This window comes from Ipomoea nil, unplaced genomic scaffold (genome assembly GCF_001879475.1).
Source record: "Ipomoea nil cultivar Tokyo-kokei standard unplaced genomic scaffold, Asagao_1.1 scaffold0482, whole genome shotgun sequence".
NCBI lineage: Eukaryota > Viridiplantae > Streptophyta > Magnoliopsida > Solanales > Convolvulaceae > Ipomoea > Ipomoea nil.
Window position 1 is genome coordinate 2,757,932 of NW_017616910.1, and position 143,683 is coordinate 2,901,614.

At 36.1% G+C, this 143,683-nt stretch overlaps 13 protein-coding genes, 2 long non-coding RNA genes and 1 other non-coding gene across 20 annotated transcripts in view; 9 read left to right on the forward strand and 7 right to left on the reverse strand.

Annotated features, from left to right (window-relative positions):
- Positions 1–1,323: 1,323 nt before the first annotated feature.
- LOC109173526 lies at positions 1,324–3,087 on the reverse strand. Its single transcript, XM_019322766.1, has one exon. It carries the CDS (start codon positions 3,085–3,087, stop codon positions 1,324–1,326), a length of 1,764 nt encoding a protein of 587 aa, XP_019178311.1.
- Positions 3,088–9,466: 6,379 nt separating this feature from the next.
- Positions 9,467–10,717, reverse strand: LOC109173631 (probable pyridoxal 5'-phosphate synthase subunit PDX1). The gene has a single exon (XM_019322880.1). It carries the CDS (start codon positions 10,583–10,585, stop codon positions 9,653–9,655), a length of 933 nt encoding a protein of 310 aa, XP_019178425.1. The 5' UTR covers positions 10,586–10,717; the 3' UTR covers positions 9,467–9,652.
- A 952-nt stretch (positions 10,718–11,669) lies between these two features.
- Positions 11,670–11,741, forward strand: TRNAD-GUC. The gene has a single exon. It is a non-coding gene; the product is annotated as a tRNA-Asp (tRNA).
- A 217-nt stretch (positions 11,742–11,958) lies between these two features.
- Positions 11,959–14,179, forward strand: LOC109173632 (peptidyl-prolyl cis-trans isomerase CYP19-4). The gene is made up of 7 exons (XM_019322881.1): positions 11,959–12,096; positions 12,854–12,929; positions 13,069–13,116; positions 13,205–13,228; positions 13,397–13,579; positions 13,668–13,743; positions 13,874–14,179. The coding sequence occupies exons 1-7, from the start codon at positions 12,025–12,027 to the stop codon at positions 14,010–14,012; spliced, it is 618 nt and encodes a 205-aa protein (XP_019178426.1). The 5' UTR covers positions 11,959–12,024; the 3' UTR covers positions 14,013–14,179.
- Positions 14,180–14,236: 57 nt separating this feature from the next.
- LOC109173628 (SMR domain-containing protein At5g58720-like) lies at positions 14,237–18,770 on the reverse strand. The gene is made up of 11 exons (XM_019322873.1): positions 17,751–18,770; positions 17,516–17,541; positions 16,985–17,086; positions 16,648–16,733; positions 15,946–16,178; positions 15,549–15,625; positions 15,416–15,472; positions 15,083–15,150; positions 14,898–15,004; positions 14,731–14,801; positions 14,237–14,580 (listed from the first exon to the last, which is right to left on the reverse strand). The coding sequence occupies exons 1-11, from the start codon at positions 18,298–18,300 to the stop codon at positions 14,455–14,457; spliced, it is 1,503 nt and encodes a 500-aa protein (XP_019178418.1). The 5' UTR covers positions 18,301–18,770; the 3' UTR covers positions 14,237–14,454.
- Positions 18,771–23,666: 4,896 nt separating this feature from the next.
- LOC109173630 (inositol 3-kinase-like) lies at positions 23,667–26,091 on the reverse strand. Of its 2 annotated transcripts, XM_019322879.1 has the most exons (3): positions 24,930–26,091; positions 23,942–24,011; positions 23,670–23,902 (listed from the first exon to the last, which is right to left on the reverse strand). In XM_019322879.1, exons 1-3 carry the CDS (start codon positions 25,788–25,790, stop codon positions 23,730–23,732), a joined length of 1,104 nt encoding a protein of 367 aa, XP_019178424.1. In that variant the 5' UTR covers positions 25,791–26,091; the 3' UTR covers positions 23,670–23,729. The 2 variants fall into 2 exon arrangements, with proteins under 2 accessions (XP_019178423.1, XP_019178424.1); XM_019322878.1 differs by having other exon boundaries at positions 23,667–24,011; positions 24,930–26,090.
- Positions 26,092–43,399: 17,308 nt separating this feature from the next.
- Positions 43,400–47,388, forward strand: LOC109173527. The gene is made up of 5 exons (XM_019322767.1): positions 43,400–43,826; positions 44,066–44,124; positions 44,299–44,478; positions 46,038–46,563; positions 46,865–47,388. Exons 1-5 carry the CDS (start codon positions 43,400–43,402, stop codon positions 47,386–47,388), a joined length of 1,716 nt encoding a protein of 571 aa, XP_019178312.1.
- Positions 47,389–55,561: 8,173 nt separating this feature from the next.
- Positions 55,562–59,891, forward strand: LOC109173629 (vacuolar cation/proton exchanger 3-like). 3 transcript variants are annotated; one of them, XM_019322875.1, is made up of 12 exons: positions 55,562–55,714; positions 55,902–56,245; positions 56,353–56,420; positions 56,544–56,572; positions 56,645–56,841; positions 56,939–57,151; positions 57,974–58,099; positions 58,218–58,334; positions 58,520–58,573; positions 58,680–58,796; positions 59,208–59,298; positions 59,373–59,891. In XM_019322875.1, exons 2-12 carry the CDS (start codon positions 55,943–55,945, stop codon positions 59,414–59,416), a joined length of 1,359 nt encoding a protein of 452 aa, XP_019178420.1. In that variant the 5' UTR covers positions 55,562–55,714; positions 55,902–55,942; the 3' UTR covers positions 59,417–59,891. The 3 variants fall into 3 exon arrangements, with proteins under 3 accessions (XP_019178420.1, XP_019178419.1, XP_019178422.1); XM_019322877.1 differs by having other exon boundaries at positions 55,662–55,723; positions 55,906–56,245; XM_019322874.1 differs by having other exon boundaries at positions 55,562–56,245.
- A 13,425-nt stretch (positions 59,892–73,316) lies between these two features.
- Positions 73,317–82,662, reverse strand: LOC109173800 (ABC transporter G family member 31). 2 transcript variants are annotated; one of them, XM_019323103.1, is made up of 24 exons: positions 82,212–82,662; positions 81,629–81,749; positions 81,419–81,507; positions 79,933–80,017; positions 79,458–79,620; positions 79,031–79,107; positions 78,808–78,952; positions 78,223–78,524; positions 77,841–78,122; positions 77,405–77,721; positions 77,159–77,319; positions 76,956–77,059; positions 76,687–76,843; positions 76,537–76,584; positions 76,329–76,453; positions 75,917–76,249; positions 75,540–75,830; positions 75,356–75,439; positions 75,084–75,217; positions 74,746–74,973; positions 74,436–74,607; positions 74,162–74,249; positions 73,887–74,053; positions 73,317–73,788 (listed from the first exon to the last, which is right to left on the reverse strand). In XM_019323103.1, the coding sequence occupies exons 1-24, from the start codon at positions 82,568–82,570 to the stop codon at positions 73,522–73,524; spliced, it is 4,299 nt and encodes a 1,432-aa protein (XP_019178648.1). In that variant the 5' UTR covers positions 82,571–82,662; the 3' UTR covers positions 73,317–73,521. The 2 variants fall into 2 exon arrangements, with proteins under 2 accessions (XP_019178648.1, XP_019178649.1); XM_019323104.1 differs by lacking the exon at positions 81,629–81,749 and having other exon boundaries at positions 82,212–82,310.
- Positions 74,578–98,815, forward strand: LOC109173804. The gene is made up of 3 exons (XR_002052964.1): positions 74,578–74,591; positions 78,571–78,576; positions 98,707–98,815. It is a non-coding gene; the product is annotated as an uncharacterized LOC109173804 (long non-coding RNA).
- LOC109173802 lies at positions 89,931–92,145 on the forward strand. Its single transcript, XM_019323105.1, has 5 exons — positions 89,931–90,294; positions 90,804–90,954; positions 91,063–91,129; positions 91,220–91,436; positions 91,692–92,145. The coding sequence occupies exons 1-5, from the start codon at positions 90,230–90,232 to the stop codon at positions 91,900–91,902; spliced, it is 711 nt and encodes a 236-aa protein (XP_019178650.1). The 5' UTR covers positions 89,931–90,229; the 3' UTR covers positions 91,903–92,145.
- LOC109173803 (probable NAD(P)H dehydrogenase (quinone) FQR1-like 3) lies at positions 92,192–93,749 on the reverse strand. Its single transcript, XM_019323106.1, has 4 exons — positions 93,474–93,749; positions 93,302–93,395; positions 92,932–93,197; positions 92,192–92,572 (listed from the first exon to the last, which is right to left on the reverse strand). The coding sequence occupies exons 1-4, from the start codon at positions 93,497–93,499 to the stop codon at positions 92,341–92,343; spliced, it is 618 nt and encodes a 205-aa protein (XP_019178651.1). The 5' UTR covers positions 93,500–93,749; the 3' UTR covers positions 92,192–92,340.
- An 883-nt stretch (positions 98,816–99,698) lies between the features above and the next one.
- On the forward strand, positions 99,699–102,007 carry LOC109173805. The gene is made up of 3 exons (XR_002052965.1): positions 99,699–99,798; positions 100,025–100,129; positions 101,997–102,007. It is a non-coding gene; the product is annotated as an uncharacterized LOC109173805 (long non-coding RNA).
- A 15,068-nt stretch (positions 102,008–117,075) lies between these two features.
- On the forward strand, positions 117,076–120,180 carry LOC109173884. Its single transcript, XM_019323225.1, has 3 exons — positions 117,076–117,257; positions 117,339–118,765; positions 119,460–120,180. The coding sequence occupies exons 2-3, from the start codon at positions 117,489–117,491 to the stop codon at positions 119,698–119,700; spliced, it is 1,518 nt and encodes a 505-aa protein (XP_019178770.1). The 5' UTR covers positions 117,076–117,257; positions 117,339–117,488; the 3' UTR covers positions 119,701–120,180.
- Positions 120,181–135,456: 15,276 nt separating this feature from the next.
- On the forward strand, positions 135,457–138,983 carry LOC109173528 (ATP-dependent DNA helicase pif1-like). Its single transcript, XM_019322769.1, has 3 exons — positions 135,457–135,492; positions 135,669–135,745; positions 138,074–138,983. Exons 1-3 carry the CDS (start codon positions 135,457–135,459, stop codon positions 138,981–138,983), a joined length of 1,023 nt encoding a protein of 340 aa, XP_019178314.1.
- A 1,644-nt stretch (positions 138,984–140,627) lies between these two features.
- Positions 140,628–143,683, reverse strand: part of LOC109173440 (bifunctional riboflavin kinase/FMN phosphatase-like) — an 8,165-nt gene continuing 5,109 nt past the window's right edge. Inside the window, exons 3-11 of the mRNA XM_019322669.1 lie at positions 143,303–143,489; positions 142,825–142,955; positions 142,624–142,693; positions 142,465–142,530; positions 141,888–142,042; positions 141,717–141,812; positions 141,251–141,402; positions 141,071–141,154; positions 140,628–140,983 (exon numbers count right to left, since the gene is read on the reverse strand). Coding sequence (XP_019178214.1) covers positions 140,840–140,983; positions 141,071–141,154; positions 141,251–141,402; positions 141,717–141,812; positions 141,888–142,042; positions 142,465–142,530; positions 142,624–142,693; positions 142,825–142,955; positions 143,303–143,489 — 1,085 coding nt within the window. The 3' untranslated portion in view covers positions 140,628–140,839. The remainder of the gene's footprint in view (positions 140,984–141,070; positions 141,155–141,250; positions 141,403–141,716; positions 141,813–141,887; positions 142,043–142,464; positions 142,531–142,623; positions 142,694–142,824; positions 142,956–143,302; positions 143,490–143,683) is intronic.

Here is a 143,683-nt window from a genome sequence, read left to right on the forward strand (position 1 = left end):
TGGCTTGATTGTAGAACTTTGGTTCACTGACTGAGCTAACTGCCATGGAAAAAACTCTGTGAGGCAAAGAAAGACCATCAAGAGAAGTAACCTTTGAAAGAGGATGAGGAGAGCTTTTGGAGGCTACAGAGTCACAGTAATAATCAAATAGCTTGCTGGGAAGCTTTCGATTTCTGTTAGATCTCCTGGGCTGTGTAGAGGCATGATCCTGACTGGGAGCTTCAGATATCAGATTGTGTGGGCTATTGTGATCCTCATGACTAATATCATGAGGGGAACCAAGCTGGAAATCTGTTGCTTCTGTGTCATATGGCATATTTCTTGCATCAAGAGGGACATCATCATATGATATGATGTTATTGTGAGTACTGGAATGAGAGTTTGCTGCAGTATCAAGGGGCACTTTGTCTGGAGTAATAGGAGAGGTATATGTGCAGGGAAAATCAGCAAAAATATTTGGTAAGGGAGGCCCTGAAGATAAATCTTGTGTGGACTCTTGTGTGGGCTCATTAGAATAGGGAAATATTTGTTCATAGAAGAGAACATCTCTGGACACAAACATGAGCCTATCTTGAAGATCAAATAACAAATACCCCTTAATATGATCTGGTATCCCAAGAAACACACATCTCCTACCTCTTTTTGCCATTTTGTGTCTAGAAGCAGGTAAGGTAGAAGCATAACATAAGCAACCAAATACCTTCATTTTCGAGAGATCAGGCTCTTTCCCATAAAGCCGAGAATATGGACTTGACATCCCAATTACTGGTGATGGCAATCTATTTATAACAAAAGCAGCATGCAACATGCAATGTCCCCAAAATTCAAGAGGGAGGGAAGCTTGGAAACAAATAGCCCTTGCCACATTGAGTATGTGTTGGTGCTTTCGTTCAACAACAGCATTCTGCTGAGGGGTATAAACACAAGTCCTTTGGTGAATCATGCCTTTTTCTGCATAGAAATCAGAGAGGTTGAATTCAAGGCCATTGTCAGTTCTAATGGTCTTGATCAACACCCCGAATTGTGTGTTAACATAAGCATGAAAACTCTTTATCAGTTGTCTAGTTTCAGACTTGTGTTTCATTAGATGAATCCAAGTGAAGCGGGAGAAATCATCAACTAATGTTCAGAAATATCGATCCCCATCCAAGGACTTAATATGAAAGGGCCCCCAAATATCTGCGTGAACAAGATCAAAAGATGCATTTGAAGTAGTAACACTTAGAGGAAAAGGAGATCTTTTATGTTTGGCCAAATGGCAAATATCACAATGTTCTAATTTTGCACCAGAAATTTTAATAGCTTTCAAACAATGAAGCTTATTCATAGGGAAATAGCCAAGTCTTTGATGCTATATTCTACTATCATCATACTGGACAGCTGAGCTTTGATGATGGCATGTTGATTTCTGAGGTGGTTCCAGTAATAAGTAAAGGCCTCTTTCTTGTCTAGCTGAACCAAGAGTCTTCCATGAGCCCCCTGAATGATGCATTTTCCAGACATAAAAGTTAGACCACAACAGAAATCCTGCAACAACTTACTCACCGAGATGATATTGAACTTGAATGAGGGTATGTGGAGGGCATCCCTTAGCCATAAATCTTCATTTAGCCTGACATCTCCTTTATGTTGGACTGTTATTCCCTCACCAGTAGGCAGATTCACCTCAACATCATATACAGCATGATATTTATCAAAATATTCAAGGGCACAAACTATGTGGTCTGTAGCCCCGGAGTCAATGGTCCAAACAGTATCACACAAGAACAGGGAGTTAATATTAACATTAATTTCAGAACACTTGCCTTGATCATTAGGTGCCTCCTTGAATTCTGGAATGAGGGTGATAGCTGCAGAGGTGTTAGATGATGGCTTGACAGGTTGGTTTTGAAGGAGACTGATCAGCTTCTGTATTTGATCAGAGGTTATTCCAAGGTCTGTTATGCTGCTAGATCCAGTTGCAACATTCATAGATTGCTTGGCCTTAGATTTGAATCCCGGCACCCATCCTAGTGGGTAGCCGTGTTTCTTATAACATTTGTCAACGGTATGTCCATTCATACCACAAAAGGTACATTTAGCTCCCTTGCTCCCATTATTATTACGTTTGAAGTTGTAAGAATTATGAGAGTTCATAGCAGCTATCACCTCATTATTACCACTGAAATTCTGGTTGTGCACATTCGTACCAGTAGCTTCCTGGCCATTAGAATCCTGAGTGTGAACAGCATTGGCTTGGTTCATTTCCAGACTTCCTGTACTCCAATTTACCAGGTTGATCTGCCTCTCTAGTTTCTCCGCCATGACGAAGACCTTATAAACTTCAGGTAACGGATCAAGGATGAGAACATTAGCTTTTAAGTTGGCATAATCTTCGTTGAGTCCTTGAAGGAAACGAATAACGCGATCAATGTCGCGATCTCTCCTGATCTCCTCAACAAGATCACATGGACACCTAGGATCACACTTGCAACACTTGCAGATTGGCAGTGGACGCAAGGTATTCATCTCCTCCCATAAGGTTTTGCACCTTGTATAATACTCATTAACAGAGAGATTATTCTGTTTGAGTCCATAGATCTCATTTTGCAATGTAGAGATCCTTTGAGCATCACACTGTGAGAATCTCTTCCTGAGATCATCCCAAACTTCCTTCGCTTGATCTAGATGCATAATACTAGCAGCAATAGACGGATGCACTGACCTGAATATCCATGAACAGATGATCAAGTTACAGCGTCTCCAAGCACCGTGCTCAATACTTTCGCGATTCGGCATCGGAACGCTTCCTTCGATGAAGGACCACTTGTTCTTAACTTCCAATGCAATTCGCATTGAGATACACCAAGCGGCATAATTAGAGCTGCCGATTAAAGGAGGATTCACGAGCACTGTGCTCGGATTGTCTGTGGAACTGAGGAAGAGAGGATTCGCCATCTCCTCCAGGCTAGAATTTCGAGCTGATGTCCTCTGTGGAATCGTGGATGAAGCTTCTGTTTGGACTGGAGAAGCTGCCGGCTGAGCTTGTTGATTCATCTCGCCGGTGAGAACTGCAGCGTAAGAGCCCCTACCGTGCTCTGATACCATGATGAAGAGAGAAACGAGAGCTCTGCATTGACGGATGGAAGATAGAAGAAGAACAGAATGGAAAATTAACTCAAACAAGCAGAGCGCAACTCCCTCTTATATTATGGAGGGAGAAGCGGTTACAACGAAATTGTGAATGGAATTACATTGTTGCCCTTTCGGCTTATCCGAAATACTAATTGGCCAACTACACTAATTGGCCAGCATTTGTCGTGACTTCATCAACCTTGTGAAATATTGAAGCAAACGCAGGAGACGAGGGCGTGACAACGATTGGTTGAGTCTTACAGTCAAAATCTTTGATTCCTAGACATTTAATTGGCCGGTAGTGCTTGCCTCTTCAACTGATTCCATCACAATAAGTGGTGGCTTCTACATACTTAGTAACAACAATGTTTCTGGTTCAATCTCATCTGTTCTATAAAATGTAAAAAGTTTAGTACAATTGTAGCTCCATACAAACTAGATTTCATGATTGATTCCTTTAGAGTTGGGAAATTTGTCGAGCCTTGAAGTGTTTTTTTGGTTGGGTGAATAAGACTGAAGGTAGTGTGCATCATTGGTTTCCTTTAGTTTAGCACTAATCTAACTCACTTTTGAAAAATGGGAGTTGGAAGGAGACATGAACACCATGTATTTGATGAATTGCTTCAATTGGCTTGAGTCACCATGAGAGTGGGACTAAAATCCAAATGAGAGTCCAATCTTCACGAGATCAGAGTGGCATTGGCATTTAATAGTTTCTCTCTAGTTCCGCTGTCAATGCATTACATGAGCTCTAACTAATGATACACTATACCATCTACACTTAAGTGACATATTCCAAGCCCTTAGTTTTACTATTGGTTGTTAATTACCTTAGTCAATTACTTTACCATTGCACCTAGTTGTTCTTTAATAGCTTGCAACTCACTCTTGAACTAGCTTACAAACACTCTACACTCTTGTGCTTAATCGCCTACTATTCAACACCCTTCAGGTCTACTCCTTGAGACGATATCCGGTGTGAGGATACCTTCTCTCGCACACTCTATTTCCATCACCACTAAAACCAATTTTTAGGTTAACAATCACTTTTTTTTTTTTTTTTTTTTTTTTTTTTGCCATTGGAGTGTAACAAAAATTTCAAAATTGTTTTGGTTCCCAAAGTTTACTAAATATTACGAATTTAAATACTTTGTTATTTTCATGTTAATAAGTTGGAGTGGGTCTTCAATCTATAAGCACTCTCAATTCATATGTCACCATTTCAATTTTCTTTTTAAAAAACAATAATATTACCACAATTTCATTTTCAATTTTCCATTTGCATCAAGACATCAAAAGCATTGACATATATAAAACAAAATTATTACTACATATTAAATAGTAAAGAAATGTTAATACGAAAAACGAATATGAATATACATATTATAATTCACAAATCAATAAAATGACTAATATGAATTTTAATAATTTGAAATTTGAAATGCAATGTTAATTTTAATAGAATTTGTTAGTAATGAATTACAATTACCACTTTTTTTTTTTTTTTTTTTTTTTGTGGTGAGGTTACAACTTACAACTACCACTTTACATATAATTAAAGGTGAAAATATGTATATGGTAATAATTATTGGATTGAGTTTACAGTATATGTATAATTAATTAATGGACAAAAATCGTCACTTTCCTTATAATTATTATATTTACAAATGATGTATATTATTTTTTGTATTTATTGTGATTCTCATATATAAGTAATAACTTGTTGAAAAAGGACGATGACTTGAAATACCTATTTTATCTTTATGAAAAAAAATTACCATTTTAAAAAATAATTGAGGAGATAAATGTGAATACATTAATAATTAATGAAAAAACAATAATATATAAGTAATTTTAAGGGGAAAATGTCATTTTTCTTTTTAAATATATAAATTTTTTAAATTGTGATTTTATACAGTCGGTGCGCACCTTTTTTCTTACGATCAACTAACTCATTAATAAATGATTTGTTGCCTTAAACGTATAACTAGGATTTGTCTTGTGGTATCCCAAAAACTTTTAGGCAAACACTTGACTGAGACCGTGTCATATATCCTTATTCGTGAAATGGATCGGGTTAAAATTAAATATAATATTTATAATAAAAAATATAATATTAATAAGATAAAACTTGTTAAAATTACTTATACGAGAAATGTAATACTTTTGAAGAAAAAATATAATATTTTTATATTTTGATTTAAAGGTATTAATAATCTTTCTCAAAAGTATTACATTTTCTTTTATAAGTAATAAACACTTGCTGACATTACTTATAAAAGAAAATATAATACTTTTGATGAAAAATGTAATATTTTTACATCAAAATGTAAAAGTATTATATTTTTTCTTATAAGTAACAAATACTTTATTCCTAATTAGTATTATATTTTTCATAATGTCCCGATCTGACTTAACATGTCTCACGGATAAGGATTCGTGAAACGATTTCACACAAGTGTGACCTAAATTTTTAATATAATTTTTTTTTTGAGTTAATTCGAGTAAAGGTCCTCGACTATAGTGATTTTTCAGATATGGTCCTCGTCTTTTAATTTGTCCAAATTTGATACTTGACTATCAAATTCTTTCCACCATTGGTCCTTTCGTTACCTAAGCGTTATTTAGACATCAATTTTAGGAGTAAAATTGTACTTTCATTGTCTGGGTGTCTTCTTCTTCAGCATACAAGCCAAAACAACATGCTAATACTTCAAGAAAGTTGCATAGACTCCCCAGGCAGCCTAGTGGTGTACAATCCGTTGGACTTGCCGGCAATCAACATGGCGATGATGTGAATGAAGAGTTTCAACATACATGTATGTAGTCGATGACGTTGCTACTCCTCAAACTCCAATCAACGACGCGACTTGGAGTCGCAAGCAGCAGACAGTGAGTGGCAGCAAAGGTAGAGGGATGAGGTACTGAGTCTCGAAAAATGGTGGTGAACGGCGCTGCTTCCTTTCGTCGGCTTGGCTGGCGACTCCATCTCTCTCCATTCGGCGTCTCTCTCTCTCTCTCTCTCTCTCTCTCTCTCTCTCTCTCTCTCGTTTGGCTGCAGATGAATGGAAATGAAGGCAGCTGCTAGGGTCATGGCTAATTAAACATGGAGAACATGAAGCCTTTAAGAGAAGAAAAATGGTGAGGTCTAAGAGAAGAAAAGTTGCCAGATCTTGTTCTCATTTGACGACTATGTTGTGGAATTTGAGCCGGGAGCAGGGGATTAAGTTTCTAGCGAACAGATTCCGCCAAATCTTGTTCTCATTTGGCGATTGGTCGAGTTGCCGAGAAACTACATGCCTTTATATTTGCGATTGCCCGGGTTGTTCTGATTTGGATTTTGGATAGACTGGCCTAAGAAGACAACCCAACCAATGAAAGGACTATTTTGCCCCTAAAATTAAAGTCTAAATAACGCTAAGATGATGAAAAGACCAATAATGGAAATATTTTGATAGTCAAGTGTCAAATTTGTCCAAATTAAAAGACAATGACTAAATGTGAAAAATCACTATAGTCGAAGGACCTTTGCTAGAATTAACTCATTTTTTATTCATATTATAATTGTAAATATTAGATTTAGTTTAGATTCCTTAATTTTTGCAAATAATTAATTGTTTATGGAATATTTGGTAAATAGCTGTTAGCTGATTGTGTGAGTGAGTTTAACTAATTGATAGCATTAGCTGATTGTAAAGATGTTTGTGGTAATTTGGTTGTTAGCTAATAGTTGATTATATACAAAATTACTTTTAAAAAAGTTTATCAAAAAAGTTATTTTAAATAACTTTTTAAATTTTAACATTTGGAGCAATAAATTATTACAAAAAAATTAATTAATTAATTACTTATATTAATTATTTAATCAAGTTAAATAGCTAATAATGATTAAATAAATCAAAATTATTTGATAAGCTATATATTACCAAACATGGCATGTAATTTAACAATAAGATAACAGCTTGTCGGGGCATAAGGGTCAACCCATGTACGATGGTTCGTTAAACATTTAATGTGGATTGTGGACTATTCTACAGACTTGGTCCACCTCAAAATTGGCACATTTAACTACTTTCGTTGAGATTCACGAAAACAACATCATCAATAGATTCAGATTAATTAATTTAAGATTAAGGTTTTGGTAAAATTGATTAATTAATTTAAAATTAAGGTTTTGGTAAAATTTATGCAACAAAGTTCGTTCACAAAGATGTAAATTAGCCGTTTTATTTAAAAAGAATGGAATCACAGGTAACTCAACTAAATTAGTCACTATTAACTTGGTAATGGGTAACTACCAAGTCCCAAATGCGGAAATGCGGGCTATTAGTTTAATAACTACAATGTTTTAAATTTGATTTCTAGTAAAAATTATAAGTTAATTATTGAAATGATTCTTGACTATAGCGAAATTACTAATTTAATTCTTAACTATTTTTTTTGACTAATTAAGTCCATCAACTTTAGTTTTGTCGTTAGACATTCGTTAAGTCATGATCAAATTGGTAATTTTGCTATAGTCAATGGACCATTTCAGTACATAACTTTAAAATTTTTCAATTTTGGTGCTTAATTTTGTTATTTTTATTAGTTTTGGTCTTTTTGACCAAATTAACAACAAAATATTACCGAATTTTATATTTTTAGGAATAAAATCATCATCTCAAAGAAACGTCTTCAATATCTAAACAAAACCACGATAAAATCATATTTATATATGTTTGATCAATGAGAATAATGGGGAAGACGTGCAGAAACTAACTATAGATCTATAGAATTTATAGCGTCGACGATGGCAAACTCTTCTTTTTCTCTTAATTCCAAAATGGTCCCTTAACTATAGAGAAATTATCAATTTGGTCACGAGTTAACAGAACCCTAACAGCAAAACAAATGGATGACCAAATTGGTTAAAATTTTTAAAATTGAAGGACTTAATTGGTCAACAAAATTAATCAAGGACCAAATTGATAATTTCAGTATAGTCAAGGGACTATTTTAGTCATTAACTCAAAAAGTTAATCTTTTGCTAGTTTAAATCACCATTCGGGTCCCTCGTCACCCAAAAAAAAAAAAAAAATCCAATCACTAGTAGTTAATATGAAGACAAGCCAACATTGATGTTTCAATACTTTTTTTCTGGTGGTATGGGTTTTACCAACCTCTTAGGGGCTTAGATGATCTAGTGCAACCAATGTTTGCCCAGAAACTTCAAATTCTGCCTCATTAGTCATGACTAATATATTATATATGTTGTCTGCTCTCTGCTTTTAGTGTATTTCATCAAGGATGCTGCTGCTAGAACACTCATTTGAACCTGTCACACCTGACATGGTGAGAGGAGAGATTGGGTGCAGCAACTTTTTACCCCCGCGGGAATATAGACGGGGGAGATTTCCCATCACCCCCGGAGACTTGTTTCATTGCCATTTAGTTCCCTGCCGGGATGGAGATGGGGATGTGTGAGGAATGAGGATTTCCCGAGCCAGGGGATGGAGAGCATACTCCCGTGTTGCCATTCCTAGATAGTTGTTCTCCGCGGGGATGGGGATTTCCCATCCCTGCAAGGGTCGGAGAGCATACTCCTTGTCCCGCTCTATTGCCATTCTTAAACACAATCAATATCCTTTGCGCTATTCACTCAGTCCAGTCTTTCTGCCTGGTCCATGTTAGGCTAAGAAGACAAAACCTTTGGCCTCACAACTATCTGTAGAGTAACTTCTAAAGTAAGGATGCATATATAAACATAAGAATGCAGCTTCATTGGCATCAACATGACAGACATTGTAACACTAATCTACACTACAAATGTATGTACACAGAGAACATCCAACCACAGATAAGCTTCACCCTAGTTCATTAAAAACTAGCCAAGAAACCGAGTCGCCCATATTCTCATCATCAACAATAAACACCAATAGCAAAGAAAGAAAGTGTGTCTGTGGCAGTTCTATCAAAAACTTGCAACCTTTAACTCACAACATATAGTGGAAGCAGAAACCATATAGGCATCCACTAGAGTTGCAATGTTAATAAGGAATCATAAAACATGATGATGGTTTGGAAGACACCAATCACCAACTTAAAAGAATTCCATTCATAATATCAATTAAGTTTTGCAGGTGATGAGGCAACTCCAGCCAAGTTGGTCAGGATGTTAGCTTGATAATCAGAAGGTTCCAAGTTAGACTCTGTGCGGTCTATTGACCTTTTTAGTTTGAGCCATTCAGCTATGAACAACCTGGGTTGGTTTACCTTTTTGTGGTCTTTTACTGTCACAGGGCGGGATTTTTTCGGTACACAACCACCCTAATTAAGTTTTGCATGTGGAAACCAAAGTACACCATAGAAATGATATCAAAAATCATGTCATTCCAATGATTTCTACTAGTTTCTAATCATAAGTGTTCAATGCTAAAACAACAGTCATCAACAAAACACAGGGAGGGCATTTAAGATCAACAATTTGTGCATCAAAGCACAATCTGAGGTTGCATTTAAACCTCAATAATCACACTTCTACCTTTCATAGCCTATCTCACTCGGAGCGGTTGGCATACCTTTCCACCTTGTCATCATTGAGGTTGATTCCAACCATGGCTTCTCCCAGTCCGCAGCTTATGTCAGCCAACACCTCCGGATCACTGTAATGGGTGACCGCCTGCACGATGGCGCGGGCCCTCCTGGCCGGATCGCCGCTCTTGAAAACGCCGGAGCCGACGAACACGCCGTCGCATCCGAGCTGCATCATCAGCGCGGCATCGGCAGGGGTCGCCACCCCGCCAGCGGCGAAGTGGACCACGGGAAGCCTGCCTAGCTGCTTGGTCTGCATAACGAGATCATAGGGGGCCTGAATCTTCTTGGCGAAGGTGAACACCTCGTCGTCGTCCATGTTCCGGAGGACCCGGATGTCGCCCATCACGGAGCGGACGTGGCGGACGGCCTCGATGATGTTGCCGGTGCCCGCCTCGCCCTTGGTGCGGATCATCGCGGCCCCCTCCCGGACGCGGCGGAGGGCTTCGCCCAGGTTCCGGCAGCCGCACACGAAGGGGATGCGGAAATTGTGCTTGTTGATATGGTTCTCGTCGTCGGCGAGGGTGAGGACCTCCGATTCATCCACGTAATCAATCCCAATAGCCTCGAGAATCTGCGCCTCCACGAAATGCCCAATCCGGGCCTTCGCCATCACCGGAATAGTCACCGCCTGCTTGATCTCCTTAATCAGCTGAGGGTCGGACATGCGGGCCACGCCGCCCTGAGCTCTTATATCCGCGGGGACGCGCTCCAGAGCCATGACGGCGCACGCGCCGGCCTCCTCGGCAATACGGGCCTGCTCCGCGTTGACGACGTCCATGATCACGCCGCCACGGAGCATTTGTGCCAGCCCCACCTTCACGGAGAAGGGGGATTTCTTGGTGGTCTCGGCGATAGCGCCGTTAGAATAGAGTGTAACGACACCGCTCCCAGACATCTTTAGCTCTGATTTCCGGTGAACGATTGCCGGAAGCGCGTAGGTATAGATGAGAAGAAGAAGAAGAAATGCAGCCGCAGAGAAGCCGAATCCGTGAGTGGCTGTGGCTGTGGCTGTGGCCTGTGGCGGTGGATTTTGTGTTTGTGGATCTCATATTAAAATTAAAATGTGTACGGATAATTGTTAAAAAAACAAAAAAACTGCACTTCATAACACATTTTAAACTTGATTTTTACTTAGTAAGTAAGAATTTGATTTACAAGAAAATACTATTAATTTGTGAACTTTGAGTAATGAGATAAATTCACACTTACTATTTGAGAAGAGTGTGTTGGGGATAAATCTTGTTTTGTAACTTTAGGTAATAAATAATTATAAAAATGTAAACTAATATAGATTGTTTATAATTTCTCCTAAAATATTGAATCCCAATTTCAAGGGCTCTTCACGACACGATAGAGAATGTGAGATGATGTAAATTCAGGATAACTTAATGACTTAATAGATAGGGTGCACAAGTGGTCTGTTCATTTTAGGCACACCTACATTACTGCTGAGTTTTGAACTTTAATCTCTTCTCCAAAATATTGTCTTTTGAATCAATGAACTTAGTCCATGCACACATGTTGTCCATAACTAATTGGCTTGTGAGGTGCAATTTAAGTGAAGTATGTTTTGTAGCCTTAGGGCTTCCCCAATAGAGCAACTTTCACAGTTTTTAATAAAATTTATGTCAATATGGAAGAGAGAGGGACAAGTGAGAGAAGATGAAAATTACTCTTGTAAATATGAGATTTTTCATATGAAGTGGGACCTGCCACAAATTAATGTCAGCTACCTGTCTCTCGCGTGAGAGTCATTCTAGCCTTATTTACAACTTTTTTTTTTTTTCTCAACTCTCATCTTCTCTTTTCTAATAACACTTACAAAAACTCTTCAAAAATCACAAAAGAAACTCTACTATTAAGGAGGCCCTTAGCAAAGATTAAAATAAAGTAAAATGAAATAGCTTGAACTTGCCAATTACCTAGTTAGGCCATACATTTGCCGTTCTTTTATTTTTTAGTAAACCTCTAAAATGTAAGTCGTTGTAGTATAGTGGTGAGTATACCCGCCTGTCACGCGGGTGACCCGGGTTCGATCCCCGGCAACGGCGTTGGTTTTTAAATGTTAATTTTGTGGGCCGCTTTATTCAGTTTATGGGCCTGATTACAATTTTGGCTCGTCACATGGTCCAGGAGGTTTAGTTCTCTGAAGGCCCATGAAGTTCCAGCCAATGGCATCGCGGGGTGTGGACTCGTCTGCTTACGTGGGATCTTCTCATTGGCTTATTCTCCCACCCCCACGTTAATTTTTATATATATACGCGCTTCCCTTGTTCAGTCTTCACTCACATAGCTAGTAGTTAGCTGAGACTCGGAGACCTTAGCGGAGTGAAAATGGCGAAAACGAGGCTGCAAACTGTCGTACTGCTCGTCTTCCTCTTCGGAACTCTTGCGGCTCTTTCTCAGGTTCCTTTTCAATCTCGTGCTTTTTGTTAATCTCCTATTAAAAAAAAGCGTTGTTTCTGTTTTGATGCTATTTCTGCTTTGGTTCATCAGATGTTATTCTGTTTCATTTGATTGTGGTATGTGAGTGCAACAATTGATGTCTCTGTGAATTCGTATTTAGATCGCGTTTCTTGTGAGCGATCGCACTGATTTAGTACACTGTACACTGCAAGTTTAGGATATTGTTCGTTGACTAATTGTGGTGTTATGTTATTTTATATTTTCGTAAGGATTTCATTTTTAATCTCTTTTTGTGCTTCTGAAGTAGTTTTGATAATCTGTTGTGGATCTGCTGTTGAATTACTCTTATAATAATATAATATGCTGTTTAGCGATCTCTGATTTTGAAATATGTTTTTCCATGTTCGTCTCTCTGCTCTGGATTATACACACTACACAGTAGTTGATTTCTTATGTTTTTGCTGTCACACGAGAATTTGATGTATTAATATAACTCAAACTTCTATAAACTATATGATATGATGATATGCCTCATTGAGTATATCAAAACATGGTGGAGTGGAGTCTCAAGAAACAAAAAACCTTCCCCAAAATACAAATGCACATAAATTCATTTTTGTTTTCTTTGGTGTGTAAAATGGGTTAGAGAACCACATTTATTTTTGTGGCCTTATATGTTCTGCTGACAAAAATCATGTGAGAGTGATATATGCTTCACAGTGTGACAAATGTTGACATTTTTAGTTTTTACTTACAGGCAAAGAAGTCTAAGAATTTGAAAGAAGTAACTCATAAAGTTTTCTTTGATGTTGAGGTTGATGGAAAACCTGCTGGTATGTTCTGTAGCTTTTCACCGAGTTATTTTGCATTAGCTCTTTCTATATTTGTGCAATATTCTACTATCTGGCAGCATCTTGCAAAAGCAATGTACATGTTAGTAGATTGATAAAACATAGGACCATTTACTTTCAGGGCGTATTGTTATTGGTCTCTTTGGAAAGGCAGTTCCTAAAACAGCAGGTATAATAGCATTTCATGAGTGTAATATTGTGATTTCATGGTTTACCTTTTCCAGTAATTTTTAAATTTTTTTGGTTTGTTCTTGCAGAGAACTTTAGAGCATTGTGCACAGGTAAGCTTATCCCATCTGCTTTCCTCACTGCTTGTTAGAAAATTATAGATGCTTCAGCCCAGCTTTAGATGGTGTTTCTTCCCCTCTGTAGAGATTTGGCAGCAGAGTTCCAGAGTGAATTTATCTTGATTAATTTTAAAATTTGCATACATTTTAATAAATTTTTAGGGGAGAAAGGTATTGGAAAGAGTGGCAAGCCTCTACATTACAAAGGAAGCGTATTCCACAGAATTATTCCCAGCTTCATGATCCAAGGTGGTGACTTTACCCTTGGCGATGGCCGGGGTGGGGAGTCAATTTATGGGGAGAAGTTTGCTGATGAAAATTTCAAGCTCAAGCACACCGGCCCAGGTGTCCCATGTTTCCTAAAATTAACTTGACTTGGCATGATCATGATCACGATTAATCATGGAAGTTACTCTCATTTATGAATTTGCAGGCCTTCTGTCAATGGCAAATGCTGGTCCTGACACCAATGGTTCACAATTCTTCATCACAACCGTCACAACTAGCTGGTAACTACTCAGCCCTGGCTTTTTGCAAACTTACTTTCCACTATTTCTTGACATAATTCTGTTGATAAATTAGACTACTTGCTACTTTTAGTAACCTTAAACGCATGAACTCTTATTATTCCCCCCCTAGGTTGGATGGCCGACATGTTGTTTTTGGAAAGGTGTTATCTGGGATGGATGTGGTCTACAAGGTTGAAGCAGAAGGAATGCAGAGTGGTACACCAAAGAGCAAAGTTATAATTGCAGACAGTGGTGAACTCCCTCTGTGAGGTTTCTTAGCAGAGATCTACAGATATCTATTGTCTAGCATTTCTCAGTTAGCGTTTCTCAGTACAACTTTAATTACTAATGACTGAGCCTTAGATTTCCAACTATGCACCACATACCATAGTGTTATTTGCAATTAGACCTGATAAATACATTTTGTGTTATTTCAGTTTTTGTTTTTCTTAAGCCTAAAAGATTTATTTTTATTTTTAATAACATCAATTACATAAGAATTAATAACATTAAGATGAGATTTAAAACATTACAGTAAAGTAATACAACTGATGAATTCATGGAGAAAGTTGGAGAGAACACTGTACATATAACCACTGGGTTACACTCTCTAGTTTACAATTGACACTTTGACAGGTTGGTCTAGTAACAAAGCAAGAGTTATGAGGTTATAAATTACTAGCAATTCCTCTAGCTGGGCTGACTATTCACTCAGTCGTTATCACTATCATCAGAATATAGAAAGCTGAAGTTTGTTTGTCCATGAAGCTTGATGAGCAATGTTCCCCTATTCTCCTCACTCCACTTGATTCCTTCCTTCTCTAATAGATTTATTACCTGTGCACAATAGCAGCTTAAAGTAAGAACCTAAAACTGAGAAGGTAATATAAAAATCGACATAGATCCAGTAAGTTTAAACCAAGAGGAGGAGAAAAGGGTGAATCTTAAGTGTTTTCTGGTATAAGGTTCAAGGTTTGTGATACATACTGTGAGTTTCAGCTTGGATTTCCCGACACCTTGGCCCCCGCATCCAGTGATTACTCTGAATAATCGCACAGCTGGAGAAGTAGAAACAGAACACAATCAATCAATCTACATAGTCTTTTTGTTTACCAATATCGAGCAAGCTAAATACACAAATCAAAGATAATTACAGCATCCGAATGCACCAAATAGAAGGTGAAGTTTCAAGAGCCTCATTGCTTCTTTGACATGCTGCCCGTGCAAGTCGATAGTAATAATGTTTTCTATGCTCTTATTTCTGCAAACAAATACATAGCTCTGTTCAACACAAAAGTTCATATAGGACACCCAACAAAAACAAAACAAAAGGATTCACCTGGCTTCAAATATATTCTGGCTAGCCTTTTCCTCAGCCTCCAGAGCCTTCCTGTTTTGTACCCTGCCCTGTGAAAGGGTCCACAGAAAGGAAACATGTTGGTACCAACACATAGGATAATAGCACTATCACAATCTGTGACCACTTATTATTCTGTATACCACAATCAACTACACATCCTAAATGGTAGTTCAGATTAACACAACACAACTAAATCAACTTGAAACCTTAACATAGATCCAGGTTCACGCCAGAAATGATCAAACACTACAAAGTGCTAAGTGTATATGAATACATAGCATGGCATCAGACCCAAATGTGAAGGCAACATACCTGATCAGCAAGATGAGCAGCATATTGCCGTTCACCATTGGCAAAAGCTGAAGCAGCCTGCAAAAGAATTGAGCCTATCAAGCTTCTTGTGAATAAAATGGGTAATCTAAGAGTTAATCTTATATAGTAGTACCTTTTGATAGTACGATTTCATTGATTCCCAGTGACATGTTGAAGCTTCTCTGAAGACCTGGTAGTCATCTCCTTTAGCTACAATTTGGAAGAAGTATGTTGCAAATAGTCGTTAAATCTATTATCCAACCCCAAGAAATGCACATATATACAGGTAATTGACGGTATTCTTGGGGGCATTTTGGGACCTTGGGGTTGCGGCTCTCACATGATCACCAACATGAGTACACTACCCCTCTCATATATCTTCCCACAGGTGTTGGCCTCAGGGTTTCAGCCCTTCATTAGCTCCATCAAAGCCCTCAAAACAATTATAAGTTACCAAACACCGAAGAAAACCCCACATATTTGGAAATTGAAGCCAATATGATCAAATATAGTCTTGAGGAGCTAAATACCATAGTTATGAGGATCTGCAATGCTGTTAGCAGGGGAAGACTCAGACTTCAGTCCCAAGGACGTCATTTTTGTCACCACATTCCTCCAGTTTAGAGTACCTGGTTCATGTTCAGTGCTCTTAGGAGTGGGCATATTAAACAAGGATTTTAACACTTCCTTCGAGAGTTGTGACTCTGAATTTCCTTCTCTGGGCAAAGAGTGCTCAACGACATCCAGAAAGTTAAACTGATTCCTGGAATAAAAGTGAGAATTCTTTGATCATTGGTTTCAAATTGGAACCACTAGCAAGATCTTAATTTCTTATCTAAACATACTAGAACATTAGTTATGCAGCAACTAATAGATCTTTTTACTGCTACTGGCTTAAGGCTTGTCTCTGAAATGAAGGCAACAATAAGGATATGCAATTGAAATTTACCACGCAAGTGGAGAAGAGAAATAGTACAGTTGCAGATAAGAAACATGAAAGCGAACATCGTTTAGCACATTTCAATTTTACTGATATCTATGGCATTTTTTTTGCTTCAAACATAAACAATTTGTCTTATATGTTGTGTTTTAATCACCTTTCTTCTCAATACTGCCCTAGTAGTCTACACTTTTGAAATCTTAACACAAATACATAATTTCATATCACATATAGGTGTAAGGCATCAAAAGTTGCTATGAACGTAATAAAAAGAGATAATAATATTGGTTACCTGCATGGGTTCCCTGCATACAACATATTTTCTTGAAAATCACTTCCCGATGAGGAAGAAGAAGAATCAGAGATTCTGCCAGTGAACTGCAACAATAGCATCAGATGATTAATTATATAACATGTGAGATCAAATAAAAAGATAAAACACAGGATCTTTTGTGTGTTGTATGTGTTTGATAAGCAACACTGCCCAAAGCATATTAACAATATGTAAATACACAATACAGAAAAATTGCAGAAAAGATTTCCAGAAGGATCACTTAACTACTGTTACTAGAGCAGTACAACAGGAGCGCTAAACACAAAAGTAGCCTTGAGAAATGAGATTAACTTACATTGTCATTTGATTCAGGAAACAACAAAGCCTCTTCTCCAGTGTTTGTCTGTTTGGATTGTTCAACTGAGGATGCTGATAATTCAAGCAAAATGTTTAGGGCCTGGAAAGTCATGCAAGTATCATTCACCAATTTGGGGAGAACGGAAAAAAGGGGGAAAAAAAAAGATTTTGAAATTTAAGGAATAAACACTTCATCACCTTAATATATCTTTATTAGAATACTTGAGACAGAAAACTTCATCAAATTTCAATAATCATGTAACACCAGAAAAGTAACATCTAATACACACACACACACATATATATATGCATACTCAGAGCAATAATAATCCATACAGAATGAAGCTTATAAGCAAACAAGACAAGCAGAGCTATAATTCACGAAACAGGTGCAGGCAAGAAAATATCATTGACGATGTCCCTTAACACAATAACTACATTAGGTTTAGACACCATATCCTACCACTGGAGTTCAGAAGAAAGGATAGTAACAAATTAACAACAGGAAAGCTCTAACAGATATCAGTACCTTATCAGCATCATATCCACACTGACCTGTAAAATAAAAATAATAAAATCCATGAACTTAAATCCCAATCTAAATTCTTAGGAGTGAATACAATAAAGGGGTGTTTTTTTTTGGCCTAAAACACCATCACAACCAGATAATAAGATATATCAATTTATCCAGTCTCAATTCAGTACAAGCTTCCAACTTTTTCCCTGTTCAACATCAACAAAAAAGGACAGAATAAAGAACTTACAGAGCACGTCTCTAACCACAGAGAAGTTCAACTGGGACTCTTCTCCTAGCATAGAGCACAAGAACTGTTCCATGTCTTCCTTGCTGCTGTAACTTTCAACATGAAATCCCTTCAATCTCGAAGAATTCTTCTTTGGCATCGAGCTCACATAGTCCTTCCCCAACACAGTCGACACTGTCCCAGCAGAAGCCACAGCCTTCTTCATCTTACTCTTCTGCCTAACCCCACACTGAGCCTTATGATCCTCTCCAAACACCTCCTCAGGCCTACTCATACACGAGCTGGAACCTGCATTCCAGCTCGAAACTGAGGAGGTGGTGCTCCTATCCTCCAGGCTCTCCACCAACCTTCCAAGAATCTCCGCAGCCTTGTTCAGGTCTCCATTAGCTTCCTTGTAAGCCGAGGCTGCTTCTTCAACAGAAGCACAAGGGAAAGGCTCCAATATTCTCCTCAGAACATCCTCTTCGTTACATGGAGCAGCCTCGGAATTGCAAACTCCATCCTTTTTTTTCAAAGCTTTCGATCTCCTCTCCTTATTCTGTTGCTTCATTTCCTAATTATTTCCAGTACACAAACCCTATATAAATCAGCTATTCTGTATAAGATACAACAACCGAGCTCAATAATCTATTACCAAATCTTAACAGCTATTTACAACAGAGCTCAAGCTATTGATTACAGAGCCCTAATTTAAATCCATGAAACGAAGGATGGAAGACTAAATTTGACTAATCAGAAGACCTAGGGTCGAGCGTTGGATAAAAACGATCAGAAGGCCAAAATTTTTTCTGGAATCTGAGGGGAAATGAGGATGTAGAGAAACCCTGATTAGGGGAAAGGGGAGATCAGGGTTTTGTGGGAGCAGAAGGAATTGGAGGAGGGAGAAAGGAAGAGAATCAGGAAGCCGGGAAACGGGGAATCTCAGAGGAATTGGCGGCGGTGGATGGAGGAGAGGGGCGGTGGCGGACGGCGGTTAAAATGAACTTATTGGATTCGAGAATCTGAATGAGGCGTAAGGCGAGGCGGGCGGTAACGTAACGGTAACTTGGGAAAAGAAATTCGTTTTAAATGCTACCGTCCATATGGTTGTGGAACACTTCACGACACGTAGTTATAGGGTGAAAAGAATTTGATTTTTTTGAATCCGTCTCGAGATGAAAGAATAATTTTTTTTTGAATGCTACTGACTCTATTATAATGTTGATTATTCAACAAAGTTTATACTAAAATATATTAAGGGGACGTTTGATTTATGTTATATTTAAGATAACAATTGTTATATTTAATTAGTTTGGTTGGCGTGAGTGGCCGTGTACTCTTATCCTTTTAAAAGATGTTGGAAATTTAAACCCTCTCTTTGGTCCGGTGCGAACGTGCGAGCTTAAAGAATACACAACTTCCACGTAAGATTTTTTCATGTTTTAGAGGAAATGTGATTCCTTTACTATTTTTAGCTTGATTTTACTTACTTTGCCCTTTAAATCTTACTCCTATTGTCAACATAGGTGTTGCAATTAAGCACCTTTTGTACACCTTGCGAAAAGTGCTTAAAAAGCACCTATGTTATATTTTTTTCTTAATTTTTTCTGAAAATAAAATATCATGCTTGTGCAAAGAAGATGACAACCTAAATTCAGTGGACAAAGGAACTAAAATAAAGTCTTTTGGACTTCATATATTGAAATACATGACATATATCGATGGTATTAAGGTAAAACAATCATTAAACATAAACAAAAACTCGTCAACCAAACATATTTATATTGCATATTTCAGTTTTTACCAAACCCACGAATCTAGCATTCCCAGTTATCTAATATTCCATAAGGTAATCAGACATTCCTTAAATTAAACGACTCCTAAAATTTTTTTCGTAAGTTTAAATTTTCAATGACGAGTTGAGCATATATTTTTGATACGTTAGCATTGTTTAATGGCAGATAAGTTGTTTATTTTCATTTCAACCATCTAATTGCTCAACTATAAATATTACAGTTTCATCGTTTCTCAAACCCTAAGCACAACCTCAATAGTGGGAGATTTTTGTTGAATTTTTTACTTTATTCAAGGAGAGAGAAAGTTAAGTTAAAGATCTTTTATTAATGACTGGATTTTTCAAAACTAAAAAAGGAAAAAAAAAATGCAAGAACACCTTTAGTCCACCAAGTATGTGCATTTCATTATTCCAAAAGGTTGAACCCCAACCCTAAGGGCTCCTCACACTCCGACCCGACAGAGCATAATCTTTGCTCACTGCGCACAAGGAACCCCCCTCACTTTGAGAGGTAGCTCTCACACTGCCGCTGGTGAGACTCAATCCCTGGTCATTTTTCCAAAGTTTCACCTGTATGACTAGTTGAGCTGCCCATGCGGGTATCTATGTGCATTTCATGCACCTATGATTGAAATGGTCACTCAAGAAAATCCATATGATACTTCGTTAATTCTTTTATCTTTATGTTCTCACTAATATTTAATCGATAATGAACCTGTTTTCTTTTGTTTATGTATGAAATTCACAAAATTTTTTGTAGACTTGTCCTAATAGCCTTTGATGATTGAATATTGGTAGTTTCATATGTAATATCTAAAAACATAATAAGTGTAAATGAAAGTTATACCCTTTATTTATGTTCATTTTTTTCGTTGAGTTTTTTTATACATTATGCTATAAATGTTGTACTTTACAATATTTTAGACAAACATACCCCTACCGTTATAACTTCCGTTATCTTTTCCACTATTGTTACCATGCACATGCATCCACCATATATTTTCTTATCTTATTCAATAATAATAATAATATTTATACATTATAATTTGGAGTTATTTCCTACAATATAAATATCAAATGTATAAAAATATTTACACTATTATTATTATTATTATTATTATTATTTATAATAATTTAAATATTAAAAATCTTAATATAAAATACTAATATTGGGCACCTAATTTTTGCGCATCGCGCATCACAACATACTAGTAAATAATATATGATGTAAAATATTATCTGAACAAAATTAGCAGAAACCTTTGAATAAACATACTTTCACTGTCAATTATTATTCTATTGACAATTGACAATTATGGCTTGAAAAAGGGAATAATAATGCAGTTGATTTGGGATGGTGATGGGATTTGCATAAAGCTTTCCCAGTCCTTTTAGAGTAGGAATGAAAAATCTTTTATAATCTGATATGGTTCGGGATTCAACTGAAATTTGACTAAATTAATTTAATCTTGTACAAAATCTTTGGTGATTCACGCATGAGGTTGGCTCTTGATACTAAATTAAAACATATGTTCCATTTCAACTACAACATAAGTTAATAGTTAAATGAGTAAATACCCAAAATGGTCCCTCGACTATAGCTAAATTCACAAATTGGTCATCGACTTTCAATTTCAACCAATTAAGTCCTTAACTTTGCAATTTTGACACGATTTGGTCCTTCATCTATTTGACCGTTTGTTGACCGTGATCGACGATCTCCAGAAGAACCTTCAGCTCTCGTCAGAGCACGTGGAGGCCTCCAAGATGACGTTGCACTGGTTCGGAAACACGCCGTCTTCTTCGCTCTTGTACGAACTCAACTACATTGAATCCAAAGGGAGGATGAAGAAAGACGACCGGATTTGATAGATTGCTTTCGGCAGTGGATTCAAATGTAATAGTGCGGTCTGGAAATGTAACCGGAACCTTAAAAAACCGACGATGGACCATGGAATTACATATACATCCTCAAAAAGCACAGTCAACAAACGGTCAAAGAGATGGAGGATCAAATCGTGTCAAAATTGCAAAGTTAAAGACTTAATTGGTTAAAATTAAAAGTCGAGGATTAATTTGTGAATTTAACTATAGTCGAGGGACCATTTTGGGTATTTACTCTAGTTAAATTGTATATTCATGTTTATATATTATAGGGTGAATCAACGATTTGGTCCGTCACTTATTCGCGACTTGTCAATGTTGCCCCTGAATCACGTATTCATCAATTTAGTCCCCGAAAATAATTGTTTTTCGTCAAATAAGTCCCTCAAGCCGTTTTCCGTCATGTCTCCGGCTAGACCTCCGATTTGCCCTGGGCATTTTCGTCATTTCCATTCGCTTAGTATATTCATCTCTTCTTATATCCGAAACAGAGTTGAATATGCAAGAAGTAAACCATCCATCCATCAGTAGCCCTAGTTGCGAGAGGTTTCGAAAAATTTGAAGACTCCAACCAAGAAAGAAGAAGGATAATGTCTTGCAAGAGCAGTTCGTCATCGGAATTCATGGCCGAGGTGCGATGTAGGTGCGGATATGTGGCTCCAATGAAGATGTCATGGAGTTATGCTAACCCAGGGAAGAGATATAGGGCATGTCCAAGATACGGGGTAAGTGTAAAATTTGACAAGTTATTAGGTTAAACATTGTTATTTAATTCAATTTTGATAACTTGCCAAATTTTACACTTAACCTAATAACTTGCCAAATTTTACACTTACCCCGTATCTTGGACATGCCCTATATCTCTTCCCTGGGTTAGCATAACTCCATGACATCTTCATTGGAGCCACATATCCGCACCTACATCGCACCTCGGCCATGAATTCCGATGACGAACTGCTCTTGCAAGACATTATCCTTCTTCTTTCTTGGTTGGAGTCTTCAAATTTTTCGAAACCTCTCGCAACTAGGGCTACTGATGGATGGATGGTTTACTTCTTGCATATTCAACTCTGTTTCGGATATAAGAAGAGATGAATATACTAAGCGAATGGAAATGACGAAAATGCCCAGGGCAAATCGGAAGTCTAGCCGGAGACATGACGGAAAACGGCTTGAGGGACTTATTTGACGAAAAACAATTATTTTCGGGGACTAAATTGATGAATACGTGATTCAGGGGCAACATTAACAAATCGCGAATAAGTGAGGGACCAAATCGTTGATTCACCCTATATTATATATGCTCAACAGAAGGAACAATTGATATAAATATAGAGCTTGTATGAATAGTCAATACAATGTAACGTAAATATCCAAACAAAATTGTGCAGGCTAAGATGGAAACTTAAACAACAATTTTGGAAATTATGGAGGTGAATATATATATATATATATATATATATATATATATATATATATATATATATAGAAGAGCGCTCATATGCGGCGGGGTCTTACGGTGCGGCGGTGCGGTCAAATTCCAGAATACACCAACAGTGTTAACAATATGCACCAACAGTGTAATAAAAACACACCCCAATGAAATGTAATAAAACATCACAAAATACACCACAGACTCAAAAAAATACACCATATAACTCACCACCCCCAACGGTGTATTTCCGAACAGTGTATGGTGTTTTTACTCACACCTAATGGTGTGTGTTTGGTGATGCAGGGCTCTGTTTACTCTGTTTTGTGTGGTGTATTTCCTAACGTTGATGGTGCATATTTGGTGAACTATTGGTGTTGCCGCACCGTAAGAAATAACCGCACCGTAAGACACTGCCGCACCTGAACCCGCCTCTATATATATATATATATATATATATATATATATATATATATATATATATATATATATAAGAAGAGAGCATAAATGGATATTTGGTAAATGATTGTTAGCTGTTAACTAATTGAGTTAGTAAATTTGATTAGTTGATAGCATTAGCTAATTATAGAAAAAGTGTTTGGTAAATTAACTGTTAGCTGATTACATACAAATGACTTTCTCAAAAAACTGATCGAAAAAGCTACTTTGAACAGCTTTTTAAATTTTAATATTTTGGAGTAATAAGTTGTTACAAAAAGCTAATTAATCAAACACTCATATTAATTGTTTAACCAAGTTAAACAGCTAATAGTGGTCAAATAAACCAAAATTGACTTATAAGCTAATTATTTTACCAAACCGGGCCAAAGTCTAAATCTCTATTTATTCGAATGACATTTCATGGGTGTGGGAAAAAAAACTCCTAAAATCACTGTTTATTTTGAACCGAATTAATGGGGGGTTCTTCACAGACAGAATGAAGCAGTAATCTCTCCTGATCACTGCACTTTGATCTGGGAGAGTTTGGCCATTCCTGGAGACAGTATGGAGCCATTACTGTTCTCACTGCATCAAGACCTTTAAAAAAATCATCATCGTCATTGTCGTCATCATCATCATCCCGCCTTTCATGGCTGTCACCATCATCATCCCGCTTTTCATGGCTGCCGAAATGGTGCACCCTCCTCCTCTCCACTTCTGCCTTCACTCTCTGTGAAGAAAATTCAATCCGTGAGAGCAAAAAATGGTATGCAAGAAAGCTTTAATAGAATCAGCAAAAACCACCACTCTATAGTGATACTGCACATTTACATTTTATATATTACAGGCTCAACAAGGGGAAACGCCAAATATCTTTCATTACTGCCCACACGGAACAAAAGAAATATCATCATTTCATCAGTGAGGAATCAATCTTTCTCCCCTGGGAATAAGAGGAAAATATGTGAAAAGTAAAGGCAATATGATAGCTCTCTTCCTTGGTTAATCAAAGAAGTCTCCACATGACAACTACCGGTAGAGCATTAGAGCATTTCTAAGGCGAGATATGACAGGAACCCGAGAATCATGATATACAACCGCCTCAAGACTCGTCTCCATATTGGAAGATGGAGTGTGTAATACACAGTCTGGTTTCTATCGGGAGTCAAGCAAAGTGCCAAAGTGGCATCTTTAACATAGCCTTACAACTTACACACTTCTAAGTTCTAACGATCATATATGGAGTAGAAGAACATCCACTTTCCAAACAAACTAATATCGGAAAGCTATAAATGTGTAGAGCAACAAGGCAGAGAAATCACAGATCATACTAATTGCCCGCATCAATACTTTTCATCAAGTGCAATTGACATATTCAGATACAGAACAATAAAACAATTAACCCCGAATAGTTCAGAGCATGCTAATGTATCCAGTTTATTGCAATTCCTGCAAGAAATTCTTATGCTTCCTAAATCCTTTCCATTCTCTAACAATGAACAATACAGGTCAAGAAAACTGCTATCTCCTCGACTAAAACACACAATTTAAAGGTACTTAAAAGAGTATAATTAGCACTGGAGAATTGTTTTTCATGTTCATGGAATTCTAAGCAGCAGAATCAGAGACAAGCAGCATTCATACCAACCTGTAAAAGCTGAGAATCAAATTTGGAATGCCCCATTTGCCTGACTGTCAGCGATCCGAAGAAGTTCCCCAGCAATGCAGAATCAGGCAGGGTTAATCCATGAGCAATTCCGGCTACTAATCCGGCCAGAAAGCTGTCCCCGGCTCCGGTCGGATCCACTTGAATCGTTGGAAAAGGTGCGATCTTTAGCTCTGTGTTTTCGGTAACCACCGTGCAGCCCTCGTTTCCGTTGGTCACCAATATACGACACCGTTTTCTCGCCTCCTCTACGTCCACATACGGCGCCTCGTCCGACGACGCCTTCAAAAACCCTATTCTAGGTAGTAAATGGAAGAATCCGGTTTGCTTCAGATCGACGTGATCCACAGTTCCGTCCGTCGGATCGAAGATCCGAATTAGGGCTTGGATGTCGACGAACACCGTCTTGCAGATACCGATCATTTTCTCGAGCGTTTCCGGCAGAATCTCCCCGCCTACGCCGACGGCCAACCCGAAATCGAATTCCGAGTCGGGGAGATCCGACGCGGCGATCGATTCGCACGCCCGGATCCGCTTGAGAACCCGATCCCGGCGCTTGATTTCAGACGAGAAATAGGCGTGGAAGAGGGTGGTTTGCGAGGAAGGGCAAACAATCGGGCGGTGGCTAACGGAGTAAGCGAAATCAGGGCCCACCTTAGACACGTAGTGGCACGCGACGTTGAAGCCTTCGAGCACGGCGGAGATGAAGGAGGCGGCGCCGCCGAGGGACTCGGCAATGACGCCGCCGTCTTTGATCAGAACATCATGGCAGCAATTCCCGACGACGAGGCACGAGCGGCGAGCGGCGCCGGGCGAAGACGGCTCCTTCGTTTCTCCGACCATGTTTGCGGTTTAAGGGCGGAGAAAGCGAGGTTATCGGGACTTCCGGGTGGCGAGAAGAGATCATCGGCGATATGGGCACACAGAGGACACCAAAACTAAAGCCATGACAGCAAAGAGAAGATGAAGACAAAGCAGAGTATGTAATCGTGTCAGCTGAAACCATTAGACGCGCGGCACCGCAATTCTGAAATGCAAAAACTCGAATCTGATTCTTTTCCAGATGGGTGGCCGGAAGAGAACGGCCGGTAACACATTCAAAAGCTGACACTGCCAAAATTATTCTGTAAGAATCTTAATTGAAACTCGCACCAATAACCTAGTTGATTCTTAAACGGTAGATTGTGAGTAAAGACATATAAATGAAATTTTAAAGTAGAGTTAATTCCATTTTTGGTTCGTGACAGTCCATTTGTAGTTCTTTTTTATCAAAATATTTCTTTTGGTCCTAGTATTATTGTGACATGACCAATTTTGGTTCTTTATAAAAAAAATCGTTAAAATTTCGTTAAATTGAAGGATATTTTGATATTTTTAATACAAAGTGCATTGATCCGTTATAATTTTTGAAGGTCAAAACTTAATGCATTAAATCATGAGCAAGAACATTCACAAGAAAAGGGGTTGGGACATCAAGCCACTCCTCGCAACCTGTTTCATAAAAGGCCTCCCTAGCAACAGTGTGTGCGACACAATTCGCAGATCGCTTTACGTAACAGAATTGGACATCGTCAATCAAAGATACCAATTCTTTAACATCATCAACTAATAAACCGAAAGTAGAATTAAAAGAAGAGTGTGTAATAGCATTAAAAACAACTTGAGAATCCATCTCGATATCAACACTGCCCATTCCAGTATCCTTGAGCCAGCTTAATGCCTCTCTCAAACATGTAGCTTCAGCTTCCCTGACCTCAAACAAACTGTGCCTCTCTCAAACAAACTATGCCTCTCTCAAACATGTAGCTTCAGCTTCCCTGACCTCAAACAAACTACGCACAGACATACTCCTCGCTGCCAAGAACCGTCCGTCATCATCCCGTAGTACCCAACCTAATCCCATTGCAACATGAATCGAGCTAATAGAAGCATCCACATTTAATTTTATGTGTCCACGGTGTGGCTTCTCCCAGTGAGCATCATCAGCATTCGAACTATGCACAAGGGGTGTGTTATTCGTTTGTTTCCAGTGCTCCCAGTAGCCAATAGCCCTATGCATCATCACATGCATGTCAAAACAAACTCCCTTCCAAACAGATTCATTCTTAGAAGTCCAAATACCCCAACAAACCATGATGAATTTAGTAAGTAAATCACCCCTTAATATCTGAACATAATAAAAAAACCAATCAATGACACTTATACCATACCCAGACGTAGCAGCTGGCATACCCAACAAATTCCATACTTTGGTTGCCTCCGTACATTGGACAAAGATGTGCTAAGCTGTTTCGTTCTCCCTCCTGCACATATGACACAATAATGAGCATGGAATATGTTTCTTAGTCATTGCATCTCGCGTTGGCAAAAATGAAGAGGCCAACTGCCAACAAAAGAGCTTCACTTTTGGGGGTACATCAATACTCCACAGACTAGTCCATGGCCGGTTGTCTTGAACAGAGCCGATTAGTTGCTTATAACAGGACTTAATCGTATAGTCCCCTTTATGATCCCAGTACCAGAACCACGAATCCTGTGGTTTTCGTATGCTTAAAGGGGACATTCAGGATCAAATTTGCATCACGAGCATTAAATTGGTTCATAATACGACTCACATCCCAACCCATACCTTGATCATTAAAGAGAGAAGCAACCGGGGCATCATAGTTGATATCCGCCGTGACTGTTTCGAGATAGCGGTCATCTTCCACAGGCAGCTAGACATCCCTTCCTATCCTCTGTTGGGAATAACATTCAAAAATTGATTCATGAGTTGGTCCAAAACTACTTTGCCTAATTATTTTTGTGGTTGCTAGTTTTTCACTCAAATGAGTGAATCTCATTTGATTAGAATGAGTGGTCCAGCACTGGTTTTGGATTTGGATGGTTGAGAAGAGAAGCATATGTTAGTATATAAGGGGTACTTCCCTTATTCATTAAAACACACAACAATTCATTATTCTCTTCTTCTATTCTCTGTGAACCTCCTGTCTGAGCTCTAAGTCGGGTCCTACTGTGACTGCGAATACCTGTGCCGGTATCTCGTAGAAAGTCTGTGTGCAACCAGTCGAAAGCACCCGGTTATCCCGGCAATTTGCTTTTAAGGTAGTGTATTCACACGACACATGATTCCCTTACTTTTTCCCAAATTAGCCGATATAAAAAGCAGTGCTACTGCGACATTTTCCGATACCAAACTCTAACAGTTAAAAGCAAATTGTTCTGAAAATGTCGTCCAAAATAACTTTTGATCTTGTAAAGCTCTAATCACTTGACGGGCCCAACTACATAAATCTTACCATAGCCGAATTTGCAACTACGCTTCGTGATTGCTGCTGGTGAGTCAGAATGCTCCTACTACTGCTTGGGATTTTGACCATTTGAAGTTGTTGTAAGTTGATCTTAATATATGGTAGCAGAATTGAATTGTGGGTCTAATGCATTCTTCCTCCCCAATTAAGCTAAGTATCATATAATGCTTTAATATCATTAATGTGTGCGCTTATTATTTTAATGAGTATAGCAGTGCATCTATGCATTTTATACGACTTTTAAAAGTCATGCAACCTTCATACTATGAACTTATATATATGCATTATATGATATGCATTATGCACATGAATGCATACACTATCACTAAAATGAGATTTGCATGGTTAAAAGATTAGCTACATTAATACATGTAAGGCCCTGGTTTTAAATATATAATGACTTAGCTTCGTGCTTTTTATATCACATGCATCTCCTTTGTGGTCTTGAATTTTTAAAGTGCAAGCAGTTATAGTTATGATGATGGCATATCACATAATTATCTTTCATATCATATTGAACTTGAAGAATTGAAATAGCAAGATCATTATATTACTTAAATATGTCCTCTCACTCTTAACATCCAAGATATAAATGGTTAATCTTGATGATCAATATTCATGCATATTGTTATTTCTATGTGTAGGCATGTGTTTCTCGGATTTAGAGTTGTACGAAAATGTTATATATGATGTTCTTCACAAAATGAGATCAAAAGTGATTATATGTTAGATAACTGAGGAACATAAATTTAAGTGATGCATGATTAATTTATTAGTGTGGGCTATTTGTTCCTTCAAATTGAATATGAGATGCATATATAATTATATATCATTGTCACATGATTTTTAAAAGATTTGAATCATGTACTAAAATTATTTGTATAAAGATATAATAAGCATATATTAAAGGCTTTAATGCAACTTGTTTGAAGCATGGACTTGAAGAGTCATCATTCATGTATACTTATATGATAATAGACTATCATATGTTAATGATTATATTGAGCATTAGTAGTCATATATCATGGGCATTGACCATGTTCCCTTAAAACTATCATAATGACATAATTTAGAAGGTGGTTTGCCTATATCTTTGCATCCGATTGATTATTATCTTTTGAGAGCTTGTGAAACGTGAAATATATATTGTGAAAAACATTTTAGAAATCACCATTCCATATTTTGTATGGTGAGTGCTTTGAATATTATATAGAAAATTAACAGCGGTGTACACAAATATAAGTGAATTGCTATTATTCACATGTATGAGCTTTATGAATTTGTTGTGTTAGAAGTGTTGATTTAACACAACTGCTAAGTGATTAAATCATCAATATGATATAAAGCCTATAAATTGTGTACTTATGCGCATGTCAATTTACAACAATATGTGTTATTATTGTGGATATGTTACAAACATTGCACTATTTGATGATATACATACTATATTACAGTCACATAATCTTAAATATTTAAATTGTGTACTGAGTTTAATTTCAAAGGCTTTACTCACATTTATGGTGGTAGCATGGAAAAGTCATTGTTCTTGAATACTCTGTCTCGGAAGATGGTTTTTAAGGAAACTTCGGTTTCACCACTCGACCTGGAAGTTTTAAGAAGTAGGGTGTTGATCATGCAGGCTAGTTAGAGCGCCACTTGATCTTCACCTGAAATGAGGTTGACTTTCATATGTTGTTAATCAAAGCCTTGCAATAGAAATTACTTTGCCTAATTATTTTTGTGGTTGCTAGTTTTTCACTCAAATGAGTGAATCTCATTTGATTAGAATGTTGGTCCAAAACTGCTTTGCCTAATTATTTTTGTGGTTGCTAGTTTTTCACTCAAATGAGTGAATCTCATTTGATTAGAATGAGTGGTCCAGCACTGGTTTTGGATTTGGATGGTTGAGAAGAGAAGCCTATGTTAGTATATAAGGGGCACTTCCCTTATTCATTAAAACACACAACAATTCATTCTTCTCTTCTTCTATTCTCTCTGAACCTCCTGTCTGAGCTCTAAGTCGGGTCCTACTGTGACTGCGAATACCTGTGCCGGTATCTCGTAAAAAGTCTGTGTGCAACCAGTCGAAAGCACCCGGTTATCCCGACAATTTTCTTTTATCCCGACAATTTTCTTTTAAGGTGGTGTATTCACACGACACATGATTCCCTTACTTTTTCCCAAATTAGCCGATATAAAAAGCGGTGCTACTGCGACATTTTCCGGTACCAAACTCCAACATCCTCGTGTCGAGGCCGTTCCCAATACACCGCCTGCACCCAAGCCGTAAGATATTCTGCACCTCAAGTAAGCCTTTCCAAATAAAAGAAGGGTTACCCCCTTCTACTGCATCAAAACAAGAGTCATTAGCATAGTACCTTGCCTTGTACACCCTTGCAACTAAAGATGCTGGCTTGGTGATTAATCGCCAAGCCTGTTTACCAAGTAGCGCCAAGTTCATTTTTCCGAGCTTCCTGAACCCCATACCGCCTACTGATTTTGGGACCGCCAAGCCACCCCAAGACCTCCATCTCAACCCCTTACCCGAACCTATTGTACCAGTCCACCAGTACTCATTCATTACGGTTTCAATCTCCTTGCATAGGCCTAAAGGCAATAAGAAGACCATCATCGCATAGGAGGGCATGGCTTGTATCACATTCTTCAACAGCACCTCATGCCCAGCACGTGAGAGGAACTTGGCATTCCAGCTTCGTTCCTTTGTCAAAATCCTATCATTCAGAAATCCCAGGATTTCTCTCTTTCGTTTACCCACAAGAGACGGCTTTATTCACTGATCTAGAGATGAACCTGAAAGACACTGCTTCAAAGTGTCGTCGATACTCCCGGCATTCATTGATAACGCATCAGATCAATTGCTTCAAACCTTATAGAATAGTTTTATTAGCCTAATAATCCAGATACATACTAAGCCCATGAGTTCTTTCCAAACACACCTACAGATTAGGAAAATGATCCTAGGGGTCGAGGGCCATCACTAGCATAAATCAATTTCGCCACCACTTCATCCACCATTACATCAACTACCAACATGCAATGTGGCGTTACTGACCTCAGTGTTCAATCAGAGGATGTCACGTCAACCTTGTTAGCAATTTGTCATCATGGTGTTCCTTGTATCTCCAGTATAAATAACAGAGCTCCCAACTTGTGTGTTAAGGATCCAAAATATAATCTATTTTAACTTCTATTAATATTTGGACCGACCATAGTTGAGAGCCTCCCAAAACCGCAGTACAGTCACATATGTAATCTACTACAACCTATTGTACTACATCTATTAACTATTCATCAATATAAAATTACACATTTCCTACTAAATACACTACATCTACCAAAAAATTCTACGTAGTCTATAGTGATGCCGTATTCTTAATACCAATTATGCTGCACTACCGGTACATGTTTATAATTAATATTTTCAATAATCAAGGATCTGATTTGATAACTTTGAATTCGAGAATAAAAATGAAAATAAAATACAATAAAGGAAATTATAATGGTCATGTTTGGTAACATAGTTAACTTATTAGATACGGCAAATTATATCATGCACCATCAATCATGCACCGCGCGTCCTTTTGTTAAATGAAAAGAAACGGTGTTTGTTTTCCGCCGTTTCGTACCCTTTCGCAAAAAGTAACCCTATTATTCAGTGTCATTTTGTATACACTGCAGTTTCAGTTCAACACAACTACAGTTTCATTTCGATATAACTATAGTTTCATTCGATATTTATAGACTCAAATATGTGAAAATGTTATTTAATTTTATTTTATATACACTATAGTTTCATTAAAACACAACTACATGATCATTTTGATATAATTACAGCTTCATTGTACAATATACACTCAAATATGTGAAATGTTATTCAGTTTCATTTTATATACACTGCAGTTTCATTTCACTATAACTACAGTATCATTTTGATATAACTGCAGTGTCGGTTTAGATATACTGTAGTGTCAATTGGTGTTTAATACACCAAACAAGCGGACTCCGTTAACTATAACGGCGCCATTTCTTTACTTAAAGAAACGGCGCCGTTTTTTACCGCGGTGCACATGCACCGCGGTCTATGATATAACGACTGATTAGATACAGATTCGGCCTGGGCAGGCTGGGCCCTTGCCCAGGACCCTCGCTTGGAAGGGGCCCACACCCTAACCCATCAACTGTTATATATACTATAGAAGTTCTCTGTATAATTATTTACTATACATATATAACAATTAATTGTAAGTTGGTTGAGTTGGTAAGGTTTGTGCTCTATATATATGCTTATGGCTAAGGGATCAAATCTCCTTATGTGCAGTTTTACATAAAATACGCACTAAAATGATATATGTACTATAGACATTTTGTTTAATATATTGTATACATTTATGTAATTGAATTTTAAGTTTGCTGAGTTGGTAAGACTTGTGGTTTGTATGTTCATTGCCACGGGATTAAATCTCCCCATATGTATTTTTCATCTTCTATTTCTAATTTATATTTTTTAAAATTTAATTTGTAATTTTATAATTTTGTTTATCTTTTTATAATTACTAGTAAGTGTTCCGTGCGATACACGGACTATTATTATTTAACAAATGAGCAAATTACATTTTTGGTCCTATGACTACAGGAGGCGTGTTAATTTTGCTCCATGACTTTTAAAACTAACAATTTAGTCCTTTAACTATGCTTTTTTTTTTTTTGCAGATTTGGTCCTTCCGGCCAAATCACAGGTGGAAATTGACCGGAAAAATTAAACTTTTAAAATTTTTATTCACGAGGACAAAATAGTCTTTTTACGTAAACTTCTTCTTCTTCGCGTTCATGAGCTACAGTTAACAGTTGCCTCTACTTCTAAGAAAGAACAGCTCCAAGAATCGAAGCCCCAGGTTCAGAAGCAAAAGTATGATTTTTATCCTCAGCTTTTTCTTCATGTCTACTGCGCATTTCTTGATTCATCTTTCCCAGATCGCACGGTATAAAGCTCTATAAGAGATCTAAACTCTCAGAAATATTCTCCTCCCTATTCTAGCCACAACCATCCTCCCAATTCCAGCCACGACTAAAACATAATTGTAGTATTGGTTGTGGTCCTGTGGATGATGGTTTATTTATAGTACGTGTTGAAGTAGGTGTAGATGTTAATATAAATATTGATTCTGAATTTTAAATTGATCTCCAATCAATTAATTATGTTAGAAACATAACATAATTATTGCAATGTTAATTCTCAATTATGGATCAACAATTATTACTCAAATTAATTTTGTGAATTACTCTCCTATCCACTAAAATCTTTTTGCTTATTATTCACTTTGATTTTATTATCATCTTTATCTAATTATTTATGATGATTATGATTAGGGAAAATTTTTCCCTAATCATTTTGCTTATATATATATATACATATATATATATATATATATATATATATATATATATATATATATATATATATATATATATATATATATATATATATATATAGGCTTTGGTTCCCATGAGGTCTCTATTTAAAATGAGGTCATGAGGTCTCATCACAACCATTAAGTTATTAGAATTTGATGGATGTGATTGAAAGATATGTATTAGATAATTAAGGTTAGATTTTAAACATAAGGATAAAAGAGTAATTGTAATAGTGTTGTTAATTATGGATAAAATAAATTAGTACTATTTACTTATTTAGCATAATATTAGATGGAATAAGAATGGTAATACATAGAATGTATATATGTTTGGGATACGAACGAGAACACAACACCGGAGAAAACAAGAGAAGAAGAAAAGTTGAACTCTTGTGAATGGAGAGTAAAAACAATGATATGTGGTATTGGACTGGTTTGTAATTTGTTTTTTGACAATTGGTTGGTGCATTAGATAGGTACGGCTTGTGCAACTGCATTTCTTGTACGTATGCGTGTTGGCCATAATTTTGGTTGGAATCTGTTTGTGTATGAGTCGTAATATTGTAGTAGCAGCTGTACGGAAATTGAGCTGTGTAGTATTGGGGGGTCTGTGCGTTTGGAATTGTGGTATGTGCGTCTTCTTGTAATGGTGTGTGCGTGTTACTGTTGTGGCGTGTGCGTTTTGGTGAATTGGAGGTTTATATTGATTTTTCTGTAATTTGAGATCCAAGGATCTAAAGTATTATTGGGGGTATGGTTGAATGCATGTTGTTTGCCCCGGATATGGAAGAAGTTAACTGAATGGGTAGAAGTGGTTTGTTATTTTTGGGGCGTCACGGAAGTACTATTGAGAGGTCTGTGCGTTTGGAAATGTAGTCTGTGCGTCTTCTTGTAATGGTATGTGCGTGTTACTGTTGTGGCGTGTGCGTGTGCGTTTGGAATTGTGGTGCGTGTGCTTGTAATGTGTGTGTGTTACTGTTGTGTCGTGTGCGTTTTGGTGAATTGGTGAATTGGAGGTGTAAAATGTTTTTCATGTAATTCGAGATCCAAGGAGTTAAGGTATTACTGGGGGAATAACAAAGTTTCAACCAATTAAATAAACAAAAAATTAGACTACAGAAAAAATAAATAATAAATATATTCGGAACACTTGAAGATGGGGTTAAGTTCTATAAGAACTATGCTGCAATTGCTGAATTCCCCTAGCCCAATTTGATTCACGGCTTTCCGTTGAAACGCATTAAATCGCTTCAGCTCTGCAACTAAATGCTTCGGAGATGCACAAGTTTTCATATCTGGGAAGTTACCTACATCATTACCCCAGGAACCAGCTTGTGCACCCCCCCAAAAGGCGGATCTCCTTGAGCAGGAGTAGACACAGTAACGGAGGGGCTGGTGGATTTACTTGAGTATTAGGCGAGTCTGCACCAGGTGAGGGTACAAAGACCTCAGAATTGATCCCTAAAAAAAGCAAACACCAAAACAAGACGCCTATTTTGGTCAAAAAAACAGAGGAGAAAACTGAATTAAAACCACAAGGAAGGTAATACTATACGCACACGCTATAACACTACACTGCACACGCTAAATTAGAAACAAAAAACCAAGATGACTAATCCACACACCACGTATTGCCTATTCTACCAACAATAACATTTAAAAACATAACCAACATTAACGGGAAATAACATTTTACATACAAACAAAGATAAAAAAATGAAAGCACCATATCACAGCAGGACACACCACACTGAGAATTTCGTTATAAACAAACAAGACAAACAAACATGAAGTATGTAACTGGCAGAATGGACCTAAAATAATATTGTTGAAAAAAAACTACACCAATGAAAGAGGTCAGACGAATTTAAAGAAAAAAAAAAACTAACAAAAAGAACTAATATTTACTTACAACAATGATGCAAAAAATACCGCACAGTAATTCACACACACCCAACCAATGTAATGCACATAGCACTAGAAGATTACATGTTATAATAAACCATAAAAAACTACATTCAGATTTTTGATGGCAAATTACATCCAAATTAAACTACTACCACACATAACAAAATACAAAAATGACATTATCTAAACAAAAGATTACCAATTTAGAGCTCTACACACAGACTCAACACCTATAGCATAATCTTCAGTTTCATATCAGTAGGAATAACAAAGTTTCAACCAATTAAATAAACAAAAAATTAAACTACAGAAAAAATAAATAATAAATATATATTACAATAAGTTTGACCACAATGTAAATAAATCATGAAGATTGCACATGCTGGACTAATATAACGCACACACCACTACCCACTATTACATTAGCATATCGGACCACCCTCCCCCCCACCCCTCTGAAACCCCCCTGGCACCAACACCCCGAAACTCTACCAGGTACAGTAGCATATGATATGACTAAGATGTCTGTGCGTTTCTGGTTAATAGATACAAACTAACACCAAAGAAAAAAAAAAAAAACTGCAACAGACAAAACCGTATCATCCACCCCATCCCCCGCCGCCAGTCCGAAAGATGGTATGCCAGCATCACCACCACACCGCCCCACCACAAACTCCCCGGCAGTCCGAAACAGTCAACCAACCACCCCCCGGCAGACTGAAACACCCCACCCGTGTACACCGAACGCTACCCGCCCAAAACAAAACAAAAAAAAAAAAACTATGAGCCAGAACCCTACCCACCAAATCACCCATCACCCCCAGACCCTACCCACCCAAAAAAAACGCCGAACCACGACCATGCAAACACATCGCCAGTGCCCCCATCGGAAAAAATCGGAATTCAAAAACGGGGAGCCCAAAAAATATCCTAAGAGCAGGCAAAATTAGTCGCATCCCCCCCCCCCCCCCCCCCTCTCCCCAACCAAACTAGGCGAACCCAAAAAAAATAACCTAGAAGCAGGTAAAACCCGCCGCACCCCCCTCCCCCCAAACGCAAAAACGCATACGCCGGAAAACGCAAAAATAAACAAAATTAAACAACAACAACAAAAAATTGAAGCAATCGAAGCAAAAAAAAATAAAAAAAAAATAGGAAATTCGAAATACTTGAACGGGAACCAGACGAAGCAGCTCTCCATCGCTTCGAACGAGTGCTGGTAGAACCAGCCATTAGACGGCACCGAAGACGCCTTCCCAATCGATTTCTAGCGGCAGTGGACGACGAACGCAGTGATGGAGAAGAAAAGAGCCGGACGAGAAGCAGTGAAAGATCTCTACCGTGACTAGCGGAGAAGAAACGAAGAGACACTGAATCGGCGAATCAATATAAAAATGGCAACACAATAATGACTCATGTCTAATTACATTAATACCCCCAAAGTAAACGAATCATCTCATTATAAGCTTGATCTTGCCTCTAATCACATCCGCACAAAACCAAAAACCAACGCCCAGGATCGACCCTCACCGGACCTCATTTTAATTAGGTACCTCACCTGATCCAAAATCTATATATATATATATATATATATATATATATATATATATATATATATATATATATATATATATATATATATATATATATATATATATATATATATATATATATATATATATATATCTAGAGAGAGAGAGAGAGAGAGAGAGAGAGAGATATGAGAAGAGCAGAGAAGAGATAGAGATATAATATATGCAATATTTTATAAATTAATGATATAGACTTGTTATGTTGACTTATTTAATAATTATGTTGATGTTGATTTGATTTGTAATTAAAATTACATGAATTTATAAATTAATGTGAATACAATAAATGATTTCACGCTTTGGAAGGAATTTTTTTTCCCTAATCATTTTGCTTTAATATATATAGAGATAGAGATAGAGATAGTAAATTTATAATATAGATTGATTTGTGATTTGCCAAGCACCTTGTGCTCATATGGCACCTCTGTGGCTCCTCTTGAGGGAAGGTCATAGGATTGAACCCCGTGGTGGGGAATTGGCTCTTTGAGCTGCATTTGTTAGAGAAAGATACTACCTTGTAATAGAGTCAATAGTATTAAAAAAAGATTGATTTGTGATTCATATCAAATTTTAAATTCATTTTTATTCAAGTAATTTACTACTTATATTTAGAATATATATTATTTCTTGAACTTTAAAATGAGTTATATATATGTAATATCTTTTGTGATTTAGATACGAAAAATATTTTAAATAATTTAATTTTTTTAATGAATTAACTAGTCAAAATCTTGCCCACTCTTGATAATCTGATTAGGAGAAGGGTGGATCTATTAAATGTTTGTCCGGCTTGCGGTTTGAACGAGGAAAATATTATGCATATTTTATGTTCATGTACTTATGCTACTCATGTTTGGGTTGTTTCACAGCTTCCTTTACCTCATATTGATAGTAATAATTTTATGCATTGGGCAGAGAAGTGGTTGGACAGTACCTCCGGTTATTCTCGTGACACACAGGGCCAGATTTGCGGGTTGCTACATGAGATTTGGGCGGCAAGGAATAAGGCGGTGTGGGAAGGAAGGACACTTGCCAACCCCGTAGGCTCTATGTCGTGCATATGCAGCGAAATGGGCAGCTTGGTCCAGCTGCAACGCGAAACAGGTTGCTACGATCATGCAACAGCCGGTTGCACTATCACAGGCGGGTATATCTTGTTATGTAGACGTTGGTTTTCATGGATCCAATCACGCCGCGGCTTTTGGTTTTATTGTGCGGGAGGAGGACGGATCGTTTGTGGCAGCGGTTAACGGTCCTATGACATGCCCCTATAATCCACTTATGGCGGAGGCGATGGCAATGTGTGAAGCTCTCTCATGGCTCAAGGATAATGGCTACTCATCGGTCAGAGTTTACACGGATAGTTTTGTTTTAGTTTCAAGTCTTAGTCATACTAGTTCTTTCCGGTCTTATGTTGGTTTTATATTAGATTCATGTTTACAGTTTCTAGCAACTATGCCTGGTTCTCATATTCGTTATGTTAGTAGAATTGCGAATCAGGCGGCTCACACCTTAGCAAAGCATGTAAGTGCAGCTTCTGCACGCTCTACTTGGAGGGATGAACCTCCTGTCCTTTGTTCTGCCTGTTATGGCTAATGCAATCTAGTTCTTTTGGCTTTCAAAAAAAGAAATTAATTTAGAAAAAATTGAAATTAATCTAACTAAAAAAATATTTATAAATATGATATCAATATAAAAGATGTGTAATTTATTATGTATTTTTTAATCAAACTATTTTATCTAATTAATTATGTTTCATATTTTATTATGAATATCTTTTGTCACTGATTGTTTTGATTTATTACTCTCAATAATTAAGATTTTATGCTATGTTCTTATTTGTAAGTTTTGTTTTATAAATTTTTATTAATAATTACTTTATTATTTATTATAAAATAATTTTATTGTTTATAAGTTCATTTGGTTCTAAATTATTTATTCATTTTTATAAATTATAATTCTTTATTTATGAAAGAACTGATGCATCTATTGATTACTTTGGATTTATAATGCATCTATAATTATTTTTATGTGTATGTAAAATTATTAAAAACTTGAGAATCTTATTTCAAGTTAAATTTTAGCTATAATATAGGACCCATTTTTACGTAATTTAATATAGGATCCATTTTTGTTGCTATGCCGTGCCCTAGGCCCATAAAATGATAGGACCTAGCCTGCATATAAGGGCCATTTTTTAAATTTCGTCTCGGGCCTATAAAATGTTTGGACCGACACTGATTAGACAATTTTGGTTTATTTGACCACTATTAATTGTTTGACTTGGTTAAATAGTGAATAAGAGTGTTTGATTAATTAGTTTTATGTAACAACTAATTGCTCCAAAACACTAAAATTAAAAAAAACTACTCAAAACAGTTTTTTTTTATCAACTTTTTGAGAAAGTCATTTTGTATGTAATCAGCTATCAACCAACCGTTAATCACCAAATATCTTTCTACAATCAGCTACCGCTATCAATTAGTCAAATTCACTAACCCAATTAGGTAACAATTATTTACCAAACACCCCAATATTTGTCGCATGCCTTACAACAGTGATCCAATTTAGTTTTCAGTCGCAATTATAAGAACTAGTGGAACACATGTTTGTTGCATGTCAGGACATTTGACTGCTCATCAATTTGTTATCTTTAGTTTGAGACCTGTACGAGAATGACATGCATATGTTTTAGCCGTTCGAAATTTACCATACTTAATAATGCAACCCATCCATCTTCCTTAAAAGGAACTCATTTACTTCAACCAGAATGGCATTGATTCTGGGCAAAATATATTAATAAATTGATTCACTAACTTAAGGCCGGCACATTAACGGCAAATTATGCTGTCCACAGGCCATTGTGGACACGAGTCCAAAATGACGTCGTTTTCAGGCATTCAAGTTTTTAAAAAAATGATTTTGTCTCGCCGTTAACGGCGTTATTCATTTGTAGAATTATGAATGTACAGTTATAGAATTATGAATGTACAGTTATAGAATTATGGAATTATGAACACAGAGCTTTGACATTATGAACTTACAATTATGAACATATAGTAATAAAATTATGAACATAGAGCTCTAAAATTGTGAACATAGAGCTTCAAAAATTATGAATTTACAGTTATTGAATTATGAATGTACAGTTACGGAATTATGAATGTACAGTTATGGAAGTATGAATGTATAGTTATGGAATTATGAACATATAATGACAAAATTATGAACATATAGTGATAAAATTATGAACATATGCTCCTATAACGAAGCGGTCTGAAATTTTAAAAAAAATGGTGGAAGATAACTGTGCCACTAAAGGCACCGTTACCGTGTCCACAATGCATGCTGGACACGGGTCCATAGCATAACGATTGCACAGTAACGCTCTTAGCTTATTGTGGAGAAGGGTGGAGCAAATAAATTGTGGATTGGGTTGATTCAGACCATACACAATAAAGTTATTAGTAAAACAATGTTTATGTCAAGTACCTTGTGCTTAGATGGCACTTCTGTGACTCCCCTTGAATGAAGGTCACAAGATTAAATCCTGGTAGTGAGGTATTGAAATATAGTCAATTGCTTGCAACCTCCATAATTATACGGGCCTGAGATTTTGTCTTATTAACGAACTTCAATTCACTCAAAAGTCAAAACACATCTTTAAATAAGAGTTGGAGGATTTTAAGATGAAATGGAAGTATATATGGAAGTACAAATAACATTAGTGTGTATGGGCATTGAAGCCACCATACTGCACTATCACAATTGATCTCCATTTCTCAAAAGCTCATCAGTACTTGCCAGTAGTCTTTAAAATAATGAAAAGTTTGCATTGTGCCATATTGCAAGTCCATCCCATAAAGGGATAGGCTTGCTCTAAACTATGTATGGGAGGAGTCATAGAGCTTATAAGTTCACAGGCTCACAGCAAAGTTAGCATCCAAATGGGGAAGCAATAGAAATAGATCAATACAATAATGCAAGCAAATAATTGAAATAGATGCAAAAGACCCTCTACCAAACAAAACCAATCTTCATCATATATATCATGAATCCTCACAATTCAACCTTGATGAAGTACAAAGAGGTCGGGGAAAAAACAAATAAGAAAATTATAAGTATTTAGATGATTTTGAATCAATAAAATCATCCGATCATGAGAAAATTCAATATGACTGGGGTGGCCGGTAGGCAATTTACGGATAAGATTTTAACCGGATTAATTAAAAAAGAGATTATTATGTATTCATTCGATCGGTAACTAGAATACCATTGAATTGTTTTACTTTTATCTGATTATGAGATACTAATTGATCAAATGAATAAAAATTTACAATTGCTCAACGACTAACGAACGTCTCTTATTTCTGTTCAAAAATGTTTGGATAGTTCATAGATTTTGGTTAATCGGTCAAATGAATGAAAAATCACAATTAAAAGTGATGTTTCAAAAGGACACATCCAATAGATTCCTGATTTGAATTAGGTGATTCTCTCTTGAATTGATTCTTCTATGAGACTTGATATTCTGCACTATTGAATGCATCAATTAGAGAATAATCCGATAATGACAAAATGCTCAACAACTGACATCCCTTACTTCAATTCTATTAAGAAAAAAACGAAGTATGAATAGGTCCCGTAAGGAGTAATCAAATGGGTGGAACATGATTATTAATTTATTATACATAAATATTACGGATTTAATTCTTGTCAAACACCTTCTTGGTTGAGTCAATTGTATATAATCTTCATAGCGTGCTTCATGTTTTACATGCTATTACACAAAATCAACAAGATTAAAGAAAGAATTAAGGGATTTTGCATGCACGAGTTTAATTCATGAATTCAGTAGATAGTATTTGAGGTAAGAGACCAATGTTCAATTTGATAGCGACTGTACGAAATTTTCATAGAGTTAGAGATTCAACGTTTGGAGCAAGAATTAAGGATCTTCTTAATGATATTTTGCACTATTCATTGGGTCCATTTGAAAACAATTGGACAATAACAAAATAAGCAATGATTAAAGTAACGGCACCCCTTATATCTATTCAACCAAAATCAAAATCATCACGAGTGAGTCTGGATTGTTTGAGTAATTTATAATTTTTTTACCTGAAAATCATAAGTTTAATTTTTTTTAATGGTCAAAATACGTATGAAGTCCCTGTAATATAGTGTTTTGTTCAATTTAATCATTGTACCTTTATTCTGTTCAATTTAGTCATTCTACTTTAAAAAATGGTGAAACTAAGGACAATTGTCCTAATCTTATTAATTAGGAACATGATTATAATTATTATTTTGAACATATTAATTTAATATATTGGTGGAAAAAATAATTAATTTTAAATATTTATAAACTAATATATGAGTAGGAATATAAATATCGTCAACGCCACATAACCTAAGTTAACAATAATATTAACACTCTAAACTATTGTCCTTAATTGCACCACTTTTGAAAGTACATGGAGTAAATTGAACAAAATAAAAGTGCAATGACTAAATTAAAGAAAACGCTATAGTACACGAATTTCGTAGGCACTTTGACTCTTTTTAATATATTTTTGCTTAAATTTGTCTCACAATGTCATTTATTACGCCAAAAAAAAAATGAAATTTACCTGGTGTTATGACTACTGTTTCTCACCATCCATAACTATTTATTATCATTATGTATTTATATTAAGACTAGTATTAGGACTTTTTTATATTTGAGTCATAATATGATTCCTTGTTCTAGTCTTCCTATAATACATCTTGTATATATTCCCCTAGTTTGTATAGTTGTAATCACAGTTCATCTAATACAGTTTATACAGTTCTCATATGGTATAGTTAAGCTAGGGTTTTTGTTTTTATCACATGGTTGAAGGATCTGTTAATTCCTCCGAACGGACCATGTTTGATACCACTATCACGTCTTCTGCTAGCATGGCTGTCAACTCGCTTTCTACTGCTCATCACTTTATCAGTATTAAGCTCACCTATAAGAATTATCTGTTTTGGAGGACTCAAGTCGTGCCGTTTCTGGACGGACACGGTCTCATGCCGTTCATCGATGGGAGCCAGCCGTGTCCGGCTCCCATCCTGCCCGCTGTGACATTGCCCTACCCGAGTCCAACCCCGCCTACACGGCGTGGTTTCGTCATGAATGGGCTCTTATGTCTATGTTGATTTCTTCTCTCTCTGAGGAAGTCATGTACCTTGCCGTTGGCCGTCGTACGTCACCGGAGGTTTGGGAGTCAATCGAACAGTCTTTGGCTTACGCATCTCGTGCCCGGTCACTAAATCTCATTGGCCAACTTCAGTCTCTTAGTCAAAGAGATTCCACGGTTGCCGATTATATTGGTCGTGCACGTGTTATTATGGAGGACCTATCCCTAGTCAGTCGGTCGGTTGGATTGGACGAGATGAATCTTTATGTGTTTCGGAGTTTACGGTCAGAGTTTCAAAATCTGACCGCGTCGCTTTCGGTCCACGGACAGCCCGTTACCCTTGGAGAGCTAGCCGATTTTCTCGGTGCTCAAGAATTCATAAGAGGATCCGTCACTGGCAGTTCGCTGCCCAGCGTGGCGGACAAACTTGCTGAGGTGGTCACGGTGGTCAAGCTCAAGGCGGTGGCCGGTTGCATGGTGCCCGAGGTGGTGGTCAATGTGGCCGTGACGGCAACGGTGGCAACGGCCGTCCAACTACATGTCAAATTTGTGGCCGCACCGGTCACTCAGCTTTGGCGTGTTATAATCGTTATGATCCTCCTCCACAAGTAAATTTGACATATCAGAATACTAGTTCAGATATCAATGGCTCTCAGGTATGAATTCCTTATATTGAGGCAACTAATCATGTCACTCCAAATATTGCAGCCCTATCTACATTTGAAGAGTACACGGGTAATGATACATTGCGTGTTGGTGATGGTAAGGTACTTTCTATTAGTCATGTTGGTCATGCTTCCTTTAATACCCCATCCCGTTCTTTCCATTTGTCCAATATCCTTCATGTTCCTAGTTTGTCTACATCTTTGTTAAATGTTCAAAAGTTTATTTCGGATAATAAAGTGTTCTTTGAGTTTCACCCATCTTTTTTTGTTGTGAAGGATACCAACACCAAGGAAGTTCTTCTTCAGGACAATAGCTCCGGGGGTCTATATAGGCTTCCAATCGCCAATTCGTCTCCCTCCGCGTTTCTTTCCGCTCGTATGTCTCCGTCAATGTGGCATGATCGTTTAGGACATCCACATCATCGTGTTTTACTTCGTATTCTTCAGTCATGTTCGGTTAGTGTGTCGAGTAATTCTATTCGTTGTAATTATAATTTGTGTAATGCGTGTCAATTGGGCAAATCTGCCCAATTCCCATTGTCATGTGTTGGAGTCATCCAGTTCTAGTGTTCTTGACTTAATATATACATATATTTGGGGTCCAGCTCCTTTATTGTCCATTGATGGTTATCGCTATTTTGTCATTTTTGTGGATGATTATACCCGCTACACATGGTATTTTCCATAAAATAAAAATCTGATCTGTATGTCACCTTTGATAAATTTCGTACAATGGTTGAACGTTTCGTCAACAGAAAAATTAAATCCATTCAATCTGATTTAGGAGCTGAATACAAAAAATTGCATCATTCCTTTGTTCAATTATGAATTATTCATAGACAATCATGTGCCTACACTCATGAACAAAACGGTCGTGTCGAACGAAAACATAGACACATAGTTGAAACGAGTTTAGCTCTCCTAGCCTGTGCCTCTGTTCCATATAAATTCTGGGAATTTGCTTTTGAAACTGCTGTTTATTTAATCAACAAAATGTCATCCGTTGTGTTAAATAACTCCAGTCCTCATTTAAAATTGCATAACTCTCATCCTTCCTATTCTTTTCTTCGTGTCTTTGGGTGTCTATGTTATCCGTATCTCAGACCATACAATCATCACAAAATGTCATATCGGTCCTCTCCATGTGTCTTCCTAAGTTATCCTGAGTCGTTTTGGGGGTATTGGTGCATGGACTTACAGACTAACAAGATTTATGTGTGCAGACATGTAAGGTTTGATGAGACAGTATATCCCTTTGCTACTAAAAATACCTTGCAGGCTTCTCAACCGGTAATGACTTCTCTGTGGGTTGAATCAGTTTTTTGTCCTATGACTAGGGATGACAATGGGTTGGGTGTGGGTCGGGGATGGCTACATCCATCACCCGACCCACCTTATATTTTCTCCACCTACTCCCACCTCCAACCCGCATTACGTGGACTTTTTCAAAGCCCACCCCACCCACACCGAGTGCGGGTGCCCACTACGGGTACCCACCACTTATCATCTTATTATTTTTTTTAAAAACTAATATTTAAATTACTTACATATAATAAAATAATAAAATTCACCAGTGATAATAAAACATAAAATAATAGAAATATTTAAATATAATAACTAAGTTGTTAATTTTTAAAAATAAACTAAGTGGTTTTTCCAAAAAAAAAAAAAAAAAAAAACAAAACAAAACAAAAAAACTTAGTAGTTAAATATAAAAATAGTAAAAAGATACACGAAGTTATATAAACTTTAATAAAGAACTACATACTAGTACTTATTTTACTATTATATATATACACACATACACATGGTGGGTCGGGTGGGGGTCTAGGCGGGTTTTGTACATAGAACCTGAATCCAACCCGACCCACCGCGGGTTTACTTTTTAAAGACCCACCACCCACCATCACCCAAAAAAACTCGATCCATGCGGGGTGGATTCGAGTAGATATCCGCGGAGCGGATTGAAATTGCCATCCCTACCTACGACTACTGTCGTTGCTCTGCCTGCGCAGTCTCACGGCGCCACTGATGTCGCTCCCAGTAGCGACACTGCCGCATCGCCTTCGCCGCTACACACCGCCAACGAGCCAGCCAACCTGCTCGAGCACGAGCCGCATGAACCGTCTGCCCAGCCGGCTAAACGACCTTGTGGCCAACCTCGAGACAAATCCGTGAAGTCCACAGTTCGGACTCACGAGATGAGCACTCGGAGTCGGTTTCAGGCTCCACCATCAGCTTTGACGGTTCAGGTTTGTCCTTCGGATTCCACTTGTTACACTCAGGCAGTTAAGTATCCAGAGTGTCGTGAAGCTATGGATCAAGAATTTAATGCTCTTCTTCATAATCAAACATGGCATCTTGTACCATCACAGGCATGTATGAATAGTATTGGGTGTAAGTGGGTCTTTCATACAAAACGAAAGGCTGATGGCTCCATTGAGAGACATAAAGCACAACTTGTAGCAAAGGGGTTTAATCAGGTGCCTGGACAAGATTCTTTGATACTTTCAGTCCAGTGGTCATGCCTACTACTATCAGGTTACTTCTTTCTCTGGCTTTATCATTTGGGTGATTGTTAGGCAACTTGATGTTCATAATGCTTTTTTAAATAGAAATCTATCTGAAATTGTGTACATGAAGCAATCACCTGGTTATATTGATGCTCAGTATCCAAATCATATTTGCTTAATGAAAAGGTATCTCTATAGGTTAAAGTAGGCACTTAGGGCTTGGTTTAATCGTTTGCACAATTTCTTACTATCCGTTGGTTTTGAGGCATAAAAAACGAATGTATCCTTGTTTTACTACTCACAAGGATCTGATTGTGTATATCTGTTAGTTTATGTGGATGATATACTTATGATGGGGAGTGATCAGGATCTAGTTACTCAGCTAGCGTCAAAACTTTCCACTGCATTTAAAATTAGAGATCTTGGTGAACCTGGATTCTTTCTTGGAATTGAGACAGTTAAATGCAATGATGGAATTTTGCTTTCACAAAAGAGATACATGAATGACATTCTAAAATGTGCTGGATTGGCAGAATGTAAAGAACTATCTACTCCTATTTCTACCTCGAAACCCGTGATCATTGATACAGGCTTGTATGATGACCCTACACAGCACAAGAGTTTGGCTAGTGCAGTACAGTATTTAACTATCACTCGTCCTGATCTTTCCTTTGTAGTCAATCAGTTGTGTCAACACATGCATGCTCTTACAGTTTCTCACTGGGAACAATTAAAACGAGTTTTGAGGTACGTTAAAGGAATTATTTCTTTTAGTTTACGAGTCAGAAAGTCATCTTCAAGGGAAATTCATGCCTTCTCTGATTCTAACTGTGCTGGATGTCCGGAGGACTGAAAATCTACAAGTGATTTTGCGGTGTTTCTTGGCTCTAATCTTGTGTCCTGGGTCTGCAAGAAACAAAGAACTGTTGCTAGATCTTCTACTGAGGTTGAATATAAGGCTCAAGCAGATGTCTGTGCTGAGGTAACCTGAATTATGTCACTCCTGCGAGAAATCAAGATTTCAGGTATCTCTGTCCCTAAATTATGGTGTGACAATCTTGGGGCTACATATATGTGTGCTAATCCAATCTTTCATGCTCGCACCAATCACGTAGAGATAGACTATCATTTTATACGAGATAAAGTTGCTGCTGGAGATATTCAAGTTAATTTTATCTCAACAAAAAATCAACGTGCAAACATATTTACTATGCCTAGTCCTAGGTTTTTTTTTTCTTAGAGACAAGCTACAGGTTACTATATACCATGTGCTTGAGGGGAGTATTAGGACTCTTTTGTATTTGAGTCATAGTATGACTCCCTGTCCTAGTTTTCATATAATTCCTCTTGTATATATTCTCCTAGTCTGTACAGTTGTAATCACAGTTCATCTAATACAATTTATACAGTTCTCATCGTTTATATATATATATATATATATATATATATATATATATATATATATATATATATATATATATATATATATATATATATATATACCCTTAGGTCATTTTATATGTTAATCTAAACAGTTAATTTTTTCAAATATGTTTTTACCAACCGTTGATATAATTCGTTGGTCAAATTCGCTAATATGATTGACAACAAATCCCTCAAGTAGTTAATTTGATTGACTTTATTAATTATATTTTTTGTAATTTTTTCATGTTACTAATAAAATACTTGGTAAATAAATATATAACATTATTTTGTATTATAACTTTGATATTTAATTAAAAATAGTGCACAAAAAAGATAATAGACAATGTAGCGAATATATAATCAATTGATGAATTTGAATGTAAAGAATTTTTACATTGGATAAATATAAAGACAATATAACTTATAAAATTATTTCTCTTAATTAATTTATTGATACTGAATAATTTTTTTTTTAATAAAGACATTGTAGGGACAATGTAGCGAATATAATCAATCGATGAATTTGAATGTAAAAAATTTTATATTGGAGAAAAATAAATACAATATAACTAATGAAATTATTTCTCTTATTTAATTTATCGATAATGAATAAATTTTTTTGAATAAAGACATTGTAGACACATAATTCTAAATTAAAGAAATACATATGTATTATTTTTTGTTGTAGTTACTAAATTATTATTTAATTTAATATGAGTAAAATAGAGTACTAATTATGCCAACTTTGATTGGGATGAGGTTCGAACCTAAGCCCTTTCTTATTGAAATCAATGAGTAAGTTAACGGTGAACTAACATAAATTAACGGAAAAGATAATATTTAACGGAAAAGTTAATGGATAATCATATTCATTAAGGATAAATTAGGAAATCTTAAAAGGAAAAATTAAAATCTGATCAATTTAAGCCATTCATTTGATTAAAAAATTTGACCGCCATTTTTTCTACCCATTATAGGTCTAACTCTCTTGGGCCCTTATTAGTATATATATATATATATATATATATATATATATATATATATATATATATATATATATATATATATATAGGGATGCATATATATATAGGGATGCATTCAGGTGCGAATAAGTGCTCAGGAGTGAAATGCGAACGAATCAGCGCGTGACACGTGTCCAGATCTAATAACTTAAAAAAAAACGCGGTGGCATTTTCGTAAATAATTGAACATCGAAGTGCAAGTAAAATCGCTTACAAGTGCACCTACTTTCACCTATAAGTGCATGTAGTTTTGCCTTGTTAGCATTCACTTTCCGCAAACATTCATGCACCTGGGTGTGCTTATAACTATATGTGCAACTATTTATAACTATAGGTGCAACTACTTATAACTATAGGTGCACCTACTTTCACCTATAAGTGCATGTAATTTTGCCTTGTTAGCATTCACTTTCCGCAAACATTCATGCACCTGGGTGTGCTTATAACTATATGTGCAACTATTTATAACTATAGGTGCAACTACTTATAACTATAGGTGCACCTACTTTCACCTATAAGTGCATGTAATTTTGCCTTAGCATTCACTTTCCGCAAACATTGATGCACCTGGGCGTGCTTATAACTATGTGTGCAACTATTTATAACTATCGGTGCAACTACTTATAACTATAGGTGCACCTACTTTCACCTATAAGTGCATGTAATTTTGCCTTGTTAACATTCATTGATCTGAGTTCAGCGGGTAGTAATACCCCTGAAAATCACTCGCAAACATTCATACACCTAGGTGCAACTACTTATAACTATTTGTGCAACTACTTAGAACTATAGGTGCAACTACTTATAACTATAGGCGCAACTAAGTATTGATGCTCAGTGTAAATTTTTACTTGCACCGATAATACATTTTACATGCACTTGTAATACATTTTACTTGCACTTCGATGTTCAATTATTTACGAAAATGCCACCGCATTTTTTTAAAAAATCAGTGTTTCTCATCCATTAGATCTGGGCACGTGGACGGACAGAATCCATTCCTATTTCGCGCCTGGGCGAAACATTCGCACCTGAGTGCCATTCTATATATATATATATAGTGTATTGCGTGGGATGCAAGGCAAGAAGAATGGGATGGAATTAAGTAAAGGAAGAAGGTAGTTAACTTATTAACACTTCACTGCAGCTTGAATTGGATGTATTATATTCCAAAAACAAGAAGCATCATATATATCATCTTCCCCGTACTGATGAATAATGTAAGAAGTTTCCCGTCCGGCCTCAATAATAATAATAATAATAATCACACCATATCGATCATCATCCACTCGATCCCATCCATCCCGCAACTAACAGTACATCCTCGGCCGTCCACAAACACATACATTCAGTCGATCACCAACCAAACCTCATTATACAAGTTGTGTAGTGTTGTCATTATAAATTAGATCCATTTTCGATCAGTTAAGAATATAATGGAGGCCTCAGCTCGCTCGCTGTAGTGTTAGTTTGTACTTCTCCCACTGTACTGTGGTGAAGAAGCTAAGTTTTGGACAAATTGAAACTGGAAACTTCAGTCCTTGGCAGCTAACCCATAGCCCAAGCTCATCATCAATAATCAATTACTTCTCCGATAAGCCACCCCATCCATCTCACTATCTCAGCTCTTTCATTTCCGCCGCGGAATCATATCGCCACATCTCTACGTTCCTCAATATTATATATGTTTTTTTTTTTAGAGAAATCCTATATATATTCCCAATCTGGTTCATATGATATACTAGATTATTATGCATGTGAGGATTATGACCCTGATTGGTAAAATGTTAGTCTATAAGTCAATTTTGAAACCCAAAAAATTACTTAGCTTTTTTAATTAACTTTAAAAAAAAAAAGAAATTATACTAAATAGAACATCTAATTTACCAAACACCTTCTTACAATAAGCTAATATTATCAACTAATTATACCCTCTAATTAACCTAATCAACTAACAACTAACATCCATTTACTAAAGAGGACCATAGGAATATTACACTTTAACTACTCATGATTTTATTGCCTAGCTCGACTCTACTCAATTTCGATTTGATTTGATGATAGCATTAATGGATAATAATAATAATGCAGCCAAGAAGTATATATATTAATTGCTTGGGTAATTACTACACTTAATTTAGGCATGTAAGTTGTATCAATTACTTTTATATATATATATGCGCTCATATGTGGTCATCATTTGCCATATAGTCGTGTGGTCTAATCTGCATCATTCAATCATTTATATTCAAAAGCGCGGGACAATCTCAATGCACCATGTATCATAATTTCTATACTGTAGATTCATAATTTTTATACTGTAGATTCATAATTTCTATACTGTAGATTCATAATTTCTATACTGTAGATTCATAATTTCTATACTTTAGATTCATAATTTTTGTACTGTAGATTCATAATATCTGTAACAACAAATGAAAAACAAAATTATGAATCTACGTTTTCAAAAAAAAATTAAAAAAGTATAAATCTACAGTATAGAAATTATGGATCTACTCCTGTGTTCACCATGTGCATAGTGAACACGTTTCTACAGTATAATTTACCTATTTACCAAACACCCATTTACCTTTATAAATTATATATTGCACTCCATTTAACATATGAGGGAGTACATAAAAAGTGAAATGAGAATAGGAATAGTATAATAAAACTTGACCAATTTTGTTTTCATTTTCGGTCAATCAATGAAAATCACGTGACAAAAGTATACATTTTATATTTAAGAGTCTCATCAAATATTAACGTCATATTAATTTAGTTAAGTTGGTTTAACCAATCACCTTAAAGTCTTATTTGAGTGTTTTTAAAAAACCTAATAAGCTAATGTATCAAAAAATCATATTAATTAATGACAATATACTATATTAACATTTAGTAGAAATTTTAATCAAATTAAACTTTTTATCTATAGATATGAAGCATGTATAAGATGTGTCTTCACGAATAGTTCAATTGGTTACAAGGTGAAAGATTACACGTAAGTCACGTAACCAATGACGCATAATTGGATTCTAGTAGCTGCAGTGTAAAAATTTTACCTGGCCTCTTGATTGTTGGGGTGGTTTTTTATGGAAATAATCTCTGTAGAATTGAGGTGTGAGAGTATGGTGACAAGAAATTTTATCTTTTTGCATCCAAGTAGGCTAAGAGGCACAAAATACCAAGAAATAAAAGGAGAGAAAATATGAAAATAGAAAGCACTATACATTTTGTATGCTTGGTTCTTTGGATTCCACATCATGTGTGATCATTGGTAAGAGTAACATGATTTTCATGGGATGCTTTGATCATGACGACTCCCAACATTAATCCTACATTGCCACCAACATTATGCCATAAAAATAATGAAAATCCTAAAATTAATGGCACAAACTATCAATAAGTTAATCTTATGTTATTTTACACCACCATATCATGATTATATTTAGTATACTTTTTAACAAAATTAGAGACGTTAAGGTAGGTAAAAATATGCAGGATGAATTAGGGAACAAATTATTAGGGTTATATTATCCATATTAGACTAGGACTATATTATTCGTGTTAGACTAAGATTCTATCTAGCATTTCTATATATTCGCTCCTTGTACTCTCAGACATTATTATTGAATACAACACAATTATATTATCATCCAAATATTTTAGTTCGCGAAGAAATGGGCAATTTATATCGTGCACCAGGGCGCGCATTGCATTGTGCGCCCTGGTGCAAAACGACGTCGTTTTGATTTTTTTTTTTTTAAATTTCGCTTTTCTGTGTCGACTGTTAATTTTCTTAAAAAAAAGTTTCATGTTTTGAAAATGTACATAAGTGTATACTAGAATATACATAATTTTATAACAAAATACACATACTCTTTTTTGAAAAGATAATACACATAATCTAACATACTCCGCAATACATAATATACATAAACTTTTAACATAATACACATAAATTCTTAATATAATACGCATAAATTCCATGTTTCGGATGTACATAATTGTATAAAAAATGTACATAATTGTATAAAATATGTACATAATTGTATACTAGAATATACATAATCGCGTCAACTTCATACACAACTTAACAAAACGACGTAGTTTTGGGAGGGGCGGGGCGCACAGTGCTATATGCGCCGTGGTGCAGGGTATAACGATTGGAAGAAGTGGGTCTCGTAAGTTCACAAAGGCTTGAGAAACTTTTAGTTCATGTATTGTGAAGTATGATGTAGTAAATACGGGCGTATACTATGAAATACGGTGCTAAGGTTGGTCCCAATTATGGTCCTTTTGCCTAATTTACTTGTTGGTTTAAGTTAAGAAGCTCGAAATACTTAACAGTGGGTCAGAGAAGTTCCCGAGTTAACAGTTAGCGTGTAGAAGTAGTCAAAAGTCCTTCCCTCTAGCAATTAATGTTGTATTTATAGAAAGGAAGAAGGAACAGACTCCGGTCTTATGACATGTACGGCACATGGAGCCCACGCACATGCTCAAAATGGGGCCCAAAGGGACTTGACCATGTGCCCTGATATTCTTGAGTTTATTGGGTTTACCATCATTGCATTCTGCCACAAAAATTAGGCCGGTAGGTCGGTCCTGACCTGATTAGGCCAGGACACAACGATTATTAGAGCAACTGCATATGCTGCCTATTACTGAGCTCGGTAAGAGAGATGGTCGGAAAAGGTTACGTATTAAGTCGGTGAAAGTCTGATCGAGTTTTATTCACATAGTGAATCTGTTACCGACCACTAAATACATACGGGTTATCGAAGAATAATCCCCGTCAGAGTAAATTGTACTATCCCTCTCTAGTCTAATAAAGCAAATAATAAAATGTTATGGAGCATAAAGTATATGCACATATAATATCGTAAAAATTTATAAAATTTCCTTCAATCATATTTGAAAGTTTACAATTTCCTATTATTTTTTAGATCATTGGTGTCGAATGGCAATAAGTCTTATATCAAGATGCTCCTTACATGAGTTTTGAGAGTAATTTTTATGAATAATAATATTTGTTTTTTTTAATACAACTGGCTCTATTACAATGTAGTATCTGTTCATATACTTTCTCAACCTATTGAAACACAAAGAACCAATAGCGCCTCCACTGAGACTCGAACTCATAACTTTTCTTTTACTTTTTTTTCTTGCACTTTACTAATATGACTGTGCATGTCTTTTTTTTTTTTTTTTTATTGAATAAAATTAAGATATATTACAAGAATTATAATTAATGCGAATATGCTAAATATTTTTTCTTTTTCACTGTTTCCAAACTTCACCATACGACCAAATGAGCTGTCGGCAAACTCTTCTTTTTAATTCTTCCCAAAAGTTGAATCCCCAACTCTCAGGGCCTCTTACACCCAGGCTCGACAAAGAATCTGAGAGAATGTAAATCAGGGTAACTCAGCTGAACCACATAGACTAGACCACAAGTAGAGTATTATAGGCAATTGTTATGCCGTGGAACCGTGTCCACCTTACAAGGTGGACACGGTTCTATGTTCATAATTATAAAACTTTATGTTCATAATTTTTGAACTTCATATTCACAATTATTAAACTCTATATTTACAATTACAGAACTCTATGTTTATAATTACTGAACTCTATGTTCATAATTATAAAACTCTATTTTCATAATTACTAAACTTTATGTTCACAATTATTAAACTCTATGTTCACAATTATTGAAATCTAGTTCATACTTATAGAATTCTATGTTTATAATTTTTGAACTCTACATTCACAATTATGACAGTTTTAGAATCGTGTCAAGATGAACACGGTTCCCGCATAGTTTGTCATTTATATATAGGTATTGCAATAAGTTTCATTGTTAATTAATTGCATTAAAACTCTAAAATTAATAATTATTATTGTAATTACTTCTCAGACAAAACAGTTAAAGTGTTGTAGCTGAAACAACTCCCACGATTCCTGCCACCAACAATTTGTTGGAATCGAAAAAAGTTGCTTTCAAGTTTGAATGACTACATAGTACATACAAGGAATTTTATTAAGTGTAAAATACAAATACCTTGTTTGTCATTTTTTGTTAGTTTAGAGGTAAATTTAAGGTGTTAAATAATATTTAAATCTACTTGTTAATTGTAATTAGAATAAGTCTTAAGTAAAATATCATCTTAAGTAAGCTCGTATAATATTTAAAAAATAAAAATTAAATTCTAATGTACTACATTTTCATTAAAAATTATTATATGTTTATTGTCTATAATCTTGATAATGACATGTAAAATTTATTATATGTTAAATATTATAACAACTCTAATTAAGTTGATCAAATAATTAATTTAGTAATCATAACTTTCTAAATTCAATTTCTTACAAAAATTATCTATTAATCTTCTTTGTTTGAATCAGTATTAACAAGTTAAAAATAGCTAAATAAAAATGAATGCTAGAAAGCCAAGAAGTAATATACATTATTCTACACTCTCTATACATATACTAAATGACGAACAACGAATATATATTATTGCGACCACCTATCTATCGGTGCCCACACTTTAAAGTTTAACCGATCAAGAAAAAGTGAATAAAAATCTACGGGCTCATAAACATAAAACAGTGGATTAAACAAATCCATTAAACAGAACAGATTTCATTTTTTTTTTTTTTTTTTTTTTTGAGAATACAGAACAGATTTCTATTTCTGGGATTCTTGACACCTATATCTCTGCTCTGTAGGTACGTGGTGTTCATGCAAAATTGCAGATATATAGCAACAAAATCGGTTGAAAGTTCCGGGAAGTTTCGATTTTTCTCACCCCCCACACCGCTACACTTGTTCTTCTTCTATACATATATACGTTATAGTACTGAAACTTTCCCTTCTACTCATCATCGTCTTCTTCAATTCTCCGCTGGTTTGCAGAGAGTTTTGGGTGCGAATTGAAGCTCCCATTGTTGTTGGGAATGGGTTCTTTCGAGGGGAAGTTGGATTTGGAGAATGGGGGGTGGAGGTCAACGAAGGTGGAGGTGGAGGAGCATGAGGGCGGCGGCGGCGGCGGCGCCGGAGCTTCTTGCAGGACGGCTCACAGCTTGTCGTCGTCCATGGTGAGGAAGAAATCGGACCCGGAGCTGGTTTCCCGGGTCCGATTTCGGGTTCTCCGGGAATTCCTGGCTAATCTCCAGGAGGTGATTCTTGGAACCAAGCTCTGTGTGCTTTTTCCGGCCATCCCTTTGGCCGTGATTGCCCAGTTCTACAGTTTTGGAAGAGTAAGTGAACAAGTTTCAATTTTTCCTAGAATTTCTTCACAGAAAAAAAAAAAAATTGATTTTTTTTTGGGGGATTAATTTGGTTTGCATTTGTTGTTCTACATTAGCCATGGATTTTTGCATTGAGTTTACTGGGTTTAGCACCGCTTGCTGAAAGAGTCAGCTTCTTGACCGAGTAAGCTTATTCGTACATGGAATTATTTTAAATTTTATAATTTATATCATTCCCGACAAACAAACCTCTGACACAAATTCTTTTGTTTTTTTTTGGTCTGTCTGAAATCTGGGAATAATTAAGGCAAATTGCGAATTACACTGGTCCAACAGGTGAAAACCCTCATTCCTCAAGACCCAACCTTGATTTCTTGAAGAATTTAATGTTGTGATCCTTTGATGCAGTGGGAGGATTGCTGAATGCAACATGTGGGAATGCGACAGAGCTGATTATAGCATTGTTTGCTCTTTACCAGAGAAAGATTCATGTGGTGAAATACTCCCTCTTGGGATCCATTCTCTCCAACCTCCTTCTTGTTCTTGGAAGCTCTCTTTTCTGTGGAGGATTAGCCAATATCAAGAAGGAGCAGAGATTTGACAGAGTAAGATATATATATATATATATATATATAAGTTGAGTGGCATTATATATATATATTTGTGATGTTGTTTAATTGAATTTGGGGATCGAGTGAACAGAAACAGGCAGATGTGAATGCATTTCTGTTGTTGCTGGGATTGCTGTGCCTGATGCTGCCATTGATGTTTAGATACTCTTTTGAGGCTGGGGATTATGCTGCCACTTCAGTGCTGTGGCTGTCCAGAGCTAGCAGCATTTTCATGTTTGTGGCTTATATTGCTTACCTCTTCTTCCAGCTCAAAACTCACCGACAGTTCTTCGAGGCTCCACAGGTAATCATTTCAAATTATTACGCCCCAATCCCGAGGGAGAGTCTCCCTATAAGCTAGGATTGTACTCCAATCTCGAAGTCACAAGAATGTAGACTTCCACCACTTCACCACCTCTTAAGTGCTGAGGGTGAGAGTGTTACTCAACCAAGTTGGTCGAGCAGTTCCTAACCTCGTAGTAGCGGAAGATCTCCAGCTACAGTTGATGTGCCTCTTGAACGGTAGACTGTTAGTCATATTTGTCTCATACTTGACTCAGAACCACACAGATGATGTATTGGTGTCCACCCAGCAATGAGTACCGTAACTGAATGTGCAATATAATATAATGAATATCCTGTATCCCATCAAGCACAGAGTCTGGTTAACTAACCACTTCTAGTTATTTAGTCTAACTAAACTACTTAATAAGCTTACTAATAATATATGACTTAGTAACTAAAAGGTTCTAAGTTTGACTTTTGAGAGAGCTGTCTTTTGGTTGGTTTATCTTGTGATATTTTGTTGCCTAGGGTCACAAGGTCAGCTTTATTCAGAGTGACTGCGAGCTTTTTTCGTAAACTAAAGAGTGAGGGATATTTTTTAAGTGTAAAAAAGATTTTCTATGTGAGCATAGCAATATAGTCAAATCAGTGTGAAAGGAAAAGGAAAAAGATAGCCAAAAGCAGAAAAGTTAAAGAGTGATGAATGGGGATATTTATAATGTCATATCAGTGTAAATAATTTATATATTATACACTGAATAGTACATAGTCATATCTCTTTTGGTTTTTATCATTCCCAGTTTTGTTCACTTGTCTGACTAAACTCGATGATAAATAATAGGAGGAAGGGGAGGATAAGCTATCTGAGGATGAGGCTGTGATTGGATTCTGGAGTGCGTTTGTCTGGTTGATTGCCATGACAATCACCATCGCATTGCTATCTGAGTACGTGGTTGGCACAATTGAGGTATATGTCAACGCGTTTACATCGTCTGTTTGTCTGTACTTTGGTTGTGTGGATTAGTCGTACAATACTCCAATTATAGACGAAATTGAATTGCCTGTCAATCTATTCGAAAAATCAGGCTGCGTCGGATTCGTGGGGACTGTCAGTGAGCTTTATCAGCTTAATTTTGCTGCCCATTGTTGGGAATGCGGCAGAGCATGCTGGGTCCATCATCTTTGCTTTCAAGAACAAGTTGGTGAGTTTAAAGAATATCGAATTATCCATAAAGTTTCGAGCTTTAATTTGAATATCTGCTAAAACAGAAGTTATATATCTCGAGGCTTGGGAGTAGTATTGTCTGAGGATGTTTGAACATTGTGGGAATTAATTAACATAAATTGGTTAATGAATGGTACCAAATGATCGATGTTATATGTGCAGGACATTTCTTTGGGTGTTGCTCTGGGGTCTGCTTCTCAAATTTTGATGTTCGTGGTAGGAACATCGAACCTTTACCTTGAAACTGTATCAGTTTAATTAATGTTTTAGTTGAGAAAGAACACATCTTAAACATATGAAATTGCGGGTTTTTTTTTTTCAGGTTCCATTGTGTGTTCTTGTGGGGTGGATAATGGGCACGAGGATGGATCTGGATTTCAGCCTTCTGGAAACGGGTTCTCTTGTAATCTCAATCATCCTAACTGCATTCACCTTGCAGGTACCATCACTCATCTCAGACACAACACCAAAATTCTCTCTGTCTGTCTGTTGGTGTTTTCTTGATTAGAAACTAACTAGGAGAGCAACCTCAGCTAAGTTAGTCAGACTGTAGACTTGATAACCACAAGGTGACAGTAGACTTGATAACCACAAGGTTTTAACTTTTAAGTTTGATTTTCAGTGGAAACAGTCCATTAACCTTCTTGGTTTAAGTCGATTAATTATGGATAACCTAGATTAATTTACTTTTTTATGATCATTTATGGGCTAAAATTACAAAATCGAGACCTAAAATCACAAAATTGAAACTTACTGAATGCAGATTCTCGAATAGTGACTGTGGATTTTCTCGTAACCCAAAAAAGAATATAAAAAAAAAACTAAGTGTGACCAAACATATGTAATGCAGGATGGAACCTCACACTACCTGAAAGGAGTGATTCTGTGCCTTTCCTACTTCGCCATTGCCGCCTGCTTCTTCCTCCATAAAATTCCCGTTGGTAAGTCTCAAACTATCCGTTTAAACTTTTAACTGAAACCGAACACATTCTTCAATAATTCCATGTTTTCTCAGGCCAAGACCCGGGAAGCAAATCGAACGGAGTGAAGACTGCCTAACTGCACCATACCATTCTCTCCTCCATCCCCCACTGATCTGAAGTAAAAGTCGAGTTTAAACAAAGCCTTTTTCCAGCGCATTTGTTGATTCAAAAGTTAATAATTTTAAAGGAATGTTAGTTTGACGCAATGGCAGGGTTGCATGCATGCATGCATGCGTGAAAGCGTTAAGTTATATTTTCTTGAAGTTTCCCATAAAAATGGCGGCGGCAGCAGCAAGAACATATAGCAGACAGTGGAGGAACCGAATAAATAAAGAAGAAGATTTGGGTCTCGATCTACTCCTTGGTTTCTATTTAATATAATTATCAAAATTTGATTTGGTATTTAGAGTCATTTGTTGTATTTGTAATTTTGTATATGTCCTAATAAACTTTCCAATTTCTATATAGATATGTTGTTGGAATTGGATTTGGAATGGGTTTTCCTACTCACTTTTTCCTTATTGTTGGAGTTGAAATGGAATGCTTTTCAACAAGGGAAATAAAATGATAATTCAGTGGATGGGGCATAATTTTTATACAAAAGATTACGAATTTGATTATTAAATTTGATTATTGTTAATAATTTGTTGGTCGAAGTCATCACATAATTAAGGTCGTTATAATATAATTATTATATAAAAATAAAGTATCTATTATAATTTTGCATAATGAATTATGCTTTTATATTTATTTATATATATATATATATATATATATATATATATATATATATATATATATATATATATATATAATTGATTATTATTAATATTCTTTCTGTCAATTTTATTGTGCAAATATTTTTAATACTATTTATTTATTTTATATAATTTGTGAGCAATTATATATGAGTAAAAATTTATTTATAGAAAAAAAAATTCATGATAAATGTTAGGATCGAAACGGGTTCACAACACCAAATTTACAATAGCAACTTGAACTAGAAATATTGAGAATAAATTTTAGTGTAAGATTTAAAATAAATCATACACAAAGCAAGACAATTTTGAAGAAGAATTTTCTGTATTGGCAAAATGATAAAACAATAGGAATTACAAATATAACTCTCTATTTTTTTTTTCTCTACAGAATTTTGCTATACTCTTGTATATTTCGTAAGAGATGGAATGGAATGGGATGGGATGGGATGATGTGACGAATGAAGGATGTTGCCTTATTTATAGCAATCCATGAGTCTAGAATTTTTCAAGCTAGAACCCATGTGCCTATAATGCTATTTCTTTCCCCGCAAGTTTTCTCCAAAACTTAAAGCTCAAAACTAGCCCCTTAGGCAAACTTCCTCCCAAGTCCCTTAGGAAACCTCCACCCAAGTTCCTTAGGAAACCTCCTTCCAAGTCCCTTAGGTAAACCTCCTCCCAAGTCCCTTAGGTAAACCTCCTCCAAAGTCCCTTCGGAAATCTCCTCCCAAATTCCTTTAGAAATCTCCTCCCAAATTCATCACAGGCTAAACTTCTGCTCATTCCACATTTGAATTTAATATTTACAAATCTCCCACTTAAATTTACAATGTGGATCTTCATCCTTTTTGCCAATCCCCTGCTGCTTGCATTCCTGTTAGGCCAATTGAGGATCTACACCATACGAATTTATCGTTGGTAACATGCTTTGTTAACATATCTGCTAGGTTATCTTTAGTATGGATTTTTTGTATATCCACACTTCCTTCTTCCACCTTCTCACGAACAAAGTGATACTGAACTCGTATGTGTTTCGTCTTGGAATGAAATGCTGGATTCTTTGTCAAGTACAAAGCGCTCTGACTGTCACAAAATAGAGTCATTTTCTCTAACTTGTGCCCGAGCTCCTCCAATAACATTTGTAACCATATCGCCTCTTTACTAGCTTGAGTAGCCGCAATATATTCTGCTTCCGTCGTTGAAGTTGCCACAACCGATTGCAACTTCGAGACCCAGCTTACTGCTCCGCCAGCAAGAGTAAACACATAACCCGTGGTGGATTTACTACAATCAAGATTACCTGCATAATCTGAATCAACATAGCCTTTAGTGACGAAGTCTGATCCTCCATAACACAATGCAATATCTGAGGTACCATTGACATATCTAAGGATCCTCTTTACAGCACTCCAATGCTCTCTACCAGGATTCGTCATGTATCGACTGACTGCTCCCACTTCCTGTGCAATGTCTGGTCTAGTGCAGATCATAGCAAACATTAAACTGCCCACTGCTGATGCATACGGTACTCGAGACATCTCCATCCTCTCTGCTTCGTTACTAGGACTCATACTTGAGGATAACTTGAAATTAATAGAAAGAGGGGTAGAAATTGGCTTACAATCTTGCATGTTGAAGCGCCGCAAGATTTTCTTCAGATAATTCTGCTGAGAAAGCCAAATCTTCCTATTATTTCTGTCTCGGTGAATTTGCATCCCTAGAATCTTGTTTGCTGGTCCCAAGTCCTTCATTTCAAATTCCCTAGCCAGTTGAGCCTTCATCTTCGTGATACGATCATTGTTGGGGCCTACTACCAACATGTCGTCAACATACAACAGCAAGATGATAAACTGATTATCATCAAATCTCTTGCAATATGCGCAAGGATCGGAATTAAACCTGTTGTATCCAAGGCTCAGAATGAATGAATCAAATCTCTTATACCAACATCTCGGCGCCTGTTTGAGACCGTATAGAGATTTGGTCAACCTGCAAACCAAGTTCACTTTTCCTTTTTCTTCAAAATCTCCCGGTTGGAGCATACAAATTTCTTCTTCAAGTTCTCCATGTAGTGATGCAGTTTTCACATCCAACTGCTCAAGATACAAGTCATACACAGCACACTCAGAGGAAACTGGAATTTCTTCTTCCTTCCTTCCCTCAACTTGTATTGTAGTTGTCACTGATTTCTCCTTCCCAGTGCTTTCACTTTCTTGTACCTTCCCTTCTACAAATAAAACATCCCTGCTGATGATAACCTTGTGGACAGTGGGATCCCACAGGCGATACCCCTTTACTCCATCAGCATACCCCAAGAAAACACATTTTCTTGATTTTGGATCAAGTTTTGATGTTTCATGAGCGTTGTATATCACATATGCCGGACTCCCAAATGTATGTAAGTGAGAATAACTAGATGGCTTACCCGTCAACATTTCCATTGGCGTTCTCAGATCAATTGCGGTTGATGGATACCGATTGATCACATAACAGGCGGTCTTGACTGCTTCAGCGCAAAATAAATTTGCCAAATTTGCAGTCCTTAACATTGCCCTTGTTCTTTCCAACAAGGTTATGTTCATCCGCTCTGCCACTCCATTTTGTTGTGGAGTATACGCCACCGTGAACTGTCGTTTGATACCTTCTTGCAAACAGAATTTACCAAATTCATCACTAGTATATTCTCCTCCATTGTCCGACCTCAAACACTTGATCCGTTTCTCGGATTCAAGTTCCACACGCGCTTTGAAGAATTTGAAAACTTCAAATACATCCGTCTTCCGCTTGATTGGATACACCCAACATCTCCTTGAGTAGTCGTCGATGAAGGATACAAAATATTTTGCACCTCCTAGGGATATAACTGGTGCTTGCCAAACATCGGAGTGGATCAGCTCCAAGATAGCCTTGCTCCTTGCTTTAGAGCTCTCGAACTTCAATCTATGCTGCTTACTTGTAACACAATGCTCACAAAAGGGTAATGATACCTTTGTTAGCCCTGGAAGAAGATGTTGATCAGCAAGAATCTTTAAACCTCGTTCCGACATGTGGCCAAGTTTCTGATGCCACATCATCGTTGATTCCTCTATAAGATTGCCTGCTGCAACGGCTGCTTCTCCTTGTAGTTGTGTTTCTCCTTTAAGCATGTATAGATTGGCTGCTATCTTTTCAGCTTTCATCACAACAAGCGTGCCCTTGATTACTTTGATGATCCCATCCTGAATGTGAATTTTACATTCACGGCTATCTAATTGTCCTAGAGACAATAGATTTTTCTTCAGGCCTTTCACGTGTCGTACCTCTTGGATAGTGCGAACCATACCATCAAACATGTTTAGTTTAATAGTACCTAAGCCAGCAATCTCTAAGACATGGTCGTCTCCCATGAACACAGATCCTCCAGATACAGGTTCATATTCATGAAACCATTCTTTCCGTGAGGTCATATGCCATGTTGCTCCCAAGTCCATTAGCCAGACATCAGCTAGACTTTTCCTGCCTTCAACAATTGTTGTTGCTTCACCAAATAAAACTTCGCATTCATCCAATGTACTCACAACACATCCCTGAGCATTTGATGTCTCGGGATTTTTGCCTTTGGTATCATCCTTCTTGAGCTGCCAACACTCACTCTTGTAGTGCCCCTTTTTGCCACAGTGAAAACACTTGACATTCTTCTTACCCCTTGACTTTGATCTACCTCGGTTGTGACTCCCATTGGAGCCAGACACCGTTGATCTTCTTCTTGTCACTGTCAACGCCTGAGATTGTTGTGAAATTCCAACTTTGTCTTTTTTATTTTTGCGCCGACTTTCTTCTTCAAGAACCGCAACTGCAATATCATCGAAGACAAGTATCTCCTTGTTGTTGACCAAATTGATAATGAGTTGATCATATGAATCTGGTAGACTTTGGAGTAAGATTTCAGCACGTTCATTCACTTCTATTTTATAACTCAAAGTCGAGAGTTGTGAAAATAGAGTATTGAGAGTGTTGATGTGCTCAGTTACTGAGGTTGTCTCCATCATCCTGAGAGTGTATAACTTCCTCTTCAAGAAGATCTTGTTGTGTAGTGATTTGGCCTCATACAAATTTACGAGAGTATCCCATACCTCTTTTGCCGTACCTTTTTCTGCCACACTTGACAAAACTTCATCAGCAAGTGCTAAGTGCAGATTGGCAATAGCGTTGCTATCCATTTCTGTCCACTTCGCATCGTCAGTGAAATCGGCTGGTTTTTCTTCAATTGCTGCTACGCAGTTATCTTTCCTGAGAACTGCTTTCATTCTCATTTTCCACAAAGAGAAATTTTCCCCTTTGAACTTTTCAATCTCGTACTTGGCCGCTATTGTAAGTCGTGTTCTTGATTCAAACCCTTAACAATATATCTTGTATAATAGAATAATATCGGCCTTGAGAATTTACCAGTATTTATTCTAACATAAACAATACAAAAAAGATATATCTATGAACCAACCTGAGGCTCTGATACCACTTGTTAGGATCGAAACGGGTTCACAACACCAAATTTACAATAGCAACTTGAACCAGAAATATTGAGAATAAATTATAGTGTAAGATTTAAAATAAATCATACACAAAGCAAGGCAATTTTGAAGAAGAATTTTCTGTATTGGCAAAAGGATAAAACAATAGGAATTACAAATATAACTCTCTATTTTTTTTTCTCTACAGAATTTTGCTATACTCTCTGTATATTTCGTAAGAGATCGAATGGGATGGGATGAGATGATCTGATGAATGAAGGATGTTGCCTTAATTATAGCAATCCATGAGTCTAGAATTTTCCAAGCTAGAACCCATGTGCCTATAATGCTATTTCTTTCCCTTGCAAGTTTTCTTCAAAACTTAAGCTCAGAACTAGCCCTTTAGGCAAACCTCCTCCTAAGTCCCTTAGGAAACCTCCTTCCAAGTCCCTTAGGCAAATCTCCTCTCAAGTCCCTTAAAAAATCTCTTCCCAAATTCCTTTAGAAAGTTTCCTCTCAATTCATCACATGCTAAACTTCTGCCCATTCAACATTTGAATTTAATATTTACAATAAAAAGAAAAAAAAAAGGTCAAAACTCTGCTTTAATATGATATTGTCGGGATCCATAAGTTTTTGCCACGCCTTTCGGTTTAATGAATACATAAATTATATTTGAGGGACCACACACATAAAACCTGTCTTTAAAGTCCACTACCACGTGTAGCACTGTTATAATAATATTATTATTATAATTATTAAACCAAGCAAGTAATTAATAATTAGTTAATTTGTTGGAAATAATGGGTGTGGGTCATGCATTGTATGTGAAGAGTGGCCTAAATTATAGCATTAGTACATGGAGCATTAGCTTCCTGATTAGTAGCTTTCATTTAGTATAAATATGTGGTTTGTATTCATTTGTTAATTATCCCTTCAAATAACATTATTCATTCCTCTCTCTTCTCTCTCAATATATAAATATAATATATTGATATATTATATTTAATATATATTATAGATATATTATATTATATTTAATATATATTATATTAAATATATTATATTTAATATATCTAACATTTGGTATCAGAGCCAGTCAACCTTTCAACCCCGAGATATTTCCCGTAGTGAAATATGGCTACAAATTTCAATATTGTATGGACGGGAAACTCGATTACAATTATTGACAAATTATGATGTCCACACATTTGCAAGCTCAAAATCTTTGGAGCTTTGTTGATCCCGGTCTACCCGAAGGAGCTGAAGCAGCCGCTATACGGCGAGATAAATTGGCCTTGGGTCAGATTCACCAAGGTGTTCATTATTCCATTTTGGGCAATTAGCTCGTGCTCAAACAGCAAAACAAGCTTGGGACATCTTAAAGGTGTCACACAAAGGAGTTGATCGGGCGCAGAAGTCTAAGTTGCAGTCGTTGAGAAGGTTGTACGATAATTGTGAGATGACCTCTACAGAAACAGTAGATGCGTATTTCACTCGTCTTATTGATATGGTGAATAAGATGAGGCTATATGGAGATACGATTGAAGATGGTGCAGTGGTTGAGAAAGTGCTTCGGACTATGCCGATGAAGTATGACCATGTGGTGGCTTCGATCACAGAGTCACACAAAACTGAGCTCTTAACAATTGCAGAGCTGAAAGGTATGGTAGAAAGTCATGTTGACAGGATTGCGTCAAAATCGGAACCACTAGCAGAAGAAGCTTTGAAGAGTCAAGTCACCCTTAATGTGACTGGCACTAATCAAAGAGGTGGAGGATCTGGTAGAGGTCGTGGAAGAGGAAGAGGAGGTTCTGGTGGAAGAGGTCGTGGTAACTTCAACCAAGGAGGAGGACGTGGTAACTCCAACCAAGGAAGAGGTAGAGGTAATACCAAACAAGGTAAATTTCCATTTCATTGCTACAATTGTGGCAAGTATGGGCACAAGATTGCAGATTGTTGGTATAATGAGGACAACAATCGTGGAAATCAAGCAAACATTGTTGAAAACACTGCTGAAAAGTCTGGTGAGAGTTCTGAAACTTTACTTTTAGCCAGCGATAGTTTTTCTGCAGATAAGAACATATGGTTCTTGGATACTGGGTGTAGTAACCATATGTGTGGGAAGAAAGAATTGTTTTCTGAATTGGATGAATCAGTCCGGTCTGAAGTAACGTTTGGCAATAAGTCAAAGGTGCCAATTTTGGGAAAAGGTAAAATCTCTATTCAGTTGAAGGATGGTACTCACAATTTTATATCCGATGTGTTCTATGTTCCTGAACTACACCAAAATTTGTTGAGTATGGGTCAGTTGTCAGAAAAAGGATATAAGATACATATTGCTCAGGGGTGTTGTACCATTGCAGATGCTAAAGGAGTTTTGATTGCAAAGGTAAATATGTCCCAAAATCGACTATTTCCTTTGAAAATTAAGCATACTCTCCTTGCTTGCTTTAATTCTGAAGTCTGTGATGATAATTGGTTATGGCATATGCGGTTTGGGCATTTTCATTTTTCTGGGTTAAACTATCTTGCGAGAAAGGAACTTGTTTCTGATTTACCTGTTGTGAATGTCCCTAATCGTATCTGTGAGATTTGTGTGATTGGGAAGAAGCATAGAGATCCCTTTCCCGTGGGCAAGTCAAGGAGAGCCACAAAACAGTTGGAGATTGTTCACTCAGACCTGTGTTCGTTGGAGGTTCCCTCATATGGAGGTTGTAAGTACTTTATTACTTTCATTGATGATTTCAGTAGGAAAACATGGGTTTACTTTCTGAAGCAAAAGTCTGAAGCATGTGATGTTTTCAAACAATTTAAGGCTTTTGTTGAAAAGCAAAGTAGTTATGAAGTTAAAATCTTGAGAACTGATAGAGGTACAGAATATATTGCATGTGATAATTTTCTGAAAGAAAAGGGTATTCAGCACCAAATGACAGCTAGATACACTCCACAACAAAACGGAGTGGCTGAGAGGAAGAATAGGTCAATCATGGATATGGTGAGGTGCATGTTGAAATCCAAGGATCTGCCTAAACCTTTTTGGGCAGAAGCTGTTGCTTGTGCTGTCTATGTGTTGAATAGGTGTCCAACTAAAAGTGTCCGTGATAAGACACCCGAAGAAGCTTGGAGTGGGAGAAAACCCTCTATCAAATATCTCAAGATTTTTGGATGTTTGGCATATGCACATGTGCCAGATCCATTGAGAAAGAAGTTGGATGATAAAGGTGAGAGATGCATATTCATTGGTTATAGTGACGCTTCAAAGGCTTATAAACTATACAATCCTGAAACTAAAAAGGTTGTTATAAGTCGTGATGTCACTTTTGATGAATATGGTGCTTGGGATTGGTTAGCTAAAGATGAAAGTTCAGTTGTTATTCCTGTTGTTGAAAATATTGTTGATGAGCAACCGATTCCAGATAATGTCCGGTCTCCTTCACAGCCAGAGCCGTCAATTCGACGATCTCAGCGCGAGCGCCACTTACCAGCTCGCTTGCAAGATTATGTTTTGGGTCATGATAATGACCTGTCTGATGAAGAGATTGTTCAATTTGCTCTCTTTGCAGATTGTGATCCTTTAACTTTTGAGGAGGCTGCTACAGAAACTCATTGGCTTAAGGCGATGGATGAGGAAATACGTGCCATTGAAAAGAATGGTACCTGGGAGTTAACAAATTTACCTCCTGGAAAGAAGCCAATTGGAGTGAAGTGGGTTTACAGAACGAAGTACAAGTCAAACGGAGAAATTGACCGTTTTAAGGCACGGTTAGTAGCAAAGGGTTACAAGCAGAAACCAGGTATTGATTATTTTGAGGTTTTTGCTCCTGTAAGTAGACTTGATACAGTTCGAATGGTTATTTCTCTTGCTGCTCAAAATGATTGGAAATTGCATCAAATGGATGTCAAGTCTGCTTTTCTGAATGGTTTTCTTGAAGAAGAAATATATGTTGAGCAACCTGCAGGATTTCTGAAGAAAGGGGAGGAAAATAAAGTGTACAGGTTGAAAAAAGCCTTGTATGGCTTAAAGCAAGCGCCTAGGGCGTGGTATGGTTGCATTGACTCATATTTTGTTGAAAGTGGTTTTATGAGATGTCCTCATGAACACACTTTGTATGTCAAATGCACGGATTCTGGTGATATTGTTTTAATCTGTCTGTATGTTGATGATCTGGTTTTTACTGGAAACAACTTGAAGCTAATCTCAGAATTCAGGGAGGCACTCATTAAGAGGTTTGAAATGACCGATATGGGCCTTATGGCTTACTTTCTTGGCCTTGAGGTTATTCAGATGGATGGTGGAATCTTTATTTCACAGAAGAAGTATGCTGCTGATATTTTGAAAAAGTTCAAAATGGAAAACTCCAAACCAGTTTCGACTCCGTTAGCTGAAAAGTTAAAGGTGTCCAAAGATGAGTGTGGTAAGAATGTGAATGTTACAGCTTATAAAAGTTTAATTGGAAGTCTAAGGTATCTGGTGGCAACAAGGCCAGATATTTCTTTTGGAGTTGGAATTCTTAGCAGATTTATGGAGGAGCCAAAAGAATCACATTGGGCTGCAGCAAAGCGAATTCTGAGATATGTCAAAGGTACGAGTAATGATGGACTTTTTTTACTCTACTAATGAAGCTGTGGAACTTGTTGGGTACACAGACAGTGATTGGGCTGGAGATGTTGAGACTAGAAGAAGCACGTCAGGGTATGCCTTCTATCTTGGTTCGGCCATATTTTCTTGGTCTTCAAAGAAGCAACAGATTGTAGCACTTTCAACCGCAGAAGCAGAATATATTGCAGCAGCAAACTGTGCTACTCAAGCAGTTTGGCTGAGGAGAATTTTGGAATTTCTACAACACAACCAAGAAGCACCTACAACTATTTTTTGTGACAACAAATCAGCAATATCGTTGTCCAAAAATCCAGTCTTTCATGGTCGCAGCAAACACATTGATATCAAGTATCACAAAATCAGAGAGTTGGTTGCTGAAAAGCAAATCAACATTGAGTATTGTTCAAGTGAATGTCAAGTTGCAGATATCTTTACGAAGCCGCTGAAGACAGAGACATTTCTCAAATTGAAGAAGGAAATTGGAATGACCAATATATCCAACTTGGTTTAAAGGAGGCAATGTTATAATAATATTATTATTATAATTATTAAACCAAGCAAGTAATTAATAATTAGTTAATTTGTTGGAAATAATGGGTGTGGGTCATGCATTGTATGTGAAGAGTGGCCTAAATTATAGCATTAGTACATGGAGCATTAGCTTCCTGATTAGTAGCTTTCATTTAGTATAAATATGTGGTTTGTATTCATTTGTTAATTATCCCTTCAAATAACATTATTCATTCCTCTCTCTTCTCTCTCAATATATAAATATAATATATTGATATATTATATTTAATATATATTATAGATATATTATATTATATTTAATATATATTATATTAAATATATTATATTTAATATATCTAACAAGCACCATGAGCTTCAGAGCTTAATTGACGGCACTGCATTATCTCTAAAACTGGATATAAATCCATTATTGAGGATGATTAAACAATATTTATTGTTATCAACTTTATTGTCCGGCCAGACAGAACAAATTATAGAGGTTAGACCTTTATTTATTGCGCACAAAGAGCTCTTCACATTATCGTAGATAGACTCGATCTCTGGTCATTTTTTTTTTAAACTTCACTTCTATGACCAATTGAACTATCAATGCGGCAAGTGTGATATATTATGTATACAGTTGGGAATTATGAAAAAAAAAATGATTTGTTTTAGTAGGCTCAGCTAACTTCATCCACTATATATTACTCCGTACGTAGCTTTGCCACTGCGTTTATGCCTATTTTAATAAGGAAAATAATCAATATATTTATTGAATTGGGTGCAAATTTGTTATTTGCCATTAATTTCAGCGTAATGTCCGTATTGCTAGAAAATGCTACTTGCTTCTGGAACTATCCTACAACAATACTTTTGCATATTGTAATAACCTATAGTTTAATTTGGGCTTATCATTTGGCAAGATTTGATGGATAGAATTTAATGAATTTTTTTTTTTTTAATTCATTGCATTAGGAGCATTTAGGTAGTTTTTCACGTAATTTTTATAGATTATATTTTGAGATTTTAGAGAATTATTACCATGATTATAGAATTTTTTCAATTGTTTTCGTTCTTCTTCTTCTTCTTCTTTTTTTTTTTTTTTTCCTGCGACAGTGGTGATGCTTGGCGGCTTCATGTTTATTCTTTTTGTTTTTTTTGTTTTTGTTTTTCTTTTTTTTTTTTTGTTTTTTGGATTCGGTTGGAATATGCTTTTGATTAGGTTTGTTGATGAATATGCTAATTTAGGATGTGGTGCATTGTAGGTCGCTAGGCTATGCATTATGGGCACTAAGTGTTGTGCAACATAGGACTATGGGTGTATTAGTTGAAGGGTGTTAGGTACCGCTATTGGTGTGAGGTTATGCATTTTATGATTTTTTTTTTTAATTTTTTGTCGACGGGAGATATTTGGCAGGGTGTGATGCATCATATAATGTGGACAATGTACATTGGTACGCTTAGTGTGGTGCATCGTAGGACGTTGGGATGAGCTACCGGCGGCGAACAGCGTACGCTCCAACGAATTGGACGACATGGGGAGGTTGAACGGTAGGGAGGAGTGTTTGCAGCGAAAGAGGAGAGAGGATGGATCGAGAGGCTGATACCAAATGAGAGAATTGAAATTCAATACAGTTACAACAAACAGATTACAAGAGTGTATATCTGAGTATACCTCTAATCACTCCTAACTAATAGAATACTAACCACAGACTTATTCTAACACCATACATTTACTAACTATATATTATACAAGAATAATAACAATAATAATAATACTCACACATCGGCTGTCCACCATGTGATCAATATTGTGGGGTTTAGCTATGATTTAGGGTTTACGGGTTTAAGAGTTCAGGATTTAGAGTTTTAGGGACTTAAGAGTTTAGGGTTTAGGGGTCTAAGGTATGCACTTACAAAATGTTGTACACTTTTATGCACTCTCATAGTAATAATTGTGCATTGCTAATTCTAAAGGTGTGCATTCTACGGGGTTGTGTGTGCATACTGCATTAGTATGACTGAGCTCTGAATTGGAGGTCAAAGATGAATGAGATTATATTTTGAAAATTTTGATTCATAATACATAATAGCGTTGAGGTGGTTTAGCAAGAATACAAATGTGTGAATTTTGTGTTGATTTGATAGTTAAAGGTTTATTATTCTGGACAAATATATTCATAGAGGCTTAATATGAATTATTTTCCATCCTAAAATAATACTTAATTTTCAGAAAATATGACTTAACAACCAATTGTAGATGGAGAAAAATGAACAACTTAGGTTAAACCACAAAGTATATATATATATATATATATATATATATATATATATATATATATATATATATATATATATATATATACATTTATGTAAAAATAGGACTTAAAATACAAACGTGTGGACATTTATAGATTGTTGGATTTTAAGTATCTAAGGTTGTGATTAGTTTTTATAATTTTGTGGACTGCCCTCCTCTGTGCACTGTCGTTCATGAATATGTGCACGCCGACCCAAATACTGTGGATTCACACATGCATACTACACCCGCATTTAGGTGTGTGCACGGTATATGTCCACATATTTGTATTTTAAGGGTGTTTGCATGTGAATGCAACCCTCTATATATATATATGGAGAGAGAAGTGCAAACCTAGTCTATAACTAATTAATTAAGGACAACTATATTGCTTAATTATATCAATTGATTGATGGGAAGCTAATATAAAACTAATATCAATAACATGTAAATCATGACAAACCTAGTCTAAAACTAAGGACAATCAAATTGCTTAACAATTTATGGGAAAGCTTATATAAAACTGAAATCAATTACTACATGACAAACCTGAATAGCAACTAAGCACAACCAAATTGCTTTAAGTGCTTAACTATATCAACTAATATCACAATCACATGTATATAAGCGTCCTCACCCTCTAGTCCTCTACATTCTAAAAATTACACCCCCAACACTTATATATAAATACAAATTGTTTTTTCTTTTTCTTAAGAGAGGAGTAGCTAGCCAGAATTAACGACACCAGTTTTTTTTTTTTTTTTTGGAAGAGAATGACACCAGTTTTGGTTGGATTGTTTGGGCCATGCTTTGTTTGTTGTTGTACACTAAATAAATAAATTTTTACCTTTTGTCTGGCTTTCTTGTTCCCAAACCTGTAAGTAACTACTATATATATCTTCACGACCGCATTGTAATTTTCTTGTTTTTCTTTCAATTCTTTAACTTGCATTGGTCTCTTATGAATGTTATGCAGTTGGCTGCAGACAGAGCATTCCAGGGTGGTGGATATGGTTCAACTTGGTGATGCAGAAACGATAATAGTAAGACCAGGGTTTTAAAGGGCCGAATAGAATTAATGATGTCATTTCTTTAAAAAGTTACTAGCTACTAGCTTATTTTAAAACGCTATAGCGTTTCAAAATAAACTCTTATTTTAAGTTACGAGCTTAATTTAAATCATTACGAAACAGAACTTATAACTTATTAGTAACTTAAAATAAGTTATAAGCTACTAAATAAGCTCTGCCAAACTCATTTCTTTTCTCTATTGCATTAACAAAAAAAATTTGGGTTAATTTGAGAAGACACTGAACACGTGTAAAATGAGTGATATGTACATCCAATTAGGGCTACCTCTAGCCTGAAAATGTACTGATGAGTGAAGTGATCGAACATTAAAATACATGGGAAGCAAAATCTTTCTATTGATCTATTCACTTAATAAGTCTTTCCTAGCTAATCTCAGGAGAAGCCATAGAGAAGAAAACCCTACCATCTATATATCTGATCTACTAATCTTCATCATCTCCTTTGGAAATTAAGGAACTTGACTGATGCAGCAAATACAGAGAAGAAGAGAACGCTGAATCCAACAAGAAATAGAACCGTCCACCCAATCATCCCTGGTCCAAAACCAAGGGTAACTCGCAAAAACTCTTTCACTGGCCCTTTAAACCCCGGCCCTACTATTATTGTTTCTACGTCGCCAAGTTGAGACGAAATGATTCCCCGTAGAGTCCATGAATATGGGCAGATATAGTAGAACCATACCCACCACCCTGGAATGCTCTGTTACCCAACCACATAACATTCATCAAGTTAAAGATTTGAAAGAAAAATAAGAAAATTACAATGCGGTCATGAAGATATATATAGTAGTTACATACAGGTTTGGGAACAAGAAAGCCAGACAAAAGATTCCACAATGAGTAGAATGCAGAGGAAAGGACCGCAGCTGTCTGCTGATTTGATGTCAGGCCAACTGCCATCATTCCGTAAAATGTGAAGTTGGTGAAAGTAAGGAACATGAACACAAGATAGAGGAAAAATTTCCCTGCACCATTCAATTCAAATCGCACAAGTTATTATATATAAGAAGCTAGCTAGCTTGACCTTTGAATTGAAAGAAAGCCCAAATTACATATACTTGATCCACTCATACCTGCGGTCCTTTCAAAATTGATCATGAAATATGTAATGATACCATATATTACTGACTGCACCAGAATATACGGGAGCTCAATAAGGCCCTGTCAGTACAGAAAAGAGAGGCCCTGTCATGCTCAACTTGGTATCGTAAAAATTAATACGGAGTATGTTATTCTAGAGCAGGATTATATTTTGCTAGTCACATACTTTCTCAAGTCATAAAACAGCTTTTACATAATAAAATCTTGAAACTTTTGACAGTTAAAATAATTAAAGGAGCTCCTGACCTGAGCTGCTGCATATGGGAAAGGTGAATACATTCCAGCTGCTTTTTCTCTGTAGAAAACTGTTCTCTCAATGGAAACTATTGGTTGTACAGATGAGGCACTGTTGACCCCAAGAAACAAGGCAGTTGAATACAGAGCTCCCATTACCACCATTAAGTCCTGAGTTGAGTCCCTGTGAAATTATCCGTAACTTAATTAACAACTTCATGGCTGAAACCAAGAGATACTTTGTCTACTAATCAACACAAGTAGTGAAAAGCGTCAAAATAATTGCAATTCAAACTGAAGTTGAAGACGGAGAGAGGCTTACCTTCTTGAACCAATATTCCAGAATACAGAGCCAACAATGAGTGCAGTTATTATGGTAAAAAGTATCCTCACTGCATTGTAGGATGGACTTCTCCAGTATATAATATTTTGCTTCCAGAGACAGATTCTAAATTGAGAAAATGTATCTTGAGAATAGGTTGACTTAAACTTCAAAGGTTCTGAGTTCTGTGGTGGAACACTGAGACGATTAATTGAAGCTTCTACTTCCCTGCATATATGTAAAAAAAGATACAAATAATAAATAAAATAAAATGCAAAGATGGGTGGTGAATGAATAGAAAAACTAGAAATAGTATTTTTGTGTAAAGAGTAAATCACCTGTACTGTTCAGAATTTCTATATAATTCTGCAAAGTCATGACCTATTCTTTCTTCAGCAGCAGCTGTAGTGATCTCAAGCATCCATGTTGCAGGATTGTAACCAGGAGAAATTGGGGAAATCCCAGGCATAGTCTAAACAAATTAAGGGAACAACAGTATTTAACCAACTAAATGCAAGATACAACTAAATAACTAATAGATCTTATATGTCCTTCCTTCTTCACGGCAGCAAGTGAACAAAAAAAGGAACTAATGGAAACAAGTGCATACCTGAAAGTAGTTTATCATAGTTTGTGACTGCGGTCCAAGCTTTCCCCCATATATCATTTGTCCACCTCGTTTCATAAGTAGCAGCTACACATTGAAACATTGTATAAAGCAATATCCGTAGTACATTTAATGAATGAAGAATGACTATATTGTCACTTTCACTTGAAATTTCAAGTTTACTCACCTCATCAAATGCTTCAAAAATTTCAATACTAGGCTGATGAATAGTGCATACAACAGTTCTTCCAGTGTCAACAGTATTACGAACAGTTCTCATGACAATGGCTGCTGCACGAGCATCAAGCCCAGATGTAGGTTCATCCATAAAAATTATGGAAGGATTTGCCACAAGTTCCACTGCAATTGTTAAACGTTTTCTTTGTTCTGTGGACAAGCCGCTACTACCTGGCAAACCTACTAAAGCATTCCTCAGATTGTCAAGCTCCACTAATTCCATTACTTCTTCAACAAACTCCTGAAGGGAAAGAAAATTAGGTTTTCATGTATAACAGAATCAGTAAAAGCTTTCTTTAAAGGTAGAAAAGAGTAGCAATGCCAAACCTTTGTTTGTTGTCGGGTCACTTCCTTGGGAAGCCTTAGATAAGAAGAAAACCAGAGAGATTCAAAAACTGTAACTTGAGGAGAATGTATATCATTTTGTTCGACATATCCTGAAACTCTCGCAAAAGTGCGTTGTTCTTTTGGGTGACCCGATATCCTAATGTCACCTTCTATATAGCCACCAGTTTTCCTACCAGCTAAAACATCCAGCAAAGTGGTTTTTCCTGCTCCACTTGATCCAACTAATGCTGTAAGAACACCTGGTGAGAAAACTCCACTAACATTGGACAGTAATTGCAATTTCTTTTCTGTTACACCTTGCGAAGTCATTTCCTAGTAAACAAAAGATATATTATGTTCCAATTGAAGAAAATACACAATTCAGAAGGAAAAATAATTGGTCTGAGGATACCTTTGGCATGTCAACAAAGTAGTTGACGTTAGAGAAAGTCATTGTTAATGGTTGAAATGGGAGGATCATCCCTTTCCTTCTACTTGCATCCCTGCTGATGACTGAATTTGAATTGTTGTGATTTCCTGCCAAATCATTTAAGACACATAGATAATCATTTAAACAAGCTACTTGACTATTGAATAATAAAAATGAGGATTTTCTTTACCATCATTTGCCGAGCTTTCTTCTATAAATGCCTGAGATGTTCTGATTGCTGCACAAGCAGAAAGAAGTCATACAAGAATGAATAAATATGGATAAAGGTGATTGAGAGACAATTACTTAGATGCCATACGAAGATTCCTAGCCTACTTACGATTGAGGAATGTCAATGCCAGAGTGACTATAATGTTGAAAAACAAAGCAAAGAGCAATAGAACACCAACTCCCAGCCAATACCAATTGTCACTGACGGGTAAGCTGTGTGAATGCAGAAGACTGTTTCCAAGAGTAACATTTCCAGAAGTTTTCCTCTGCAATAGCATCCACAATAAAATGAAAAAAGAAAAAAGAAAAAAAAAACCTATTAATAATTCCTTTTATATGAATTGTAGAGCCTGTCTTCTGACGGCATAGAGAACAAACCTCATTCCATCTTGTTGCAGTGAATTCGTTGACAGATATGGCCCGTTGCCCATAGGACAATGGTGATAGCCAAAAGGCCCAGACCCACCATGGCTTTATCATTTCTGAAAAGAATAGAAACAAGAGCAAAGATAGGATTCTTTTAGTTGCAACTCTGTCAATGATAGTAGTACGAATATAATTAGGGGAGAACTGCAACTTACCTTTCGGCATTATAAACCCTCCCATTAATAATATAACTAGCAGGGCAGCTGACCCAAATGTATTAGCAATGATTACATCTCGCGAAATAGCTGCCATCGAGCGAAAGAGACCCAGTGCCATTTGATGTATGGAAAAGAGGACCAACATATAACGGAAAAACCTGGAAATTTTAACAGGGCAGATAAACATGACAAAATAAGCACCTACATCAACACAATGAAGGTAAAGAAACAGCAGATGCATACCTTCCAACAGAAGGTGCAAATCCTACAGAATAGTAGACAACACAAGACCATATAATTGCTTCAATTGCTGAGTAAGGTATACGCGTAACCCAACTAGAGATGGACCATGCCCACGCAGGATAAAAGAGGTTATCTCTTTGCTTGTAGAAGACTGGTAGTCGGAAAATTGTAATAGGCAGCTCCGAAAATCCATTAAACATCATATGCACCAGGCCGTAAAACAGACAAGAAAGATACAAGTTCGCCTGAACCAGATCTGTAGGATGTAACCGGGTTCTTAGAAACATTGTACATGTCACAAATCCAACAAATGCAACCTGTACATAGTACAAAACTATGAGATTCATAATTCAAGGAATATTGATGTCGAGATCTACACAAAAAATGTTATCAATGAAGCTGTATATATGAAGTTCAACATAAAGGTAAAGCATACCTGACAAGTTCTAAAAATATAAAGAAAACTGTGCCTTTTAATTAGAAGCAGTTCTCTGGTAAAGCATGCTTTAAAGAGCTCTAAGTTGGACACTGCATACTTTTTAGTACACAGAGCTGAAGGATGGGTGTTGGTTCTTTCATAAGGAACAGAAAGAGAGGACTCCAAGGCCTGACCATATCTGGAAGTTCTAAATGCTTCAGCAATTTCTGAAACTGGAATAAACGCATAGGGCTTTGACTGATCACCCCAGTATTGCGCCTGATCCTTCCTTGAAGTCACCTGCAAAAAGATCAAGGTTTTTTCTACATCTAAGAGTCCAAGACAAATAAGCACAAAGACCCAGAGGTAATAATAACAATAATAATAGACAGATAAGTACCTCCTGAAGAAAATCTGCAACTCCCTTACGAGGTGGTAGTTTAAAACCTAATGACTCAAAGAACTCAACAACATTAACTCCTGGACCGTGATACACTACATAACCTTCTGAAAGCAAAATAAGATCATCAAACAGATCAAAAGTCTCTGGGGCTGGCTGAAGAAGAGCCATTAAGACTGTTCCCTCCATTAGATGAACAAAATTCCTTACGCACTTCACAATTTGGTAAGTAGTGGAGCTATCAAGTCCAGTAGATATTTCATCCATGAACAGAGTCTTCCTAGGCCCAACAATCATTTCTCCTGCATTGACAGGTCCAAATTATCATTCTACACCACAAAGAATCAGTGCAAAGTTAATTATGGCGTGGCGTGGCCTAACTATCCCTTTGCACACTCTTTTCATAGAAGAGAATCTACTTTTAGTTAGTATCAGTTGTTCAATTGCCACCTACCAGCCATTTGATGGTGAATATAACCTATGCCAATACTGAATTTTAAGCTATCTCACAACTGTGGGACAGTGGAAGCAATGCTCCCTCATGGAGAGAAAGAGAAATAAAGAACCAGAGAAAAAGAGGAAAACCTGTTGTAACTCTCTTTCTTTGTCCACCTGAAACACCCCTAAGCATGTCGTTACCAACCATTATGTCTGAACATATATCGAGACCAAGGACTTTCAAGATATATTCTGTAGTCACATTATGTTTTCTACTGCCAACAGATGATGCCTGTATTCTTTTAGAAGTTATTAAAAAGCATAATGCATAAGAAAATAAATTACAAAGTTAAAGATCAAAAGATGAAACCTTCATAAATGCATCAATCTGAGGATTTGGGTGTATATTTCTTTCCTTCTCTAGATGTGTTAGATCTTTCATATATCCTGCATGGAAAATCAAAGCAGAATCAAGAATGGCTACAAATTTCTGAGATATCCATAACTACCGATCAAGAAATATTTGAAACAATTTGAGGTCATCATGCTCTAAGCTAGACAAAATCAGATATTAAGGTGATCCAATTCCATTGAGTGTGTCCTAAACCCCCTAATTAATATCTGTTTTTAATTCAGCATCCAGATAGGATAAAATGTACCATCAAGAATATCAAGCAGCTAATAGAAAAAGAAATATTGTGAATATGATATGAGCACTTCAAAATTTCGGCATGACTAAACAATTGTAGTTATATCACTTAGTGAAAAATAAATTACAAAGGGAAGTCGATACAAACCTCCTAAACGCTGGTCTGCACCCTGGCATCTAGCAGCAAAGTCTAGAGTTTCTCGTACAGTTAGTTCAGCAATGTGATTATCTGTCTGACTTATGTAAGCAGAGGTTCTTTGCACACAAAAGCTATCAAGCCCCTGGCCATTGTATGTAATAGTCCCACTTTTCTGAAACCAAGGTGAAGGACAATTTACTCAAATTTCTTTACCAAAAAATTTGAACGATCCAAATAAGAAGTTTACGGGTACAATGATCCTAGTCTAAGTAATTAAATATAGAAAATTATCTTTCTATCTATCAATCAACAATGAATATATACATGCATACAATTAGATGATTAGTCCATAAAAGGATATCTAACACTCATAACTTCAAATTTTCTTCCCCTTTCCGCTGGGACTGGTACCAGCAAAATTTCAGTAAGATAGGAAATATCACGAGTCCCAAAGAAAGATTATAAAACTGCCCTCTAAGCTAACCTTTAAGCCACTTTCAAGTTTGCCAGCTAGAGCCCGAAGTAATGTTGTCTTCCCAGAACCTGGAGGACCCAGAAGCAGAGTCATCCTAGCAAAATAATTGAACAACCATAAAGAGAATTCAAGTTTTGTAGCAACTGCGAGATGAATAAGAACAGACTAAGTACTAGTTTCTGTCTTTAAAATAGTTGGATCTTGGATTACCATAAGCAAGCAGTTTTTCATAGGCGATGTTGATTCGTGTGGTATTTTATCTATATACACAAGTGCCTTTTTTTTTTTTTTTTTTTTTTTTTTATAATTTTTATTTTATATCAGATATACCACTTAGGGGGCGTTTGGTTCGGGTAATCTAGGATAACCAAGGTTATATTTGGCTAGTTATACAAGATTTCTTAGTTTGATTGAAGTTATCCAACTTTCCCATGGAATGTTATTTACCCTCCACATAAGCTTTTTTCATAATTTTGAGGGAATGTGATAACCTTCATCTCCTTAGGTAATATAAGATTCCCTTGCTATTTTACAAAATTTGCCCTTCACTTTGCAAGATGATTTGTAATATGAGGGCATTAAGGTAAAATAACCACTATAACATTCCCAACAATTCAACAACCAAACAGGTTTATATTATATATCTCAGTTTTTACCAAACACAGGAATGTAACATTCCCAGTAATCTAACATTCCCAGCAATCTAACATTCCCTAAGGTAATCTAACATTCCGTGAACCAAACGCCCCCTTAATGCATTAGTAATGAATAACATGTTACCGACATGTTCACATATGTTGGTTACACAAGGTTGCAGTACTCTCAAGTTATATGCAACTGCATTATGCATCTTAGAAAAGTAAAAAAGTAGCATGGATTGTGAATATATTACATACCAAAATTTACTTCGAAGTACATAAATACATAATAATTAAGAGAAATCTTTTAAGCAGATTTAAAGCTCTAATTCGTATTCCATTTATGGTAACTCTAAAGAAAATAAAATAAATCTTTTCATTAATTTCAGAATATTCACAGCAATGCATAGAATACACTCTATATAGTACATCTCTAAATTAAAGCATCAATTAAATGTTTTTTTTTTTTAAAAAGCATCAATTAAATATAAATACGGTAATAGAATGATCAATTATTCTCCTAATTTAAACACAAATGCTAACTAATATTCTAATTATCAATATAAGATAATATGCATTTTTCTTTATTCAAGATGAACGAGAACCAAGTATCAGAATACCAAAGAGGTTATGATCGACATTGAATGCTTAGTACAGTTAATCATCTACAGCATAGTGTCTCATTCTTATAGAATGACATGGCTTTAATCATGCATAAAACGAAGTAGATACTTTCTTCCAAAAAAAAAAAAAAAAAAAAAAAACGAAATAGCTACCAGTAAATTGTCAGCTATATGATTTAACTTTTCTTCCACTAAACATGTAAGAAATCACTAAATGAGCAACGGGTAGCTTACCTTCCTGGTTTGATAGAACCACTTATGTTGTTCAAGATGGTTAGATTGTGTCTCTTTGGGCGGTAGACTCTCAATCCAGTAAATATACTCTGTGTTTGATAGAAACAAAGGCAACATAATAACCTCATTTTAACAAAGAGAATAGCTCATATAATACACAATATAATAATGAAGACATAACACTAAAAAACACATCTATCATTTACGTACCTCGAATGTGTTACGAACAGAATTAGTTAAAGTTGGCAAAGCTCTTGAACCAACTTTTACATCTGCTTTTATTGTCACATTTTGATATCGAACTTCAACTTTTGGCACGTCCAACCCCACTCTTTGTTTGGAAATGCAATTCAAAGCAGTCTTTCATTAGTTAATTGCTTAGCTTGAACTGAAATTACAAACTTCAACGTGCAATATAATGTAATGCAGGTTTTGAAAAATTAAACTCTGAATTGTTCAAAAGTGTAGTATCAAAGGATGCAGATACAAGTCAAGCACAGGAGCATGCAAAAAGATAATCTGCTTAATTAGTTTGAGGATATGAAGAATCATATTCCAATTCAATGTATTTAAGTCCAATAACCATATCAATAATTAGGCTGGCTCGTTATCCATCTTAGCAGAATAGTAAACTAGTTTTGTTATATTTCCATATATCAAAGCATGCTTAATTAATCTCGAAACAGTACATGAACACAAACGCCATCAGCAAGCAAACTTCCGTCGTAAAGCGCGGTAGTTTCACGTATTCACATATATGTATAGAGAGAGAGAGAGAGAAAAGTAAAGCTACCGGTCGAGGCGTTCTTTAATGGCGGTGAGGAGCTTGTAATTATCCTGTTCGGAAGTGGCCAAGGCTTGCTTGACGACTAGTTCGCGGGTGACGCGATTGAGCTTCCGTACATCAATGGCCTCAGTCTTCTCCGTGGCGCCGCCGCCAGCGTCGTGGTCGTTGGCGGTTATCCGATGAGAAGACGGGCGCTTCAACAGCGCGAAGTTCTGCCGCTTCCGAGACGGCAACCTCTCCAACGCCGCCCACATCAGCTCCTCCTCATCCTGTGCAACCGACTCCGCGTTGGACTGCCTCGGGAAGTTATCCACCTGCGCCTCCACATCCAACGCGAAATACTCACTCCCATTCGACGCCGCCATTATTCTCTCTCTCCGATTTTGGGTATAGTATAGGTTTTTGTGTGTATAAATCTGAAAGATATTTTGAGCTCGATGAGATTTGCAGGGAGAAAATATGGCTACGTACCAGCTCAGCGATATTTAAGCCGGGGAATTTAACAACTTTTTGAAAAAATGAAATCACGGAAATGTCCTTAAGACTTGTTACGTCAGCAATGAGGTGTAATGGGGTGAAATGGTGAATGCGGATATTTACCGCTGATTTGTTTTGCCCTCTTCTCACGGAAGTTTAACCACGCCACACATATCGTCCAAATGATCACAACTAGAGTGTAAACAAATCAAATAAATAAAATTCTATTCGTTTCGAATAGAAATTAGGGTGTATTCGAGTATTCGAATATATTTGAATATATATATGCTATTTAAATTTAAATATAAATTTTAATTACATTTTATCTGGGAGAATTTTGTAAAAATATTAAGTTAGACATTTCGAATTCGAATATTTGAGTTGAATTGAATATATTCGAATAGCCCGCATGGGTAGCTCAACTGGTCATAGAGGTGAAACTTTGGAATAATGGCCAGGGATCAAGTCTCACCAGTGGCAGTGTGGGGGGCTTCTTGTGCGCAGTGAGCACCTACATCCTCCCAAATACTCTTGCCTTTTGGAATAAACTGGTCGAATCGAATACGAATCAAATTTGAAACGGTGATTTACATCCCTCCCAAATACTCTTGCCTTTTGGAATAAACTGGTCGAATCGAATACGAATCAAATTTGAAATTTGAATCTTAAACGAATACGAATACCAATATTTGAATATATAGTCAAATTCGAACCGAATAGTGAAATATTTGACTCGATTCGATTCGTTTATTCACAACAACAATCTTTTAGTAACTTTTTTTTTTCTTTCGTTCTTTCATTTTTAAGTTAACTCAGATTTGCCAAGCATCTTGTGCTCAGATGACACATACGTGACTCCCTTTGAGGGAAGGTCACAGGATTGAACCCCTATATAGTCATATACTACCATTATTCGGAATTATAACTTCGTGTTGCTGTGTAATAGTCTGCAAAATCACATATAAATGTTTTATCAAATAACAGCGATATTTTTAATTTGTTACTAATTTTATCTCATATTATTGTTTCCTAACATAGTGATAAAACACTTATTAAAATTGAATATGAAACGAATAAATAATATGTGTTATGAGGTGAATATTAGGACTTAGGAGATATATATATATTTAGAAAGAAAATGTAGCATTAGTCATTGCTAATACGATAAAAATCAAAACATAGATGATTTTATATAGAAGTTTGTAAAAGATGAATGTTATTAAATATTAATTACTTATTTTAACATTTACTACCTAATATATAATATAATCTTTTTGTTTAAAAATATTTTTATTTTTACTAGTATCTTATATTTGTAATGCATGAAATACATTATATGTTTATATTGCCAAAAATTTTGTGGTCAGTGACTCTCTTGAATGTAAAGTCCCAGTATATATTTGTTTAGTTTCTCTCAATCTCATGCATAATGCATGGATATTCATTATATTTTGATTTATTATCTTTCTTCTTATCCTTTTCTTCCGCTAGTATTTCATCATTTTCCTATTCTCTTTTTCTTCCTATTTATAGCCAACATTTCATCATTTTTTTGTTCTTTTCTCCGTACTTTATTGCTATCTTTACCGGCTTTCCTTTCTATTTTTAGATTATTATAACATCACCGTGGCTCACCAATACATTGCATTCTCAACGGAAGATCGATCAAATTTTCACTATAAAAACAGTTGTGGATCTGTTTGGTTTTGATTTGAATAGAATAGAAGCAAGTTAAGATAAGGAGAAGTGTTTGGACACAAATTCTCTTTAAAAGTAATTAATGCATGCATTGATGATGCATTTGCTTGCGTTAAAAGTTGGTTAATTAAAAGACCATTTTGTCAGGCCATGATGTGTTCTGAAAAGACTCTAACTGTGAGACACCTTTAATCTCCTACTATATTCAGACTAATCACCATTCGGGGCTGGCCCAATTAATGGTTAAGTATCTAATATGGTAATTTGAAATGATTAGTAAGTGGATCACTAATGTAACTATAAGGTTAAATATTGAGTAAAGTATATAATCATATACTTTTGTCCTGTTGATCTAAATTGATATTGATATTACCAATAACATTGCAAAAAAACTTTTAATGGGATTTAATTTGAAATATTTTTTTTCTTCTCAATTTTAAATTATATGTAAAGAGATGGTGGAAGTCATACTATAGTAAAATGATCCAACGTGTATGGTTGTTTTTTTGTGGTGGGAAAAGTAAAAGAAAAATGTCAATAAAGTTAATGGAAGACAAGTTGAAGTGTTGAACTGTGAAAATGATCCCCACTATTTTTGAACACCTGAATGGTCAAGATAGTTAGGGCATACTATCTTATTACCTTATCCCCTTTCAAAAAAAAATAAAAAAATCTTATTACCTTATCCAATATAGTCAAATAATAATAACGAATGCAAGAAATATAGACACAAAATGCAAGAAAGGAGTACATATGTAAAAGTCTGGATTAACGAATCTCGATGGATCGAATGAGATCAACTTCCATGCAATGTCTCCATCAAATTGATGATGATGAAGCAGGCAAAAAGCTTTGAGGATTTGTTTCACATGAAATATACCCACCCAGGGTACTGTATGTGCTGGATCATCAATCAATTTCACCACGGGAAGCATAGGGATGTTAGATCTGCCACCTTCTCGATCCATCTGTGCGGTCACTTTCAGTCTTCTTTCTGTCAAGCTTTACATGCATATATGCATTGCATGGCATTTTAATTTGCAATCGACATGTGTTTATTTTGCATTGACCACCTTCATTGTATTGTATTGAGTCTCCGTACGTGCATGCATGCATGCATGAGTCGTTGATGGTTCAGAGTCGGCAGCTTCATGCCGTCGCAGACGGCGGCTGCGCTTTCAGTGAGATATACTTCGAGAAGAAGATGCATGCTTCCTGACTTTCCATCAGGTTTTGGTTTCGTTTCAGCTGTGACATAGACGCTTTCGTTCGTTGACATATATAATTGTAAGTGTACAAATGATACACGTTAGACGCTTTTATGTTGGCTAATTTAATTGACAAAATAATCAGAATTTATATTGGAATTAACTTATGGACCATGGACCGTCTCCTATCAAAAGGTATGTCTTTATCCTCTACAGCATGAATTTATTCGGAGGTGTTCGAAATTATGAAGAAAATACTCATTATGAATATGATTGTTAATCAAGCTTGAAGAAATTAATCAAGTGGTCTTGGTTAATTGGTGTTAATAAATGAATTTATCTTTGCATGGATTTGTTACAGTTTGGCATTGAAGTGGTAAGTGAAAAAGTGTGGTGTGTATTATATTAGAAAATTAAAGTATGGTTTGATGATTGGATGAAGTTAGTATGGAAGTCAGTTTACACCTGGAATGAAGCATTCAAATTAAATATATGGCTATGGTTATTTGAAGGCTTTGGAGTGCTGATTATATGGATCACACCAAAGGGTTGCATACTGCTATAAAAGGAAGCATAAACAAAGTGGAAAGTTGTCATTTTTGTGAACTGCTATATTGAGTGAAATCTACACAAGTGCTATTTAAATTAATCAGCTAAATTATATTATTATTATTGTAGTTCAATTCTGGTCTGCACAGACAGTACCTGGTACAGCTGAAGCTTCACTTGAAGATTGCTATGGCATGCACGGTTCAGTCCTGAATAGGTGTTAGGAAGGGTTGTAGTGGTAAAGGATAATGGCCATTTGTACTTACCTCTTGTAATACTCCTTGGTAAACATCTATAGTGGATTGGACAGACGTGAGTTGCCCCGCAGACGTAGGAGAAGTGCTCCGAACTGCGTGATCAATCTCTGAGTACTTGTTTTATTTTTATGCTTTTATATTTCGTTATTTATGTTCATTAAATAACCTAATTAATTGATAATGCAATATCTCTTCTAAAAACAAGTAGAACATTAAAGGTGTAATTGAATTCAAGATTCACGGCACATTTTCAATAATCTATACTATAATTAAAAATAAAATCTTCTTTCCATGCATTCCGCCCAAACAATAGAAAAGGAAAAATTATTGAGTAAACAATAGAAAAGGAAAATAAAAAAATGATTGATAATTCACTAATTAATACCAATAATGTTAAAAGGAAAAATGAAAAAGTAAACAGAAAGGACAAAATGAAAAAGTAAATAGAATTAACTTACCTGGAAAAGGAAACGGAATTAACTTACTAGAAAACGAATAATAATAATAAGGTTACCAGTAAAAATGGAAAATCCTACCAAAACTTACTAATTAGTAATAATAAGGATTTGAAATTAACTTAATAATAATAAGGATCCGAAATTCAAGCACGCATATTGTTCAGGAAAATCCTACCAAAATTATCACTCCCTTCATTCCACACTGCTAGAATTTGGTCTAAATTATATATACAATTAACATATTATATATTTTTTTGAAAGAAAGGAGGAGAACATCCAAGAAGACCAAGCTCTCATTACGGAGAGATCAGAGCTCGTGATAAAGCTTGGAGATGTCTCGGAAAAGCATGTATCGTCAGTGTGATCCAAGGCGTTCCTTGCTAGGAGATCAGCCACCATGTTTTGTTCTCTGGGTGCATGTTCAAAGCCTAGCGTATCTCCCAGTCCCAGTTACGTTCATCGCAGTTTTGCACATGTCCACCAAGTTGCTGCCCAAGATTGCACATGTCTACCAACTTAGTGCATCTTCATCTTTGTTAAGAGGGCCAATCATCCATTTAAGAAGAGGTTCAACATCCAGCCAGGTATGAGGTATCTGGCCAGAAGCAGGTATCTTTCCCGTTCCTAACCACTGATCTCATACCCTTTTCTAGTATGGGAGCCGCTGCGCAGATGCCTTTCCAAACATTGGATTCATTCCTTCGTCTTTTCATGTTGGCAATGGAGGTTCCGCTCTTCATATATTTTTTTGAGATGACTTGGGACCAAAACCTTGTTTCCCTCTTTAAGGACTCTCCATCCCAGTTTGGCGAGGAGGAATTTATTCAGTGTCTGCATCGATTTTAGGCCAAGACCCCCTGCACTCTTGGGCAAAGTTACAGATTTCCAATTAACCAAGCTTGTTTTTTTGCTTGTACCGTAACCTCCCCACAAAAAATTCCTAGTAGCTTTGTACCGTAATACTCTCACATACCCCCTTAGGAACAACCATCATGGTATAGGCGGGGATAGCATTGAGGACGGACTAAATGTAGTACTGTCAAAGCGGGCCGGTCCGCTTCATTAGACCCGCCCATTGCGGGCTTAATTTTTTGCGGGCTTTTGTGAGCCAGCCCGCCCCGCGTGGGTTGGCGGGCTCTGCGGGTTGGCCCGTGATTTTTTTTAATGTTTAAAAATTTGTAAAATTAATATTTAAAAATTATATATATATATATATATATATATATATATATATATATATATATATATATATATATGCGTTACACATCAAGGCAGAATTCTGCCATGCTGTGTAACGTATATTTATTTATTTATTTTGTTTTTTGTAATAGGTCTAGCCCGCGGGTCGGCCCGCAGCCTGCATGGATTGCAGGTCAATTTTGACCCGCCCCATTAGGCCTGCATTTTCACGGGCCTATTTTTCTATGTTCCTAACTCGCCGACCACGGGGCGCAATCGTTATATCCTACACCACGGCGCGTGTAGCACTGTGTGCCGCGCGCCTCCCAAAATGACGTCGTTTTGAGAGGCACGGTAGGAAGTTGCTTTGATTATGTATATTTGTTCATACAATTATGTATATTTTTTTATTATGTACATTTTTTATACAATTATGTACATTTTTTTTTATACAATTATGTACATCTGAATCAGGAAATTTTTGTGTATTATGTTAAGAGTTGATGTGTATTATGTTAAAAGTTTATGTTTATTATGTATTATGTTAGATTATGTGTATTATCTTTTAAAAAACAGTATGTATATTTTGTTATACAATTATGTACATTCATGTATAACATTATGTACATTTTTGAACATGAAATTTTTTTTAAAGAAAATTAACCGCCAAACACTGGGTAGCGAAATTTCAAAAAAAAAAAAAAAATTGAAACGACGTCGTTTTACATCTAGGCGCACAATGCAACACGCGCCGTGGTGCAGGATATAAATTGTCTCACTGGGCGGGGTCGGGCCAACTCGTGAGCTTCGGCCCATTTTGACGGTATTGACTAAATGTATAGGCGGGCATAGTTTGCATGGTATACATATTATATATTTTCAATTGTAACTAAATGTACCTAATCTGTTAACTAAATGTATATATTTATTAATTATACATGTATAATTTGGATTAAGTTTCACAATACTCGTAGTGAATTGTGGTGCACGATATATCGTTAGGCAAGTTGGGTTGTTAGCATACATGGGCCGGAGAATATGGAACAATTTTGTCATTTTGAAGCGTGGTTGACAAGGCAACATGGGATAATATAATAGACTTGTGAAGTTGTAGTGATGATATAAGAATAATTGCATAGGAAAGAAACTATTAAAATAAACCTATTGAATTGAGATTTTGGAAATTGGGCAGCCTATAAAGCCAACTTCAATATTATTATTATTATTATTTTTTTTGAAAAATTTTTGCTGAAAGAAAGAAAATATTGAGGTATATATATATATATATATATATATATATATATATATATATTGAGAGCAAATAGAGGGCTCAGTAAACACATGTTTTATACAAAATTAATTTTATACACCACTTTTACTAAGACTCAACTTCATGACCTTTCATATATACATATCATTTGAACAGAAAGTATTTAGTATATAATTATTATTTTATAGACCATGATTCATATTATAAAGTGAAAAATATATTTTTAGGCTTTTAATAATATCTATAGTATTATTATTATTTCCTTATAATCGCTAAGTTCAATCATTATCTTTTTGTCATTTTTATTGGGTGACTCGTCTCGTTTCCTTAATCTTCACTCCTGTGGGCCGCCCAATTTCCAAAACCGCAATCCCATAGCTTTCCCGGTTTTTTTCAGTTTCTTTCCGGTGCAACCATCCTTATGCTATCCCAAATCATCTCGCCAATGTCGCCTTGCCACGTCAACAGACAAATTTCGAAATGACAGAATTACCCCACTACCCCCCAGCTGACAGAGTTTTGCAGTGTTGCTGATTCGCATGGTATCACTCCCTTCTACAGACATCGATAATGGATAAGGTTGCAGTGTATAAACATTATAATAAATTCCTTTTTTATTTTTCTTTTCCTTTTAAAAAGCTTTAGATTGTTTGGGTATTTAATAAGCTATGAAAATTCAATTAAAAAGTGATCATTTAGTGTAGTGTGAGAATTCTGGAAGTAGCCAGAAGAAGTAGAAGATCAAAGAACAGAGGGGAATCGGAAAAAAAAAGCCGGTTAATCGGCGATCATAGTGTCGGAGACTTGAAGATATTTTCTGGGGTTTTCATATTTTATTGTTTTTGTGGGAAAGTGGGGGGGCTTTATTACTTTTTGTATGAGAGTTGTTGGATTTTGATTGTTTCTGCTGAGAACATTGAGGAAAGCCATGGGTAGATCATTCAAGGATTCACTCAAAGCTCTGGAAGCTGATATTCAGCTCGCCAACACTATGTAAGCTCCCTGGTCTCTCTGGGTTTTCTTTTTTTGCTCTGGTATTGTTTGTCAATTTGAAGCTTTTAATGATAAATTCATGGATTTTCTGTTGTGGTGTTAAATTGTGTTTACAAAGATTGTTGGTTAGAGCAAAATTGTGGAGAAGTTGTGATTTTTAATTTATTTTGTTTTGCCCACTATAAGGTTGCTGAGATTGGCTTGAAAGAAGAGGGTTTCTGAAGAAATTGTTTATATGTTTTAAGTAGATTTTTATCTTAAAAAGCTGTTGTAGTCATGTAGAACTGTGGTTCAGTGAACTGGAGAGTTTCAGTTCTTGATAATTGAATTTGTGGGAGGAATTGGGGCCATACATGTTTTAGCCACTTTTTTGGAGGTATTGGCAATGGTGATCAATACAAATAAGATTCAGGCTTGGGAGGGATTGAGGAATTGTGTTAATGTAATTGTTTGATAAGGCAAAGTTTCATTTATGTTTGTGGCTTATTGTGTTTCCATCTCTATATCAGAGCATTAGGCCATCGCAGGGAGCTCGATGGAGCGTGTATTCAAATGAGACTGGCCTACAGTCCAGCTTCGCAATTCTGTCTTTTTCTCCTTCAATGGTTTGATTGTAAGGTTGCTGGTGCGCTTGGGCTGCTTGAAGTTCTTGTATATATGGTGAATCTCTCGTGATTTTGGTCGTTCTTTATGTTCTGTTCTTGTGATCCACGAGCAGAGTGAAATCTAGCTGGCATTATAGAATAAGATCGGTTTTTCGTGTTGCAGGCGTATGCTGATGGTAAAACGTCTATGTACATTAAGGAAAGGAGAGCCAGCATTCGAGAATTTTATGGTGAGTGAGGTTGGATCAAGAAAATGTAGTTGGATACTCTTCGTTATTCTATTGTTACCTTGTACTAATGATACTGCTTGTGGAGAACAGAGATAATTTTCCCGTCACTGCAAATCCAAAGAGGGATTACTGATTTCGATGAAATGAAACAGAAAGAAATATGTTCGCTCCGGTATTCGACCAAAGGGAAGCTTTCTGAAATTGAATTGGAAAGGGAAGCGGAATGTGGAATCTGCTTGGAACCTAATAGCAAAGTTGTTTTGCCAGACTGCAGGCATTCGCTCTGCTTAAGATGCTTCCAGGAATGGTAAGTCTTGCCGTGTCTTTTTATGCTTTTGGCACATGCCTTTACAACTGCATAGAGAGCGAAAATTAATCCGCTTGCCTTGGTAAAAATTGCACTAGTCATCCATTACCAAACAGAGCTTATAGCTTATTAGTAGCTTAAAATAAGATATAAGCTCTGCCAAATAGAGCCTTTGTAACAAATAATGATTACTAGTCATCTATTACCAAAACCACTATGCCGGATTTCACTCAACTGGTTTGCTTATTTCTTCAGGCGCAGCCGGTCTCAGTCATGCCCCTTTTGTCGAAGCAATCTCAGACGAGTAAACTCGGATGACCTTTGGGTATGCGTGGAGAAGAGTGAAACTGTGGAGCTACCTCTAATTTTAAGGGAGGACTGGAAGAGGCTGTATAGGTACATCGAAAATCTACCAATTATCCTCCCAGACCCGCGGTTCACTCCCTATGGTTCTCACCTTCGGTGAGGCAGCGAGAGTGGATTGAATTCTGTACATAATTTTCTCGTAAACAATATCAACAACAACAGCTTCACTATCCTGCTCTGTGAATCCCTGTTTCTATCTTTGCAGTTTCTCAAGTCATTTAGTTAGTAGTAATAGCTAGTCAAAACATTGATTTGCTGGTTCTTGAAATGTTGTTTTTTGTGGCCATTTCACTTTTGGGATTCTGTTGTGTCAGCACTGAAATGTACATAAATTCATATTTACAAAGGTTATGGTTGCAGTTCTGGCATGGGCCTCTCAAGAAAACACAAAACAACAATAGTTCTGACTTTAAATTAGATGTCTGGGAACAAAACAACAATGTACATGAACAACTAAACTTATGTTGATATACAGTTGTGATCAAGATCTGGGCATATTCATATATATACTATGAAGGAAGCAGAAAGGAGCTGAGATTCAAGTTTTGATCTTGAGCTTCTTGGTGATTTCTGCAGTGTACTTCCCTTGATGAAAGGCCTGTTGCAGTTCAAGTTGTGTGGGCTGACGAGATCCATCTGCTGCATATGTTCCAGCACCATAGCTGGACCCTCCTCTCACTTCATTCATCTCAAACATTCCACTCCCAAAAGTGTATCCAACAGGCACAAATATCATGCCATGATGTGCTAATTGTGTTATTGCTGTTAACCTGCATATAACGCGAATCAATCAAGTTGGTCAGATTGTTGATTTACAAATTTGACTTTCAGTAGAAGTGACATTCTTGATTTAAGGTTTTTACTTTCTCGTAATCGTTTACCACCTAAGGTTGCAAAGTAGGTCTACTTAGTAGTGACTAAAGTTTCTTCGTCACTAGAAAAATGAAAGAAAGAAAGACTTGCAAGAATAGCTCAATTGGTTCTTAAGTGATAAACTGTGAGCAGGACTCGAATCCTTTGACAATAGTGAAAGTTATACTCAACTTTTTGTGGGTCGGTTTTCTAAATTTTGCATTGTGTGGGCAAGAAAAGAAAAGGGAAGGAAGCAAATTAAAGAAAGAAGACTGACGCGGTAAGTTCTTGGCCGCCGCCATGGAAGCCGGTACTCCAGAAGATTCCGGCGGGCTTTCCGGCGAGAGCTTGAGTGGCCCATAAGGGGTGTGTGGCATCAAAGAAAGCCTTCATCTGAGCAGCCATCACCCCAAACCGAGAAGGGCTACCAAAGAGGAAGCCATCAGCCTCCAAAAGCTGTTCAGGCGAGATTACAGGAACATCATCGGCTTTCGGGTGACTCTTCATCTTCTCCAAAACCCTGTCGGGAAGGGTCTCAGGAACCTATATATTTTTCACACTCAAAATCGAATCCAAGAACACAGAAAACCCAATCCTGCGTTTAATTAAAGACTGAATCTTTAATTTAAGGCATTCAAAAAAAAAACCTGCCAAAGTGTTGCTTTGACGCCATCCACAGAATTCGCTCCCTTCTGTATCTCTCTTGCCATGGTCTCCACATGCCCGTACAGGGAGTAAAACCTGAATCAAAACCCAATTGCAGAAAGATTAAATCCATGGGGTTATAGTATGATCGGAACCTCCAATCAGGAAACTTACACTATATACACGTTTGTAGTGGCCATGGCGCAGTCTCGATCAGTGAAACCAGAGAACAACGCTAATCTATTTATAAATTTATATAATCTGTTGTGCCGGTGTTCTAACTTACCATTTTCTGAAAATATTACTTTATCTCTTCCGACATGCAGAGACAAAGACACTGCACCTAAAGTACATGTACCAGAAACGTGAGTTTGGTGAAACGGCAGAGAAAGCCTGCCCGTTTTTTAGTTTCGCCACGTAAGAAGGTTAGCCTTATCGTTTGAGTCGCTTCTTTTCTTTTGTATTCTTTGATATACATTAGATATTTTAATTTTTCTTACATGGCGTTTGGTTGGAAAGAAGGAAAGAATTATAGAGAAAAAAAATTGCAATTCGTTGAAGATAAATTAGAATTCAAATTACATTATTTAGTAGGGAGGAATAGAATTATTGCCATGACAAAAGAAGAACTGGTATAAAAATTAAAATGTCCTTGTGTAATAATAATACTAATAATAATTAAAGATAAAAAAGTCATTTTCCTCCCTTTTCGCTTTCCTTTTCCCATTGAATTGCAATTCATATCCCATTGAATTGCAATTCATATGGGGAGGGTATGAATTGCAATTCAACAAAATGAGGAATTGCAATTCGGTGGAATTGTAATTCCCTCCAACCAAACACTGTAATTTGTGTGACCTGAAGAATTAGACTATAATTGAATTGCACTACATCCAACCAAACAACTCAAGTCTTTCATTATCCCTGCAAAGGAAAATACAACTTGTACCCTCAACTGTTACTCTCTCTTATAAATCTTTGATGTAGACAACTTTTCTTGGACTCACAAGATGAAAATGTCCTATCTAGTATCTATGCTTGTCACGTCATGTGATATAATTGATGAAGTAGAATTTAAGAATCTCAATACTAGAACTCCCTTGCAAGTCTCTCTCATTTTAAAAAATGGATCCCACTTTCACATAACCTAATTTGCAAGAGTTCTACTACATGTACTTCCAAATTTGCAAGAGTTCTCACTTGTACTCCACGACATGGCAAACAAAGATTGGCTATTTTCATCATGTGGGTCCCAGTGAATATGTCTACATCAAGAATTTGTGAGAGGGAGTAAAAGTTGGGAGTAAGAAATGAGAGTACATATAGTATTTTCCAATTTGCAAATCATTTACTATTCACATTACGTCCCTACAATTCCAATCAACTGTTAAAAGTTGCCCCTGTTTTACCTTACTTTAAAAAATTAATATCTTTTTCTCAATAAATATTTTTTTTTCTTCAACATTATTAATTTATATCAATATATAAATTACATTTAAATATTAAAAATAACAAAACTGAAAATTCAAAAACATAATTTTTTATATAAATTACTTTTAAATATTAAAAATAGCAATACTTAAAATCTAAAAACATAATTTTTAAAAAACAATTTAAAAATTATTCGTACAAGGTATATATAAATAAAGAATCATTTAAAAAAAAATAAAGCACAAAAAAAAACTAATAAATAAAATTAAAAAAACAAAACAAAACAAAACAATAAACAAACAATTTTTTTATTTTTTTTAAAGGTACAAAAGTTGCCGCAGCTTTTGTACTAGATTGCAAATTTGCTTTAAAAAATAGGAATAAGGATCAAATAGGCCATCGAACTGCACACGGTAATGCAATTAGGCCATTGAACCTAAAAAATAATAATAATAAATAAATAAATAAATAAATTAAATCCCTACACTAACCAATTTCATGCAATTTGCATATTTTTCAGGTTTCTAGCATGTCACCATTAATTTAAAATATTTTTTTAAATTATTATCTAAAACAAAATTTTTTTTTTTTATAAAAAAAACATAGCATCTCCGGCCATGGCGTCTCTGGTTGGAGATGAAGAAACCTTCTTTGTCTCCAGCCATAGACGAAGAAGGTTTCCTCGTCTCCATGGCCGGCCATGGAGACGAAGAAACTCTTCGTCTCTATGCATCGCTGGTAATGGAGACGAAGAGATTCACGCTTTGTTTTATTATTTTTATTTTTTTTTAGTTTTAAATAATTATTTTCGGAATAACGGTCAAATATGTTATCCAACTACACACCAAAATGTAATTAGGTCACTGAATCAAAAAAATTACAATTAGATCTCTAAACAGTACAAATTCTTACAATTTAACCTAAAATGACTTGTTTACCTCTTACTAAGTTAACCTGTTGGTTCTTTTATTTAAAAATAATTTTTAAAATTTTTAATTAATAATTATCCATTTTTAAAATTTTTAATTTTTAAATTATTGTTTGAGGTGGATGAGCGTTCGGTGTACAGTGTTGACTATTGAGATTTTATGGATAGCTGTGGGCCCACTTTTGGTGGTTAGTTTAATGATTTTTTTTTTTTTTGAGTAAATAATGTGGGCACTGGGTCCCAGTTTGTTAATTTGTTACTAAGGTTAATAATAATTGAAAAATATATTTATATCAACAAATTTAAAAGTATAGAGTTAAAACATGCTCAATGGTTAAAGTTTTTTCATAATTTTTAAAGGGGTGATAGAGTTAAAACATGCTCAATGGTTAAAGTTTTTTCATAATTTTTAAAGTGCCATGTAAAATGGAGGGTAGGTGCGCCTAATGCATACATGCAGCGACAAAGTCTTCTTTTTTAACTTGTAGGGCGGTAGCGAGACTCACACAAAATGTTGATTTGCATTAATAAATTTTCATTCTCTATCTTCTCACATCTCTCCCCCAGGCCACCTAAACTCACAACCTGAAAAACACCTCAAAAATACAGTTGTGGATATGTTCTTGTATTGTATGCATATTAATGACATGATCGAAGACTAATCAGACTTAGACTGAAGCAAAATATGAAAAGCAGGCGCGCTCAAACAGGCGACAAAATCTTTTTTTTTTCCTTTGCAGCGAGGCTCACAACAAAATCAACATTTGCAGTAATAAATTTTCATTCTCTCATGGCCTCTCACATCTCTCATCCACCTAAACCCAAAAACCTTAAAAAAAAAAAAAAATCCCCTCTAAAATGCAATGGTGGATATGCTCTTGTATTGTACACATATTAATGACATGATCAGAGACTAATCGTACTTAGATTGAGTCTAAATTTTGAAGCCTAGAAGCTCGGTTACAAAAATAAACAAAAAGAATGACAAAATAGTCATTTTCACTAAAACTATAGATGTGGCATTCGGATCGGAACTAACATATGTTGTGATCGACTTGAATTTTTAGTGTCGCACTGCCACATCATATAGATACCTCATGCAGCTAGAAGAGTGATTGACACTACACCAAATCAGGCATTTAGCGGCGGTTCCAAACCGCCACTAGTGTGTTTAGCGGCGGTTATTAAACCGTGTCTAAATAGTGTGTTGCGAAGCATTTAGCGGCGGTTTTCAACAATCGCGGGAATTAATGGAAAACTCATTTAGCGGCGGTTTATAACCGCCGTTAATATTTATTTAATATTTACAGTTTTTAATGTGCATTTAGCGGGCCGCTAATATTTTTTTAATATTTATTTTAAATGTTAGCGGCGGTTTACAAACCGCCGCTAATGTTTATTTAATATATATTTTTTTGGTAAATGTTAGCGGCGGTTTCAAAACCGCCGCTAATGTTTATTTAATTTTTTTTTTGTATTTTCTCATATAATAGGGATTTATATATATATATATATATATATATATATATATATATATATATATATATATATATTTGTATTTTCTAATATAATAGGTATTGCTACTAAACTTATAATAATTGTCATTAAATTACTTTTTGTTGTAAACATCTACTTTCATATGTGCATTGCAAACACCAAAAAAAAAAAAAAAACATTTAATTTAGAAGAAATTCAAATGTAACTTGTATTGCCAAATACTAATGTTTAACAATATTCAAGAAAGTTTACATATTAAAAGAAAATCAATTCTACATCCAAGCTCATTGGTGGCAATTTTATCATCAGAAGAGAGCTCATTCATCTCCTCTGTAGTGATGGTTTCTCATGTGACTCTTCCTTGAGACCTCTTTGCTCCCGCTCTTTCTTTACCCTTCTAAATTCCATATCCTTCTCTTCCAGCTTCTCTTGCAACATAAACACCTGCAACCATATTTAAACAAATTTGTAAATTTGTTATGTAGCAATGATTTAGAACTCAGCCACATTCTTGAAATATCAGGGAAAATGAATTAGAAGACAAATCTCCAGTGTTTCAAGTCAAGCAAGATAATGGCATGATTCAACTTCTTTCACTAATTTGTTGATTGTAAGAGAAATGATTAGTTTATGATGTCACTGCTCTGAATAACAGTCTCATAAACTCACCAAGTGACTACTAAGCTAAAGTCATTGCAAAAAATGGGCAAATTATACTTGAATCATGGTCCACATTGCAAGGTGGACCACTGATCACATCACAGTAAAAAAATAAAATATTAAAAAAAAAATCGCCTCAAGTATAAGCAGGAGGCATTACTATGTTAGGCATGAAAAGTTCCCCTATGCCAGTGCTTCTATAGTTACATAAAAACAGAAATAATACATAATTGAAGAGGGGGAATTACCATTTCATTTGATATTTCAACATTATTAGTCAGTCCCTCTATTTGTTTGCATAATCCTGCAACTGATAACAGAAGACAATATAGTAGTTTATTCAATATGAAGGTTTCGTGCAAAAGGAAATTGACATTTTACATCATCACTAGACTATGAATATCATTTCTCACCCTCGATGAGAATTAATAGTCTTGACTTTTCCTTGTAGTATTTTTCTTTCCTCTGAAAGCAAACAAACTACTACAACTTGCTTCTCCAGGAGAGCCCCTGCAAACGATGTTAAGACCTGTAGCATGAAAGTATGAAGAAAAGATCAGAATTTACAGTAATTGCTCATATACACCCACTGCAAAACACAATCTGGATTTCAATTTTGAGTTGTTTTATTACTTGTCATAGACAATTATTTAACTTGTAAACCTGCCATTCATATGGTGGTCCATAGTTGCATCCTTTACTATTTCGATGCTCAAATTTCAAAGCTACCTGTGCAGCACTAGAACACCAAAACATAAGATGTTTGCATTGAACACACACGAGAGAAATCCAATTTATTAGTAAGGGTGACGTCCCTCGTGTTCTTTCAATTGCATTACCACCAGAAATTCAGCGACCAACATAGACTTGTCCAAAGCCTCCTTTGCCAAGAAATGAAATAAAATACCAAAGCAGAAAACAAGAGATTCAATATTAGGCTCAGTATGGGTGACGTCCCTCGTGTTCATTTCATCGTCTTAACTTAACAAGCAGGAAAAAACCTGGAATTATTTCTATCTTACATTTCTAAGATTGTCAAAACAGGCAATTCCATGTTTCAAATAATGCCGATTGGGTATACTTAAAGAGTTATGCCAATATAACAAAGCACAGAAACTGGCATAAAACTTACCAGGAAAGAAGATGAAAAGGTGAATAAGCAGTGCCAAGAATGCTGTCCAAAAGCCATACTCACCCCTGCAAATCAATGTTCAATTTGTTTATTGAAGCTTGGAATTTAATAGCATACACTCACCATGACCATAAACCACAAAAATTAAGGAGAGATGCTTACTTGATTCATGAGACGAGAGTTAAAGGGGTTTGCAAAGAAAACAAAGGAACAAGAAAAGATTTTTGAATAGAAGTTCTCTTGGAAAGCATCAAAACCCTAAGGAAGAGAATCGAAGAATTGTGAGAATAAAACATGCAAGTCTTGACACGCATACTAAACATTATTGACCTAAAAATTAGCATCAATGTCATAGTAATCATGTGAAAATTCAGAGTAAAAGGGAGGAAAATAAGGGAAGACCAGAGACTGTGCTATACTTTTAGTGCCAAACATTTACAAATAAGGAAGGATGCACAGTAAAAATAATAACAACGAAAACAGTGAAAGATATTTACTTACACAGAGGAGACATTGCAGAGCCAATGGAGTAACAAACCACTCCACTTCTCAGTCTCTTCTTCATCCCTCCCTTGAGATCAAGGGAAACACTGAAACAGAAGCATATCAAATAGAAAAAAGAAAAAAAATTCAAGGTTGAGAGAAATTGTATTTGAGGCCTTTCTATAGAAGATAGCAACTCACAGGAGTTTCAAATGTACCTTTAAAAGTATAGTATAGTCTAGGTTTTTTAGTACTATTAGATCTCCATAATAAATATCCGGAATATGTTCAACCTCGTACACCATAAATTTTATTTAATACTAACAAATATCCAAACTACTGAGATTGTGATGTACCATCAAATAGAAGTATAGAATGTTCTATAGGAAATTAAAGTGGAATAGCATTGGCAGCATTTGGGAAAGTCATATCTAAGAATCTTGCTGCAGCCCTACCACATGAATGAATTAACAATTGCATATCAAATCATAACAAAAATGCTAAAAAGAATCGTGTTGCACCAAATTTATGACAATACCTGATAATTCTTATTTTAAGCTTCTTCTTTTTTTAATAATTAAATGTGTTGTACAGTGTCATGTTTAGAAAAGTAAAAAGGAAACAATATACCTGAAGAATGATCTCTGGTGTCAAGTTAAAGGTAATCATATTTGGCTGAATAAACAACAAAGATAAGTAGTGTCGCAAACTCTGCATAAGAATATGAAAGGACAGACAAAACAGGTAAGAATAACATATTTTTCATTAGCCTTAGAACTAACCTTCTCCACCCAGGAGTCCTTATACTCTACAATCAATGGATTTTGCATTTTCAAAATCAGTGTCATCTATAGAGGAAAGATCTGATACTGATAAGCAGAGCAAAATGCTGAATGTAGTAGAACATTACGGAATTACAGAATTATCAGCGGTAAATGAAAAGAAAACTAAAATTTCAAATTAATTAACAAAATTCAAGCAAGGAGTACCTAAAAGTAGGGCAAAGATCCAAATTGAAAATGAGAAGAACCTTTAAAAAACACACATTTTGGCGTTCAACTAGGAAGCGACGGTCCAAGGAGGAAGAGAAATAGCAAGCCATGATGAACTTAGATAGCAGATTTGATTCGCAGAGAAAAAGGAAAAGCTGAAAGTGGAAAAGAAAAAAAAAAGGGAGAAATTACCGGAAAATCAACCCCCGTCATAAACCTGTTCCAGTACTAGTGCTCCTTCCAACCATATATAACCGGGCGGAGGGTGCGAGGCGAGAGATGAGTGGAGAAGCCGAAAGTCGAAAATGAGAAGCGGAGACGGGAGAGTCGAAGACGACGGAGGGGCAGCGAAAATTGCAGAGGCAGAGAGGATCGACTATGAACTAGGGTTAGAAATTTTTGATTACTAAATTTGTAGTGATTTAACATAGGAGGGAGGATATATACATCAGACAGGGAGAATTTTAAAAGTTGCCCCTTATTTTTAGTGGCGGTTTATATAACCGTCGCTAAATACTTATTTAGCGGCGGTTACAACAAACCGCCTCTAATATTATGTTGCTAAATGACTAGTTTTTTGTAGTGTGATATGATTTCTTAAAATTAGTATAATTCTTGAATCTCGACCACACTAATTAATGCTATCAAGAAATGTAATAAGTATATCACATTTGAAAAATCTTCTACGACAGAATTAATCGAAAGAATTTTGGCAATAATAAAACTCTTGGATTTCAGGTACAAGAATAATGTTTCACTCATTTAACCACCCTTATAAGTCAAACTTTTGACTAAATGATGGTAGAGTAGGTTTAGCTTGTTGGGTTGACCCACCCTACTACATAATAAGGTATGGGGCAAGCGGGTGATTTAGGCGTCCACTTGCCAATATTAAGTCATAATTAAAACAAATTATTTTATATTTGAATTAACCTTTGAAGTTTTTAAATTTTGTAATAATCCCGTATCGAATTATTTGGACTTATTATTGACTATATAAAATTTTTGGATTATATTAAGATGTTGATGTCCGTTGGCCCGTTAGTTCCTAGCCGGTAGATTTGCAGGAACAATATAATATAAAATAGAGAGTGCAGAGATATAAAAGTAGAGAGAAAATAAAGACTCCAAGAATCAGCCATCTTATTATTGGGAATAACTTTATATAATACAAAGGAATAACAGTTACAAAGCAATACACTAATGGCTAATCAATGGTATTAAAGAGTAATAATGTCCATTAATATTTTGTAACACTCACCATATTCATGCCTCGTTAAAAACTCACTAGAAAAATCATGTGGAAAAAATCTATGTGAGAAAAGAGTACACGACATATGGGTAATGCATGTGTCGCTTCGGTTGCCTCATTAAAAACCTTTCACTGAGAAACATGGTTGCAGTAGGCGCTAGGTGCTAGTCGGACGGCCAGGCAGCGCCTAGCGCCTAGGCGGGCACCAAAAAATTTTAAAAAAAATAGTAACAGACTTGTAGTTTGACAATTTTAATGAGGTTGTTTTCAACATTCAATCAAATAATACATACAAATAAATGAAATAATGATAATTTATAAGTCATAGCGTCATAATAATATTAAAATCAATAATTAATGAAAGACGACATCGGACGGAATCGGTCAAAATCGAACAAAATCAGACGAAATCGGTCGATTCGGCCAAGTTGGCGGCCGGCCGAGTTTTGGCAGCCTTTAGGCCAAAACGGCAAGGCTTGGTGCCGCCTAGCGCTTAGGCGCCTAGGCGGCCGAGTTTTGCAACCCTGCTGAGAAAACCCTGTGGGGAAAAAACTCAGTAAGGGAAAAAGAGTACAACTGTAAACCTTCTGGGTTTAGGTATAAATCATAATAATGTATCTTGATCATCTGGATCAAAGTGAATGAGTTAATCTTCTGGACTAATAATTTCATTATATTTAAGGTGTTATTGCTCCCCCTGAAGACAACAGCCTTCCTAATCTACGCATACCAATTTTATATACATACTTTTCAAAAGTAAATGTAGGTAAGGACTTAGTGAATAAATCTGCCAGATTTTCACTTGATTGGATCTTTTGGACTCGTATTTCACCACTCTTCTGGAGTTCATGTGGATAAAAGAATTTTGGTGCAATATGTTTGGTGAGATTACCTTTAACATATCCATTACTTAGTTGTGCAACACATGTTGCATTGTCCTCATACAGGACAGTGGGGATCTTTCCATTATTCATTATTCCACACGAGTCTTGAATATTGTGTATTAATGACCTCAACCATACACATTCTTTAGAGGTCTCGTATAAAGCAATAATCTCAGAGTGGTTTGACGAGGTAGCTACTAATGTTTGTTTAACTGATTTCCATGAGATAGCAGTACCTCATGAAAGAAACACATATCCAGTCTGAGATCTAGCATTATGCGGATCAGACATAAAACCAGCATATGCATATCTCACTAATGTGGTGTCTTGGTCTCTTTTAAATAGAAGCCCAAGATCCTTTGTACCTTGTAAATATATGAGGATATGTTTTATGCCATACCAATGCATTCTGGTTGGAGCAGCACTAAATCGAGCTAGCATGTTTACTGAAAATGCAATATCAGGTCTAGTGCAGTTGTCGAGATATAAAAGTGCTCCAATGGCACTTAAGTAAGGGACTTCTGGTCCTAGAATATCCTCATTATCATCTTTAGGTCTGTACGGGTCCTTATCAACTTCAAGCGATCGGACTACCATTGGAGTACTAAGTGGATGAGATTTATCCATGTAAAATTTTTCCAATAACTTGTCTGTTTATTTGGATTGGTGTATGAATATCCCTTCAAGGAGGTGCTCGATCTGCAGGCCGAGACAGAACTTGTTTTTACCCAAGTCTTTCATTTTGAGTTCTTCTTTTAAACACAAGCTTGCCTTTTTGACATCCTTGCGTGTCCCTATGGTGTTTATATCATCTACATAGATGGATATAATACAAAAACCATCAGTTGATTTCTTTGTAAATATGCAAGGACTAATATCTTTATTTTCATATCCTTGTTTTAAGAGGAATTCACTCAATCGACAATACCACATTATAATACTAAGAGCATCGTCATTATGCATAGATTTTGAGTAATTTTTGCATGTGTGACTAGAAAAAAAAAAGACGTGAGGGAATTAAAAAAAATCAAAAAATAAAATCTGAAAAGCAAAATTTAACAAAAAATTGCAGTTTAACGTGCCCAATGAGTGCCTATAGTGCACATGCTCTACTGGGCGCTTCAGTGAATCACACGATTGGGAAGCACTATTTCTTTGTTTTGGTGAGCACACTTTGGAGACAAAAACCAACCCTTCGTGCTGCAACAACTTAAAACATTCTTAGCTCTCTCATTCTTCTCTCTTCCACTTCAGCTAAACTTTCCTAAAAAATCACATCAAAATATTTATTGTGGATGCCCAAATGAGGATAGTAGCTATTGAAATTGTTCTCATTGGCTAGAGATGGTGGATAGCAAGCTGTTGTTTCCACATTTCACACTTTTTAATTCACTAACAGCACGTTTGGTTCACGGAATGAATTTTGAGGTAATAGGAATGCTATTCCATAAGGAATGGAATAGGCAAGGAATAGAATAGGAATTGTATTCTATTGTTTGATTCGCGAAAGGAATAAACTTTAGGAATTATATTACAGTGTTTGGTTGATTTAAGGAATAGAAATGAAATATGTTTTAAAAGACATAAATACCCTTATAAAAATATGTGATGGTGGTGGTGGTGGTGGTGGTGGCGGCGGCGGTGGTGATGGTGGTGGTGGTGCTGGGGTGATAGTGGTGGTGGTGCTGGGGTGATAGTGGTGGTAGTGGCGGTGAGAGTGGTGGGGGCGACGGTGGTGGTGGTGATGGTGACGGTTGACGGTGACAGTTGTGGCAGTGGTGGCCCTAGTAATAGGCTAATACCTTATTTGAGGTAATAGGCTATTTACCAGGAATATTATTCTTGGTAATAGAAATGGTTACCAAACAAAGGAATAAGCCTATTACTGGGAATGCTATGCCATTCCCGGCCTATTCCGTGAATCAAACGGGCCATAATTGTCTAATTCCATGGCCTTAACTTTGGGCCGGGCAAGACTTTGTCATGTTTCATGGGCTAATGCTGCTGGCCTTTTGGGCCTGACAACATCGGACTTCTGATAATATTATTGCATATACTTGAATGTCAAAGTATTTAATCATGGTTGCGTTTCAAGGGACGTTATGCCATGGAACCGTGTTCACCATTCATGGTGAACACGGTTCTAACGGTGTTAGTACACCGTTATCTTTCTTTCTTTTTTTTTTTTTTTTTTTTTTTTTTTAATTAATTGCGTGATTTTTCTTCTTTATTTTCACATTTTGCGATTTTACTTTAATTTGAAGTGAACAAAGATTTCGGACATTCATAAATTATGAATTCATGCCTGCACATTCACTTTGGAACCATGCCTACACATTCTCGTCCGAAATCACGGACATTCATAAATTATGAATCCATGGCTGCACATTCACTTTGGAACCATGCCTACACATTCACTTTGGAACCATGAGATTATGAATTTTCTGTTATAAGATTATGAATTTTCTGTTATGAGATTATGAATTTTCAGTTATGAGATTATGAATTTTCTGTTATGCGATTATGAATTTTCTGTTATGAGATTATGAATTTTCATTACATTCATAATTTCGGACATTCATAAATTATGAATTCATGCCTGCACATTCACTTTGGAACCATGCCTACATATTCCCGTCCGAAATCACGGACATTAATAAATTATGAATCCATGCCTGCACATTCACTTTGGAACCATGCCTACACATTCACTTTGGAACCATGAGATTATGAATTTTCTGTTATAAGATTATGAATTTTCTGTTATGAGATTATGAATTTTCAGTTGTGAGATTATGAATTTTCTGTTATGCGATTATGAATTTTCTGTTATGAGATTATGAATTTTCATAAAATTCATAATCTCATAACAGAAAATTCATAATATCTCATAACAGAAAATTCATAATTTGATCAAACGCGCGCTGTTAACTCCACATCCGCGAAATTTTTTTTTTTTGGCCTAAAAACAACGTCGTTTTGTCTTGTGTTCACCATTCTCGGTGAACACGATTCCATGGCATAATTTGCGGCGTTTCAAATCGTATTAGAGTTATATAGGTTTATATTAGAGTTAGTTGTTATAAGATGGACTATGGTCAACACAACGCAGAGTTATGGGGTTATGTTAGAGTCCATTGTTATACGGTGGAGTGAGTAGACTATAGTCCATACCGTGTTATTTTTATATTTTTTTGTATCGTTACCGTAAACCAATGCATGGCTTGTTACGTTACATATATGTATATTGTTAAATAAAATTATAGTAGAATTAAGGGTGTGTTTGTTGATAGATTTAGCTCTAAGGAATGTCTATCAAAGTGATTGATATTGTTTGGTTGATAAGTTTTTAGAACACTACTATGGTTTCAAATACCCCTTAACCGAAAAATCCATACCCAAATAACATAAGGATATCATCCCCTTTCATTCCCTTATTCCTTCTCATCCCCTTTGATTATATTAGTGATTTTAGATAGATTCTTGTTTTTATTTTTTTTGTTCATATTGGTGTTTTCGATGTCTTTATATTAGAATTAATTGTCTTGATTTTGTGTTCTTGTATTTTTTAAATTTTTATTTCCATTATTGGATCATACATAACCAAACAACATTATTGATAATCATTCTCATTCCATTACCCTACTACTAAACCTGCAAAATACTTTCACTAAAATCCATTACCATTACGTACCAAGTACTTGATACCCATTCCGATTCCGATACCCATGTGCGAACCAAACCCTAAAATGATATTTTAGATCGTTATTTACTTCATGATCCAAGTTGTTACACGGACATGTCCACAGTAAAATTTGCATGTTTGCCTATTAAAGTTATTATGATATTATTATCCATTTGCAGTAACACAATGGGTCAACCTGAACATATTGGAATATTTGAAGTCATTAGGGTTCAACCTACAATCATCGACCATTATTTATACTATGATCTCCCGACATAACTATGCTAGCATATCTAAGCTAGATAGATTTTGGAGTGGATGTATATATTTGTAAGCATGGAGGTTGAGTGCCCAAACTATATATGTGTCTGCAAAAAGAACAAGAGCAACATAACAACCGACCTTGGCCCTCCTTAGTTTTAATGAAACGACTCCCTCGTCTACCTTGACAACTTGCATATGTATATGTTGGAAAATGACTATGATGTCAAAGATATTTTGCCCCCCAAATTTCACTAGCTCCAACATGCATGCATGCAACACTGCCTGTTGGATGCTGCACTGTTAATCAAGGAGAATTGTTATGTATGTATATGTGTGGAGGGTTGTATTTGTTTGTATTTGTAGGTGCAAGATTCAAGTGATGATCATTCTAGTTACCTAATAATCGCTAGCTGAAAGTTCACCTAATAATCGCGGCAAATTAGACTGTGGATACGGTTCCAAAACTGTTCATAATTATGAATATATAGTTCAAAAATTATGAATATATAGTTCTATAATTATGAACATAGAGTTGTGAACATAATTATGAACATATAGATCGGTAATTATGAATATAGAGATTTAATAATTGTGAATATGAAGTTTAAAAATTATGAATATATAACTTTATAATTATGAACATAGAGTTCTGTAATTGTGAATATAGAGTTTAATAATTATGAATATAAAGTTCAAAAATTATGAATATATAACTTTATAATTATGAACATACAATTCAGTAATTATAAACATAGAACCGTGTTTACCTTGCAAGGTGGACACACGGTTCCACAACATAACGATTGAATAATTATGAACATACAGTTCTAAAGGCCGACTCCAAGTTTTTTAAAATTAATTGATAAAAAGTGAATTTGCAACATGCTAATGTTAGTGAAGAAGAGTTATTATCTTATCTTTAGATGGTCAACTAGTTGAGTTGAGTTTCGAGAAACAGTTTTAGAAAGGAATTGAACATGCTTGATAGAACCACATAAGTGCAAATTCGACTTGACATAACAAAATTTGATAAAAACATCAACTACTCAAAAAAATTGACATTTTTCTTATAACATTTTGTCGCATATAATATTCAATTTTAAAATTTTGGTTGAGATACATAGAGCTTAAGTTGGAAATTGAATTAAAGTTGGAAGTGATTGAGATATGAATAAATCTTGTATAAGACATTATCACCTGCGACATATAATACTTTTTATTGAATTCATAAAAAAAATTAAATTTTAATTAAAAAATATTACACGTCACATGGGTCGGACCTCCTCCCCGCACATACATATATATATATATATATATATATATATATATATATATATATATATATATATATATATATATATATATATATACTAGTTTTTTACGCGTATTGCGCGATTGGGATAATGCCCAATGTTTTTTTTTAAATAAGTACTTTAAAGTATATTAAGGCATGATTATATTGAAATTGTTCATGCATAGATAATTGAAAGTTGAATTTGCGTATTTAACTAGGTAATTCTTCTCCCAAAGGTTGAGTCTCCAACCCCAAGGGCCCCCCACACTCCGACCCGACAAGCATTGTGGACAAGGAATCTGCCCGCTTTGGACATAATTCCCGCACTGCTGCCGCTGAGGTTCAAAACCATTGAGCTAAGCCGGTGCGGGTTAAATAGGTAATTCTAAGTTTACAAATGCAAGATAATATAGTCAAGATTGATTATAATTGTCAATAAAATAATTGTATATGTATGGTTGAAACCAAATACGGGACATAAGGGAGAACAAATAAAAATTAGGGCATAAAATATTAAATATATACTAATATTGTTTGAGGAGATTCCGACATTAGGATTTGTGGTTAAGTTCTATTAAGACTTTAATATTAGAATTAGATTAATGGTGTAGTTATAATTCTATATTAGACTTTAATATTAGAACTAGACTAACGGTGAATTAACAGAAAAATTAAATGGATAATCATATAATTAAGGATAAATTAGAAAATCTTAAAAGAAAAAAGTTAAAACCTGAACAATATGAACCATTCATTTGATTTAATAATTTGGCGATCATTTTTTCTACCCAATGTTAATAATTAAATAAATTCGCTGGTCAAATCCGCTAGTATAATCCGCTAACGCTAACCCCTAACTGCTGATTGTCAAACAAGGACATTGCGAGGTAGTTCTCACTTCAATTTGTTGTGTGATTTGAATACTCTTTTTGTCACAAAATCTCTCAAGTAGTTAATATGGTTGACTTTATTAATTTTATTTTTTTTTAAATTTTTTCATGGTATTAATAAAATACTTGGTAAATAAATATATAGCATTATTTTGTATTATAATTTTGATATTTAATTAGAAAAATAGTGCAGAAAAAAGATAATAGATAATATAGTGAATATAATCAATTGATGAATTTGAATGTAAAAAATTTTACATTTGAGAAAAATAAAGACAATATAACTAATGAAAATATTTCTTTTAATTAATTTATTGATAATTAATAATTTATTTTTTCACTGAATAAAGATATTGTAAGGATAATAAGAGTAAAATAGAGTACTAATTATGCCAACTTTGATTGGGATGAGATTCGAACCTAAGACCTTTTTCTATTGAAATCAATGAGTAAGTTAACGGTGAACTAACGGCAATTCTTAAAATTTTAACGGAATTAGTAACGGTGTGTGGGTATTTTAAAAAATTTTAGTGTAAAATTTAAATCTGATCAATCTTTCAATCAATCTGAGCCATTAATTTAATTAAAATCTGTAACCGTCATTTTTTCTACCCATTATAGGCCTAACTCTCTTGGACTCTTATTAGTATATATATATATATATATATATATATATATATATATATATATATATATATATATATATATATATACATAATTTGAAGGAAGCAGAATATAATATGATGGAATTTTGGAGGATGGAAGAACGTAGAGATGAGAAATGAAGATGGATCCATTCGGATTGGATAAGATGCTGACCTGGATGGATTAGGCAACGTGGCATTCGCTTTTGCATATGTGTTACTGTCCAAATCTTGAAAATAAATATATAATATATTTAAAAGAGTAATGTTATCTATTATTTTAAAATTTTTTCTCTCCAATCTCCCCTCCTTACATGCTTTTCTTAATTCGACAAGTAATTTTATTTTTAACTAATACTGTGGAAGTATTATTAATTCATAGACACTCAATAATTATTTGTCACATCATGTGAGAAATATTAGATAAAATTTGAAGAGGTAAATAGTATTTTCCTATTTAAAAATATCATATTAAGTAATAAACTTTTAAGATAAGGTGTGACATCGATATCTCTACTTATGTAATAATCTACAGATTACATAAAAGTGATAAATCGCATTAAGAAGACATGTGCGACGAGTTTGACCTTGAGAAAATATTGATAAAAACCGAACTCGTAACCATTAAATACGCAATAAATAAATACTTCTTGTTAATATAATGGAATTCAACGGAAAATTTGGGAGTAAGAAATATATGGATACGAAGGGATATGAGATGCAGAGGTGGCAAATAATATCATCATATCAGATATTTAGATATATATATATATATATATATATATATATATATATATATATATATATATATATATATATATATATATATATATATATTGTATTCTTGTTACGTTCCTTAGCTTATCCTGATGCATGATGATGAGACGACTGTACGTGGCTTCGATTGTTCTAAAAAGAGAAGAATTTTGTATCAGTGAAGTCGCTTTCATCCAAACTAAGTTGTCATGCATAATCTTGATAAGGAGGGAATTTCTATATTGTAATTGTTGAAAAAATTATGATAAAATATAGTCCATGTTATGTCGTGTTAAGAATATTAATAAGGTTACAAAGTAGGATGAAATTTTGAAAAAGGCAGTGTTGTGCTCAGGGTTATTTTCTCTTTTCTCTTACTACATACTAGTATGATGCGCAACAATAAATGCCCAATATTACTTTATATTAAAATTTTAGATTTATTTAAATTTTAAATATTTATATTATATAATAATAATAATAATAATAATAATACTAATAATAATCCTCATCATCGTTTTTATAAATTTTATAATTATATTTTAGGAAATAGCTTATATAGTAGTCCAATATATAATATCTATATAGGCTATGTTTGGCACGTCTAGTTAAAAACTAGCTGAAAGCTTAAGGTTGAAAAACTCGTAGCCAATAAAAATAATTAAAATTAAGGTGTTTGATAAAATTAGTTGTTGAATAAGAGGATAAGCGTAAAAAGACATTTTTATAAATTTATAATTCAAATTTAAATAGTGGTATATATTGTCTAAATATATATCACATTAATGATTTAACATCCCATAATAAATTAAAGTAGCAATATTATTTCGAATATCTTTCATCTCACTAATTGACTCACTTAAATTTTCATTGCCGGTGCTAGTAGGACTAAAATCTTGAAGATCATCATTGAGCGGTATGTAATTTGGATGCTGCGCGAGCATATTAAACATCATGTTATCTTGTGAGTTCTTCCGGATGTAATTATACAATGCAAATGCAACCATGATCGATAACACTAAATTATGACATTTTACTAAGTATCTTCGGTCTCTTGTTAAAGTCATTTTGTAAAATTAGAAATAACATGCATTAAAAATTTAAGAATTGCAAACAAACAAATTTTAGCAGGAATATGTAATGATATATACATTGAATTTTATATATATATATATATATATATATATATATATATATATATATATATAATTAGTGTGATTATTAAACTGTGATTATTCAACCTTTCAACGCAGAAAATTTTTAGACTGTGACTAATAGAAGAAAATATTTAGAAAAAAATTAGATATTAGGAAAAATTAAATATTAGGGTTTTGATTAAATAAGGGTAAATGATGTCATTTTTGTTAATTATTAATAATGATATAGCTTATTTTGAAACTGACTACTTTTGTAGCTTAAAATATAGAGTTAATTCCACTAGCGGTCTTTTGTTTTTTACGACAATTTCAAATTTAACCCCAGCCTATCATTTTTGCCATTTTACACTCCAGATTATTATTTTTTGGACACTTTTAGAATTTCTCATGACTTTTTCTATTTTTAGTAAGAGAATTTTTGTCTCTTCATATTTTTCTTTTGTTATTTTTCTGGTTTCGACCAGTTTAATTAGTTTAGAACTTTAGGTAATCATCTTTTTCAACCAATTTTTAGTAAAGTCCTAAATCATTTAACCAGTTGAAACCGGAAAAATAACAAAAGAAAAATATGAAGAGATAAAAATGCCCTTACTAAAAATAGAAAAAGTCATGAGAAGGACTTAAAGTGTCCAAAAATGATAGTCTGGGATGTAAAATGACAAAAACGATAATCTGGGACTAAATTTGGAATTGCCACCAAAGACAAGGGACCTCCGGTGGAATTAACTCTAAAATATATTAACAGAAATAGATATAACGGTATGGATATTTTTGACCAAAAATAATATATTGCACAACTCTTATAACATAACTAGTTTTTCTACGCGCTTTGCGCGAATAAGATAATGCCCAATACTTATTTTTAAATAAGTATTTCAAAGTATATCAATGCAATATTATATAGAAGATGTTCATGCATAGGTAAATAAATGTTGAATTTGTTTATTTAAATCGGTAATTTAAAGTATATAAATGCAAGATAATATATGAGAGATTGATTATATATAACTATCACAAACATAAATGTTTGCAACTTTGTAATAACGCTAATTTAAGTACTAAGTCTAAAAGCGATAATCTAAATAAATACTCTTTTTGGTTTAAATTTTTCTAATTCTCTTTTGGGTAGCATTGTTATTGTTTTCATCTTCAGTACATGTCTTTTTTTTTTTTTTTTTTTTTTTTTTTTTTTTTTTATTGGTAGTGTGTCATGTGCAATTGGGTTATTGGTGGTATCATAGTGGGATTCGTCATGGAATGAGATTATGGTGTATGAAGTTTACGATTTGTCTTGTTGTGTATATGATTAGGATCTTAGTTGTGCTATGACCTCTTTATCTTACAAGCACATGTTGATATTTGGTAGTGGTAGTTTTCCCCTACATGTTTCATGTGTTGTGAGACATCTAATTCTAAATTAATTAAATGCATATGTATTATTTTTTGTTGTAGCTACTAATTTATTTTTTAATTTAAGTAATAAGAGCAATAAAGTGGACAAATTATGTTGTGGAACCTACAAGGTGGACACGTTTCCAAAACTGTTCATAATTATAGATATATAATTAAAAAATTATGAACATATAGTTCTATAATTATGAACATAGAGTTGTGAACATAATTATGAACATATAGTTCTGTAATTATGAATATAGAGATTCAATAATTGTGAATATGAAGTTAAAAAATTATGAATATATACCTTTATAATTATGAATATATAATTCAGTAATTATGAACATAGAATTCTGTAATTGTGAATATAGAGTTCAATAATTATGAATATGAAGTTCAAAAATTATGAATATATAACTTTATAATTATAAGCATATAGTTTAGTAATTATTAATATAGAACCGTGTCCACATTGCAAGGTGGACACTGTTCCACAACATAACGATTGAATAAAGTGGTGTACATACTTTTCATTCACAATAATGAAATCATTGATTTTTTTTTTTTTTTAATTTCAATTCGTTGTTGAGACAAATTGTTTTGAGAGTTTGTCAATGACAATTGCTGTCAATAGATGATGATAAAAAATAATGCAAAATATAAGGTTACAATAGATATTATTATAATAATATAGTAAAAATTAACTTTCAAATTTCTTTAGAAGTTTACATACATTGATAAAAGCATAATTGAAATATTAAGTTTTGTTCTCAATAATCAAAAGAAGATTAGTTAAACGAAAAAAAAAACTGAACTTAAATTTATTATTATTTTTTAATGAAAGAAAATCAAATGACTCAAATGACTTTCAAAGTTCCTGATTTATAATCATTGAATGCTATGTATTTAGTCGGGCTAATTATTTGACCAAAGTTTATGTTAAATTTTATATTATATTTTTAATACATTTTAACATATTTGTAGTATATATTTAACAATTATGCTAACTCTAATTGGAATGAGGTTCGAACCTAAGACCTTTCTTATAGAAATTAATGAGTAAGTTAAGAACAATAAATAGTTAACGGAATATTCCGTTAATAAAGTTTATACTAACAGAATTTAAGGTTATTTAAGGAAAGAAAATAATATAATAAAGGGTAGATAAGGAAAATCATTAAAAATACTAAAATCAAAATAATATGAACCATTCGTTTTAAGAAACAATTAGTACCGACGTTTTTTTTTTTTATTCCAGTTAAGGGCCTAACATTATTGGCTCTTATTAGAATTGTAGATGTATAAAAAAAAGTAAAAAAAATGATAAATAAAATATATAATCTTCATTCTCTCTTATTAATAATTTTTAATATTTTTAATAAAATTAGATTAGATATGGTTACAATTATCTATATTCTAACTGATTGGTCTCTCTCCCTATTAGGGTTTTTTTGCTCTCTCTCCCTATTAGGGTTTTCTAGCGTTTCCGACGGCGATTCACCGTGCGACGACGACGTCAACAGTCTGCATGGCGTCGATGGAGCAGCAGCAGGACAATGGAGTTCAGGCAATCACCGAACGCTGGGGAGACATGGTTCTGGAGGACGAGGAGGATGGAGTTGATGCGGGCGGCGCGTATGAGTCGGCGCCGGGGGTTGGGGGGGTTGTTTACTCGGTAGTTGGCCGTTTCTTGACTAAGAAGCTGATAAAAGTGGAGTATATGCGGCAGGTTTTAGCATCGGTATGGCAGCCAGTGTTTGGAATGCGGGTAACGGAACTGCACTCGAATCTGTTTTTGTTTGCTTTTTATCATGAAACTGATATGGTGCGAGTATTGGAGGAGGGGCCGTGGTCCTTCGATAATCATACGCTAGTCTGCCGCCGGGTCCCGATGGTTATCTCCCGGGGGAGGTTAAATTGGATACTCTGGATATGTGGATACAGGTGTATGACTTGCCTCTGGGCTATACGTCTAATGTGGGACAATCTACGAGTAGGCATAATCGTGTCACTGCGCGAACCATTAATCAAAAAATTATAGGACACCGAGGTTACACATAACATAATCAACTCCACTCATCTGTAATGTTGTCAAATCACAGCGCTATAAGCATGTTGCGCAGGAAAGACCACTCCATTCTGTCATAGGCGCCTTGGCCATATCTAACTTGAGAGCACCCCACCCCACATTTCCACACTGCTTCCGGTTCAAGTAATGACCCACCTCCGCAACTATCAATATATTATCTGTAATGAGTCTATCGGGTATAAAAGCACTCTGCGAAGCTGATATTAATTCATCCATTATGGATTTCATTTTGTTAGTCATTACCTTTGCCATTATCCTATAAACCACATTGCTGAGGGCTATAGGCCTGAAATCAGTGACTAATTCAGGAGCACTCTTCTTTGGGATCAAAACCACATCTGTATCATTTAGACCAAGCGAAAATTTCCCAAGTCTGCAGACAACCCATTACCTTCATTCTCTCTTTTTAATAATTTTTAATATTTTAAATAAAATTAGATTAGATATGGTTACAAACCCTCTTGAAATTGCTTCTATATAAAAGGAGTAAAAACGCGTACTTTTTAAAATTTCCAATGTGGGACAAGGAGAAAAACGAGTGAAGCTTCCACTTTGCATTAGTGTAATTCACTAATTCATGATGATAATTTTTTGTATACTTCGTAGAGTGTATGTGACAAAAGGAAAAATAAAATGAGCAGATATATTAAAATTATTTATTAGCCACAAATTAATTAAACTATAATACATATAATTTAACTATATATGTCAATAATGAAGTCTTATTTAAGTAGAGCTTGTTGGGGAAGAAGCCTTATCGTTATCATCATTTAGAGATCGATGATTTTGCGTCCTAAACCCATACGCGAGAATTATGATAGTTTATGAAAACAAGACGTTAGATAGTTAGTATCTTTTTTGCCTTAAATTGCTCTTTTTTTATTATAAAGAAGGGGATACCCTACATATACACACTACTTGCCTCAACCAAGGTTCAAACCCATCACCTCCCATCTAGGGGCATAACCCGATACTAGTGAACTACAAGCCACTTAGTCTTAAATTGCTCTTTGATTGATAAGTAAATGAATTGTTCTCAATTGCCCTAAGGCCATCGATCTTCCAATAATGACCATGGTCAACAACCCAAATTGTGTAAATCATATTTTGTATACTATAAAATAACGTATATTTTTTTTGAGGAATAAAATAATGTACATTTAGTACACAAATAATATACTTTTAATATATTAAAAATATACTTTGTTTTTAAGAAAAGTACATCAATTAAATACTAAATGTAAATTATTATATATTCTATATTATATATTACCCTTTTAATATATTAAAAATATACTTTGTTTTTAAGAAAAGTACATCAATTAAATACTAAATGTAAATTATTATATATTCTATATTATATATTATATATTGGGGCCTTAATTAAGTGGTGCAAGTTGACTAGGCTAAGTAGTTTGGTTAGCTTAATAATTAGAAGTTCTTAATCAATTAGACTCTGTGCCTAATATAAACCTGGATTGATGGAATACATGACATTCATTATATAGCACATGCAACTCACGGTACTCATACTGCTCAGTAGACATCAATATACCATCTGTGGTTCTGAGTCAAGTATGAGACAATAATGGCTAACGGTCTATCGTTCAAGAGGCAACACAATAAGACATCAACTGTGGCTAGAGATCAACAATGCTTCCGCTTCCGCTACTACGAAGTTAAGTTTCTCGTAGATTATTATTCAGTATCGTTAAATTATTTAGATCTAACATTTGGTATCAGAGTGAAATCTAGTTGCCGCTGCTCCTCGTTTTAGTCGACACTAATGATTCACCATGGCTGCTGGGGCTTGCTTTTGGCTGATTAATTTGAGAAAGATGATGATGGATTATAAAGTTGTAATATAAATTCTAAAGGGATTATGTGTTGGTCGTTGGATACAGATTCAACTTAAAATTATCAAGTTAAGATTCTAATCTTGAATGATAAAAAAAAACTTGTAATAGTTATGGTTGGTTCAATCTTGTCACACATGATCTTCTCTCATGTGATTTATGAGTTATTACTTATGAATGAAATTTACCCAATGTACACCTTCAAATAGTGAATTCAGATTTTCTGGTTAAAAATAAAAATAAAAATTTAAAGATGAACAAGAAATAAAAAAATGATAAATGAAGTTATTAGGAAGGAAAATTGAGGGGGTAAAACACGTGGCATGTTCCCACTTTTAGATCCTATCAAGTCAACCACCGCTTTTGAAGAATCTTCTTCCTCTCTTACCGGCAACCGGCTGCACTCTACATCTCTGTATTTCTACGTATTCCGTTACCTTTCGCTCCGTATTTTATACTCTCTTCAGATTTTTATTTTCTTCTTCTTCTCCTTCTTCATTGCCTCTGTCACTTGTGTAGTTGTGTGCATAAAGAATATCTATCTCCCATGGCCACTCTTCTCTAAAACTGAAGGTACAGCGTTCGTGCTTCTTCCTTCCATAAAAAGGCTTCCGCCGGAAACCTCGGCTCGCCGGAGAACTGAACAAACGCCTTCGATATCCCGGCAGCGTAAGTTTCCTCACCATTACGTTGATATTTATACTCCTGAACATGGGTTGATGAGAGTTTGTTGGGTTTTTTCCATTGTAGGTTCGATTTCCGATTGAAAAAAGCATGAAAGTTGGAAACTTTTTCTAAATCCGGATCAAGATATTTCTGGGATTTAGTAAACTTTTCGGGAAGCTTTATTGTTGTTAGTTTGAATTGGAAGTCTGTTTAGCTTTTCGGGTGAGTGAGAAAATGGGAGTGAAAGTTGCGGCGGCGGCGGCGACGTGTTTGCATTGGTCACAGCCTTCGGTTTCTCGGTCGCCGTCTTTTGCTCAAACCCTCGCGTCGGTAATTTCATCTCCTTCCCAGAAACGACGTAGTTTGATATGTAGTGAACGGTCCGGTTTGTTCGGAGCTCATTCGCCGAACCTCTCCCGGTCCCGATCGTGTCAGTACCCGAACCGCCGGGTCCGATTGATCCGACGAGCCTGCAGTGGTAGCCTAAGTTCTTTCTCGAACGAGGAATTTTCTCAAGAACCAGGGAGTTATTCTGGTGCCATGTTTTCCGATAATCAGAAACCTTTTGATGTGGTGGAGCCGGAGCCGCCGGGTTGGGCCGGGAGGGAGGAGATGATTCCGGCGAGCATTGAACGGAAGGCCAACAGCGTTGATCTCCCCCTATCTCTCAGGATCATAAAGAGAAAGAAGCAATGGCAAAAGGGGGTGAGAGAGGCAGGGGAATCAGCATATTGTTCTGTGAAGAAAGCATTCTCAAACATGGTTCTCATAATCCGAGAACTCAACACCTATCTTCTGCAGACGAGAGAAATGCTGTCTTATGAAGAGCTTCAAGGGGTTCTAATCAGGGTCGAGAAGGAGATCCACGCCTCGTTCGTGTGGCTCTTCCAGCAAGTCTTCTCCCATACCCCAACTCTCATGGTGTATGTGATGATCCTTCTGGCCAATTTCAGTGTCCATTCCATGGCCACCACTGCTGCTGTAACACCCACCATTGAAGCTGTTTCTATTGTGAATGATGATCATCAAAAGTTCGATTCTTCAGCCATTAAAACCTTTTCGATCTCCTCATCCAATGGCAATAGCACAACGATTGATGGAAGCAATGGTGGTGGTGGTGGGAAGTACAGACCGGTTGCTAATGGCACGGATGGTGATGGCGGATTTGACAGACAATTGTCTTCAGATGGGAAGTCTTCTATCGGGAACATGACTAGGACTAGCGAAGACGAGTCTGTGTCTGGCCAAGTTGCCAGGGAAGACGAGTTGAGGCTGTGGGATTCGATTGTTGATGAGGCTTCAAGAATGCAGTCTGTACTAAGAGATGAATCTCTGGGCCATGGAGCAATATTTGTGTCACCCGTGTATGCAAAGATTGAATCCGATGATTATAGCGATTACTTCAGAACTGAGATGATGTATCAGATAGGACTTGATCAAGAACCCAACAATTCCATGTTACTCGCAAATTATGCTCAGTTTCTTCACCTAGTTGCCCAAGACTATGACAGGTATAAATCTGTTCACTTTCTTTGTTCCTTTATCTGTTTTAGACCATTTCGAAAACGTATTTGACCTCGTTCTAGTGATTGGCATTAATCCCATTACTCTAATCAGATTAAGGTTGTTGCTTCATTTGGCAAACAATCATGTTGGAGACAATTTTAGTTTTAGAACTGAATATGTTATGTTGTGCTTATCTGCAAATCCTCACTGCACTGTATGGCTTCTTGAATGTGTTATGTTGTGTAGTTCCCTTTACTGCCTCTAACTTGGTAAGGGATGGGGAGAGACTAAACATATTAAATGTGTGAAAAAATGGTGAATTATTTATGAATGGTTTTAGGCCCTGTTTGACCACTATTAACTGTTTGATTTGATTAAACAATCAATATGAGTGTTTGATTAATTAGCTTGTCGTAACAACTTATTGCTCCAAAATGCTAAAATTCAAAAAGCTGCTCAAAGCAGTTTTTTCGATTAGCTTTTTTTGAAAGTCATTTTGCATGTAATCAGCTATCAGCTAACAGTTAATTTATCAAATATTTTTCTACAATCAGCTAATGCTATCAACCAGTCAAACCCACTAATCCAATCAGCTAACAGTTATTTATCAAACACCCCATTAGTTCTTCTTGATTGCTTTGTTTATCGGTTTGGTGAGATGGATGGTGACTAGAGTTGCATACATTGTGACTAATACAGAGCGGAGGAATACTTCAAGAGAGCAACGGGGGTAGAACCGAGGGATGCTGATGCACTGAACAAATACGCGACATTTCTTTGGCAGGTGAGGAAGGACCTTTGGGGTGCTGAGCAAAGATACCAAGATGCTGTTGCTGCTGCTGAGCCTAACAACTCCTTCTATGCAGCATGCTATGCTCATTTCCTGTGGAGCACTGGCGGCGAGGACACTTGCTTCCCTCTCGACACCAGCAACGAATGATGTTTAATCCCCCAACCGAAACATGGGAAAATAGCAGCACGTAAGATGTAGGATACGCGATACACAACACTGTTTTTAATCCTGTTATGAACTTGTTCATAATCAATCTGTAGCTAGCCTTGAAGGGGATGGAGTCCATGTCCATGGCTTAAAAGTTAAAACTGTTTGGTCATTGGCTTCTTCTGTCACCTGAAGAGCTGTGGTGGAGGAGAATGGGATTCTGGTGGTTCTTAAGAGTTCAAGAAAAGAAGGTTTGTTTGTTCTTTTCACAACAGCCTTACTCCATATTGCAGGAATGCAGGGCCAGAAACAAGAAGACTGCTTTGTTTGTGTTTCTCTGTATTCTTCTCTTCTTGTTCATCCCTCTTTACTAAAACTTTATGTTTGAGTCATGTGTTGATTGGTATAGAATCACATGCCCAATTGTAATTAAACTTTAATTTGTTTAATATCTTAATAGATATATATATATTTTTGTCAGTGACAAGGAAAACCTGCAACCACTATGAGAGTTTACACTGGGTAATTCTACCTTGTGACTCTAGCCGACAAAGAACTATCTATAACTTTATAAGAAGGTAAACCAGTCTAGATTACTTGCTAGAACCAAAAACTAATAGATTGTTTGTGTGGACTTGGATAGTTTTCGAAGTATAATTTGAATCCGAAGTCAAAAGTTGAAGTTTACGAGTAAGCTTTATTTAGCTTTAACAAAAAATTTTGAAAGCATGACTTTCCTCGTAAAACATGAATCTAGCTATGCCGTTGTTACATGGGAACCTTAGCTGATCAAACACGTATTAGACCAGAATGGAGTTTAATTAATTGTCGGCGATCCTGCCGGCCGGGGTTTCGGAGATAAGGTGGCCGCCGACTAACACGTGAAACTTTTTTAACACTTCATATCTACTCCATCCTCCTCCCTAGTTTTCTCAATAAGTGGTAAAGTGAAGAACTCATCAAAAGGATCAAAATTGACCAAAATTTGATAGTTTAAAATGTTAAATAATAAAAACGACCAAGTTTAGAATTATCACTAAAAGACAAGAGACCTCCATTGAATTTAACTTTTACATGATTAATAAATTATTATAATTGATGGGGTATGGACCCCGGGGCCCAAAGCAAAGAGGGGAGGCCCAAAAAGAAAGAGCGGCCCGAAGAGAAGAAGGGGCCAAGTCCAGAAGAAGGAAGGCTCAGGAAAGACATAAGTCGAACGGGGAATCGGCTCGACCCTGTGGTCGGCGCAAGTGCCAAGAGACCATTGGAGCATTTAAGAGGCTATTTAAAGGCCCAATCAAAAGAGCCGTTGGGAGGCCCAGTAACAACAGCCCAACGGTCTTTAGAGATAAATGTGAGTTAATGGGCCAATCTATGGCCTTAAGTATATGCTTTGATGAATTTCAAGGAGACCCACTATAAAAGGGCTCCTCAGAAATTGTAAAGGGGGACGGCATGTTCACGCCAAGAGTATACATACACTTACAAAAGCTATCACTTTCTCCCTTCTATTTTTGAAAGGTGAATCCATCAACTAAGGTTGTGTTGGACCTTCCTGAGCCCAAAAACCCTAAAACCAACAATAATAAAATAAATTTATGTCATCTTACCATCTAATATTACCAAACATTTCTTTTTAAATTATTAATATTACTTATCGATAACCAACATGGTTGACCGTGGTGATTCAACACCTTGTCTCGTTTATTTTTAAAAGTCTAATTTATGACTAAAAATTCTCAAGATTCCTTTTCTATGATTACCAATGATGACACAAAAAACAATAATAATAAATTTGAAAAAAAAAATAAAATGATAAACAACAAGAACAACAACAATTATTTTAAAATTAAATTAATTTAAATTTATATCTAAAATTAAAAATAATTTAAATATTATTAAAAAAAATAATAAATTCGTAGCTTCATATACTTTTTGCGCATTAACAATTAATAGTTAAAAAAATAATTTATCAAATCACAAAAATGATTCATTGGTCAATAAAACATGTAATACAATTTGATATCAATTTTTGTTTTTTGTTTTTTAATACAACTTGTTATTAGTTTTTAGATCACTATTCATTAATTTTTGTATTACAAGTTGTATTATGTCAGGAAATATGCACCATCAACGTTAGGAAATACACCATACAAAACAGAGTAAATAGAGCCCTGCATCACCAAACACACACCATTAGGTGTTAGTAAAAACACCATACACTGTTCGGAAATACACCATTGGGGATGGTGAGTTATATGGTGTATTTTTTTGAGTCTGTCGTGTATTTTGTGATGTTTTATTGCATTTCATTGTGGTGTGTTTTTATTACACTGTTGGTGCATATTGTTAACACTGTTGGTGTATTCTAGAATTTGACCGCACCGCCGCACGGTAAGACCCTGCCGCATATGAGCGCTCTTCTATATAAAAAAACGCTCATATGTGGTCATGTCATTAGGTGTGGTTGTGTGGTCGTATCTGTGTCGTTGAATCAGATTAATCTGTTTAATCTAAAGGCAGTGGTAATTTTGAGAATTTTTGCGCGTTTTAGCAAGTGGGGGTGTTATGGTAATTACAGTGACCATTTATAGCGGGCGGGTTTCAGAATACACCAACAGTGTTGACAACAAACACCAATAGTGTAATAAAACACACCACAGTGAAACACACCAATGGTGTATTCCCGTGTTATGGTAATTACAGTGGCCATTTATAGCGGTCGGGTTCCAGAATAGACCAACAGTGTTGACAACATGCACCAATAGTGTAATAAAACACACAACAATATGATTTTCCCTATTCCGGTGTTTTATGACAAATTTACCCTTACAGTTCGCTGGGTGGGAGAATGTGCGCGAAAATACTGAAAAAAATCTTGATTAATATGATTCATTAGATCTATCTAATCTAATGGTCTATAATTGACCATATGACTATACCTAACAACATGGCCACATGTGATCACTCCTCTCTCTCTCTCTCTCTCTCTCTATATATATATATATATATATATATATATATATATATATATATATATATATATATATATATATATAGAGGCGGGTTCAGGTGCGGCAGTGTCTTACGGTGCCGCAACACCAATAGTTCAACAAATATGCACCATCAACGTTAGGAAAATACACCACACATAACAGAGTAAACAGAGCCCTGCATCACCAAACACACACCATTAGGTGTGAGTAAAATCATCATACACTATTCGGAAATACACCATTGGGGTTGGTGAGTTATATGGTGTGTTTTTTTTGAGTCTGTTGTGTATTTTGTGATGTTTATTGCATTTCATTGTGGTGTGTTTTTATTACGCTGTTGATGCATATTGTTAACACTGTTGGTGTATTCTGGAATTTGACCGCACCGCCGCACGGTAAGACCCCGCCGCATATGAGCTCTTATATATATATATATATATATATATATATATATATATATATATATATATATATATATATATATATATATATATATATATATATATATATATGGTTGATGCTTCCCGTACGGTTGGACGCCCTTTAAGCATTATCATGGCGCACCTTAAATACACAAATCATCACGCACCTTAAGTCTACAAACAAAGCACCTTAAGATAACAAATCACTCACCTTAAGTACAAAAATCACGCACATTAAGCACAGAACAAAGCACATTGAGCACAAAACTCACACACTCAAGATTTTAAAATGTCTCACATTAAGCACAAACTCACGCACATTAAGTACAAAACTCACGCACATTAACCACAAACCTCACGCACATTAAGCATTAAACTGATGCATTTAAGTATTAACTCACAAAATTTAAGTTTAAACAACTACTAACATTAATGACTAACCCCACGCACATTAAGAACAAACCTCACGCACATTAAGCACAAACTTCACTCACCTTAAGAACAAATCTCACGCACCTTAAGTATAAAAGCACACACACTTTAAGTTTTAACAACTATTCACATTAAGCACAAACTCACGCACATTAAGCACAAAAGTCACGCACGCACAAGACTCATGCACCTTATATACAAAACTCACGCACGCACAAGACTCATGCACCTGATATACAAAACTCACGCACATTAATCACAAAACCACTCACCTTAATTTTGACCTAGATGCAAAAATTACAAAATTGCCACCGCATTTTTTTTAAAGTTTGGTAATCTTAGACGTTGATTAAAGCGAGATGAATGACTCAGATTAAACCGCACAACCGCACCTGAAGCTCTCACCCGCACGAGAACCGATATATATATATATATATATATATATATATATATATATATATATATATATATATATATATATATATATATATAGACACACACACACACATACACACACACACATATACGTATATATTCCCATGATCTAACATCTTATCCAACCTCAACTATTGGATTGCATCTCTCATGAAAATGTCCCTCACCGTTCCTATATATACAATAGTTCGTCAGTACTCACTACTCGTGGCCCCACCTCTAATCTAATCTCAACTGTTGGATTGTACCTCTCATGAAAATGTCCCTCATCGTTCCTATATATTTAATAGTTCGTCACTACTCACTACTCATGGCCCCACCTCTAATTTAATATCAATCGTTGGATTACATCTCTCATGAAAATGTCCATCACCGTTTCTATGAATACAATAGTTCGCCACTACTCACTACTCATTACCCAACCTCTAATCTAATCTCAACCGTTGAATTCCATCTCTCATGAAAATGTCGTCCCTCACCCTTCTTTTATATATATATATATATATATATATATATATATATATATATATATATATATATATATATATATATATATTAGTTCGTCACTATTAACTACTCATGGCCCCACCTCTAATCCAATCTCAACTGTTGAATTGCATTTCTCATGAAAAATATTACTCACCATTCTTATATATATCATAGATCGTCACTACTCATGGCCCCACCTCTAATCCAATCGCAACCATTAGATTAAATCTCTCATGAAAATGTCCCTAACCATTTTTACAAATACAATAGTTCGTAACTACTCACTATCCATTCTTTACTTAAAAACACTAATTAAGCTACCTCTATTAGTATTTTTTTTTTTGAAAATAGCTACCTCTATTAGTATAATTTGTCAAATCTCAATTTTTTTTTCTTTTTATCATTTTCACTTCAAAACCATCAATCTTTCTCCCTCTAGCTCTTCCATGGACGGCGGCCGCGGTGGTGGTTCCTACCGATTACCGTCAAGTTCCAGAGCCTTATCCTCCCACCTTTCCCACTGGTGATGGTTCACCAAAGAAACAATCAAGAGATTCTTTTCGTGAAACCTTTGATTTTTCATCATTATCGTTTCATGGCGGCGCAAGCAATACTAAATGTAACAACCCAAAATTTTATTTTATAAATCCAATTTTAAGAAATTTCAAAATAGCCATTTTCACTCCATTAAAAATTTTTGCGATCAATTAGCGTTTGAATAAATTATTTTGGACACATTTTAAATTAATTCAACACCAAAATTCCTTTATAAATCCAAAATCCTAAATTTTCAGGTTACTCGCGTACCAAGTTTTAAATTGAGAAACCAATATGATTGAGACTGGGGGAATTCAAAGAAGCTTTAAACAAGTGTTCAACTAGAAATATTTTTGAGAGAATTCATTTTCAACCCCAAAGTATTTAAAATAGCATTCCTAGCCCTTGGGTCCATGTTGCTAGGTGAACCACAAACTCCCAAGAGCCTTTGTCTAATGCATTCTTTAGCCATATTTTGCCATTTTTACCCTCCACCAATCATTGTGGATTCTCCTAGGGTTTAGTGCCCCTATAAATAAGAACACAATCAGACTTTGCCTCTTGATTCCCAACCTTGTCTTCTTCCCCCAAAGCTCCACAAAACATCCAAGAAAATCACGGTAAGTTTCATAGAATTTCATCTCTTCTAGCTTTCCTTCCTACCTTTCTTCTCTGAGAATTTAGTCTTAAGGTTGTTGTTTGGTTTGTTTGAGGTGTTTAGGAGGGTGTAGCTAGCTTGGGAAGTGTTAGTGTTTATGTTAAAAAACCCCCACACTATAATTGGCAATATTATTATGGCATTTTAAGATAGGTTTAGAGTTTTGTCCGGCTAGTTTTACAGATGACTGATCAATCAGAAACAACAACAGATGGACTGACACTGAAGACCTGACTTAGGAAAGCTGTTTCCTTAAAAGGCACATGCGGTACTCCAAAGAAGATCAGACCAGTATGGAAAGAAGATCAGCGTATCTTCAAAGAAGGTAATGGGCCTAATCTGCTAAGATTACATTCCTCTTTTACAGTCCTACCTTCTACAATCAAAGACATCTATGGAGAGTGTTTATTGAAGGATCTATAAGTACCAGTTCTTGGAGAGAACTAGGGTTACGACGAATATACGAAGAAACACTCCATACCGGCTATATGAGAATAGATCTTTGATTGGCATGCATCTTCTCAAAACAGAATGTTCAAGGTGATTAAGATGATGAACTTGAGAAGAACTACTGCTACTTAAACGAAAGGACGTAAAGATCACACTGTTGTGGTAACAACTTTATAGAGCGTCATTGAAGTGGACTGCATCAGAGTTGGCTCTCCAAGTGAAGGGATTTCATTGGACTTCTGTATGCATGGCTCTCCATCTTCAACAATCCACTAAACCTTTGTAGACTGGGTTTGTACCTTGTGTGGGGCACTTGGGTAAGATTATTGTATATCTACCTTTGTACATTGGATTATGAGTTAGTGGATTGGACGCCTATGTGATCGTCCCCCAGACGTAGATACACACTGTATCGAACTGGGTAAAAAACACTCTGTGTCTTTATTTCTGTGTGTGACTATCGTTCTCTCTCATTACATACTTACTGATTAACCTAATTGGATCAATCAGCAATCTGTTTCAGTCATCTAGATCTATCGAATTATCTAAGATGAGAAAATGCAAAATTACATGTGGTATCAGAGCTTTTAAGTCTACATAGTGACTTGATCCAAAGGGCTGTTTATAGTTTTGCATTCTCTCTTTTTGTGCGAGTCTGTCTGTCTGTTTGTTGGCTGGTTGTGGTATTCAAGATGGACGCAAGTATGAAACCACCAGAACTGGATAATCACAACTACTCTTTCTGGAAGGCTCGTATGGAGATATATCTTCAAGCGCAAGGTACCAGGGTCTATCGTACTGTTCGAACTGGGTGGAGTCCCCCTACTGTCCGAAATGCTGAAGGAGTCGAAGAATTAAAACCTACGGAGACGTGGACTGACGAAGAAATGAATGCCTCTGATCTAAACAACAAAGCATTAAACTCAATTGTTGGATCGCTTCATGAATCTGTATTCACACTTGTAACAGGAGTGAAAGAGGCTAAACGAGTATGGGAAATTCTTGAAACCAGGTTTGAAGGTACCAGTGATGTCAAGCAGTCAAAGTTACAAATGGTGTTGTCAGAATTTGAAGCACTCAGAATGATCGAAGACGAAACCATATCGACCTTCCACAGCAGAGTTCAGAACTTGATGAATCGTGCCGCAGTTCTTGGGGAACCATTCACTGATGAGAGAGTGGTAAAAAAGATCCTTAGATCTTTACCTAAAAGATTTCGAATGAAGGTAACTGCTATTCAGGAACACACTGGCTGGGAAAAGAAGACCGTTGGAGAACTCATCGGAAGCTTACACACATATGAACTGGAAGTTCTGGCTGATGATGATATTGGTAGCAACCGGAAAGGAAAGTCAGTAGCTTTTGTTGCTGAGGCTGATCGAGAATCTGATACAGATGATATAGATGATGAAACCTTAGTTCTTCTCACAAAAAACTTTAAGAAGATCTTAAAAGGTTTCAACAGAAAAGGTCAAGGTCAATCTACCAGAACCCAATATAAAGGCAACAATACCTCATATCAAAAGGGTGAGACAGTTCCTTTCTCACATAACAGTCACACTCAAACTGGGCGAACAAGACAGAACAGAAATAGTACCATAGAAACAGGAAAACCTCTCAATCGGTCAATACAGTGCAGAGAATGTGAAGGGTATGGTCACATACAGGCAGAATGTGCGACTTATCTAAAACGGAAAAAGGCTATGTCTGTGGCTACTCTTAGTGATGATGAGGAGGAATCATCAAATGATCAATCAGAGGAGAATGTGGGAAACTTTGTAGCCTTCTTCACTGCTACAGATCATCAGTCAGACGAAGAACCATCAGATGAAGAATCATACATATCGACTGATGACTTTGAAGAGAGACACACTCAGCTTGAGACAGAATTTGCAAAACTGGTTGCTAGCTGGGAACAACTTGTGAAAGTGAATAAGAATCTGAATGACGAACTGAAGCAAAGAGATGATCGTCTAAAGGATTTGAAGGCAGAATTGGTCATAAAAGAAGATCTCATCACACAGATACGATCCAGAGAGGGAAAATTGATCAAAGAATTGGAGAACTTGAAGAAAAATATTCAGATGATGGATACTACATCTACCTTGGATAAAATTTTAGACTCTGGGAGAAATCCTAACAATAAAATGGGTCTGGGATTTGAACGAGGAGAATCTTCGAATAATGCACCAAAGTTCATCAAAGAGGGAATGACTAAGACCACAGATAATCACAGGTATGATCAAGGATAGTCCTCTCAGTCAGTACAAAACCAGGAAAGAAGGTATGGTCAGAACACTAATACTGACCCAGGAAGAACAACTCATCAGTCTCATTATTCGAGATTCAAGAATAAATTGGCTAGAGTTAAATTCTACACTCCTACCTGTCACTACTGTCAAACAAAAGGTCATACTAGACCTGAGTGTTACTTCTTCTACAGAGATCAAAGGAAGGAAAAATTTCAAAACAAGGCTATTACACCTTTCACTAGACAGGTCTGGGTAAGGAAGTCAGAAGTCATATGCTACCCCACTATTGTTCTGACTGCTTCAACAACTGATTCTAGATGGTACTTCGACAGTGGGTGCTCAAGGCACATGACAGGAAACATCAAGTGTTTAATGGCTGTTCAACCTAGCAGTGGAGCTGTAACATATGGAGATGGGCAAAAAGGGAAGATTGTTGGGAAAGGTACCCTAAATGTACCAGGATTACCTCAATTAAAAGAAGTTCTGCTAGTCAGTGGATTGAAAGCCAATTTAATCAGCATCAGTCAGTTGTGTGATCAAAATTGGAATGTGTGTTTCGATCGTAACTGCTGCAGAGTCAGTGATAACGGGAAACAACTGGTCATGGAAGGTACACGATCCTCAGACAACTGTTATGTTTTGACAAATGAAACTGCCTGTCATCTATCCAAATCTGATGAATCAAAACTCTGGCATAGACGACTAGGTCACATAAATTTCAGAGATATGGATAAATTGATAAAACTGGAAGCTGTAAAAGGTGTACCTAAGATCAAAATTGATCCAAAAAAAAATATGTGGTGCATGTGCTATTGGAAAACAGACCAGAACTGCACATAAAGCGGTAAGAAGTATCACCACTGAGAAATGTCTAGATCTAGTCCATATAGACCTCATGGGGCCAACGCAGACTGAGACCATTGGAGGAAAGGAATATATATTTGTGTGTGTAGATGACTTCTCTCGATACAGCTGGGTGTACTTTCTGAGAGAAAAGACTGAAGCTTTCAAGGCCTTTAAGACTTTGTGCATAAGGATTCAGAAGGAGAAGAATGAGTCCATCATAAAAGTTCAGAGATTAAGGAGTGATCATGGAAAGGAATTTGAAAACTCAATGTATTCAGACTTCTGCTCCGACCATGGTATATCACATGAATTTTTAGCTCCTAGAACTGCTCAACAGAATGGAGTAGTGGAGAGAAAGAATTGAACCTTGCAGGAAATGGCCAGAGTGATGCTACATGTCGCACACCTACCACAACGTTTCTGGGCAGAAGCAGTTCACACAGCGTGTCATACAATAAATAGGGTCTATCTGAGACCAGGAACCAACAAAACACCATATGAGATCTGGAAGGGGAAGAAACCAAACCTGAAATACTTTCATGTGTTTGGCACAAAGTGTTATGTGCTGGCTGATAGAGAACAAAGAGGGAAGTTTGAGCCTAAGAGCGATGAAAGCATTTTTCTTGGATATTCTCCGAACAGTCGAGCCTACAGAGTCTACAACAAGAAGAATCAGTCTGTCATGGAGTCGGTAAATGTGGTTATTGATGATAATCCAGAAGAATCAGTTGACTCAATATCAATAGAGTCTTCTCCAAAAGATCCAGATGAAAATAATATCAACAGTCAGCCTAAGCCACAAGAAGAGTTAGATGAAGATGAAGAAAGTTCAGAACAGGAGACAGATCCCAAAATTGATGTTGGTAAAGATAAACCTACTAGGACTCAGAAGAATCATCCAACAGATAACATTATTGGAGATCCATCAGATGGGATGAAGACCAGGAGCAGAATAAGAAATAATCTGACAGAGGTGTCTGGATCTGCCTGTTATACCTCGAAAATAGAACCCAAAAATGTCAAAGAAGCCTTACAGGATGATCTGTGGATCAAGGCAATGCAGGAGGAGCTACATCAGTTTGAGCGGAATCATGTTTGGAATCTAGTCCCAAAACCTGACGGTGTCAATGTTATTGGAACGAAGTGGATCTTTAAAAATAAAACTGATGAAGCTGGAAATATCGCCAGAAACAAAGTTCGATTAGTGGCTCAGGGTTATACTCAGATTGAAGGAATTGACTATGACGAGACCTTTGCTCCTGTAGCTAGACTCGAGTCAATCAGGATATTGCTGGTTGTCGCATGTATTCTAGGGTTCACTCTATTTCAGATGGATGTCAAGACAGCCTTTCTGAATGGATATCTCCACGAAGACATATATGTGGCTCAACCCAAAGGCTTCGAAGATCCAGAACATCCTTCATATGTTTATAAACTTCGAAAAGCACTCTATGGTCTTAAACAAGCCCCACGGGCATGGTATGAGCGTCTGACACAGTATCTGCTCCAACATGGATACAAGCGGGGAAATGTTGATAAAACTCTGTTTGTAAAAACCACTGGAAGTCATGTAACTATAGCCCAAATATATGTGGATGACATTGTGTTTGGTTCAACCTTGCAAAAATATACAGATGAGCTGGTAAAGGTGATGGAAGAGGAGTTTGAAATGTCCATGGTTGGTCAACTGACTTACTTCCTAGGTCTGCAGGTTAAGCAAAGTTCGGAAGGATACTTTATTTCGCAGGAAAAGTATGCTAAGAATCTTGTCAAGAAATTTGATCTGGAATCATGCAAATCTTCCAGAACACCTATTTCCACCTCTACAAAAGTTTCAAAAGATGAATCTGGTGCATCAGTGGATAACACAGTCTATCGCAGTCTGATAGGCAGTCTGCTGTATCTAACAGCCAGTCGACCATATATAATGTTTAGTGTTGGAATCTTTGCAAGGTATCAATCTGATCCAAAGGAATCTCACCTGATAGCTGCAAAGCGTATTCTGAAATATGTTAAAGGAACTATACAGTATGGTCTCTGGTACTCTAAAGACAGAGAACTGAATCTGGTAGCATACTGTGATGCTGACTGGGCAGGAAATATTGATGATCGAAAAAGTACTTCTGGGGGATGTTTCTTTGTTGGTAAAAATCTAGTGTCATGGCTTAGCAAGAAACAGAATTCAATATCTCTAAGCACTGCAGAGGCAGAATACATAGCAGCAGGTGGTTGTTGTACTCAGTTGGTGTGGATGAAACAGATGTTTCTGGACTATGGTCTTACACAGGGAACAATGACACTCTTTTGTGACAATGTCAGTGCTATTAACATCTCCAAGAATCCTGTTCAACATTCTAGAACGAAGCATATTGACATCAGGCATCACTACATCAGAGATCTGGTTGAATCCAAGGAAATTGAGTTGGAATACATTCAGACTGACAAACAACTGGCGGATATTCTGACTAAGCCACTGGATGCAAATCGGTTTGAAATTCTCAGATCCGCTCTGGGAATTTGCAGGATTGACTGACTAAAGCAGTTGGTTCATCAGAGAGGTGTTGGTTTACTACGAGTCAGTGTTATGACGTTGACTTTCCTTAATGTCCCCTCTCTGTTTACGTTAAGAAGAAAAAACTTAAGCTTGATCCTCTATTGCGAGATGAGATTCTTGTGACCGTCATGTCAAACTACCCTGAGTTCTATGCTGACTGGCCGGCAGACGACGTAACTGAACTCCTTGTGATGGTTGCTGAAGCCGATGAAGAGGTCTCACCAGTATCTATTCCAGAACCGGATGATGGAAATCGGGTCGTGGCATTCCTGCAATACTTTACTCAGCGTGCCCTAGAATCTGATGAAGCTGCTCGTCGACGAGAAGAATCCCAAGCTCTGTATCTCGAAGCCGCTCAAAGAGAAGCTACACAAAGACAAGAAATTCTTCGACAACGGGTAAATGACTCTGAAACCCCTATTGAGATTTCTCCTGATAGACCTGTTGATTCCTCTATTCCATCTTCTGTATTTGTTTTACCTGCAAATGTATCGACTTTGGATTCTGTGAAATCCCCTGTGAATGTTGAACCCCCATCTGTGCCTTTGTCTGATAATTCTGGTGAACAACCTGATGTGTTGCATGTGAATGTTGAGAAAACAACGACTTCTGAAGAGCCAAATCCACTAAGTCTAGTTGTCTATACTTCTGAGAAATCTGCTCTGCCTTCGTCTGAGACTGACAATGTTCCTAAAGAACCCTGCTCTGCTGTTGATCCACCTACCTTGCTCACTGTCGAATCTGAAACTCTACCAAGTCCCAAAAAGTCTGGAAGAACAGGTGGAATCCCTGTCTATGCTGCTAGAACTATGGAAGAAAATCTAGAACATGCGAGATATTTTGCTGGGTTACCAACTTCTTCAATTCCTCAACCCTACCGTGTAATTCATCCTTCAGACTCATCAAGTGAAGATGATAAGATACTAGCTGAGGTGTATGGACCCCAAGCACCTTCATCCACTGCCCCTATTGTTGAGGATACTGCTCACCCAGATACCACCAATTTCAAGATTCGAGAGATTGTGAATATTGTGGGCAGTCTGTCTGCCAATGTGTCCGATTCAAGCCACTCAGTGACTCCGATTCCATCTCCAACAAAAGAAACTAGAAGAACCAAAAGGAAGAATGTCCCGACAAAAGTGGTTTTTGAAACCAGTGCTGATACTGCTGATGTTGACCAACCTGCAAAGAAGAGAAAGCCGAGTGAATCTGTTAAGCCTGAAAGTGATCCGCCAATTCATCAGGTGTTTAAGACTCTACGATCATCAGTTAAGCCCAAAGGATCTTCTGCTGTACCATCTGCTTCTGTACCAGCCCCTTCTGTCAAAAGGGGGAAGCCATCCACGCGTTCCAGAGGACGCAGTGTCACACCTGAGGGCCATCCTATTGACGACACTGATACTTCTGCCTATCGACCTCAATTTGTATCCTCTGCTGTGGAGAACAAATGGGCCAAAATGGTCAGAAGGGAACTCATTGTTCAACGAACGGTGGACGAGAATCAGCTCAATTCAGTTTGCGATATTCTACCTCTGCTGCGTGAAGTTGGATTGCTGAAAACAGTCACAGATGTCTGCCCTTACTCCAAGCTGCTAACTTATGAGTTCTATTGTAATCTCAGTGATGAGATTGATGATCTTGCAGGGCCACGACCAATGCAAATCTTTATAAGAGGTAGGTGGTATGTATTTGGACCAGATATGATCAATGATTACTATGGATTGCCTGTGGTTCAAGAAGAAGATGTATCTGATTGGAATTTGGTTGCCAAAACTCTCACTGGTGGTCAGACCACATCTTGGCCTACCTGAGATAAGGATTACTTGCTCAGCTCTCATCTCACGTCAAAATATGTTATTCTACATCGTCTGGCTCTGCACAATTGGCTTCCATCTGCCCATTTCAACACAGTTGGAAAGCTTCTTGCTGGTTTTTTATTTCGGATTGGCACAAAGATGAAGCTTGATCTGGGAAAGTGGATTTACTATCATATTCTGACTCTAACTCATCCCAGGGAGCAAAAGGTCAGACTGCCCTTACCAAATCTAATCTTTGGAATCCTTACTTCTCAGGGATTTAAACCTATGACCAGTGAAGTCATCAGCCCGACATTGCTCTATACTGTTGACAAACGTCTACTATCTGGAAACTATATCAAGGATGTAGTCCCTGTCACTGCTCCAACAAATTCCGAACCTGAGGCTGTGAATGATGAGTCCCTGCATGACAAAGATGTGAAGCTGGCTGAACAATTGAAGGCGCGTGTTGCAGATCTTGAAACGGTGCACGGTATCATTGCTAAACAATTGACCGGTGCACGTATTGAACTAGCCACTATTCTGCTCCGCATGAGTCTGACTGATACTGCTGCTGTTGTGGACCCCGAGAAGACAGACAGTGACTCTCCCTCAAACGCTTGATCTTTGGCTACTTTTGGCAAAAAGGGGGAGTAATGAACTCAGGGGGAGTGTCTGTGATGGTTGTTTGAGTACCTTCTGGCCCTGGCTGGGCGATGTGATGATTGGAATGTTTTTGGTTTGATTGTTCGAAGCTCTTTCTGACCGATGTGACCGGTTGTTGTCTTCTATTGATCTAAGACTGCTGTTTTTGTTTCTAGACTATTTAGTTTGTTTTTGGATGTTTTTTAATCAGAATTGATCATGGGTTGTTTTTGCTTATAACCTATCTTAGTTTGTTGCTTTTATAGTTGAGTTGTTTTGCCAAATAATAGTCAAAGGGGGAGTTTGTTAGTGTTTATGTTCAAAAACCTCACACTATAATTGGCAATATTATTATGGCATTTTAAGATAGGTTTAGAGTTTTGTCCGGCTGGTTTTACAGATGACTGATCAATCAGAAACAACAACAGATGGACTGACACTGAAGACCTGACTTAGGAAAGCTGTTTCCTTAAAAGGCACACGCGGTACTCCAAAGAAGATCAGACCAGTATGGAAAGAAGATCAGCGTATCTTCAAAGAAGGTAATGGGCCTAATCTGCTAAGATTACATTCCTCTTTTACAGTCCTACCTTCTACAATCAAAGACATCTATGGAGAGTGCTTATTGAAGGATCTATAAGTACCAGTTCTTGGAGAGAACTAGGGTTACGACGAATATACGAAGAAACACTCCATACCAGCTATATGAGAATAGATCTTTGATTGGCATGCATCTTCTCAAAACAGAATGTTCAAGGTGATTAAGATGATGAACTTGAGAAGAACTACTGCTACTTAAACGAAAGGACGTAAAGATCACACTGTTGTGGTAACAACTTTATAGAGCGTCATTGAAGTGGACTGCATCAGAGTTGGCTCTCCAAGTGAAGGGATTTCATTGGACTTTTGTATGCATGGCTCTTCATCTTCAACAATCCACTAAACCTTTGTAGACTGGGTTTGTACCTTGTGTGGGGCACTTGGGTAAGATTATTGTATATCTACCTTTGTACATTGGATTATGAGTTAGTGGATTGGACGCCTATGTGATCGTCCCCCAGACGTAGATACACACTGTATCGAACTGGGTAAAAAACACTCTGTGTCTTTATTTCTATTTGTGACTATCGTTCTCTCTCATTACATAGTTACTGATTAACCTAATTGGATCAATCAGCAATCTGTTTCAGTCATCTAGATCTATCGAATTATCTAAGATGAGAAAATGCAAAATTACAGGAAGAATGTGGAATCCCAACAAATATGAGGAATCTACAAAGGTATAATCCCATGGACTCCCTCTTTATTTTTGGCTCTGTGAAGCCTAGATTCTTGAATAGAAATGAGTAGAAATGGTAGATTCTTGTTGTGTTTGAGCTAGGAAGTGATCTATTACTTGTTTATGATGTGTTGATAATGTTTTGGATGTGTTGGACTTGCCTGAAAATGTTTGCAGGTGATGAAGAAGTTGTCTGGTGCACACAGAAGGTGCACCAGAACATCCAACGGAGCTAGCCAACGGACCATGGCAAGGTCCGTTGGTCAAGCCTCGTTGAGCGGTGGATCATGGCAAGGTCCGTTGCCAACCCCCGTGTTAGGAATATATTGTAATAGTTTGATATGCTAAATTGTATTTTAGAATCCCCAATTTTATTTGTTAAGTCTAGGCGTGTCATAGACCACAAAAAGACAATTAACAAATATGAAGAAAGGGAAAAATACGAAGAAGAAGATGTATGCGTATGATATATATACTAAAATAGCCCACACGCCCAACTCAAAGAAGAAAGTTATACTGATGAATCTCATACGGAAGAAACGAGAAGCAACCGCAAATTTCATGAAGTTATCTTGAAGCTCAAGCATCTATGGAAAGAAAGAAGTACATCAGAGGAATGTTATATTTACCAATAATCCGTACAGCCGAGATGGATGGAAGTTTGGTGTATAAACCGAAAGGTTTCAGGTTCGAAACTCTCTTCTTATAATGATTATAAGGAAGCCTTAAATCAGTTCCAGGATCAGAAGTTTCGAAATCAATCAATTAAATGGAATAAAGTAGTTAGAGATATGAAGTCTCATAAAGCTATATATAGTAAGAGCTTCCCGGTTTGCAAAGTCAAAGTCTTCATAAGTCAAGTCAATATGAAGATATGAAGTATGAAGTTAGAGATGCAGTTCACAAGTCAAAGTCAAAGATTGGCCGAAACACTTCATCAGTAGCCATACAGAGAGAATAAAATACACAGAAGATGAAAGTCCCAGAAGGCGCAAGATCTACATCAGAATTATTTTAAGAGCCAGAAGGCGCAAGATCTACATCAGAATTATTTTAAGAGCCTTCACGTGAAGACAGATCTACAACAGAAATATTTTAAGTTTCTTCACATGGACCACATACAGAGCAACTGCCGAAATAACAGAGAGATATTATTCTTAATATGATCCTCTGAAAAAGCTACAGATCTTCTGCAAAAAGGCTACAAGAATTCAAATTTGAGATTTGGAATTCAAATTTGAGATCTACAATTCAAATTTGAGATTGTCTTTTTCCAACGGATAACTTCTCAAAACCAGCTATAAAAGGATGAAGAATGAAGCAGATGAATGAACTTCCAACACAAGAAACGAACTGCATATATGAACAAGTGCTATACTCAAAAGTGAGAATATATTCAAAGTGAGAAAAACACTCAGAGAGCTCAAAGAGAAAATATTCAAGAGTGTTTAATTCATCATCATTGAGAGACTTACTGCACATTGAAGATCTATTAAAGAAGTCTCAAAGTTGGAAGCCAGTGAAACTTGTTTTTCTACAAACAAGTGAATCAACAGTGTTGGAGAACACTGGACGTGATTAGTGTGGGCTTTGTGATTAAAACACTAGTTCACGGGATCGTCGAAGACGGGGGTAAAGTAGCACGGAGTTGTGAAATCCTGGATTGTCACACGGAGCTGTGAGATCCGAAACAGCAGTGTTGGAGAACACTGGGCGTGATTGGTGTGGGCTTGGTGATCAAAGCACCAGATCACGGGATACGTCGACCGGATCGTGGAAGACGGGGGGAAAGTAGCACGGAGCTCTGAAATCCTGGAAAGTAGCACGGAGCTGTGAAATCCGAAGCAGCAGTGTCGGAGGCACTGGGCGTGATTAGTGTGGGCTTAGTGATCAAAGCACTAGATCATGAAAATTCATTGTATCTAGGAACCAAGAAGTGGTGGATATAGTGAATTGCTCTTGGATGATAAGAGCAAGTGGAGTAGGAGGATTACATCACCTCGCGAACCACTATAAATTGCCTTGTGTCATTTACTGTTTTATTTACTTACTGCTATCACGAGAATACACTTTACACAATCACACAACTCGTATTTAATTTTTCTGCTGCGTACAAGACTCTAATAATCTAGTTAAGAGTTTTGATATCTCTGTTGCCTTAGCAATTGTTGCATTCGCGAAAAGTTTGAAAGTCTATTCACCCCCCCCCCCCCACCCCTCTAGACTTTTACCACACCCCTTTGGGACCAACAATTGGTATCAGAGCAGGTGCCTATCCGAGTCAGAAAGTTGTCTTTAACTGATACCAACAATTGGTATCAGAGCAGGCTGTCTATTTGGGTCAATTTGATTCAAAGCAAGATTGCCTAATTGGGTCAACCTTGTTTCTGACTGCTAGACAGATCCATTTTACCAGTGTGTGATTGGATTATATTATTCTTTTCCCACGTGAAAATGAATAAGGATTTAGCTCAAAATTTATTATTCTCACTTGATAAATTTGATGATTGGAAAGTTCGTATGCAGGTTCATTTATCGGCTCGATAGAAATATTGAAAGTCAACCAGCTATTTGTGGAGAAGCTGTAAAGTAGTTAGGCTTACAAAGAATCTACGGCTTAGGGCATTGCAGTCAGAGTCTGGAGTTCAAGAGATTGAAGAATATGCAAAGTGGATTGCTAATATAGGTGACAGAACTATTGGTGATTCATTGGATGGAGAATGTGAGATCAACATTCCAGAAAAATTCTTACTCAAGTCGGTGGAGGATCCTATTTCTACAATTGTTGATAGGATATTTCCGGGGTTTCGTAATGAAAATCGAGATGTCAAATATCTAAAAGACTGTGCAATTTTGGCACCAACTTTGGACGTGGTAGATAACATCAATGAATACATGAATGAATTTAATACTGCCGAAGGAATGACATATCTCAGTTGTGATTCGGTATGCAAATCGGATTCCAACGTTGACATGATTGCTGATCTACACACGCCGGAGTTTTTAAATGGATTACGATGTTCTGGAGTGCCAAATCACTCATTGACTTTAAAAATTGGATCACCCGTTATACTCTTGAGAAATATTGATCACTCATTGAGGTTGTGCAATGGTACAAGAATGATCATTTCAAAGTTGGCTACACACGTTTTAGAAGCGCAAATATTGACCGGAACAACTGCTGGTACAAAGGTTTTAATACCAAGGATGTCCTTAACACCATCAGATCCAAGATTGCCTTTTAAGTTTCAAAGAAAACAATTTCCGCTAATGTTGTCATATGCCATGACAATAAACAAAAGCCAGGGTCAAACATTATCAAACGTCGGTTTATTTTTGAAGATGCCAGTTTTTAATCACGGACAACTGTATGTAGCCGTGTCAAGGTTTAGTAATCCTAGCGGATTAAAAATGTTGATTTTTGACGAAAATGTACAATCCAAAAATACGACTACAAATGTCGTATATAAGGAAGTTTTCAATAATGTGTAATAAAAATCACAGTTCATACTATTACATTTACAACATGTTTGGTTCACGGAATGAATTTTGAGGTAATAGGAATGCTATTCCATAAGGAATGGAATAGGCAAGGAATAGAATAGGAATTGTATTCTATTGTTTGGTTCGATGAAGGAATAGATTTTAGGAATTATATTACAGTGTTTGGTTGATTTAAGGAATAGAAATGAAATATGTTTTAAGACATAAATACCCTTATAAAAATATGTGATGGTAGCAATGGTGGTGGTGGTGGCGGCGATGGTGGTGGCGGTGGTGGTGCTGGGGTAGTAGTGGCGGTGGTGGTGGTGACGGTGACGGTTGTGGCAGTGGTGGTTGTTGTGGCAACGGTGGTGGCAGTGGTGGCGGTGGTAGCGGTGGTGGTGGCGACGGTGATGGTTGTGGCAGTGGTGGTGGGGCGGCGACAGTTGTGGCGGGGGTGGGGGTGGCGGTGGTGCTGCTGGGTGGCAGTTCTGGTGGCGACGGCGGTGGCGGTGGTGGCGATGGTGGTGGTGGTGGGGGCGGCGACGATGACGGTTGTGGCAGTGGTGGTGGGGACGGCGACAGTTGTGGCGGTGGTGGTGGTGGTGGTGGTGTCGGTGGTGTTGCTGGGTGGTGGTGGTGGTGGCGGCGGTGGTGGCGATGGTGGCGGTGATGGTGGTGGTGCTAGAGTGGTAGTGGTGGTGGTGGCGGTGGCGGTGGCAGTGGTGGGGGTGGGGGTGGCGGTGGTGGTGGCGACGGTGACGGTTGTGGCAGTGGTGGTGGGGCGGCGACAGTTGTGGCGGTGGTGGTGGTGGCGGTGGTGTTGCTGGGTGGCAGTTCTGGTGGCGGCGGTGGCGGTAGGGGCGGCGACGGTTGTGGCGTTGGTGGTGGCGACGGCGGTGGTGGCAGTGGTGATGGTGGTGGTGGCGACGGCAGTGGTGGCAGTGGTAATGGTGGTGGTGACGACGGTGGTGAAATAGGATAAATTTATATATAGGAACAAAAATTAGGTTAAAGAAAGGGGTAAAAAAGGAAATAGATTCTAAAATCTATTCCTGAGCGTTCAGTAATAGGCTAATACCAGGGGGGACCCTAGTAATAGCTATTACCTTATTTGAGGTAATAGGCTTTTACCAGGAATATTATTCCTGGTAATAGAAATGGTTACCAAACAACGGAATAGGCCTATTACTGGGAATGCTATGCCATTCCCGGCCTATTCCGTGAACCAAACAGGCCATTAATGGTAAGGCCTTACGTATTACTTCTTAGATTTATGACCGTGCATCGCACGGGTGCAAATATTAATTTTTACAAACAAGCGTAACTTTAGGTACCACATTCATTGGTGCACAAGGTCTAAAAGCCACATTATTTATTATTTATGATCTTCAAAAGTACAAGAAATATGTTCGACTCATTCAAACATTCTTTTCACAGTATAAAATAATCAACACTAAACTATACACTTGTATGCACAAGAAGTCCATTGCAAACCCTCATTGCATGGATTGAACCCCTCGAACACTACACTACCACTAAAAGTAAATCACAGCAAATCATTGCAAATTATATCGGAGACAAATTAATATATTATGTACATATATTCTTACATCTACCCTTGTTCTAAATTCATAATATATGAGCTATAGGTAAATAAACTAATGTACATAATGCATTAACTACATAAATATAATCTAGACCAGATCCACAATGCATATGGTAGACCCTAATCTACACTACAATGGTTGAAAAATAGAGAACCACCAAAATGGTTTTTATAAATTTGATAAATAAAGGACAGTTTTTTAAATGTGATTTATATTTGTAAAAATGCCCACAACTAGTTTCTGCTTATCGTACATTCATAAATTGTTCTGGAGTAGAGGACTCTTCAGGTAGGGATCATCTCTGTACTTTGAGTATAGAGGAAGCTCAAGGGCATTCTCTGCAACTCTTCTATCCTCATGAATCTTTGCTATCAAGCTTTCAAGCGATGAAAAGTTGGCCTGAAATGTCATGTGCAGTAGTCGATAAACAAGATTTGCCATAACTAACACGATAAAAGGCGCAAAAAAGAGGCTAATGTGTACTACCTCAGGCCGTATATAGCCCACAATTACAAGATGCAATTCCTCCCCATAGAAATCCTCACTAAAGTCATGTAGCAGCCACGGCTCCTGAAAGAACAAGAAATTTTTTGATAATTATGAACTGATCTGAGGAAAGGTATGTATAGATCAGAGTTCTGTTTTTATGTAATGTATCACACTCACTATGGTCTTCTCCGTGTTATTGAAGTATGGGTTCCAACCGATGCTCATGACCATTTTGTATATACCATGATTAGATAATCCAGCCCACCCGAAATATACGCCTGATGGATATTCCGTAAGGAGGTCTGAATACCCGGTTGTAGATAAATTGGCTGAAATAATAAGTAAAAATGATAAGAGTAACTTCTTGTTTTTTTTTTTTTTTTTTTTTTTTGAAAGGAAGTAACTTCTTGTTAATACTGATGCTGATGAATAAAAAAGAAAGGAAATCTAGCAATGGATTCTCCAATATCCTCAATGCCCCCTCCAACAACTATGATATTTCAAGGCCCGTAAACAACGAACATAAAGTGCAATTTTACCGACTAGTTTACAAGATAGTAGCATCTAAACTTTTATGGAAATCCTACTAATATCCAAAGGACAAGTATTGATTCAGCAGAAATTAGTAAATTTGTTTAGGCACCTGTTGGGATCCCAAGCACCTTTGAGCCACGACCAAATCCTCTAACGACAGGTCCACCAATGTGCCAAGTTTCTATAGGTAAAGTTCCTTCTACCCCTGCATAAGTTTGATTGTCAGAAATGACAAACTGAAACATCACTTAATATGCATAAAATGGTAAGAAACACATACAGTCTTGAAATGCAGGCAGGCCCCACTTTTCCGGATGCAAATCAAGAAGTGAATTGATCACCTCATCAGCCGAAGTGTATAGATGAGACTGTTTAGGAAGGGATGGTACAACAACCACTTCCATTTCAGCAGCCTTACCAGCAGTAACACCAGGCCTGACATAGGCATCATTCCATTTAGAAATCAGTCTAGCTATTGGTAGTTCATAAAGTCCACAATTCTATTGTTGATTCAACAAATAAAATTAAGAAAACTACGATATATGTTGATTAATTAATATTGAACAAAGCCATAACCTGAAAGTCTACAAGTCATATCTTAATTAGTATTATGCACAGGTACTTTGTAAGATGCTGTTTTTGAAGTGTATGCTTTATTAGATATAATTGCTACCGCAATAAACTTTTTGACTATGAAAACATTACATCATAAAAAAAATAAAATTGAAGTGCTATATTACTCCAGGTTATCACCTAACTAGCATCAAATTCATATCCACAAAAAAAAAAAAAAAAAAAAAAAAAAAAAAAAAAAAAAAAAAAAAAAAAAAAAAAAAAACAAATCATAGAATACTCACAATGAATCTTCAATGACAAGACAGTTGGATGGATTTACACCAAGTCTTTTAGCCACTTCAAGAAAACTTAAACAAGAGAAGAACACAATATATAAGGATACCACAAGAGAATATCATGTAAAGCATCTGAATAAGAAAGATCTTTATATTCAATCTTACATTTCAGGATTTGGCTTTCCAGCTGTAACTTCATCACCTCCAACAATGGCGGAGAAGGATTCCTTCCAACCTATAGTATGTAAATGATACTCTAAAATAAGCAATTTCATGCAACATTCTTGATGTGTCATATTTGCATTATATTTACCTAAATTATGAGACAGACCGACAAGAAAAAGAATAGGTTTGAGTGCCAACTACCTTGATGATAAGAAATTTTTGTCTCTATGTTTGACTTCGGAGAATTAGAAGCCAAGGCCATTAGCACACCATGACTTTTGAGATGATTAATCAATCGATTGGCACCTGGAAGAGCTTTAATATTGGACCACCTACAATTAGAATTAGAAATAATGATTACTCCCTCCATCCCACTTTACTTATCTTGTTTGCTGTTTTATTGGTAAATAAAACTAAATTTTGAATTATGTTTTAAGTTTTGAAAATAAAAATTAGATATTAGGAGACTATATGTTTAGTTCTAGTCGCCCCAAGATTCATAACTTAAAATTACCAAAAAAAAAAAAAAAAAGCTTTAAAATGTTGGTCAAAATTAAATTGTGTTGACAAGTGAAATTGGAAACCTTCTAATAATATGACAAATTTTATGCCCAAGAACATGGAACCTTCAAAAAAGGCTGTACATTATTCAGAACAAGAGAACATTAACATATATTACCGCTCAGAAAACATTGGAGTAATTTGTGTAAGAAATTCTTCTTTTGTTAAGGGAATCTCATAATCTTCAACAACCACAGCTGCAGCTTCTACAGGTGTCTTCCCTACTATTTTATGAGCTTCTCTGCCATCCCATTGCTTTCCATAATTAACTAGGGCAACCTTTAGAACATCACTCACAATGCCATCTGACAGGAAATTAAGTTCAATTTGAAACTGGTATTCACAAAGCAAAAGAAAAGGAAAAGAAAATAAAACCTCACATGTACAGAATATGTTACTTCAGATAGGTTGTTCTACATAACTAAGTCATGTTCAAAGTTGATCAAAGATGTTCAGGTCTAGCATTGTAGATCATTTAAAATCTCAGGAATAAATGGTC

What these genes read in the sequence shown, in the direction of transcription:
- LOC109173803 (XM_019323106.1), bottom strand. Translation starts at nt 93,499, where the DNA reads ATGGCCACTACAAACGTGTATATAGT. An exon ending in ACTACAAACGTGTATATAGT is followed by an intron (nt 93,396 to 93,473) that starts GTAAGTTTCCTG and finishes GTTTTGATTCAG; the next exon opens with GTTTTACTCCCTGTACGGGC. An exon ending in TCAAAGCAACACTTTGGCAG is followed by an intron (nt 93,198 to 93,301) that starts GTTTTTTTTTTG and finishes AAAAATATATAG; the next exon opens with GTTCCTGAGACCCTTCCCGA.
- LOC109173528 (XM_019322769.1), top strand. Translation starts at nt 135,457, where the DNA reads ATGTGGAATCCCAACAAATATGAGGAATCTACAAAG. An exon ending in AATATGAGGAATCTACAAAG is followed by an intron (nt 135,493 to 135,668) that starts GTATAATCCCAT and finishes AAATGTTTGCAG; the next exon opens with GTGATGAAGAAGTTGTCTGG. An exon ending in AGCCAACGGACCATGGCAAG is followed by an intron (nt 135,746 to 138,073) that starts GTCCGTTGGTCA and finishes TTTGTGGAGAAG; the next exon opens with CTGTAAAGTAGTTAGGCTTA.
- LOC109173802 (XM_019323105.1), top strand. Translation starts at nt 90,230, where the DNA reads ATGGGTAGATCATTCAAGGATTCACTCAAAGCTCTGGAAGCTGATATT. An exon ending in ATTCAGCTCGCCAACACTAT is followed by an intron (nt 90,295 to 90,803) that starts GTAAGCTCCCTG and finishes TCTCTATATCAG; the next exon opens with AGCATTAGGCCATCGCAGGG. An exon ending in CAGCATTCGAGAATTTTATG is followed by an intron (nt 91,130 to 91,219) that starts GTGAGTGAGGTT and finishes TGTGGAGAACAG; the next exon opens with AGATAATTTTCCCGTCACTG.
- LOC109173632 (XM_019322881.1), top strand. Translation starts at nt 12,025, where the DNA reads ATGGCGAAAACGAGGCTGCAAACTGTCGTACTGCTCGTCTTCCTCTTC. An exon ending in CTTTAGAGCATTGTGCACAG is followed by an intron (nt 13,229 to 13,396) that starts GTAAGCTTATCC and finishes ATAAATTTTTAG; the next exon opens with GGGAGAAAGGTATTGGAAAG. An exon ending in ACAACCGTCACAACTAGCTG is followed by an intron (nt 13,744 to 13,873) that starts GTAACTACTCAG and finishes TTCCCCCCCTAG; the next exon opens with GTTGGATGGCCGACATGTTG.
- LOC109173526 (XM_019322766.1), bottom strand. Translation starts at nt 3,087, where the DNA reads ATGGTATCAGAGCACGGTAGGGGCTCTTACGCTGCAGTTCTCACCGGC.
- LOC109173527 (XM_019322767.1), top strand. Translation starts at nt 43,400, where the DNA reads ATGTACCTTGCCGTTGGCCGTCGTACGTCACCGGAGGTTTGGGAGTCA. An exon ending in TGCGTGTTGGTGATGGTAAG is followed by an intron (nt 44,125 to 44,298) that starts GTACTTTCTATT and finishes TTTGTTGTGAAG; the next exon opens with GATACCAACACCAAGGAAGT. An exon ending in GTATTCTTCAGTCATGTTCG is followed by an intron (nt 44,479 to 46,037) that starts GTTAGTGTGTCG and finishes CTGCCTGCGCAG; the next exon opens with TCTCACGGCGCCACTGATGT.
- LOC109173800 (XM_019323103.1), bottom strand. Translation starts at nt 82,570, where the DNA reads ATGGCGGCGTCGAATGGGAGTGAGTATTTCGCGTTGGATGTGGAGGCG. An exon ending in ATATTTTTAGAACTTGTCAG is followed by an intron (nt 77,722 to 77,840) that starts GTATGCTTTACC and finishes TACTATGTACAG; the next exon opens with GTTGCATTTGTTGGATTTGT. An exon ending in GCTTTCTTGTTCCCAAACCT is followed by an intron (nt 73,789 to 73,886) that starts GTATGTAACTAC and finishes GTTGGGTAACAG; the next exon opens with AGCATTCCAGGGTGGTGGGT.
- LOC109173628 (XM_019322873.1), bottom strand. Translation starts at nt 18,300, where the DNA reads ATGAAGCAACAGAATAAGGAGAGGAGATCGAAAGCTTTGAAAAAAAAG. An exon ending in TGAAATCGTACTATCAAAAG is followed by an intron (nt 15,473 to 15,548) that starts GTACTACTATAT and finishes ATTCTTTTGCAG; the next exon opens with GCTGCTTCAGCTTTTGCCAA. An exon ending in CTGCTCATCTTGCTGATCAG is followed by an intron (nt 15,151 to 15,415) that starts GTATGTTGCCTT and finishes ACCCTTTCACAG; the next exon opens with GGCAGGGTACAAAACAGGAA.
- LOC109173631 (XM_019322880.1), bottom strand. Translation starts at nt 10,585, where the DNA reads ATGTCTGGGAGCGGTGTCGTTACACTCTATTCTAACGGCGCTATCGCC.
- LOC109173630 (XM_019322878.1), bottom strand. Translation starts at nt 25,790, where the DNA reads ATGGTCGGAGAAACGAAGGAGCCGTCTTCGCCCGGCGCCGCTCGCCGC. An exon ending in TTGATTCTCAGCTTTTACAG is followed by an intron (nt 24,012 to 24,929) that starts GTTGGTATGAAT and finishes TTTTCTTCACAG; the next exon opens with AGAGTGAAGGCAGAAGTGGA.
- LOC109173629 (XM_019322874.1), top strand. Translation starts at nt 55,943, where the DNA reads ATGGGTTCTTTCGAGGGGAAGTTGGATTTGGAGAATGGGGGGTGGAGG. An exon ending in AGAGTCAGCTTCTTGACCGA is followed by an intron (nt 56,421 to 56,543) that starts GTAAGCTTATTC and finishes GGAATAATTAAG; the next exon opens with GCAAATTGCGAATTACACTG. An exon ending in CTCAAATTTTGATGTTCGTG is followed by an intron (nt 58,574 to 58,679) that starts GTAGGAACATCG and finishes TTTTTTTTTCAG; the next exon opens with GTTCCATTGTGTGTTCTTGT.
- LOC109173884 (XM_019323225.1), top strand. Translation starts at nt 117,489, where the DNA reads ATGGGAGTGAAAGTTGCGGCGGCGGCGGCGACGTGTTTGCATTGGTCA. An exon ending in GTTGCCCAAGACTATGACAG is followed by an intron (nt 118,766 to 119,459) that starts GTATAAATCTGT and finishes TGACTAATACAG; the next exon opens with AGCGGAGGAATACTTCAAGA.